Raw genomic sequence first — 144,179 nt, 5'->3', positions numbered from 1 at the left:
TTAATGGCTATGTTGTTTCCTTGTACAAAGATCAAATATTCTTGCAAGACCAATGCTATTTCTTTTTCAGCTTGCCTTCCTCGAACCGCAATCTTTTGGCATCCTCCATGACTTGCGAGCTCCTCATTAAAGCCTACCTACATGCAGATTTGTTTCATCAATGCACACTCCACCAACCTGTGCAATACCTCCACCTGGCATCCAACTATAATGCTTGTCGACATCCTCCTTTGATTGGATTCCTATGTCGGTTTGACATACTTTGTCGACCCAGGTTGACTACCGGTTTAGTCTATATTGCCGGTATGACCATTAAACATCCTTTTGTTCATCGGTTGTTGTGCCTTCATAACACACAGATAGCCTTGATCCCGGTTTATGCCTCACCTGTAAGCCTTATTTACCAGTAGATGACCCAAGTCATGTGTACTGGTAGCCTTCCTTCTATCTTCTCACTCTTATGTGTATTTGCATCATGTTTTTCACCCATTCTTACTTACCGGTGACCTTGCCAAACCAGTTGACATCAATGACAACTTAATGCCAAATTGCAAACAATCTCCCCCTTTGGTATTGATGTCAACTTATCACAATACATTTCATATCGGTACTTTTCTCCCCCTTTGACACAATGACAAAGGGTATGATACACTCCCCCTTTGATCCATACCGAGCTCCCTCTTTGACTACTATGAAGTTCCCCTGAACCACATAAATCCTTCCTAGGTAGATGACACAACTCCCAACTTGTGTCAGAGGTACTCAAAGGTGCTCACCGGTAATGGTTTGGTGAAAATGTCTATGACTTGTTTTCCGGTAGGGACATAATCCATCCTTACTTCATGCCCTTCAACCTTCTGTCTGAGAAAATGATACTTGATAGCAATGTGTTTTGTTGTGGAATGCATTACCAGATTCTTTGCTATGTTGATTGCACTCGAATTATCACACCGGATGAGAATAGGATCAGTGATGTCCACCTATATGTCTTTGAGGGTCTGATTCATCCAAAGCACCTGAGAGAAACATGTAGCAACAATAATGTATTCAACTTCAGCAGTGGATAGAGAGACCGAGTCTTGCTTCTTGCTATTCCATGAGACTAACCGGTCACCTAGAAATAATGCACCACCACTTGTGCTCTTCTGGTCATCAATGCAACATGCCCAATCAACATCAGTGTATGGTTCCAAGATAAAATTTCTTTGTTTAGGGTACCACAATCCATAACTGAGTGTCCCTTGTAGGTACCTAAAGATTCTGCTTACAACATTCAAATGTGACTGCTTAGGTGCAACTTGGAATCTTGTCACCATGCATATTGCCTGTACTATATCCGGTCTAGAAGCAGTTAGATACAATAGACTGCCTATCATGGATCTATACAAAGTCTGATCCACCACTAGTGATTCATCATTCTTGCTCAATTTACTTCCGATCACCATGGGGGTACTTACTAGTTTACAATCCTTCAATTGGAATTTCTTCAAAATTTTCTTTGCATACTTGATTTGTGAGATAAAGATTCCCTTATCTTGCCATAATATCTACAGACCAAGGAAGTATGTCAATTCACCAAGCATTGACATCTCAAATTCTAACTGCATCTGATCAGCAAATTCTTTGCAGAGGGTGTCCTTGTTGCCTCCAAAGATAATATCATCTACATACACAACCATAATGATCATGTGTTTCCCATCTTTCTTTATGTACAAATTACTATCAACACCCCCCTTTTTGAATCCCCGCTCCTTCAGGTACTGATCTAACCTTGAATACCATTCTCTAGGAGCTTGCTTTAGACCATAGAAGGCCTTCTTCAACCACCACACAAATGTTTCATCATCATGCAATAGAAACCCTTCCGGTTGCTCCATGTGCACTTCTTCTTCCAAATTTCCATTTAGGAAGGCAGATTTTACATCCATTTGATATACTTTATAACCCTTGTAGGCAGAGAAGACTAGAAACATTCTATTTGCTTCTAGTCTAGCTATCGGTGGAAATGTTTCTTCAAAGTCAATTCCTTCTACCTATGAGTATCCTTTGCACACTAGTCTAGCTTTATGCCTAACAATTTTACCTTCTTCATTCATCTTTTTTGGTAGACCCATTTAGTGCCAATGATGTTCTTGTGTTCCAGTCTAGGGACTAATTCCCAAGTCTTGTTCTTCTCAATCTATTGCAGTTCTTCTTCCACGACATCCATCCATTCTTATCTTTTGCTGGCCTCATTAAATGTTTTAGGTTCTACTTCAGTCATGAGGCAGATGTTGACTTGTTTATCACTCCGAGCAAGTCTTCTTCTAGTCTGCACACCATCACTCTTATTTCCTAGAATTTTCTCTTTTGGGTGATTCAACTACATATACCAGTTGGGAGCCTTCTTGGATGCTTCTTCTGGTTCATTGTTTGACTAAGCTTCATCACCTTCATCACTAGAATCATCATATTGGTTAATCTGTGGCTGACATCCTTTGTGCATATCCTCATTGACTTTTACATGCACACTCGCAATGACTCTCCTTAGTATTTTATTATAGCATTTGTAGGCCTTGCTTCTAGATGAGTAACCAAGGAAGATTCCTTCATCACTCCTAGAGTCAAAGCTTCCTAGACCATACATATCCTTTTTGATAAAGCACTTGCTTCCAAATACTTTGAATTATTTGACTGACGACTTTCAATCATACCACAACTCATAAGGTGTCATTCTGTTGTTTGTTCTTAATTGAACCCAGTTCAAAGTATATGCAACAACATGGACAACTTCCTTCCAATATGTGTCTAGCAGACTGGCCTCATTTAACATGGTTCTGGCCATCTTCTTAACTATCCCATTCTTTCTTTCTACCGCACCATTTTGCTGTGGTGTCCTAGGGGCTGAATATTGCCTTCTAATTCCATGGTTTTCACAATAATCTTTAAATTCATTTGATGTAAACTCTCCACCCCAGTCTGATCTTAGGCATTTTAATTTTCACCCACTTTCTTTCTCCACCATCTTCTTAAATATCTTGAATTTGTCAAATGCTTGTGACTAATCTTGTAGGAAGGTGAACCATGTCACTATTGAGTAGTCATCAATAAAGAGCATAACATATCTTTCACCGGCAAGAGCTCTTGTCCTAGTTGGACCACACAGATCTGTATGCACAATCTCAAGTGGTCTAGAGGTATTGTGCTCTTTTGTCTTGAAACTCACTTTAGTTTGTTTTCCTTTCACACATTCATCACAAAATGTGCTTACTTGTTTGATGATGGGTGGGATATTCCTAACACACCCCTTTTTGCTCACGGTAACTAAGTTATCAAAGTTTATGTGGCCTAATCTTCGGTGTGACAACCAACTTTCATCAACCTGTCCTATTATGCATTGGGACTCATAGCATTTCTTCAGATTATAAACATTTTCATCTGTTCTCTTTCCTTCTACCACAACCTGACCGGTACTGTCTTTCTTTATCTGGCAACTGGTTGAGTCAAAGGTGAATTTATAACCTTTGTCACACATCTAGCTCACACTCAACAGATTGTGCTTTAGGCCTTCCACATAGTATACATCATGTTCCTTTAATTTTCCATCGATACTTAGAGTACCTTTTCCCTTTATTTTGATGGATGAGTTGTCTCCAAATCTCACTGAACCACCATTCCAGTCATCAAGTTTGATAAATTTCTTTTTATCATCAGTCATGTGATTAGAACAACCACTATCTACAACCCATAGATTTTTCCTTTCAGCATGTAAGGCAATCTGCACTATCAGACTTGATTCTATCTTTTATTTTTCTTTCTCAACCCATACCGGTTTGGTATCCTTCTTCTTGTCAGCTGCTATATTATGTTTAGGTTCAGTTACCAGTTCTTGATCAAGATTTGTCTTCTTCTGCTTGATCTTCCCATTTTTACACAACCTTTCTATGTGTCCAAACTCTTGATGTTAAAACATTTCACATTTTTATTTAAAGATAAATGCTTAAAATTATTGTAGGGCACCGATTTATTCTTCCTACATTCAAAACTCTTATGACCATATCCATTGCACTGATAATAGACAACATTCATTTACTAGAGTGCGTTAAATGGATTGCTACTTTCATAACTCATAGGGGGCTTACTGATTAATCTACAGTCAGCTATTCTATGCCCAAATTTGTTACACTGGTAAAAGTAACCATGAAAGTTTGAAACATACCAATTAGGTTGCCTTGGTCCTACAAGGTACTACCTCATCGAGGGTCTTCTCTTCATGCGGTTGATACTAGTAAATCCGTCATGGTCAACTCTTACATTTCTCCTTGGATTTGTATGTTGGTACAAAGAGTGTGGCCTCTGACTCATTACTTGTGTATATCAGTTTGTGTGGCAATTTCCAACAACATCTGCATATGTCTTTTTATCGATATCCTTGCCTACAGTGAATGTTTTCTTTTCTTCACCTTCATTTGAAGAGGTGAATTTTATTTCTTTGCTAGATGTATTTTTGTTGGTTGAACTTTGACCTTCTTCAAAGCCTAAGCCATCAATGTCTTTGGATTGCTTTTATTTGCTCAACATCTTGTCTAAGGCTTTGGTGCTGCCTTCATATTTGCTCCTTACTTTAATTTCTTCCTTACTTTCTTCAAGCTCCTTTTTGAGCTTCACTATTTCAGCTTCCAAATCTTGATGCTCCTCTTCCTTCTTTGTTAGATCAGAGGATGTAACTTCACATATGCTCTTGGTTTCTTCCAGCTACAATTTCAAGTTAGATATAACTTGACTGGACTCATCCAGGGATTGGTTTAAGAGACCTTGTTCATCCTCTGTAGTAAGCTTGACCTTTTTGAGTTCTCTTCTTGTTTTACTCAATTCCTCAAGAGCACTGATAAGCTCACCTTCTAAATCCACTTCAGCCTCAATATCCTCCTCTTCCTCATCTTCATCAACTGGCTCATCAAGTGCCATAAAGAGATTGACTTTTCTTTCATTCTCATGGTAATCATCTTCTAATGCATTTTCTTCATCTGTTGTATCATCCTCAATAGTATAAAGGCTGTTTTGATTCTAGGAGCCTCTCCTTCCTTGCCAGGAGATATTTCTTTCTCTATCTTTTCCGGTAGATTTGCTGAACTCTCTTGACTCATCTCCACCAGTTTCTTTGTAGGGACATTTTGCAGCAAAGTGTTCAACCTTACTACAGTTGAAACATTTAAGTGGTAGCTTTCCTTTATACCGGCCAGATCCTCTTTTGAGCTTCCTGACAAAGTTTGCTACCTTTGCATTAGAGTCTTCATTGGATTCTTTACGAGTAGCTACTTCTTTGCCCTTTTTGGTGGTGTTGAACACTGCTTCTTTCCTTAAGGAAGCATCACCAGTTGTTCTCATTTCATAGGCTGTCAGTGAGCCAAATAGCTCATCCATTGTAAGTCTTTAGATTTGTGGCTTCTTCTATGACAAACACCTTAGTATCATACTTGGGTGTGAGAGATATAAGTATCTTCTTGACAAGAATCTCATCTGCAAATTCTTCTCCATTTCTTTTGATGGTGTTCATAGTTTCATCAAATCTGTAAAGGCAGTCTGGAATATTCTCATCATCTTTCATCTTGATGCCTTCAAGTTAGCCCCTTAGTGCTTGCAGCTTGGCTTCTTTGACTTTTGCATCTCCTTCAAATAACCTCTGCAATTTATCCCAAGTCTCCTTGGCTGATCCACAGTGCATGACTTTGACAAACTCATTATCAAACAACCCACTCAAGATAGCATGTTTGGCCTTTGCATTGTTCTCATACTCCTTTTTGGCATCCAGATCAGTGGGAGGAACACTAGGAACAACAAACCCATTCTTGACAAACATCCACACATCAAAACCAAGGGAGGAAATATAGGTCTCCATTCTTTTGCTCCAGAAGCCATAGTTTGTTGGCATTATGTGAACCAGCATGAGCCTTATGTGAATCGGCATGAAGACATAATGATATTGTATGTTGTCATTGATGTCAATATGGGACATAGTGTGAACTGGCACATGTGATAAGTGAAGAGAGAGGAACCGACATATGTGTGAACCAGTTTATATGCCAAAGTGAAGCAGCATATTTGTTCAAGGTGAACCGGCATGAAGTTATGGGAACCAACACATGGAAGCACTGCATGACTATTGGTTGGTAGGTAGCTTCCACTTCGGGGTTTCTGGTTGGAGTACCTCAAGTTTGTGTGACTCAATTGGTGATCTTTGTGTGATGAGTTAGCAGTATGATGAAGGACAAATCATCTTGCAACGTAAGCTTTGTGTGCGTGAAGGATCTTGCATGAAGATGACTATTCCTATCTACCTCAAGAATGTGCGAAGTCTGTCAAACAGTGATAATGCGTGATGGGTTATCAATTGCCATGAAAACGGTGGATAATGGATGATGGAGAATATCTTGAGATTGATTCAAGATTGTTGCATTTAATGCAGCATGATTCAACGGTCAGGATCGAACCGTTTTGAATTGCTTAACCTAATAGGTTTAGGGTTTAGGGTTTTTGCTACTGACCTATATGTCTCCTATAAGGTCAATGTTGGGTTTCTTTCTGAGGTTGTTGGCAAAAGTTGTGAGTGTGTATCCAAGGAAAGTGATACGTGATTCTTGCCAGACCAAAGGAGAGAAGAGATACCTGCAAAATGAATGTGCAAAAGGAAAAGAGGAGCCTAAAAGGATCTGCATTAGCATTAAGTGCTATTAATAGATCATTGTAAAACCTGTTGATCTCTAACCACTTCAACAATTATAAAATCCCCTAATAGGGTAGCCTTAACTGGCTTGATTCAAAATCCCTTAAATCGGGTGGTCTTAACCGACTTGTTTCAAATCCCTTAACCGGGTAACTTGAGGCTAATGAGTTCTGAGAAGCTAGAGAAGCTTAGGAGATCCTTTCAGCTATTGAGTTCTTGAAATTCTCGAACAAGGTGACCCTACCGGATTTAACCCTTAACCGGGTATCCCTTAACTGGGTGATCCTTAACAGGATCGGTTCTTACCAGAACCTATTGTAATGTCCTTAACCGGACAAGGCTCCTAATAGAGCGGACTTCTAAAGAGTTCAAAAATAGCTTGTGGGTATTCATCCCCACCGTGGTTTTTCCCAGTTGGGTTTCCACATGAAAATTATGTGTGTCATGTGAAATGCTTCTGTCTTGTGATGCTTTGTTTTATCTGTTAAGCACATGAAGGTTCTATGTTTTATGCCTGTCTATAAAACATATTGAACTCATTATTGTGAAGATCTGATGGTCAAGTTTACTGGTTTATGCATGAGAATATAATGATACTGTAGTATTGAGTTAAGAGGAAAGCTTATTGAGTGACCGGTTCATGACTGATTGAGCTATACTGGATGTTACCGGTTGCACTCTGTTTTACCGATATCCCTGTTTATCAGTCATTTGGGGTATTTGCTGTCAAACTAGTTTTTGACTATATTTGTGTTTGTACTGATTCACCCCCCCCATCTTAGTACCGGTTTGGTACTAGTGGTTCATCATTGAGTTATCAATTGGTATCAGAGCACTCCAGGTCCTTTATGTTGTAAGCTTAACCGCTTGAGGAAAATATCCTAGTCTAATGATGAAGAGGGAAGGTCCAAAGTTTAACATGGAAAATTTTGGTATATGGAAAGACAGGATGAAGATATTCATCAAAAGCATGGGTGTTCAACACTGGAGTTATGTTGAAAATGTATATGTTGTTCCTACTGGTACTCTCACCGATGACCAAAAGAGAGAGATACAAGAAAATGGGCAAGTCATGGAAGCCCTCATCAGTAGTCTATCTGACATTGAGTTTATTGATGTTCAGGACAAGGCAAATCCCAAAGAGGTATGGGATGCCTTGGAAAATATCTATGGTGGTGATGAGCATGTAAAATAGGCTAAGGAAGAGAGCTTGAGAGGAAAGTTTGAAGACATGCAGATGGTTGAAGGAGAGACCATTCAGCAGTATGGAATAAGAATCAAAACAGTTGTTGGAGAAATAAAGAGTGCAGGTGGCAAAATAGAAGATTCCACTGTGGTAAGTAAAGTCCCGAGATCCCTGTTGCCGGTCTATGCAATAAGGGTTGCTGCTATTCAGGAGCTGAGATCAATAGACAAGTCTAAGGCATCCTTGGACTCCATCATAGCCAAGTTGACAGCCTATGAGTTGAATAGTTTTGATGGTAGTGTTCAAAAGATAGAATCAACTTTTAAAGCTTCTGCTATACCATCTAGAAAAGGAAAAGAGGCTAGCACTAGTGGGGAACCTAATTAGAACAGAGAAATGAAGGATGAAGAGTTTTTGATGGAATTTGAAGCTCTTCTTGCCAGGAGATTTCCAAAAGGGACCGGTAAATACAAAGGTAAGCTTCCTTTGAAATGTTTCTCCTATAACTGGATAGGACATATTGCTATGAACTGTCCTAATAGTGACAAAAAGGATAAACGAGAAAGGTTCAAGAAATTGAAAGGAGGAAACAGGAGAAATTATTTTGTGGCAGTTGATGAAGGTGTCACAGATGAGGAATCAAAAGATGAAGAGAATGAAGACATTGTGTTTGTTGCTGTAAAGGAAGATGTGGTAGACAAGAAGGCTCTTGTCTCCCAGTATGATGATTCCAATGAGTGGATCATTGACAGTGGCTGTTCTCACCATATGACTTAAGTTTCTATCCTTAGAGGAGTATGATGGTGGTGTGGTTCGCTTTGGCAATGATGCACCATGCATGGTCAAAGGCAGAGGGTCCATCTCTTTGAATGGAAAGAGTAGTGCTGACAATGTGTACTGGGTTGATGGTCTCAGACACAACCTTCTAAGTGTTGCCCAGCTAAATGACAGTGGTCTCACTCTACAATTCAAGAATGGAGTTTGTAGAATCAAAGGTAAAGATGGTAAATTGCTAGCCATTGACATGCAGACTAAAGGTAACCTATTTCATCTGAATGCAAATATAAGTACGTGTCTTATGGCTAAGCTTGATGATAGCTGGATATGGCATAGGAGATTTTGCCCGGTGAACTTTGATAACATTGTTAAGGCTAGTAAGATCAAGGCAGTTAGAGGGTTGCCGGTGCTGAGCAAATCGAATAATACCTTGTGTAGAGAATGTCAATTGGGGAAAATGTCTTCCTCAACCTTTAAAGGTAAATCTTTCACCGTTGACAACTTGCTTGATCTTCTGCATACTGATTTATGTGGTCCTATGAAAACTAGAAGTGTGCAAGGTGATAGGTACTTCATGATTCTCACGGATGACTGCTCAAGAATGATGTGGGTCACATTCTTGAAAGAAAAGTCTGAAGCTTTTGGGAAATTCAAAGCTTTCAGAGCATTAGTGGAGAAGGCAAGCGATAAAAGGATCAAATGTCTCATAACTGATCAAGGAGGGGAATTCACTTCCAGTGAATTCAATAGGTATTATGAAGAATTTGGCATCAAGAGATAGCTATCTGCCCTCCCGGACTCCACAACAAAATGGCCTAGCAGAGAGGAATAACCGGACCATGGTTGATGTAGCTAGAACCATGTCGATCCAAGGAAAGGTTGCTCACACCTTTTGGAGAGAAGCGGTGAGCACTGCAGTCTACACTATGAACCGAGTACTCATAAAAAAGGGTAAGGATAAAACTCCTTATGAGTATTGGACCGGTAAGACACCTGTGGTTAACTACTTTAAGGTATTTGGTAGCAAATGTTACATCAAGAGGAGTGAACACCAAGGTAAATTTGAAGCTAAATGTGATGAGGGAATATTTCTAGGATATTCCACCAAGAGTAAAGCTTTCAAGTGCTACAACAATAGGACTCGGAGAATTATGGAAAGAATCAATGTAAGAGTTGATGAATCCTCTGAGAAGACTGAGGAAACCAGTAGTGAGCAAGCTGTAAATGAATCGGTTGCAACCTTCTGGGAACCGGTTGTCAGTCAACCGAGTACCAGTAACAGTGTTCCTGAATTGGTGAATGCTGATACTGATGAAGATGAGGATGAAGAAGAAAAGCAAGAAGAACCAGTTAGGACCATTCCTCGATATGCCAAGTTGAATCATTATCCCAAGTAGATCATAGGTGATAAGGATGCAGGAATCCTTACCAGAAGAAAGATCAGAGAAAACTCATGTATGATCTCTGAATTTGAGCCTAAGTCATTCAAAGAGGCTCATAAAGATGAAGACTGGATCAAGGCAATGGAAGAAGAACTTGACTAGATAGAGAAAAATGGTACATGGTCCTTGGTACCCAGACTAGAACATGAAAATGTCATTGGCACCAAATGGGTGCTTAGAAATAAGTTGAATGAGGATGGCACAATGATTAGGAATAAAGCCAGATTGGTATGCAAAGGATATGCTCAAGAAGAAGGTGAAGACTATGGGGAAACCTTTGCTCCTATAGCCAGATTGGAAGGAGTTCGTATGCTTCTTGCATATGTAGCTTTTAAGAGATTCAAGGTATATCAAATGGATGTAAAATCTACATTCCTAAATGGTGTACTTGAAGAGGAGGTGTATATTAAGCAACCAGATGGGTTTACCCTATCTGAAGACAGTGACATAGTATGTAGGCTACATTAAGCATTATATGGTCTAAAGCAAGAACCTAGGGCATGGTATGAGCGCCTACATTCCCATCTTGTGAAGATTAGATTTGAGAGAACAAGTGAAGATAGCAATATCTACTTGAAGTCTGAAGGAGATCATACTCTGATCTGTGAAGTTTATATTGATGACATCATCTTTGGTGGAGATGACAAGATGAGTCATGAGTTTGTTGATGAGATGAAGAAAGAGTTTGAGATGTAACTCATAGGGGAGATTAAGTTCTTCATTGGACTATAGATCCAATAGATGAAAGATGGAATCTTCATCACTCAGTCCAAATATGTCAAAGAGGTGTTGAAGACATTTGGCATGGAAGATAGCAAACCGGTTGGTACACCGATGGTGACCGGTTGCAAATTGACAAAGGAGGATGATTCCACACTCATTGATGAGAAGGAATACCGATCAATGATTGGTAAGTTGCATTATGTAGTACATAGCAGACCGGATATTGCACATGCAGTTGGCATCACTACAAGGTTCTAGAAGAGTCCAAGAGAATCTCACTTGAGTGCAATCAAGCAGATTCTTAGGTATTTGAAGGGAACAGTTGACTATGGATTGTGGTACCCATACAACAATAATTTCAATCTGAAAGTATTCACAGATGCTGATTGGGCTAGTAATGTGGATGATCGGAAGAGCATAACCGGTGGTGTATTCTTTCTTGGTGGTAGACTGGTCTCATGGATGAGTAAAAAGCAGAGTTGCATCTCTCAGTCTACAGCAGAAGCAGAGTATGTTGTAGCTTTCATGAACTGCACTCAGACAATCTGGATGAAGCATGTACTGGAAGGCTTTAAGATCCCTATGTCTGAACTGGTAAGTATATTATGTGATAACACAAGTGCTATCAATATATCAAAGAATCCGGTTTTACATTCTCGAACCAAGCATTTTGAGCTTAAGTATCATTTCTTGAGGGAAAAGGTTCAAAATAAAGAGATTGCACTGGAGCATGTGTCTAGTAAGGAGCAGTTAGCAGACATATTCACCAAGCCTCTCCCAAAGACAACATTTGTGCATTTGAGAGGTGAATTAGGGGTATTGCCCCTTCAGGAGGTGAGCTAAAAGTGATTGTTCCACATCAGTCAGGTACTGGAAAGATAAAGTTTTGTTTGATTGGTGTGTTGAAGGATGCTACTCCTCAGGGGGAGCAACATGATGAAATAGTGATGACTGTACCTCCACTTTGGCATTGTTGTCAAAGGGGGAGAAGGAGTGAAGCGAAAAGATATCTACAACAAATGGGGAGAAGATGTGAAGCGGAGAAGATATCTTTTGTATATTGCCATCAATGCCAAAGTGGGAGATTGTTGGCATTATGTGAACCGGCATGAGCCTTATGTGAATCGGCATGAAGACATAATGATATTGTATGTTGTCATTGATGTCAATATGGGACATAGTGTGAACCGACACACGTGATAAGTGAAGAGAGAGGAACCGGCATATGTGTGAACCAGTTTATATGCCAAAGTGAAGCGGCATATTTGTTCAAGGTGAACCGGCATGAAGTTATGGGAACCGACACATGGAAGCACTATATGACTACCGATTGGTAGGTAGCTTCCACTTTGGGGTTTCCGGTTAGAGTACCTCAAGTCTATGTGACTCAATCGATGATCTTTGTGTGATGAGTTAGCAGTATGATGAAGGAAAAATCGTGTTGCCACATAAGCTTTGTGTGCGTGAAGGATCTTGCATGAAGATGACTATTCATATCTACCTCGGGAATGTGCAAAGTCTGTCAGATGGTGATAACGCGTGATGGGTTGTCAGCCGCCATGAAAACGGTGGATAATGGATGATGGAGAATATCTTGAGATCGATTCAAGATTGTTGCATTTAATGCAACATGATTTAACGGTCAGGATCGAACCGTTTTGAATTGCTTAACCTAACAGGTTTAGGGTTTAGGGTTTTTGCTACCGACCTGTATGTCTCCTATAAGGTCGATGTTGGGTTTCTTTCTGAGGTTTTGGGCAAAAGTTGTGAGTGTGTATCCAAGGAAAGTGATACGTGATTCTTGCCAGACCAAAGGAGAGAAGAGATACCTGGAAAGTGAATGTGCAGAAGGAAAAGAGGAGCCTAAATGGATCTGCATTAGCATTAAGTGTTGTTAATAGATCATTGTGAAACCTATTGATCTCTAACCACTTCAATAGTTGTAAAATCCCCTAATAGGGTAGCCTTAACCGGCTTGATTCAAAATCCCTTAAATCGGGTGGTCTTAACCGACTTGTTTCAAATCCCTTAACCATTTAACTCGAGGCTAATGAGTTCTGAGAAGCTAGAGAAGCTTAGGAGATCCTTTCAGCTATTGAGTTCTTGAAATTCTCGAACAAGGTGACCCTACCGGGTTTAACCCTTAACCGGGTATCCCTTAACTGGGTGATCCTTAACAGGATCGGTTCTTACCAGAACCTATTGTAATGTCCTTAACCGGACAAGGCTCCTAATAGAGCGGACTTCTAAAGAGTTCAAAAACAGCTTGTGGGTATTCATCCCCACCGTGGTTTTTCCCAGTTGGGTTTCCATGTGAAAATTATGTGTCATGTGAAATGCTTCTGTCTTGTGATGCTTTGTTTTATCTGTTAAGCACATGAAGGTTCTATGTTTTATGCCTGTCTATAAAACATATTGAACTCATTATTGTGAAGATCTGATGGTCAAGTTTACTAGTTTATGCATTAAAATATAATGATACTGTAGTATTGAGTGACTGGTTCATGACTGATTGAGTTATACTGGATGTTACCGGTTGCACTCTGTTTTACCGGTATCCCTGTTTATCAGTCATTTGGGGTATTTGTTGTCAAACCAATTTTTGACTATATTTGTGTTTGTACTGATTCACCCCCCCCACCTCTCAATACCAGTTTGGTACTAGTGGTTCATCATTGAGTTATCATAGTTGGATCCATCAAACATGGGGATTTTGAGGAAGCAGACGCATTTCTTGCCATTGTGTTCTAAGTTCAGAATCTACCCAAGGTTTAAAAATAACTGGGAACCTATGCTCTGATACCAATTGTTGAACATAGAGTACCACTGAGAGGGGGGTGAATCAGTGGATCCTAAACCTTTTTAACTTTTTAAGCAACTTCAGAATAACAGTTATTATCTCAAGTACCAAACCAACAAACTGGTAAAGCAAAAAGGAAACTAAAGAGAACAATCACACAAATGCAACTCAAAACACTAGATATATGAGGAAAACCCAATATGAGAAAAAACCTTAGTGAGAAATGTTGTTGGAGACTACTGCTCCAATCCAGCCTCACAAGTAAAACACTGAATTATAAATATTTAGGGCACCAACCCCCCCTGATTTAGGGCATCAAACTAAGGAGCACCAACCCCTGTACCAAGCTCTAACTTGGTGATGTATATATATTGAAATACAGTTTAGATACAGTTAAGGTTTCTTGTTGCAAATGAATTCTGCAACTCTTGATCAAATATCTTACTATCTGTTGATAATCTTTTCTTCTCCATAGAATCTCATACTATCAGTTGTGAGATCACTCTCTCTGATTCTTGGCCTCTCTTATCTCTCTCTCTCTCTCTCACACACACACACACACAGTCTCACAACACACTATGTCACACTTGGATGCTATCTTTCTCTATTACACCTCACCAGTTTGCTTGACCGTTGGATGTGCTACAGTTATACCGACTCTCAATCAGTACTGGTTAAACCCTCTCACTGGTTTTCTTGCTCACTCACTCTGCAACTTTCTTCAAATACATTCTAAGGCAAAATGATCCTCCTCTGAAAGCATCAACCTTTTCTATTTTGAGCTTGTATATTTATAGTCATGGAAACCGCCAAGAATGCATTAGAACACTGTCGTGTTAGGTTTTTCTTTTCCAACTCAATCCAAATCCCCTTTTTAATCGATCCACTTTTCAGGGATATGATCTTTATGACAACGAGCAATCACCAGCCAAAATTCGCATTCCAATGTGCATTTTTAAATCTGGAGGTCTGCACCATGCTTTTCTACTTTTCTCTATCACTCGCCATTAATAGCTTTGTTATTACCTTGTACAAAGATCAAATCTTCTTGCAAGATTAGTGCGATTTCTTTTCTAGCTTGCCTTCCTTGAGCTTCAATCTTTTGGCATCCTCCGTGACTTGCAGGCTCCTCATTAAAGCCAACTTGCATGCAGATTTATTTTATTGATGCACACTCCACCGACCTGTGCAATACCTCCACCTAACATCCAACTGTCATGCTTGTCAACATACTCCTTTTATTGGATTCCTATATCGGTTTGACATACATTGTTGATCCAAGTTGACTACTGGTTTAGTCTATATTGTCGGTATGACCATTAAACATCCTTTTGTTCACTAGTTGTTGTACCTTCATAACACACAAATAGCCTTCATCCTAGTTTATGCCTTACCTGTAAGCCTTCTTTACTGCTAGATGACCCAAGTCATGTGTACCGGTAGACTTCCTTCTATCTGCTCACTCTTATGTGTATTTCCATCATATTGTTCACCCCTTCTTACTTACCAGTGACCTTGCCAAACCGGTTAACATCAATGACAACTTAATGTCAAATTGCCAATAGATTAATCATAGACTAAAAATTTATATGGTTCACCTCCACTAGAAGCATTAATAATCCATTTTACAACAAGGAAAAGCCCTTGAGTTTTGGGGTCTATGAGCCCAAGGCCACCTTTCACTTTTGGTTGAACACAATGAGACCAAGAAGATGAAATGAAACCAACATTACCATCCCACTTAGATAAAATAAATTTTTAAATTATTTTATTCAATTCTTCATATCTTTGCTTGGAAGGAATCTGACAAGATGAACAGTAAACATGAGTAGCAACAATATTTTTGCTAGAAACTTGAATATTACCATCTCAAGATAAAAATTGTTGTTACCCTGATTGAACAACTTAGTTTTTAATCTATTTAAAAACCATCCCCACATCTTAGAGTGAGAGACCCCTAAACCAAAAGGAATGCCTCAATACCTTGTTATCTCCTTGTGTTTAATGAGCCTCCACTCTTTGGGAATCCAATGAGGAATAGAACAATTCTAGGACATAAAAAAATTATTTTTGTTACAAGTTAGTTAGAAACCAGAAATACCACATAATAGATTTAGGATATCTGAGGTGTTGTTTAGTTCCCTTTCAGAATTTTGTATAAACAACATATTGTCATCAACAAAGTGTGAGTTGATAACCACCTTATTTTGAGGAATGGATATACCTTTAATAAGCTTCATTTAATTAGCCTTTTAAAGAAGGTATTCAAAAGCATCAATGATAAGAACATATAAGAAAGGAGATAATGAACATCCCTACCTTACAGAATGTTGTGGCTCAAACAAGGTTGATATAGTCTTATTAATAACAATGTGTGCAATTGTGTCTTTAAATAACATTTCATCATGACTTTGGATCTCAGGACACAAGTCCAACCATATGCAATATTTTAATAATGAAGCACTAAGAATTTTATCGTAATCTTAATCAAAATCTACCTTAAACACTAAAGAATTTTGTCATGATTGTTGGGTCCATTCCATAGTCTCCCAAGCCAACACAAGATTGTCAGGTATAGTTTTGCATTTTATAAATCATGTTTACTTGACTCTTACTATGCTTTTCATGAAATGTTTAATTCTAATAACTAAAGCATTTAAATTATATGAAGTTTATAGCAAAGTAATTGGTCGCCAACCAATAATAAAATCTTCACATTCCCTTTGGGAATAATTTGATTGGTTTTTTGGTACTTGGACCTAAGGAACCCTTTTGGAGGGCTTCCAAGTAAAGCATATAAAAATCATCTTTGTTATTATGCAATAGGATTTGATAAAATTTAGCTCGAAGAAAATCAAAACTAAGATGCTTATTAGTTTTCATTGAGAAAAAAACATGTTTGAGCTGTTCAATGGAGAGAATTCGATCTAAAATTTGAATTTAACCTAGATCAATAATAGGAATATAATTGTTGACCCTTTATTCCAAAGTCTGTTGAATATCCTACCAATTATTCTCTTCTTTAAATAAATTTTCACATTTTTTTGGAATAATTAAGAAATTTTAGCAAGATCAATATGTAATATACCTTTGTCCAGTATAGCTCCAATTTTCTCCTTCTTATGTTTATAATTGAGATATTTGAAGAAAAAAATGGATCTTTTATTCCCTTCCTCTATCCAATGAAGTCTAGCTCTGATTTTTGCACCCTACACCTTAGAATGGTCCAATTTATGCAACTATATTTTGGTACCAACAATTGAATTTTGAATCTTTTCATTACGAGGGTCAACATTTAATTGTTTCTCAGCATGTTCCAATTTCTTTTGAGGGTTTTTTTCTCTACATTTACATCTCCATGCCATTCTCTTACTAAAGGATCAAAGAAAATCAATGCATTATGTTAGATTATAACACCACCATTCAATCCATGACTCACCCTCTTGAGATTTCATAATAGAATTCCAAATTTCCAATAAGGTAGAATACATTCATTTTTTTTTAAAAGGGGAGGTATTTATCTTGTAGTGGATTTTAGCAGCAATGGTAGCTTATTTATTGAAATAGATATAGCAAATGATAGGAAAATGATCATATAATATAGTTGAATAATCTACTCAAACACATGAACCAAGAGAAAAAACCTCCATATTAAGGTTGTGGGATACATAATATCAATCTAATCTACTCAACTACTCCTAATCTACAATTGGACCATGTAAACTAATTTGTTGTGTGGTTGGTGAATTTATTATGAATGGGGTCAACCACTCCAAGAATATTCCAAGAATAAATCCATCTTTCAAATTAATCTTGGTTGAGTTTGAAATAAGTAACTAGCTACAATATTCATGATGCTCAACCATGTTAAAGCTTCCTCCCAACACCCAATCAACATTAGGAAGGATTTTAGACATTCAATCCCAAAGAATTTCATGATTGTTGGGAGAATATATGGAGTAGAAATTGTAGACACCTAAAATATCCTTAATTAAATAAATATTTATTTTTATTTAATTATTTTACCATTATTTCATTTGTTAATTAAATAAATATTTTTATTTAATTTATTTATTTATTGACCTTTTCTTTCCTATAAAATTAGTTAAATGTTATTATTTATTTAATTATTCTAATCCCATATTTTTCCTCTATTAATTAAATAATTCATTATCCTCTTTTTTTAATCATAGTCATCCAACTTGTTTGCATGGATCATAATATAAATTCATAGTCATGTGACAAGTGCCTTATTTCTCTTCATTTACTTTGACCTTTCTTCAATGTTCACATTAATTGAACAAAAAAGTCAACCCACCTCTTTATCTTAGCCCTTCATTTAAATTAACCTCTTAATCTAATTCTCTTCCACCTCTTAATTATCCCTCGATCTCATTTGCACCCCTTAATCCTATTGATTCTCCCTTAACTTGTTAATCACGACCATTCATCTTTTAACTACTTAATCTAAGCCCTTGATTCTCTTGGAGATTTATATAAAAGAGGCCTATTGCTTCCATTTTCCATTAGTGTCTTCATTCATCATGTTAAAATTTTCTTAGAGCTCTCATAATTTCTTTCATCATCATTATCATCTTGTTTGCATCATCAATCCATCACATGTTATTTCTTTATGTCATCTTATGCTAGTGCTTAATTTTGAGATCAAATACATCTTATTCACAAGATCTCGAAGGATAGGAGAACAATGGAGTCAAGCTTATCATGTATGTGAAGGTATAGATTTTTTATTTCACTTTGAATACTTTATTTAGAGCTCCATTGGTGTTGTTGAATGATTTTATAGATTCCAGGATAGTGCTGGGCTAATTTAGAATGTAATATGGGCAAATAGGGTTCACTAGCTTAATGCATACAAACTAGGAAACTAGGCCTATTTCCACTTTGATTACATTCTAAAGGAGAATATCCACTAGGCTCAAGATGACTCAAGCACAAAGTGGATGTAGTAGTCCTTCGCTATTGACCTAAAATATGAAATGTAATTGTAAGGAAGAATGAATGAATTAGGAGCATGTACAAGCTAAAATGATAATTTTTTGCATGAACAGGAAGACAACATACTCAAAACCCAATTCCAAAAAAGTACGCGAAAGTTTAAACTATAACTAACCTGGAGTCCAAATTTGAGGCAAAAGTGTAGGGACTCAATTGCCCAGCTCAACTCGCTCCTATCAATTTCAAATCCAATGAATTATAGACTGTAGATCTCTATCTAAAGATTTTCACCTCTTTCTATAGCTTCCTCACCTATTCCTGCACATAGAAAAGAGAGAAAAATTATTGGGGAGAGAGGGGTTTGCCTAAGTCAAACCCTAGTTCAAGAATTAACCTAATTGAAGTGAATTAGAATTGAAATTGAAAGCGTGTTGGTAGGTAGAAGAGGTTATAACTGAGATTAAAATGTTTATACCTTCATAGGTCTTCTTTGTGTTGAAATTCTCATGCAGATGCTTGAGGTTGACTTGTAATTGACTTAGAAAGAGAACATCATGGAAGTCATCACAAATGCATAGATCTACCACAACCTCCTAGTCTTTAATGCTTTGATGCTTGATCATTTTTTCTTAAAAAAATTGTATAGTATCAACATCCTTGCATTTGATAGATGATAGATCATAGATTCCAAAATGAGGGAGGATACCTTTCTTATATACCTCTCCCAAGCATTTCATGGTGCAAAACATAGAGCAGGCCGACACGAGAAAAGATTTCTCGCTAAATTTGTTGAACACCTAGCAGGACTGAGAGGGCGGTGAATCAGTCTGGAACTTCAAAAATAGTTATTAATAAACTTACTCAATATCAACACTTAAACCATAAACACATCCAATAGTAACACATGAACACATGAACACCAAATTTATGTGGAAAACCTAAAGAGGGAAAAACCATGGTGAAAATGTAACTCACAATATGAATACTAATGTTTACAACATTTTAGGCTTGCAACCAAGGAGCATCAATACTTGAAAGACTTGTAGAACCAAGGTGCACTACCTTAGATAAGATACAAAAGGACTTGTGTAGCTAAAGAACACTTCTTCGAGACAAGAAACAAATTGCCACCAAAGGACTCACTATCAATCAACAACAAATGAAATAGTTGAACTGAAATTGAGAAGGATTCTCCTGATCATGAAATTGTCCTTGAACAGTAATCAAGTGATTGATAACATGACAAACATCCCTGTCAATCTCCACTATCACAACACTCTATCTGGCATAATATATCAGCTTCAAAGCTCTTCCCAAATTAACTTTCGCAACAACACAAACTCAAATCTACTTGCATATTATTCACACTCACTTCTCACACAATTCACTTCTCATCCATACTCAATTCATCATCCTACACATCTTATATATGAGATACAAAATTGAAATCCTAAACGAAGGTCGATCAAGACAATATTACATAGAATAAGTCACCTGAACCAAAAATACTTAGATTGGTCCACTCTAGGAGAAAGAGGGAGGCAACAAATATCACAATACATCATACCATGAACACCCTAACAATCTGCACATGCTAGCACATATTCCAAAGGATGTTACAAAACATAACGTGTAGATATAATCAGTTAATCAACCAAATAAACTTTTCCAATGCAAAATACTTAATGTGGATCTCCTTAAACCAAAGTGAGACCGAAATAATCACCTTAACACATCTTCCAACACATATCCAGAATAAGAGAACATGATCCACTAAACCTCTATGCAATTTATGTCATATCTGGAGGGCACCAAAAACATTTCAGACCACCCTAAATACAAAATGACATAACCAACACCAAAAGAGTATCTAGACGAAACTCTATCCAGATAACCAATGTCTGACAAAGTATATTCAGACCAATATACATCCCGATAACCAAGTTTGACATTGATGACAAACATACAAGCTCATGCTTCTAACAATCTCCCCCTTTGTCATTGATAGCGACACTAATAAACTAACAATCATCAATACCAATGAAAAAATTAAAAATTGCACAACAACTCTCTCCCATAATCTCACAACAACTCTCTCCCCCTTTGACAATAATGACAAAGGGTGCATAAACAAAAGCATACTAACCACTCACACCACTGCTCCCCTCGAGAGTAGCAACACCATCAATCCAACAACAAAGATAAGCACCGAGTATCCTCCTAGAAAGATGGACCACCAAAACTGCATCTAGTTGGAAGAAGGAGAGGCAATTGGTAGGATTCCCAAAGATACTGAGAGGGGGGGGGGGTGAATCAGTATCTAACCAGTATATAAATTTACTTGAATTAAAACATGAAAAGCATATTAAAATTGTGTATCGGTAAACCGGAAATAATGCAGTAACTAAGAACAATAACAACAACATGAGAAGCACACCATAACACAGTATTTAATGAGGAAACCCGGTGTGGGAAAAACCTCGGTGGGATTTGTGACCCACAATATTCACTTACTGGACAATAAGGGAATATTACTCTTACAATAGGGGCCTGCACATGCAGGAAGGCCAAGTGCCTAGAGCTCACTGCTCAATTACAAAAGAAGTCACATTGACTTACAAAAATGGATTATACTAATCCAATGTCTTTTACTGCTTCAGATCAGCATCTGCTATGCCAGATTCAGTACTGGTTTAAGCTCTGCTACAACATAAACCCTTAACCAATATTTCGCAAATTAGGTCTGCTCATTTCGCATCCTATTTCACACATTTCCTATTACAAAATGATCTCATACATATATGAGTCATATTACAACTCGCCATGTCGGCTTACAATGATTTTACAATTAATTACAAAATATATTTTAAATAAAATTGAAGTCGACCAAGGTGTCGGTATCCTTCCTTTCACTGCTGGTGTTCTGTATGCCAGTGTAGAGTATGTCTGTGCCAGTGTTGGTATCTTTGTCTTGTCAGTGTCATATGATTGCAAGGTTGCCATCAATGACAAAACCTTCAATCACCTACAACTTCTCATTGGAGTGTGCATTTGCCAACAACAATAACCCCTAACTTCTGTTTGAGATACTCAAAATTATAATTCACCAAAGCCTTTGTGAAAATATCTCCTATCTACTCAGATGTAGAAATGTGTTCCAATTTGATTTTTTTTAATATGATTCGGGTTCAATAAGTGAAAGAAAATAGCAATTAATTTTCTCATTTACCTCATGTTAGAACTCCTTTATTCTTGTTTCTAATTGCCTAATCTTCTAAATGATTGTTCTAGACACACTTCAAGGTCTTAGTCATTTGTTCCACTTATTCTTTGTCTTCTTCTTTTGCTTCATTTAGTTTCTCGTCATTGCTTCCTTCTGGAGGTGTCTTTTCTTCTACAACAACAAGTGTGATCTCAAATTTAGCTTCCTGAATAGGTTTTGGGGCAATATGATCTCATGCTTTGTATACTTTCATATTTGTACTTTCCACTATCTTGTTCAATATTTTTTGTAACACTGGTAAGCCTTGTTGTTCATTGCATATCCCAAGAATATTGCTTTAATTCCTCTAGTGTCAAACTTTCCAAGATCATCCACATCTCTTTTGCTATAACTCATGCTTCCAAAGATTCTGAAGTATTTCACTATAGGTGGTCTTCCATACTAGAACTCATAAGGTGTCTTTGTATTATATATCCTTATTTGAACCTTATTAAGAATGTAAACAACACTATGCACAACTTCTTTCTAATAAACATTATCCTAGTTATCATTTTTCATCATAGTTCTAGCCATTTCAATAACTTTTATGTTCTTCCTTTCTACCACACCATTTTGTTGAGGGGTTCTTAGAGCAGAAAGATCTGCTAACACCATATTTCTCACAAAAATTGTCAAACTCATTTGAAGTAAATTATCCACCTTTGTCAGGTCTCAAACATTTTATTCTAGTATCAACATGAATCTTTACTATTGACTTGAAAAATTTAAATCTTTCAAAAGCTTCATATTTTTTCCTAAAAAATGTAACCCATGTCATTCTAGAGTAATCATAAATGAGTAACATAAAATAACTTTCATTGTTGAGTCTACACATCCTTGTAGGACCACATAAGTATGTTTGAATTATCTCTAATGGGTGTGACGTAGAATAATCCTCACTCTTGAAACTTCTCCTTATTTGCTTTCCTAACTGACATTCCTTGCACACAGTGTCAATAGTTTTGATAATCCTTGGTAAATCTCTCATTGCTTTATAGTTATTGATCTTTATCATGTTATGAAAGTTAACATGTCTGATCCTCTTATGCCATAACCAACATTCATTACTCTGACTCAGATAACATGTGTTCCCACTTCTATCATTTATATAGTAAACATTCCCACTTGTCCTGATTCCTTCTACTACCAGCTTTCTAGTTCTACATTTTCTAATCATACATCCAGTTTCTGTAAACACAATTTCATAACCTCTATTGCACATTCGACTAAAACTCAACTGACTATGCCTCAATGACTCTACAATTTTTATGCTTACCACCAATAGAGATGCTTCCTATTCCACAGATCGATGCAACTTCCTCTCTTGCAAATTTTACAAATCCAACATCATACTTTTTCATGGTAATAAACCTGTCTTTGTCTCTGATCATGTGATTTGAGCATCTAGAATCAATGATCCATGATCTAGGTTCAAATTTAGCATGTAGTATAGTCTTCTCTTGCGATCTTCTGATACATTCCTAATACTTATCTTCTATTGCCATAAATAAGGATTATTCATTAGAATCTTCAACATCTTCTTTAGATGAGTGAGCTTCCATAGAATACAAACTCCTTTTCCCTTTATCTCTATCATCCATTCTTCTCTTAAAATTATTTCTTTTATACCTACTTTTCTTTTCAGCATCCCCAGACTTTCTGTAATCTTCTTTATATGTACATTTTGAAGCATAATGACCTATTCTTCCACAATTAAAACATTTCAATTGTAACTTACCTTTGTACTTCCCAGTTCATCACTTCTATCTCTTACAAATTTTGCTTCAATCTCATCCACGTTCTCACTATTTTCTAGTTCATCTCCTAACATCCTTAAAACATTAAATGTAACTTCTCTTTGATAGGACTTTATATCTTCTATCTCACCAATCTCATAGACAAAAAATGTACTAGTATGCTGATCAATTGTGTAGTTGTTCAAATCATGGCATTCTTCAATTGCACAATTATTTTTTTTATAGGGTTTTGTCAATGTGAATAGGATCTTTCTGATAACATCACTCTCTTCAAGCATTCCACCAATAGCTCAGATAACCTTTGTTGTATCATTTACTCTATGTATGTAATTTTCAACACTTTCATCATTAGCTATTTTGAAACTTTCAAAATTTTGCTTTAGGTTCAAGAGTCTTGCTTGTTGCATCTTCGAATCACCTTAATATGCGTAACTCAACTTGTTCTAGATTTCCCTAGCTCCCTTCATTCCTTTGACTCTACCAAAAACTTCATCATTGAATTGATCTAGCCTTTGCATTTGTCTCCTAAGCCTTAATGTCATCCATAGTTGATGGTCCATTAGGAGGTCGTTGATAACCAATCTGGATATTCTCCTAGATTCCATTCTTTCCTTCCATTAATTGTAGTTTTCTCCATCAAACATCAAAGCTTTAACATAAAGGTCTAGCACTATTTTATATCTACCTCAAGTAGTTAAGATTTCTACAGAGGAACCTCTCTTTGATACCAATTGTTGATCACCTGGCAGGACTTAGAAAGGGACGGGGGTGAATTAGTCTAGAACTTCAAACATAGTTATTAATAAACTTACTCAATATCAACACTTAAACTATCAATACATCAAACAGTAACACATGAACACTAGATTTACGTGGAAAACCCAAACAAAATAAAACCACAATGAGAATCTAACTTGCAATATAAATAATAATGATTAAATTTTTTTAGGCTTGCAGCAAAGGACCATCAACACTTGAAAGACTTGCATACATAATGTGCACTACCTTAGGCAAGATACAAAAGGACTTGTGCAACTGAAGAACACTTCTTCTAGATAAGATACAAACTGCTATCGAAGGACTCATTGTCAATCAATAATGAATGAAAAATATGAATTGAAATTGAGAAGTATTCTCCTCCTAATGAAATTATCCTTGAACAGTAATCAAGTGACCAATAATATGGTAAACATCTTTGTCGATTTGCACTGTAACAACACTCTATCTAGCAGAATATATCATCTTCAAAGCTCTTCCCAAACTAACTTTCACATCACCAGAAACTCAAATCTACTTGAAAATGATTTGCACTCACTTCTCACACAATTCACTTCTCATCCATACTCAATTCATCATTCCACACATCTTATATATGAGATACAACATTGAAATCCTAAACAAAGGTTAGTCAAGACAATATTACATAAAATAAGCCACCTGGACCAAAAATACTTAGATTGGGCCACTCCAAGATAAAAAGGGAACCAAAAGAGATCATAATACATCATCCCATGAACACTTCGACAATCCGCACATGCTAGCACATATTCCAAAGGACGTTACAAAACATAACATGTAGATATAATTCATCAGTCAGCCAAATAATCACTTCTAATTCAAAATACTCTATGTGAATCTCCACAAATCAAAGTGAGACCCAAACAATCACCTTAACACATCTTATATCACATATCTGGATCAAGAGAACATGATCCACTACACTTCTATGCAATTTACGTCATATCCAGAGGGCACCAAAAACATTTCAGATCACCTTAAATATAAGATGACACAAACAACACCAAAAGAGTATCCAAACCAAACTCTATCTAGGAAACCAAGGTCTAACAAAGCATATCTAGACCAATGCCCACCCAAACAACCAGGTTTGACATAAATGACAACCATACAAGCTCACACTTCTAACAAAATTGAGCCGACCATTGAGAGATTTCAATTCGAGGCCAAGCTAAGGGGAGAAAAGCACCCTAGGAATCATGCTCCCTCCAAAGCAAGCCCAAATTGGGACCTAAGGTCCTAAATGGGGTAAGAAAGACAAAAACATATACTGAATTAAGCTAGGTCAAACATATCAAGCACTGAAGTTTGAGAATGCTAAAATGGATCCTAGATAAGCATGAATTTGCATAAGGGTGGAATTTTATGACACTACATTTAGCCCCCACTATAGTGGGAGTATGAATTTGCATTCATACTCAGTAAAGGAGATCAAGGCATAAGAAACTTCCATTATTGTCAAAGACACAAGGATCACCAAGCTCCCAATTGACTTAGGACCTTATCAATCTAAAACCAAGATAGAAGGAGCAAAATGTGGAGAGAGAGAGAGAGAGAGAGAGAGAGAGAGAGAGAGAGAGAGAGAGAGAGAGAGAGAGAGAGAGAGAGAGAGAGAGAGAATATGACCATGCTAGCCTAGTAAGGTTGAAACTTGTTGGCCTGTTTATGGCCGTTCTCGGGTTAATCCAGAGGCTGATCAAGAAAAGGTGGTGGAGTGGTCCAAATAGAGAGAAGGATGGTACAAAATAAACTTTGATGAGGCCTCAAAAGGCAACCCACATCCGTTGGGGGATGGATTTGTGGGGCAAAACTAGAAGGGTAACATTTTCGTCATTGGAGCTTTAAAGCTTGTGGAGTGAATGAGAAATGAAGCTAAGGCTTAGGTGGCTACTAAAGCATTGAAAATGGGAAAAAAATTAGGCCTCTTGAAAATTCACCTTGAAGAAGATTCATTGATAATTATAAACACATTAAAAAAAGGTGAAATAAATGCATGTAATTTGAATAAACATATATCTATTTCTAAGCATTTATTAGAAAGTTTTGAAGAATTTGAAATTAGGAATGTGAGGAGATCAAGGAACGATGTGGCGAACTGGCTATCCAAATCGGTAGTGCAACTTGATGATGGGTCATGTTGGTTCCCAAATCAATAGACCCTAAGCCCTAGAGGATTAGCCACTTACTCATCAACAAGTCTAAGATAAGACTTGGCCAACGAACAAGATTCAATCTTAGGATTGAAATCTTCTACACTTTTGGCTTTGCAGGACCAAGGCGGGTATACATCAATAATGCCTAAACAAACTATTTCATTAAACACATGGAGATTGCTGTTACAGTAGATTTCCCAACAAGAATGTACCAAGGAAAGCTTATAAACTATAGACTTTGGCTGCAATTCTATTTTTAAACCTTCACTTAGCTATTGGGACTGATTTTTACACTAATACTACTCTTACAAATAGAAGACAAATGATTCCTTAGATATTATGGTTCGGAAACTTATTGAGAACAATAGATTAGTGTCTATATAACACAAAAAAAAGTCCAAATACAAGTGAACAAGAAATACATATGAAACATTTTGTAGTGACTATTCCCATTCAACACTTAACGCCTTGCATATAGTGTTACATGAAACAAACCCAAGTCATTCTTAATATCACATTCAATATGCACATTGTAGTAACTGGAAACATAATTTAACCCTTTCATGAAAAGAGACACATATCACAAGTTACACATTCTTCATTGTTCAAGAAGATGAACAATTGTATCATTAACACAAAAATCTATACAATACACACACACAATGGAGACAAGTCAAAGATCATTTCATTTCATTGATTTATTTTAAAAAAAATCAGTACATTTCCTTGCATTTTCAAAGTGCACTTGTAAATTGAAAACTTATTTTTCTATTACCAATGCCTAATAAATTTTGTGTGAACAACTCAAAGCCCTTTCCTATTTGCCATGATTTCCCTTTTATAAGACAAGGGAACAAAACAAACTTTAGGCCGAAGAGGATACTTTTCATAAAATAATTGCTAATTACAATAGAATATCCAATAAGGCATTTTGTTACAAGTACAAGACAAAATTATTCTAGAAGCATGAGAGAAGGTGGCTAGAGTAACAAATTCTTGGGATTAGTGCAATAGGCTTGGAAGGAGTGGTGTTTATGTGTCTCGATTCTACATATCCTGTCATTATCAAAATTCAAAACTTTGGTGTTGAAGGCAATGTAGGACTAGAGATGGTATGTGCTGAATTTGTAACCAAAATGCACTTGCAAAAAGATGACCAGTAAAAAGAATGAGGCATACCAAAATGATGGAGACAGTTGCTAGTCTTCTTCTGGCTATTCTTCCTCTAATGAACAATATTTTTTGTGCCAGCTATCCATCTGCTCTACGATGGGCTAGGCAAAGGCTTTCAAATCCTGCAACTTATTCATGGCTTCCTTTGTCTTATTGGCGGGAACAGTTGTAACTTCTACAATGAATTTGTGGTAAAAAGAATCAATATCAAGAATTCTATAGATAATCAAATGATAGGTGTCATTTTGAGTGGGGTCCCCTCCCACCAATAAATTCAAGATTGTATTAATTGATTCCTTAAAATCAAGTTTCCACCTTTCCAAATCTTTGATTTGGTCATCCTTAGTCAAAATCTTAGGGATATCCCACTTTTGGAGACCCTTAAATGATGCCATTTTATCCCTCAATAATTTATCTTCATCTTCTATATGGGGGAGCTCCTTTATCATTGTATTATAATTCTTCCATGTTATCCCCACAACTTGGGGTGCAAAAGACACATTTTTAATTGTTAGGAGCACTTCTTTTAGTACAATGGCTTTAGGAAATCACGTGGCTCTTAATGGCTAGAATAATCAAAGAATGTCACCTAATTGGGTGCAAATTTGGAATACAGAAGAATATGAAGTGTGCACTTCATCCAACTTACTTAGCATTCTCTTAATGATATGCAAAATTGTAGCCTTTGAGATTTCTAGGCTTTTGTTTTTTGCATCCTCTTTCATCTTCTGTAGATCCTCTTTCATTTTCTGCAGATCCTCAAGATTTTGTTTCATCATAGGGGAAGAATCCCTCATTGCTAGCTCTTTCTTTAGGTTGATATTTTTAGTGTATAACTCATTATGACTGCCCTATAGAGCAACACATTTCCTCTTTAAAAGATCATGCCTCTTTTCCTCCTCTTCTGCAACAACTTTAGCCAAATATGAGGCATGGAATGCTAATGTGGTAGTCTCCAAAGTTGTACTATCTTCAAGGGCATTACCCACCTTTTTCTCTATTTCACACAACACAATTGGTTTTTCTATGTTGGGGGCCCTTGCCCATTATGCAAATGCTTTGATGCTTGGATTGAATCTAGAGCCATGGTTTCCAAACTCTTGGGCATATATAGGGTTTTCTTGCCTCATCACTTGGTTGTAAACAAAAAATTATTACAAATCCCACCTAGGGACTAAAGTCATGCCGCTAGCCTTGATCATTTCCCTTGCCTCCTATGGGGTGAAATCTACATTGTCCTTGTCAAAATTGGTCATATCTTCATCTGACATATTCTTCAATTTTTCCCTCAATCAAAAAGCCTTGAATTTTGGTGTCTTGATGAAATTATCATCAGACACAAATTGGGTTGCAACAATGATTCTTTCATACTTGGCCTCCTCAGGGATAAAGCTAGGGATGATTGCTCTATCCTCATCCATTGGCACATTAGCAACATCATCATCTTGGAAGATCTCTCGAGGCCTTTTCAACTTTTCTAATAATTTTAGGAGAAAGTTGGCTTTCTTGTGGAATTTGTTGAAAGGGGACAACTTTTGAAGACTCTCCTATCACAATTTCCTTCCCCTTTCTATCTTTCAGGGGCTCATAAGTAGGCCTTGTTGACCATTTTTGTGTAAAATTTAGCCATGCAGATAACTGATCTGAAAAAATCATTTACTGGCTAAAAAGCCCTGTTAAACCCCTAGGCCTAAATCCCTAAACCCTTAAGGCATTTTTTGCCTTAGTCATTTTTTTTAGCCTTGTTCTTTCTCGGCGTTGACTAGCTTAGGCAATCATTTTCACTAAAGGCTAATGGCTGGAGGGTCCCTTCTTCATGGTGGGACCGACCCCTTTCACCCTCTACCGGTTGGTGGGAGTTCCTTTTATTGCAGTGTCATGTTGGTTAGGAACTTCCACTTTAGTTCCTTGTTCTAATATTTGTCTTTCATGTGACATCGCAATGAGCGATATGGCCAAGAGGAAAATGAGTTGTTGGCGAGAGTTCTTTTTGTTGTGTCGCATAGTCGAGCCATTTCCATGTTTATTCCCTATTCCGATCTTCCTCTTTCTCGCAACTGCATGATAAGCAATGCTGCTGGGAGAAAAAGAAGTTGTTATCACTGCTTCTTATGAGATGGGAACAATGCTACATTCGACATATGTTCCACATTCGCGTGAATTGATGATGAGTGATGTGGCTAGTGATATGAAGGAAGAATGTTAATGTTATTTTGTAGCAATCAGGAACTGGGTCCCGTCCTTAGCTCCGATATGGCAATAGGTTGCTAGTAGTGGCAGAATATTTTGAGGTTTCACAGTGATTAGGATGTATGACTTTTCGTTGGTCTCAACACAATGATAAGACTTGTTTTTTGTTTGATTGGCCCAACCTTCATTATCTGATCTCAATCATCCATTAGCATGCGATAAAGAGGATCTAATGGCCTAATTTTAAACTGGAGGTGATCATTGAAATTCAAATATTTGTGTAGGGTGGTTGCCAACTTAATGTGTCGAAAATCAATTTCTGACCCCATCAACTAGCTGAATCAAATCTTATCCATCTCCAACCACTTTTCTAGGGATGATTGCCATTACATCACCATGACTCCATAGAGGATTTTCATACACTGATCTTGCCCATTTATTTCAGAATGAAGATTTTTGGGCCTGGTAGAGGACAATCTGATACCTTTCTTGTGGGGATTTTCTTAATTTTCAGGGATTGTTCTGGGAGATATTTTTAGACACACAACCATTAGATTAATCTGTCTGATTTGATCCTCTCTTTTTTGTAACCTAATCCTAGTTGGTTAGGGTTTTTGAACCAATGTTCTATTTGAGTTATGCCTGATCTATAAAGGCAAATTTTGTAGCTCTTTCTAAGGGTTCTTCTCCCTTTTCTCTTACAATTTTTTTGTGATTTCTGTGACTATAAATTGCCTTGCCTTTATATCAATAAAATTGTCTGTCTTGCCTCTTCTTAGTTCAGATAGTCTCTGTAATTTATTTTACCTCTTTATTTGAATGCATTATTTTCTGATTCTTAGTTTATGTGGTTGTGTTAACACTCGTGTAGACGTTGTCTATGAACTGATTTTAGTTCCTCTCTTCATCTTACAAGATTCTAACCTTTGCATGTTCTTAGGGAGCTGATTAGGATAGGATCTTATCCATATCTTTGGGTAGTTTTCATTGATGTCTTGTGTAGTTATAGGCAGGGAAGAAACATATTTCAGTCTAGGTGCATCACCTCTTTTCCCTTTCAACATTCCTTCTCCCCTTTTTTCCTACAAGCTGTTAGGATAGGTTTAGAATAGGTTTTATAAGTGTTGGGTTGGTTCAACGTTGCACCCTGATTAGAAAGGAAGTTGACCTTATCTGGAGATTAAACCTCACATGCGCAAGGTCCTACACTTGGAGATTGTTTCCATGTTTCACAAGGTTGTTAAGCATTAGTTTTAAAAAAGGGTACAAACTTTTGTGACAATAGTTTCTAGTATGCCCGGTGGGACTGATTGAACTATGTCTAGTTCAATCTATCTTATCTTATTGTTGTTAGTTGGTGTGTCTATTAGCAAGTTCTTCCTTTAGAGGCAACATTTTATATACCTGATGACTCTAAGAAGAAAGCTACTAGTTATGCAGTCCTAAGCCCAACCAACTAAAGATTCAATGTGTTCTTCAATTCATCAAGCCTTTTGGAGGCAACATTATTCAAGCACCCGACAACTCTACTATCAATTTCAACCTAATGGTATGTTCTTGTTAGGAAAATGGTGTCTCAACCTTGCATTTACATAAGGTCACTATTTATAGTAAGTTTTCATTTGGGCACGAAATGGTGCAAAATTCTCCTCGAAGCTTTTGGTTGGCTAGATAAGCATTCCGATAAAGTTACGTCACAAGATCACAACTATTTTTGAAGATATTAAATTTTCCATTTTGGAGGGGTCCAATGAAAGGTTTAAATTTGATTTTGAGGACTTTAGAGGCCCCAAAATGACCTAAAAAGTGGGCATAAATGGTGTGGCAATTTACGAGGAAATATAGCACTTCGTGAGCTTTCTGACGCTTCAAACGATTTGTCAATCGGACACACGGTTATCAAGATATGGCCTCTGAAAGTTTGTACTCCTGAAATAGGAAATATAAAATATATCGAACACATAAATGAGTTGTAAAAGGGAGGGACACATGTTGATGTGTGTTTGAATACGTCATAGGGTATCTAGAAGGGAGATAAGGTCGGCTACACCTTATTGGGTGGTTTTAGCCCATGGTTTTGTAATACCGTTTGATGGTTTCTTGTATTGTATCTCCTATATATGAGGTGCGTGAGATAGAGGTTGTGTGTAAGAGTGTTATGGAAATTGAGTTACTTCTGAATATCAGATTAGTGGTACTCTTGCAAAGAGATTGCTCTGCAAGTATATTGTAATATGTTTTTGATTGCTAAATAATATATTGGGCGGCTTTTGGAGTGTGGGGGTTTTCTCTCGAAAGGGTTTTCCCCATGTAAATCACTGTGTTATGGTTTGAATTTTATTATATATATTTATGTTTTCTATAATTATTGTGAGGATCTATAAAATTTTTTGCATTACCCTCCTCTCAAGGTTAGTGTAGGAAGTTGTTCCGCTACTTAAATTCCTTACAAGTGGTATTAGATCTTGGTCACCTTTGGTTTCAGTTGTGGGTGGTTGGATTTTTTGAACTAATCTAGATTTGAGTGGGAGCTTGTATAGAAGACACTTTTGATCTTGTAGGAATTTTTAGATGGCAATTTCATCAAGAAAAATAGAGGTGGAGAAATTTAATGGAACAAATTTTGAGATGTGGAAGCTGAAGATGAAAGATGTAATAAGAGATCAAGATCTATGGGATGTTATTGATGCGAATATCGAAAGACCCTCAGATCCTACTATGGCAGCTCAGTATGATGTTATGGACCAAAAAACCAAGAGGCTAATCAGACTATGCCTAGAAGACTCTGTTCTCATCAATGTCCACAAAGAAAACACTACAAAGAAGCTATAGACTAAGCTTGGTGAAATGTATCAAGCGAAATATTTATTAAATCAAATTTTCTTGAGGAAGAAATTGTATTCCTTGAAGATGGAAGAGCGTGGATGAATTTTAGACCACCTTGAAGCATTCAATATGTTGGTGGCTCAATTAGTATCTTTTTGTGTTAAGATGAATGAAGAGGAGAAATGCTAGATCTTACTTTGTTCTTTCCCCGATTCATGAGATTCTCTTGTTATGGTTATCGATAGTACTTCTGTTGTTTTCAAGTATGAAGATGTGGTGGGTGCCCTAGTTGGTGAAGAGATGTGGAGGAAGGTATCCCTCAGTTCAAAGGAAGCCCTAACTTTTCATGGAATACCTAAGGAGAAAGGGAAGAAGAATGAGAAGCGCGATAAGTCCAAATCGAGAGGGAGATCAAAATCACCTAGAAAGTCCAAAGTCATTTGCTAGAATTATGGTAATCTAGGTCACATCAGTAAGGGATTCAAAGAAGAAAAGAAGAAGATTGATTTTAATTCTGAGTCCGAGAAGAAAGATGGTATTGTATTTATTACAGCTTTGGCGACTCATGTAGGTAATGATGTCTGGTTAATTGACTCAGGTGCATCTTTTCATATGACTGCCAATAGAGATTGGTTTTCTAAATATGAAGAATTTAATGGAGGTAAGGTGTACTTGGGTGATGATTCACACTTAGACATTGTTGGTAGAGGTAAAATTAGAATCAGGTTTTCTGATGGTAGAATAAAAACGATTAATGGTGTGCTACATATCCTTGGATTAAAACAAAACTTGTTATCTGTGAGAAAACTGATAGATGTGGGTGTGCAGGTAGTCTTTTCTGAAGCAAGATGCAAGATGATTAAGGGTACTATTGTAATTTCTAGAGGTGTTAGGTTCGACACATTGTATAAGTTAGATGCATACACTATTGAGTGTAATAGCACTTCTGTAAAAAGTAAATTTGTAGAATATTTGAGGGTTTCACCTTCAATATATGGAAATGGATTTTGGGTACATAAGGGTGCTCTATCTTTTGAAGAAAAGTTACCTATAGAGAAGACTATGTTATGGCACCAAAGGCTTGGCCACATTGGAGAAAAGGGTCTAAGGACCTTGAAAAATAAAAACCTTATTGAAGGTTTGAATGATTGTAATCTTGACTTTGATTTCTGTGAGCATTGCATTTATGGAAAACAAAACAACATTAAGTTTTACTCGAGTTCTCATAAAATTTGTGGTGTTTTGGATCTTATTCATTCTGATGTGTTTGGTCATGTAGATGTTCCTTCAATTGGGAAATCAACATATTATGTTTTATTTATTGATGATTTTAGTAGAAGGACATGGGTATATTTTTTAAAGAATAAATCTAAAGTTTTAAGTTGATTTAAATATTTTAAAGCAATGGTTGAGTTGTAGATTGGAATGAAAATTAAATGTTTGAGGACTGATAATGGCGGTGAATTTTTCTCTAATGATTTTGATAGATTCTGTAAAGACTATGGCATTAATAGACATAAGATAACTCCACATTCTCCACAACAGAATGGAGTTACATAAAGAATGAATAGGACACTGATGGAGAAGGCTGGGAGTATGCTGAGTGGTGTTGGTCTAGAACAAATTTTTTTGGCTAAAGCTATTGCCACTACTTGCTACCTAATTAATAGGTCTCCTACATCAACCTTTGTTGATAAAATGCCTATGGAAGCATGGTCGGGTCACAAGCCTTCAATGAGACATCTTAGAGTTTTTGGTTGCGAGGCATATGCACATATGCTAAAGGAGAAGCAGATAAAGTTAGAGAACAAGGTTGTGAAATGTATCTTCATCAGGTACAGTTATGGTGTGAAAGGATACAAGATTTGGGACCCTGTTGCACAAAAGGTAATTCATAGTAGAAGTGTTATTTTTAGAGAAATTAAGTATCCTTTTGTTACATTGCAAACTGAACAGACTAAAAAGGAAGATGTGATTCAATTTCCTTCTACACCTAAAAGAGTTGAATCAAGACCCCTAGATAGGCAAGAAGTTGAGGAGAGCTCATCTAGCTCTGAATCTTTTGAAGAGGAGGAAGAACCTCTAACTCAGCTTGTTTGAAGGTCTACAAGACATAGACAACCACCTGAAAGGTAATCGCTTGATGATTGAAGATGTATTTTTGCTTTGAATACTAATGTGGATGAACCAAAATCTATAGAATAGACATTAGGTATGAATGATGCAGAATCCTGGAAGATTTTTATGGAAGAAGAAATGACAGCTTTGAAAAAGAATGATACATGGGATCTTGTACCATTGCCTGAAGGATGGAAGCCTATTGGTTGCAAATGGGTGTTCAAAAAAAGATTTGGTTGAGATGGAAGCATTGAGAAGTATAAAGCAAGGTTGGTTGCAAAAGGTTACTCTGAGGTTGAGGGTGTTGATTATGGTGAGATATTTTCTCTTGTTGCCAAAATGACATCCATTAGATTTTTGCTTTCTATTGATGCTGCTTATGATTTAGATGTTGAGCAAATGGATGTGAAAACTGCTTTCCTTCATGGTGATTTGAAGGAGGATATTTTTTTGACACAGTTAGAGCACTACGTGGTGAAAGGTAAAAGTAATTTGGTCTGTAAATTAAAGAAATATTTGTATGACCTCAAATAGAGTCCTAGGATGTGGTACCGAAAATTTGATACATATGTGTTGAGTTTGGGATTTAAGCGTTCTAAATCAGATCACTGTGTTTATTATAAATCTGATGGTGATCGTTTCCTGTACATTACATTGTATGATGATATGTTATTCATTGATAAAGGGAAATGTATGATTTTAGAGCTAAAGTCTTAGCTCACTGCTAAATTTGAAATGAAAGATCTTAGTGCAATGAAACACATTCTTGAGATGGAAATTAGAAGAGATAGAGTGAATAGAAAGCTAAGGCTAAGCTAGAGTAAGTATGTGAATTCAGTGTTACAAAGGTTCAACATGAAGGATTGTAGACCATTCTGTGTTCCTTTTACAGTTGGAACAAAACTATCAGTTGCAGATTGTCCTACATCCCCATTAGAGATGGAAGATATGAGTAGAGTGCCTTACCAAAGTGCAATTGGAAGTTTGATGAATGTTATGGTCTATACTAGACCAAACATTGGTCAAGTAGTGAGAGTTCTCTCCAGATACATATCTAATCCTGGTAGAGTTCATTGGGATGCAGTCAAAAGAGTCTTCAGATATTTGAAGGGTACCTCAGAGTATTCTTTGTGTTATCATGGTAATTCAGTTGGAGATGTGATTTCCCTTGATATTCATGGTTATGTGGATTCAGAATGGGCAGGTGATATTGATAGCATAAGATCCACCAATGCTTATGTGTTTACTTTATTTGGTGGTGAAATTAGTTCAATGAGTAAGCGACAGGCTGTGGTTGCTTTGTCCACTACTAAAGCAAAGTATATGGAAGCTACTCATGCTTGTAAAGAATTAATTTGTCTTAAGAGACTATGTTAAGACATTGCAATTAAACAAGGAGCTATGACAGTTTATTATGATAGTCAGAGTGTGATCTGCCTAGCTAAGAACCCGACATTTCATGCTCGGACAAAGCACATTGATGTTCAATATCATTTTGTCAAAGATATGGTCGAACATGATAGGGTGAAGCTGGTTAAGGTAGAAACTTTGATGAATGTTGCATATGATTTAATTAAGGCTATGAGAACATAGAAGTTCAGATGGTGTTCGGAGTCTATGGGCCTCATGGACCCTAGCAATTGATTTATTATGTTGATACTCCCTTTGTTCTTAGAAAGGTTTTCGACAAGTGGGAGATTTGATGAGAAAATGGTGTCTCAACCTTGCATTTATATAAGGCTACTATTTATAGTAAGTTTTCATTTGGGCACGAAATAGTGTGAAATTCTTCCTGAAGCTTCTGGTTGGCTAGATAAGCATTCTAATAAAGTTACATTGCAAGATCACAACTAGTTTTGAAGATATTGAATTTTCCATTTTGGAGGGTCCAATGAAAGGTTTAAATTTTATTTTGAGGAATTTAGAGGCCTCGAAATACCCTATAAAGTGTGCATAAATGATTTAGCAATTTTCAAGCCAATATAGCACTGCACGATATTTCTAGCACTTCAAACAGTTTGTCAATCGGACACACGGTTCTCAAGTTATGGCCTCCAAAAGTTTGTACTTTTGAAATAGGAAATATAAAATACATTGAAAACATAAATGAGCTGTAAAAGGGAGGGACACATATTGATGTGTGTTTTAACACATCATAGGGCATCTAGAAGGGAGACAAGGTCAGATACACCTTATTGGGTGGTTTTAGCCCATGGTTTTGTAATACCGTTTAACGGTTTCTTGTATTGTATCTCCTATATATGAGGTGCGTGAGATATAGGTTTTGTGTAAGGGTCTTATGACTATTAAGTTACCTTTGAATCTTTGATTAGTGGTACTCTTCTGAATAGATTGCTTTGCAAGTATATTGTAATCCATTTTTTATTTCTAAATAATAAATTGGATGACTTTTGGAGTGTGGGGTTTTTCTCTCGAAAGGGTTTTCTCCATGTAAATCATTGTTTTATGGTTTGAATGTTATTATATCTATTTCTATTTTGGGTAACTGTTGTGAGGAACTGTAAAAGTTTTTGCATTACCCTCCTCTCAAGGTTAGTGTAGGAAGTTGTTCTGCTACTTAACTTCCTTACAGTTCTCAACCCCTAGTGGTTGCAGACCTGTCTGACCTTCATGCATTATATTAATATCAATTCTGTCTACTTAGATGCTTCATCATGAGTTCATATCTTGGGTGTAATTTCTATTCACCCCCATTTTATGATAATGCAAGTTATCCCCCTCCTTACCAACCAGACCAAACAAGGACTACTCCTAGTTTCAACCCAAGTGGCTTCACTCCAATAGTAGGTGGGTATTTTCCTAATGCTTACCACCCACCCACCCCTGCTCAACCTTCTTGGTAGCTTAATAAACCTAAAGGAGATCAAGGAGGAGATGGCATATCAGGTTCAACTTCAACAACAAGAAGAGATTCATGAGCTCAAGTTTATAAGCTTTAGACAAGGTGGGTCTCCTAAACCTTCCACATTCAAGATTCCAAGTTTTAGGACCCCTCCTTCATTTGAGGAGAAGCTTGTTGAGGAGCCTATTTTGAAAGGCCCTAAATTTAATATCACAAGATTTAAAGGCAATTAGCCCACTGATCAAACCCCTCAGTTCCCTGAGTAAAATTCCCCACCTCCTAGGCCTTTTCCTGATGAGATCTTCCTTTTCAAGGGTGGACCTGTTTCATGGAGGGCGAATGGTCTGTTGGATATTAGAGTTTTTGGGATATGTTGTTGTTGTTGATGTTAACATATTCTTGTGTTGTAGAGAATTGGTGTATTGCAGAGTGTTGGTTTTGGTGATCTAGTGCAAATGTGCTAATGCGGTTTATTGGGTTTTGAGATGCTTATCTCTAGTTGATTCAATATGATTTTCATGATGCTATGTGGATAATTTGGTTGAGTTATGCAATCCGGCATGGTGACTGATTTTTCAATGTTTTGTGTTGCAGAATTATGGTATTTGATCCATATTGCTCCAGAATGATTATTGTAGACGCATAAAAATGACCATATTCCTAAATGAATATTTTATGTTCATTTCCCTATTTAATTAAATCCAATTTGATTAAATTATCCACATTCTTCTATTTAATTAAGTGAATCACTTGATTAAATTCACTATACCATTTAATGAATAAATCATTTTATTCAATTAAATCCCCCTAGCCACTTTTTAATTAAATTCAAATTTAATTAAATAGTTATCCTAAATTGAATAAATCAAATTTATTTAATTCCAACCAAATTGAATGAAAATCAAATAATTCAATTAAATCCTATTATCCTCCCCATCCACTTGCAAAATCCCAAACCCCTTCCTAATCCCTTCTAGAATCTTCTAACCAATTCTAATTAACCTAAACCCCCTCTAAACTTTGTCACATCCCTAAGCAAAGGGAGGTCACTTCTCAAATGGCCCAAAGTCTTGGATAACCATTGAAGGTTTTCAACCTTCAACCACCAAAAACCCCAAAGTCTTTGAAAACCATTGAAGGCTTCCAACCTTCAACCACTTAATCCCCAAAGTCTCCAATAACCATTAATGGTTATTTCAAACCCTCCCACATGGTTAAAACATTTGTTTTGACTCAACCTCTATCCAACCCAAGGGTCTCATCAGGTTATTAATGCTTTGACCATGATTATCTCTTAATCATTTGCACAAAGGTTTATCCTTGGATTAGATCCTAATTCAGTGGGTAAACCTAACTTAGACTTGACCCTTAGCCTTTAGATAACCATGGGGTCTCCTCAGGCCTTTAATGCCTCCAACCTCTTCTTTCAACCCAATCTGGTGTGGACATTTGTCACCATTTCATTGGTGTCAATTGTGCACATGGATCCCCAACTTTCAAACCTGGCCCTTGATTAAACCTTTCAATCCTAACCATCCATTACCCTGTTTGTGCTATAAATAGAGCTCTCATTCCTCCATTTTTAACAATCATCTTTCAAATTTGAAGCATCACACTTATGCTCAAATTCTTTCAAGCTTTCATATCATCTATATGCTCATCATTTAGCCTCTCTTAGATCATAAATTAGACTAATATGCATGTTTAGAATAAGTTCTTTACCATTTTAGCTCAATCATAGAGTAAATATAGTATGCTAGGATAATCTTCATACTAACCTCGTCATCTTATCATTTAGTTTGTTGCATTTCTAGCATCTCATCTAGCTTATAACACATCTCATACTAAGATCAGCTAAAATCTCTCTCGTTCTCATATTTGCCATCCCTAAACCATTTTGCTCAGTAATCTGAGAGCAAAACATTGATTTGAGGGACATTGTGAGATAGAGAACCATGGGACCCTCCTTGGGAAGCTGAGTAACGCATCGTTACTCCATAGCTTGCATCAAGAAGTCCTGTGTGTGTGTGTGGATTGATATTTATCGTAATTTTTCACATATTTAGTTTTATTAATCCATTTTTTTCACATACATTTCTGGCGCCCACCGTGGGGCACGCACCCCAATAACCTATCGTTTTTTGAATTTGAAGACTTTTGCAGGTACGCGGGAAACTAGAATTGGCGCGTCGAAAAGATATTTTAGCGCATCCGCCTAACAGTTTAGCGCTTCTAGCGTACTGTTTAGCGCGTGGGCTTTCTGTCTTAGCGCGTTAAAACTGTTCCTTAGCGCATGACACTATTTAACAAATTTTCCTGTAGGTATCGACGCGGGCAAAACACAGAGTAGCGCATCTACTTAACAGAGTAGCGCATCCGCCCAACAGTTTAGCGCTTCTAGCCTACTGTTTAGCGCGTGGGCTCTCTGTCTTAGCGCGTGGATACTTTTCCTTAGCGCGTGATTCTGTTTAAAATTTTTTCCTGTAGGTATTGACGCGGGTAAAACACTGTTTAGCGCATCCAATACACTGTTTAGCGCGTGCAGACCATCATCTAGCGCGTGCAGTTCAAACATTAGCGCGTGACATCCGTTAAGATTTTTTTGTAGGTATCAATGCGGGAGAAAAACAGAGTAGCGCATCTAATTAACAGTCTAGCGCATCCCGCTCACTGTTTAGCGCGTGGGAACTATACTCTAGCGCGTGGAGTCCTTTCTTTAGCGCGTGACTTTCACTAATATTTTTCTGTATGTCTCGACATGGAAGAAAAATAGAATAGCGCGTCCATAAAACAGCTTAGCGCATTGGGGGCACATAATAGCGCGTGGGTGCTTTTTCTTAGCGCGTCCATGCAATACTTTAGCGCATAGAGTTGACAGAGTAAAAAATTAGGCTTATGAGAGGCATAGTATATATGGAAATGGAATATAACATTTAAGTATAAGTTACATTTCCTCTTATCTTTTTCCTTTCTTATACTTTAAGTTATATTCCATATATACTTTCAGGATGTTTGAGAGGGGTTTCAGACCTCTAGGAGTTGTAATGCAAAATCTAGTTTTTGGAAGATCTTCCAAATTTCAGACTTAGACAAATTTCAGGGCATTTCAGGATCAGAATTATAAAATTTGTAACCAAGATCAGAATTTAGGCTTGTGTAAGCCCACACTAACGTTTGATCACTGATTGTGTGCAGGTTCTAATATTTTTTTATGCAGGGGAAGGAGTTAGTTTAGAGGGTTTAAGTCTCTTTTTTTACTTTCTTTCAACAAAAGTTGGTTAAAAAGAACTCACTCTCTTTTTTTTGCACAAATTAAAATAAACCTCATCATTTCATTTGGATGCATAAAATGAACTTCATGCCTTCCTTTTTGGTGTTTTAAAAGAAACTTCATCTTTTCTTTATTGCAAGGTAAAAAGAACAACAAAACAAACCTTTCATTCCTGCAAGTTAGGAAAAACACATCATTTTGGAAGCTCTAAAAAGAACAAGCAAATTTACTTTCTGCAAAGCTTAAAACGAACCTCACCATCCTTTGGTGTTTAAAAGGATTCACTTCATTTTGCAAAGTAAAAGAACATCATCTTCATTTTGTGCAAAGCAAAGAGGGAAAGTTTTCCCCTATCGACTTTAATTTTGTTGACCAAAAATCACGATTTACTTTTGTTGACCAGGCTTGTTTTATAAAAGTTTTGGAAATACACATTTTGCTATGAAAGGTTAAAAAGAACACCATGCTTGTTGGAGCAACATCTCCAAATAGAAGTTAGCAAATCATTGTCTTGAAGGCTAAAAAGAACAACTTGATTGCCTTGTCTCGAAAGTGGAAGGTATATGCTCTCCCCATAACTGGGTGACCAAAAAGCCCAACCACTCTTACGCTTTCAGTATTTCAAGCATTTAAATCCTTTAACAGGCCTGCCTTCCCGAGGGGTTGAAAAACTCTTAAAGCCATTCTTTGGCCGGTGTGAAGGGAACGACCTAAGTGGGGAACGACTTTGAAGCCAAGTGTTCCAACCCACTATAATCAAAAGTGGAGGGTGACGAAAGTCCCTTTCAACGGTTACGCGCAGTGATTAGCCTTCCCCCAGTATCCTTGAGATACGTAAAGCCTTTGTTCTAAAGGTTGGGAAGCCTCCTGAGGGAGTTTATCACTGACGGCCGAACGGGAAGCCTGATTAAGAACCTTAGAAATAGAAACCTTGAACCGAGTCAGTCGCCAAACATTGGCAATATCATAGTGCAAGGGTGGGGAAGAATCCGCCCCCAAGATTACTCACCATATATCTCCCAAGATAACTACTCAACTGTGAAGTAATTCACTTTGGGTTAATTTCTGGCAAAAGGCAAAAAAACGGGCGCCCTCTAGGGGGTGACAAGGCTGTTTGAGCTGACGGAGTATCGAGACTAGTGGGCTATGATATTGTCAATGACCTTTGAATAAAGAGTCTATCTGATGTGTCTTTTGTTGTAAATCAAACCAGTGATAACATCGAGGATTTGAACACATCCTCAAAAGAATATACACTCAATGTTTAGCATTAGGATGATCATTGTCTTCATGTGTGCTATGTATTCTTGTCACAAATGCTAAAATATCTTGCAAACTATCTAACAATCAAACTCAAAAGTCAATTCAAACAAGGAAGAATCATAAAGTGGAGAAGATTTCCATATCCAACAAAACATCTTTTGAGATGCTTATCAACATTTCAACTATCTTTAGGAAAGACTTTCATCCAACAAGATTCGAGAAAAGCACAAACTCAAATGATCCTACTCCAAGTCAAGATCAAGATCAAGGAATCTCTTCATCCTCCAAATCTATCTTAGGTCCTTTCATTCCACAATCGAATTCTCCATCCCTTTCTTCCATCTTGGGTCCTTACTTCCCTCCATCCACAAATCCATCACCTCAAATGATCCATAAGAAAGATCAATGAGGAGCACATCTTTGAAATTCTTTCAATCCTCTATCTAAACATCTTTCCAAAACTTCTTCTATCATTTCCTCTATCTATTTTGGGTCCTTCTGTCCCAAAATTCAATTTTCCTCCATCTCTTCATCACTTCTCGAGTACCAACACTCATCCGAAAAATATTTCTATCTATCCTTGCACAAATCTTCAAACATTCTATCTATTATCCAACACCTCTTTTCTATCCTTCCATCCCTATCATTCAATCCTTTGCATACATCCTTCATCTGTGAAATAGGCATTTGTGTCATTTTGTCACATACTTGCCCATGCTCGAATCTCATGTTCAGTCCTTTTCCTAGATATCTATTCATGAAATGCTTCAGAATCTGAGGTTGTTCCTCTTTAACATTTTCTTTTGGTTGGGATACACACTCAATCCAGAAAAGAACCACTTATCGTATCTTGGTACTGACATCTTTTGATTACTATATCTCATACACTTAATTGATTGCTCTAAAAATCATTGTGATCTCTTAAATTGAAGACATGGCTAGTGAAAAATCTAAAATCTTGCTTCAGCGCCACTGTAATTATCAGACCCATGTAAGTTTCATCACTTACAAGCCAATGCAAGAAAAATAAAGAGCAAAAAGAAATATCAAAAGCATGAGCAAGAAAATGAATATCAAGAAAAGCAAAATGCAATGAAATGCAATATCAAAATGATTGGCTATGGGAACATGCAAGTAACTCCATCGGGGCTATGGACGCCTGGTTGGCAATGGAGCAATATTTGTGAGATTACAGCGATAACCTCGTCGGGGCTATGGACGCTCGCTGGCAGCAAGGCTCTATCCAGGATGCTTTTGAAGTTAAGGTAACTCATGTAGCTAGCCATGTTGGATTCTGAAGATTACAATGATCATATGAGCCAGAATGAACCCACTTGCACACACATGGGTAATCAAAGAACTAAGTACCTTGATCTAGTTTGGGATTCTTATTCCCTTTTGAGTCTGCTTCCTAGTTGCTAGAAATGTTCAGTTGAATTTTCCAGAGGTTCTAAGTGTGGGTTGGGTCTCTATCTTTGAAAAGTTCGAGAACACTTATTCAGATGGTGCTAAATACTATGACAATCTTACATATCACCTTTTTGCAAATGGAAACCTCTATGCTTGGGGGCAAAGTTCATCCACTCTATTCTTCCTACCATATCTCCCAAATCCTCTAATCCATATCCCTTATCCTATCTATTCATATCTTCTATCATCCAATTCTTTCTACAATCTTGCTTCACTCTAATTCATATCTATCTATCCTATCTATTCATTGCTTCCATCATCCAGTGCTATCTATATCCTATCTCTATCCATATCCCCTTTTTCATCCTTGATCTTGATCAAAACTATGGACAACAAATCTATTTCCACCTCAATGGTTTAGTCATACATTCATCCATTCCTCGTCTTGATATACATTGGGGCAACCAAATACATCTTTCTTCTAATCCAAAAAATCAAAAAAATCAAAATATCCAAAAACTCAAAAAAATCAAATATCCAAAAACTCAAAAAAATCAAAATATCCAAAAAACTCAAAAAAAATCAAAATATCCAAAAAACTCAAAAAAAAATCAAAATATCCAAAAACCAAAAATCAAAACAAAAAAAAAAAAAAAAAAAAGCATGAACACATGGACCATCCATCAAATCAGATCAACAATAGGAAAACTCTCAAAGTCTGCAATCAAACTTATCACATGTCTTGTTAATCAATTCATTTCTTGAAATCAACATCAACATCAAACATGTCTTATACAGGGATAGGTACACTCGAAACCAGACAGATCGGTCTTATACGGGGTACTCACTCTTTGAATCTAGACATTCCTATCAATCATCAAGTCTTGATAATCAATCCATCCATCAACATCATTTTTCATCAAAGCAGAGTGACAAAAACAAGCCATAAAACTATTTCTTAAGCAAAATTTGTGTCAAACAAAGTTGTCCGAATCCTAAACGAATCGAGCAATAGAGGATGTCTCTCCTATCATAATCCAGAAAATTTTCATCATCAGTATCAATCAAATCCTTTACCATCTTACGGATTTTATCTCAAAAACACTTGTTTAGAATTTTCACATTGTCAAATCCAGTTTCCGGACCGGGAAACTTTATCCATATCATTTGACACGCTTTATCCTGAAGGGACAGCTAAACCTTCACTCTGATAAAGTAAGATTTGAAATTTCTCAAACAGGAATCAACTAAATCCAAACCAATCAAAGGAAACCATTGATCACTCATGCATGACTGATCCCCTTATTTTGAGAAGAAAGAACCTCTATCGTAACATCACGTTAAAGAAACAACAACCTAGTTTTTCCAAATTCATCAAGAGAAATAAGTTTTTATACATCAATCATCAACCAAATCATAACAATGACATCAATCAGTATGACTGCTGGATTTTATTATAGTTAGCCTTATCTTTATCAACTGATGGAAATACATGTTTCACAAATCATATTGTACATATCATATCCACCCATTTGAGACGTCACCAGAAATTCACAAATGCTTATCAATTTGGACATACTTAGTGTAGTCACTGTCCTTGGTTTATCTGAAACAATTATCCAAAATAATATCCCACCATGGCTAGGTGATTAGTGCACATATCCATATCAAAGTAGTATCAACAATAAGGGGCAAAATCCTGACCTCGTTGGGGGCATCTCGCCTTCAAGATTTTCAACATCAGACCAAAAACGTAGCAAGACAACAAGGATCAAAACAACCAACAAATGACAAATGACAATGCAAGAAGGCTAAACATCACGAACTTGAACTGATTTCAACTGAACAAAGATCTATTTTGCAAGATATTTTAATTGACAAGAATACATTTCCCATAGCATGCATGATTACTTATGGTTGTTAATTTTTGCTTATCATATCTCCTGAGCACCTCCAGGATGTCTTACGACTAGAGAAGCAAGGAAGGAATGTGATGTTTTATTTGTCTTCTATCTGTGAGTGAAGCCTTTTACCATGCAAATTTGTCCTATGAAGAAATCCGGTGGCATATTACTAAGGACATTTCGGATTTGTATGGGACAAAGGTTAACTCTTGTATGTTTACGCAATACGCACTCAGGTTGTCCTGGTTCAATTATACCTTGACGCTTGTGCTATCTTGCAAAATCAAATATCAGGTAAATTTTACTCAGGTCATTATGGTTCAATTATACCATTATGCTTGTATAAATTTTCAACATATCCTAAAAAAATCAATGCTCAGTGATGATATTTACAAAGAAAGCAAATTAATGGTTCTATCGGATGGCAAATACAGAACGAGAGATGCTCCAAAAACATAGCTGCATATCATTTTACAATTAGCTGCATATCACTTTACACATAGCTGCATATCATTTTACAATTAGTTGCATATCATTTTACAATTAGTTGCATCTCATTATTATCTCTTCTATCATTATTACATCATTACACATCATCTTACATAAAGCCGCATATTCATATCATACATCTCATTTTCAAAATATCATTCATCATTCATCATTGCATCCCTCGCATGCATATCTATCACATCATCATAGAATCTTTCTTCACTTTCATATCTTCTATCATTCTTCCAAACTATCTTCTATCAGCTCTTATATAGGCGGTATCATTCTTGCAACCAGACACTCAATCATCCATATCTTATACAGGTAGTATCATTCTTAAAACCAGACGCTCGATCATCCATGTCTTATACAGGAGGTGTCATACCTGAAACAAGACTTGCTCTCATTCCAATCAATCTAATCAATCTTATCAAACCCATGCATGCCATCACTATCTACTCTTCCATCTTTCAAACAACATTCTTCTTCTTTCGAGAGATCATTCATGCTTTGTGTGCACGAACGATCTCCCGAGGGGGCATTATCATATCAAATCTCAAAACAAATCCAATATCAGTTCCCACATCAACAAAGATATCGAAATCAAACTTACATCAACAACATGAAACAAATTTGCTCATCTACATCAAGTTCAAAATCCTATCATTTCATATCAACTTGTAACACAACTCAAGTTCTCAAAAACCATATCAAAACTTGTAAAACAACTCAAGTACCACAATCACATAAACTTGTAAAACAACTCAAGTTTCCCACCCATATCAACTTGTAAAACAACTCAAGTTTCCAACCCATATCGGCTTGTAAAACAACTCAGGCTTTCATACACATTGAACTTGAAATAGATAATGCAAATAATCATGTTCTGATCAAAACAACAGCTTGATAATCTATACATAACTTGAAATATCTCACATCAAAACAAGTAATACCGACACTCATATTGGACAACTACATAAAATCATGACAACACGACACAAATCTCGAATCTGGGGCATCACACATCAAATCAAATCTGGGGCATCACATCAAACATCGAATCTGGGGCATCACATCAAATCTGGGGCATGACTGACAAATCAAAAGAGCGACACAACAAAAATTGCATTTGATCATAAATCATCACAAAACACATCATTTTCTTTGAAATAACATGTGCACACACGTCACTTCAAAGAGGGGCAAAATGTAGACGCATAAAAATGACCATATTCCTAAATGAATATTTTATGTTCATTTCCCTATTTAATTAAATCCAATTTGATTAAATTATCCACATTCTTCTATTTAATTAAGTGAATCACTTGATTAAATTCACTATACCATTTAATGAATAAATCATTTTATTCAATTAAATCCCCCTAGCCACTTTTTAATTAAATTCAAATTTAATTAAATAGTTATCCTAAATTGAATAAATCAAATTTATTTAATTCCAACCAAATTGAATGAAAATCAAATAATTCAATTAAATCCTATTATCCTCCCCATCCACTTGCAAAATCCCAAACCCCTTCCTAATCCCTTCTAGAATCTTCTAACCAATTCTAATTAACCTAAACCCCCTCTAAACTTTGTCACATCCCTAAGCAAAGGGAGGTCACTTCTCAAATGGCCCAAAGTCTTGGATAACCATTGAAGGTTTTCAACCTTCAACCACCAAAAACCCCAAAGTCTTTGAAAACCATTGAAGGCTTCCAACCTTCAACCACTTAATCCCCAAAGTCTCCAATAACCATTAATGGTTATTTCAAACCCTCCCACATGGTTAAAACATTTGTTTTGACTCAACCTCTATCCAACCCAAGGGTCTCATCAGGTTATTAATGCTTTGACCATGATTATCTCTTAATCATTTGCACAAAGGTTTATCCTTGGATTAGATCCTAATTCAGTGGGTAAACCTAACTTAGACTTGACCCTTAGCCTTTAGATAACCATGGGGTCTCCTCAGGCCTTTAATGCCTCCAACCTCTTCTTTCAACCCAATCTGGTGTGGACATTTGTCACCATTTCATTGGTGTCAATTGTGCACATGGATCCCCAACTTTCAAACCTGGCCCTTGATTAAACCTTTCAATCCTGACCATCCATTACCCTGTTTGTGCTATAAATAGAGCTCTCATTCCTCCATTTTTAACAATCATCTTTCAAATTTGAAGCATCACACTTATGCTCAAATTCTTTCAAGCTTTCATATCATCTATATGCTCATCATTTAGCCTCTCTTAGATCATAAATTAGACTAATATGCATGTTTAGAATAAGTTCTTTACCATTTTAGCTCAATCATAGAGTAAATATAGTATGCTAGGATAATCTTCATACTAACCTCGTCATCTTATCATTTAGTTTGTTGCATTTCTAGCATCTCATCTAGCTTATAACACATCTCATACTAAGATCAGCTAAAATCTCTCTCGTTCTCATATTTGCCATCCCTAAACCATTTTGCTCAGTAATCTGAGAGCAAAACATTGATTTGAGGGACATTGTGAGATAGAGAACCATGGGACCCTCCTTGGGAAGCTGAGTAACGCATCGTTACTCCATAGCTTGCATCAAGAAGTCCTGTGTGTGTGTGTGGATTGATATTTATCGTAATTTATATTTAGTTTTATTAATCCATTTTTTTCACATACAATTCTATCTTAAGTTGCGGATTTTGGAGTGTTTGGGATGTTCATGTGTGTCCTCTGATCAGATGGTTCATGATTTGGAACTTTGCAAGCATATCTTACAGTTTGTTAGTTGGTGTTCTTTAGCTCTAGTGATGGTGATAATGATGATTATTGTTATCCAAGCTGTTATGGTGATTGTGGTGGAATTCACATTGCTTGTTGATGTTCTTTGATTGTGTCCTATGCATTTTGGTGGTCCACGTTGATTGTGGTGCGTGTTATTGAAGATCTTATTGGTCCAATGTTATTCTTTGTGTTATGTGATATATTCGGTGGTGTAGTGTGTTCCAGATGATCTTGGCAAATCATTTGATTGCGTTGCATGTTTGAGGATTTGATTTGGGTCCATGCTATGTCCTTGCTGACATTGTATTGGTCTGGTTATGGATTTATGTATTGTGTGATGCAATTTTGTAATTAGGTCTTATGTGTTGAGCCGACCTTAAGGTTAAGGTTGATGAATTATATAAATAGGTAATGTAATCATGTTAGTTATGTGTCTACGATTGTGTTCATGATTTGAGAGGTCATTGTATGTGCGAACAAGCGAATCTATCATTCGAAAGTGTATAAGAGAAAAGAAATGTTGTTCTGCAGCTAATGTGCTTAACTGGAACTTTAATCAGGCATTTGGAGATGCTATATATTCTTTTAGTTCATGTAATCCAGATTGTTGTCCGATCTTTGTAAGGTAGTGACACTTCCTCAGGGTTATAGCCCTTCTTGTTTTTGAGCAGTGATCTCTAGACAATGTGTTTGAATGCATGTGCATTCCTCATTGTAATATTTACACATACTACTGCAGAGTATCATCTTATTGTGGGTAGGTTTCCATTGTGTTTTTTCCCTTAAATGGGTTTTCCACGTAAAAAATCTATGTGTTATGTGTGTTGTTGATGTGGTGTTTATCATTGCTATTGTTTTTCATGATCTGATCTGTAATTAAGGTTAATTTGCTAGAGTTTGGTAAAAACTAATTCACCCCCCTCTCAGTTTTCCTGCATTGCTGTTGCCCTACTACCAACATGGTTGTCATCCCCATCTGGAGGGGAAGTTTCAATGTGACACGAATTAGTTCTCGTAGGCTCCAATGAAGGAATAATCGGTTATGCTGCAGGAAGATATTGAAAATGACTGATTGCAACAACAATCCATCAGACATGAGGAAATTAATAGTACATAAGAGGACTTGGTCCTCTCATTTGATCATCTTCCTTTCTTCATTAATCATGAAGAGGAAGACACTTCTACGCCCACATCAATGGTGGTTTTGGAGTAGCAGGTTGGTGTTAGTGATCACAAGGACCCTTTACATGAGCTCAAGATGGAAGTGGAAGAGGATCATGAAGACTATAGTGTTATGGAGGATCCCAAGTATGCTCATGTCTTAAATTTAAAAGATATTCAAGGGAGTTGTAGCAATGCCAAGATCAATTCCATTTTGCTGAAGAGTAAAGAGGAGCTGGAGGAGGACTCTTTTTGGGATGAATTTGAGGGCTTCTATTTAAATTTGGTTACTGAGTTGACTCCTTCCAAAGAGTTGACTCATGAGTGTTATTAAGAGGATATTTCATCTCTACGAGAGGCAATAAATCATAAGTAGAAAAGGCATATCTTAGAGGTGCCTATTTTGTTGCCATGTCAACATCAATGGGTGGACATTCCTAATCAACAAAACATTGAGGAAGTAGTCCATAAAAGGGAGGCTAACAATGATGGTCCAGATCTGATTCCTTCAAGGGGATGCTCTATCAGACATTTAGCTCAGACCTGCAATTCACCCCTAGTCATGCTTATATTTGAGCATGAAGCTGAGCATCAAGGAGGACAAGTTCTATTCACCCATCCACCTTAGGAGGACAACATTCAAACATGGGTGGATATCGTCATTCTCAAATGTAGGGAGGAATCCCAATAGTTTGCTGGATGCTTGTCATTTTTCTTTTCCTGGCTCATTAGCCTCAAGGATGAAGGGCGTCAAAATCTAGTTAGGAAAGGGAGTTATTTTGACAAGCTAGTCAATGGCTTTGTTTAACTCATTCATTGAGAAGCAATGCACATAGTTAGTTTAGGTTCTTTTGTTTTCTAAGAAGGGCACGAGAACAAGCCACTCTTCCCTAGAATGACAAAATTTTGATTTTTTGCAGGTTTGTTTGGTGAATATTTTATCACTAGTGTACCAATGACAAAATATATGATTCACTCACAACTATGTTGAGAAATTAATCTCTCCTCTCATCAAGGGGAGGTTCCCTTTGAAATTTATTCTTTAATTAATAAGAAATTAAAATCCGTGGGTTAGTTTCGGGCATATAACTCTCTTTTTTCAGAGTCTATGTATTCTCCCTCCACTTTGTTACAATTTCCCTATCACTTTTATATTTAAGGAAATGAACAAATTAATCCAACAAACTATACCAAAATTTTATAAGCAAGAAGCACAAAGTCTTTCTTGAGTATAACACTAACTTAAACTAATTATCACAATGGTAAGGAATTCAACTTGCAGCTCAAAGTCTTCAAGTATAATTCCTTAATCCTTAAAACTACAAGAAACAGTAGCAATACAAAGCCTACTACTAATCACTTAACAATAGAAAATTTCCCAAATATTCAAGGAGCACAAAGTCTACTTTCACAATTCAAGAGCTCTTTTACCCACTTAACAATATCTCTGATATCAAGAAATTAAAGAACATATATAAGTCATGAACATAAGAACATCCACTCATATAAACAATTTTTGACACAACACAAAGTTTGAGATCAAATAAAATTGCTTTCTTTATTTGCTTGATCAAATCTTCACAACAAAAGCTCAAAGTCTTAGTTGAGACAAAAATTCGGCAAAGTTTTGCTTAGCATAATTCAAGATAAAATATACAAATGAGGGTCCACCTTATATATGAAAAGTGTGGAGAAAAATGTGGGCACAATTGACTAATTCAACTGCATAGTCCCACTTGACTACAACTACAACATAAATAAATTATACAGCTACGAAAAAAATTGCAGCGTCTAACAATGCAACTACATGAAAAGAAAATGTCAAAAGGGGACACTTTATTCATCTTTCTCCTCCTTGTTTGATTTCTGGAATTTTTCGAACTTAGTCAGGATGGCCTCCATCTCTGCTTGGTCTAACATTGGGGTAGAATCCATGATCACACGAACATGGGAAATTGCCTCTTCAGCCTTCATATATTTCTTTTTTCCATCTTTCAGCATGGATGCAAGGACTTCAAAACTGACTTGGATCTCTAGTAACTTGTCGAATGCACTTAGTGAGAAATCCTGTCCCGTGTAGTGATCCATATAAGGAAAGAAAATCCTGTGTGATGGCATCACTGGTAACAAGATTCTGATTGTCATCATATAGATAACATGAAAGGTCAGCAATTATGGCAGAAATGAGATCAATCTCATCATCACCTTCCTTCCTTTCTCGATCCAGTTCCACAATCATCAATCTTATTGTCTCTTTCTTGTGAGACAATAGTGACAAGATTTGGATATATTTTTCTCTTGTGGGAATCACTTTATTTTCAACAAGGACGTCTATTCTGAAGTCCTCCATTTTCCTCCAAAGGGTTGTACTCTTCTCAATATTTTCAATTTCTTGAGACAATGAGGTCTTGATACTTTGGATGTGACTTTGGATTACTTCAAAATCAGCCAATAAGCCAATTGTTGAACTTAGAAGATGAGACCCTTCCAATTTCAACTGTGCAATCCATTCATCCACCACTCAACCCTTGGTTCCCACCTGTTCAACTTTCTTAAGAGCTTCAGTGTTCATTAAGGAACCTATGGGCTCAATCTCCTGGGAAGATTGTGTAACTTTAAGAAGAACATTGGTAAATTGCTCGCACTTTTGTTTTAATTCATTCTTCTCATCCTTCTCTTGATCAAACCTTTGTAACAAAGAGTTAAAAACCGTTTGAGAATCCATCTGAACACTCTCATGTGTCTCCACTCCTAGCTCTACACTTTGCATGGTATAGTCTTCAAGGTTGTATATTATCTTTACTCCTATCTGACGATGGTACCATGACCTCAACATATTTCCTTTTAGTAGCTGGATCCACTATCACCGGAGAGACAAACTTTGACTTCTTTGTTCATTTGGGCTTTGGAGGAACCAACTGCTTAAAATCAAACTCATCAGGTGAAATTACCTATTTCTTCCTCTTGGGTGCTACTACCTCCATCCAAGGTGGTAATTATGGATTGGTGGGTGGAGTAGTAGCTTCTTGCTGAACATCACTTGGTATTTCAGGAGCAAACTGACTTGAACTTGCAATAGTTGTAGATGTTGTTATCGGTATCAATCTTGAAGTATCTAGTGATATGCTTGCTGATGTAGTAACAGTTGCTGATGCTGACCCTTCTTTAGTTACAACCATAGAGGGGAGAGTGGAAGGTGCAGTGAAAATAATTTCAATACTAACCAGAGGTGGAATTTCTGTTATGATAGCCATAGTGGAAATAATTTTAGTGCTTACTAGAGGTGGAATTTCTATTATTACCGTCGTAGAAGATAAAGTCATAATCTACTATTCCGCAAATGCTTTCTCCATAGCTTCAGGAAAATCCAACATTGAAGATTCAATGGTGGTTGAAGGAATATCATCCAAACTGGAAAAATTGGATAATGTGAAAAATTGTTGAGCAACTTCTGACTATGACATGTCCAAATTTAACTCTTCATCATCAAATCCCTCATCTTCTTGATCCGAGTCAGTTTCAATAGAATGAATAATAACCTTTCAATCTGTAGGTGCTTGTGAGGTGGCAGGGACATTTATTTCACCATGTTGTGCTGGATCTTCATCCTGTGCTTCCTCTTGATGAGGGATTTCACCTTCTTCTGACTCATTTTCTTTCTCAGTCTCTATAGCAGGCTGCTGTTCTGATTCCTTTGTGACTGTTTTCGGTGCTACTGAAGACGATTCACCTTTCTTGGACCCTTTAATTGTAAACTTGATTTTGGGTCCTTTCCCCTTAGATTGCGTTACAGGGGCTGAGGATGGTACTTGTGGATCTACTCTACTCTTGGTTCTTGTTTCAACCATAGCTATCTTACTAATCGGGCCATCACTATTATCATCATCTCCAAAACTAGTAGGAAGTTTTTTCATTCTAATATTCTTTTTCAACAACCATGAATTGGTATTTGCCAAAATAGGGGAGATTCTTTAAGTGATAGACTTACTCTCCTTTTTCGACCATTGCACCTAACGAAGTGGAGAGTAAAAAATCTTCTTTTCATAATAGACTGGGTCTATTATGTCATTAGTGTCTTCCATGGTCATTGGGATTTTTTCCAAATCTAGATTTTCAATCTGCTCTATGGTAAGATGACTGAAATCCATTCTTCTTATGTCTTCATCATCTTGGCAATCTGCCCACACATCCTCGAACCTAAAAACATGGGTGTAGTTTCTTTTGAGCTTATTCTTCATGCCACAAAACTCAAAACTATTTCATGCCTTGAATCTTCTCATAGTATTCCATTGCATCTCTTCCTCCATATTCTTGGCTTTGGGGGTAGTTAAAACTGAGTACCAACCAATAGATTCTGGGAACTTCAATCCGGTCTTATGTGCTTGCGATTGCTTTTCGTGCACATAGATCAGTTGCTGACACAACTCCATGAAGATGATCTTGTTAGAAGGATAACTTGGTAAAATGAAAGGTTCACCTAAGAAACATCCTATTCGGATGTAAGTGAATGTTGGAAATTGAAGAAAAACGCATCCAAAATGAGACACCCTATTATATGCAGCCTCTAATAATATTTTCTTCTATAGGCTTTTATCAAACATGGACTTCCACACAACAAAGAAAGCATCATTGACTTTTCTAAAATGGCTACCTTGATTTTTGATTGTGAGCTAATCATAGTATTCCCAGACATGTACTAACCTCCTATCACCTTTGGTAGATAAACCTAGATATTGCTTCATAGAAGCAGTTGCATATACTAGGTAAGAAGTCATATAGAATTTCAATGTCACTTTGACCTCCTTCAACTGCACACAGAGCGCATCACTGATCTATTCTCCCCAGTCAATCCTAGTAGCCCCTTTCCTGATTATATTCATGTAATAGAACATCCAGTTCTGAAAGTAGTGAGAATCCTTTAAACCCTTTACCCGTGCCAACATGGTGACCATATCATTGTACTCCTCATTGAAGTCACTTTTGTAGAAATATTTAAGCCATCATGAGGTGGTATAATTTCTAGTAGTAGAGAGGTACACTGTATTAATTACTTTCTTGCATTTGACCTCATTTTTCTCATAGTACTCCTGAGCACTTTCTTGAGAAATATCGGCCACTTCCTCGACTGAAGAACCTTTGAAAACACTATTGAAGAAAACATTGTCCAAAGTCATGACCATATTTTGATCAACATCCTTAACCTGTCTTGTATTTGGATCGAAGTGATCCACCACTGCAAGTACAAAATCTGGATCATGAGCTACAACTGGGAAGGAAGCATATTTATGCAACTCAGATTTGATCAAGTTTGTTAGGCGGGAAGGAGCTTTCTCAACTTGATCAATAAAATCCTGCATACTAACATGACCAATTTCTGTATCTTTGATCTCCTTGATGTTTGAATCTACTAAGCTCTCTGAGTAGAAATTCAAGTATTTATCATACTTGTACTTCATCTTCTTTGCTGATGATTTACCCGGTGAAGATTCCAACTGACTCGAAGAAGGCTCTGATTTGTCATGAGGGGGTCTTGACATTTGCAAATTACTGCATTCAACACTGAGGATTAGTTTCTTTGATAGTTATCATCATCAATAAAACCAAATTTTATCAACTGAATCAAAAAATCGGACTCAGAATAGGCTTGGGAGTAAAACTATCAAAACTTGTAGGTCAGGGAAAAAGGTCCGACCTGCACCTTAGGAGTCAAAATTTTCACATCGGACTTTAAAGTCCAATGTGAAAGGATAAAACATCTTTACTTTCATATCAGACTTTAAAGTCTGATGTGCAAGTTGGGGGAAAGTCGTCAGCACATAGAACTTTAAAGTCTGACGTGCAAGTGAAAAATCATTCAAAAGATGAGCACATTGGACTTTAAAGTCCAATGTGCAAGGGAAGGGCAACCATTTGACATGTCGTGTTTTAAAACCCAACATGTCAATCGGACAAAATCTTCTCACATATCAGACTTTAAAGTCTGATATGTGAGGTTTAACCCTCCTGCATATCAGACTTTAAAGTCCAATATACAGAGAGTTATCTCCACTCATTAGCTTGCATGTCAGGTTTTAAAACATGACGTGCAGGCGAGGGAAGAGGAAAGAAAAACAAAAAGATCAAAGGGAAATTGGACAATAAAGTCCGATGTGCCCTTGACCTTGAGGGGAAGGTTTAGGAGCAATCGGATTTTAAAATTCAATTACCCTTTAAAAGAAAACTCCAAAAGAAATGGCAAAGAAGAAAAAAGGAAGGGCAGATCCAAAGGAAAAAAACTTGAAAACAATAAAACCCTACCTCAATCCACGTGGCCAAAGAAAATCAGATGACTGGTGAGGAATCAAGATCAAAATCATGAGGAGAGGAGTAGGAGGGCATGCACAGAGGAGAAATCACAAAACAAAATGAAGAAATAATCCCCAAAAAATTAATAAATAATCCTGAAATTAGCAATAAATGCCCTCATTAATTGTTAATTGCGGTCCGACATGTAGGACTGAACCTCTTACAAGTCAAACTTTAAAGTCCAACATGCAAGCCATTGCTAAATCAACTTGCACATCAGACTTTAAAGTCTGATGTGTAGATGCAAAGACCCTGCAGGTCGAACTTTAAATTCTGATTTGTAGGAGAAGGACTACCTGCAGGCCGGACTTTAAAGTCTGATCTGGAAGGGCAAAATTAAAATTTTGCAATCCCTTCAAAAAGTCCAACCTGCAGGTAAAACTGCAAATCTAAAAGAACATAAAAACAATAAAAAATGAAAAGCGAAAAGCTAAATGAGCTAACCGATGGAGTTGATCAAGCTCTCCCGAAGGCCGTGAGGTACGAAATGGACTAGTTTCATAGGGTTGCCTCACAATTTTGGCCGCGTTGAAATCAAGGACAACAAGGTTGCAGGGGCAAAGGTTTATTATTATTTTTAGTCTTGACTCTATACCCAATGGATCTCCCAGGCTACTGATCATTGTGCCAAGAAGGCTTTCCATCCCCTTTGATTTTCCAGAAATGTTAACCATTTTTGTGTCAACTTTAGCCAAGCAGATAACCGATCAGAGAAAATCATCTACTAGTTAAAAAACCTTGTTAAACCCCCAGACCTAAAGCCCTAAACCCTTAAGGCATTTTTTGCCTTAGTTTTTTTTAGCCTTGTTCTTTCTCGGTGTTGATTGTCTCAGGTGGTCATTTTAACTAAAGGCTACTGGCTGGAAGGTCCCTTCTTCATGGCGATACCGACCCCTTTCATCCTCTACCGGGTAGCGAGAGTTGCTTTTATCGGAGTGTTGCATTGGTCAAGAACTTCCACTTTTGATCTTTGTTTTGATCTTCCCCTTTCACATGAAATCACGATGAGTGATATGGCTAGGAGGAAAAGGAATTATTGGCAGAAGTTCTTTTTGTTGTGTTGTGCAGTTGAGATATTTCTAATTTTGTTCCCTATTCTGATCTTACTTTTTTCATGCGACTACATGATAATCGATGCTGCCAGGAGGAAAAGAAGTTGTTATCCCTTCTTCTCATGAGATGAGAAGAATGATACATTTGGTGACTACTCCACTTTCACATGATACGATGATGAGCGATGTGGCTAGCGATATGAAGGAAGAATGTTATCACTTTTTTGCAACAATCAGGAACTAGGTCATGTTGATGGGTGTTTTGACACACTCACCAACAATCAGGTAGTTAATGTGAACACTCACCACCTCTCCTAAAAAGCAGTAAGTTTTGGGAAACTAACTACTCCAAGGTCTCTATAGTCAGGTTTCGATGGTGAAGGACAACTCAGTGGCTAATTTGATTGTGCCTGTCGAGGGGCCTGTTGGTTGAAACAACTTTGAATTACCTATTACTTTTTTTTTGTATTTTCTGATTTAGATTCTCTCAAAATAAACAACAAAAGATAGATTAGGGGAACAAGGAAATAACAATCAAATTGATACAATAACATTTGAATGATCCACATGGTTAGAATTTCGTAATCCAAATATTATCAATATCACTAAATTAGCATTCAAATAACAAGCTCCAAAAAGTATATAAAGTTAGACAACTTCACTTACCAATGAAAATTAATATCACCCAACCAATAATCACCCTATTAATTCAATCCTCATATATAATTTACATGCGCAATATGATTCATAAAATAATAAAGCACCCAAAAGAACTAGTTGCTGATTCAAATGATAGAAGTTACCAGATCATGAAGAACACAACCATATAGAACACACAAGCGGATCAGGCAATCCACAAGCTTCTTTTTGTATTAAAATTCAAAGAGTATCACAAAATCTTCTAAACTTATAAAAATCTACATAAAATCTCTAATGGAATCTCTAAAGATGGACCTCAAATCATCAATTCGTGGACCCTTACAATGAGTCAAAATCTCTAATTTATAGAGTTTCATGTTCTAAATTCTAGGAATTAAAGCTATCTAAATTAAGTGCTACAAAAGCAAGGAGTCGCAATTAACGTACAAGTCTCTGCCTTAAAATCTAGTGAAAATTACTAATTAACTATCACTACGAAACATGCGTACCCAAAATTGGCCATTACAATCATGCAAAATTTGCCCAAAAACTGAAGTTGATGTTGCACAGTGGTTGAACTCTCAACTCTGGTGGTAACCAAAAATATATTTAAAAATCTCTCAAAATTGCATGTGTAGTAACTATGTGTTCATCATTTATTTCTTTTTATAGCTCTTGTAGTTAGTAATAAAACATACAACTGTATCTACAAGAGGATTAGCAACATATGAAACTGGGAACTCAGACTTATTTAAAATTTTCTTTGCCTGCTCCCATCTATTGACCAAGTTATCAATTACTCCTTCCACATGTATACATTGAGAAGTCAAAAATGAGTATCTATCCATTAACTCTGAATTTAACTCCACTATAGGTGCAAAATGATGAGCCACATACTGATCCCATTGATCCAATACTACACCTTCCTTGAGACGACCATCTTTCAAAATGTCGTGACCATATGCCCCTAATAGCTTCTTCACAAAATTCTCATATTTACCAAGGGATTTCAAAAGGGGAGCATTTGCCTCCAATATCTTTGATTTACACAGCTCAAGAACTTCTATCTTAAATTCTATTATAAAAATACAAGATTGTAAACTACCAAAATTGTCTCCGCTCAACAAATCTTCATTCATAATCACTTCTTCACCCAAGGCCAATATTTTATTCAAATTTCTACATTTCTTGGTGAAATCTTTGATCCTTACTTCCCAATTTTCTAAACAATCTCTTATTTCTTTCTTTGTTTTGAGGATCTTTTCATAAATACCTATTGTATGCTGTAGGAAAAGTCTTACCTTTGAAATATTCTCTTTCGCCCAAGACTTTGTAGTGATATTTACTTTCCTTATTTCAATCAAAGTTCTTAAATCACCCTCTGGCAACAATGATGTGGAAGGAAATGTGTCATATGTTCTTGAATCTAAAGGCTTTCCCATTTACACAAGCAATTGCTTATACTGATCTAACCGTGCCTTTACCTATAGTTGGGAATTATGCTCTTTCGCCATTCTACTCGTTACTGCGCTAGTAGAAAACTCTAAACTATCAAGCTCTCCCCACTTTGTTTGCTTTCCCAGCCTAACCTGTGATACTTGGTATTTCAAAGGGTCCTCTCCTTCTATCTCCATAGGAGCTACAATATCAACAATTACTTCATCGAAGCCAGTTCTAGACAAATGGTGAATTGTCTTAGCCTTCTTTGTTTTCTTTGGTTCCTTTGTAATGGCCTGCTACAATGTGAGTTTAGGTAACACTACTTTTTGTTTCTTATCAAAAGTGAAGGTTAGCCATTGTGGTGTTCCCTCAGCTGTGGTCCCTTCTTTGGTTGTTATTTATGCCATCACCTTTCTAGCTTCATGTAGCGACTCTTCCTCATTTTTTTCTTTTTCTTCAACTTGTGTATCTGAGGGAGCTTGGAATTCTTCCCGAGTGGGAAGAATTGGTATAGCAAGTTGTTGTTGTTGTTGAGGCACTTGTTGAGCTAAGTTTGCTTGTAGAGTGCCATCAGTATCAAGCTGTTGCTAATATTCTTCTAACTTCTCACTCACTTGCTCATTGATGTCCTTAGTTGGCTCTTGACTTTGTTGTTCCTTATCTCCACTTGCTATATCTTTCAACAAATTTTCTACATCTTGTGGAGTAAGAACCAACCTTTCATCATGCTCTCTGGCTTGTTTTTTCTCAATTTCCTCCTCTTCATCCCATTGCTGTCCCTCTAGGCCCTAATCATCTACATCCATAGGAGCTACCTATAAAAGTTTTGATACTTTTTGTATGACATGATCCTTTCATTTATCCGCACTAGAAGGAGTCATTCTCTTTCTCTTCTTTGGTTCTACCTTCTTTGGTGCTGGCTCAACCTCCTCTTAGTCTGAGTTGGACTCCACATTATGAATAGTTACTATTTCAGTTGCAGGAGTCATTGTAGGTGTAGACATTTGTGAAGCAACAAAAGATGGAGTAATAGTTTTTGTAGCCAATAGTGGAGGTGGTGTTGAAGTAGTTGCAGTAACAAACACGGTTGATGTGGTTGCTGGTGTTGTTGTGGTAGTAGTAGTAGTAGTAGTGGTAGTAGGAGTAGTAGTTGTTGTAGCAACAATGGAGGCAATAGAGGGTTGCGCCTCTTGAGAAGGTTGTTCTATTGTTGCTATAATACCCTCAATACTAGGCCTAAGAGGATGAATCTTTTCTTGTGGTTTGGCCCCTAGGCTTGCTGTAATCCCCAAACTTGCCTGTTTCACCAGATATTCTGCTTCTTTCATTTTCTTAGCTACTTTCTACTTCAATTCTTGTGTAGTCAAAGGAATTTCAGCTTCCTCATTAGGATGTGTAGAGGTATTCTTCCTTGACTCTAATCTAGTTCTTCTCATATACTCCTTATGTACCCTAGATTGAGTATTATCAGTAGGGATATTGTTTTGTTTACCTTTGGAAGTAACTAGTTTAATCCTCAAACTTAACCACTTTCTTGTTCTATCTATCATCCCTTGAGAAATTGTATCAATATATACTACCTCTTGTTGTGACCATCTAATTGGAGGGAGTAACCTCTTATCTATCCTTGTCTCTTTATACATCGAATCTAACAAAATACCATCATCATGCAATTGTTTGGGTAAATTAATTTCAATACCAAAATCTCTTATTTGTTGAACAATGAGGCGATGATAACATTTCTCCCTTGTCTCAAAGCTATCTTAAAGATTAGCCCAAAAATCCGCCAGGGCAGGTTGATGTCCTTCATATACTTTTGGCATTAGTCCTTTTAATTTATTATTTGGATCATAAAAATCTCTTGAATAATTAAAAGGCTTTAGCTGTAGATCTTGTAATTCTTGCTCAACAACCTTTGCCACATGAATTTTTTGACATGAAAAGAATGAGAAATTCAAGGGGAAGTCTTCACTTGTAACCCCTGTCTTATGTCTTGATGATAGTAAGTTTGGCAGGTGCACCATCTGTCTTGCATACTCCAACAAAATCACTCTATCTGTATAATATCTAGGCAAAAAAAATGGTTCTCTAGTGAACCCACTTACTCTCAAATAAGTGGATCGAGAGTTTTGGATAAACCAACACCCCCACTTCTTTACTAGCTCCATCGCCTCCTTGCGTAGCCTAAATCCGGTGTCACTTGTTAACTTATAGTAACAGGAAACAAGAATGTGTCATTGATTCTCTTGTAATACAACTTGGATTATTTCAATGGCAATTGTGTATAATACTCCCATACGACATTCTGTCCTTCTTCACCTAATCTGCCCTTGATCTACAACCCTAGAAATTGACCTAATCTAGCTACAACCCAAATAACATAAGATGTGAAGAATAATTTCTTCGTATTATGCACTTCTCTAAGCTGATCTCTGATGTTATCTGACAAAATTTAAGCCCAGTCATAATATTGTCATCCATCCAAAATTGTTAGCATGAATGAGAACATCCATGGCTAAAAGTGTCTACATGCAGGTTTTTCAAATACCTTGCTAAGCATTATGATTAAATCCCTTTGTGGTTCTTTGAAATCCCGCCTCAAAATTTCATTTGCTTTCAAGCCTGTCTTTCTCTCCTCCTCAAGCCATTCCTCATTCATTCTTTTCTTGCATTGCCTCAAATTCTGGTTCCGTTCTCTTTCACTATCTTGTTCCCCTTCAACCAATACTTCCCTCCTAGTGGGAATCTAAAATACCAAGGACAACATATTTGATAATAAATCAATCACCTGTCTCCCATCAGCATCTACACATTGCCTGGTATCGCGGTTATAAAATTGTGTAACTTTCATTATGAATTCTAGTGCCTGTATTGACTATGGGAAAACAATCGCCTCTACCAAACCGGATCTCTTGATCCTCCTATACTTTGCATCTAGTCCTAGTTTCTCCATTTGTCTTTCTATATCTTTGAGCTCTATATGCCTAATTTATGTGTTTGTGACCCATTGGATTGCATCCTCCAACTTGGAGGCATATGTTTGCCCCTGGTACTGATATTTTATCGTGATAGGTAACTTTTCAAGATCCTTAGTCTTTTGAGAAGATTCCATCAAACAAAGCTAACCTTGCAAAACAAACCAACCCAGCATCAAACACTACTCAAAGAAAATTCACTACAAAAAAAATAGCTCACCTCGGGACTTTAGGGTTCTGAGGTGAGCAAACACAAAAACCACGAAGAAAAATTAAGAGTCCAAAATTCCAGGGCCCCAAGATAAAACTAGAAATAGAACTAAGAAACTCAAAACGTCGGGGTTTCAGGATATCGAACTTGCCAAAAACACAAAAGAAGAGCACTTCGAGAACTCAGGAACTCGGGTTTCCAAAGTGGTGAGACCCCGACAATGAAAAAAGACTCGAGACTTCAGGGTCTCAGAGTTCCGGGGTGGGACTCTAAAATGCAATGTGGAACTTCGGAAAACCGAAGTCCCAGTAAACTACAAAGATGGAACAAAAAAAGGAGCTTGGGACCCCATGGTTTCAAGTTGAAAAGACATGCAAAAAGAAACTAACTCGAGAACTCGGGGACCTAGGTTTCCGAAGTAGTTAGACCTAAGACCTAAGACCTAAGACATAAGACCACCATTTTGGGAACTCAAGAACCTGATTTTACAAAGTCATGAAAAACAAATGACAAACCCTAAGACTGTCATTTCGAGAACTCAGGAACCCGGGTTTCTGAAATAACGCGAAAGCCAAAATCCCCTAACCCGGAACTTTGGGATCCCAAGGTTCTGCGGTTAGGCTACAAAAACTGAAAACTTAAAGTAAAACAAATAAAACAAGCAAAAATTAATAAATCAAAACTAAAAAAAGTGAAATATAACCTAAAAAACAAGCAAATCCGAACAAGGAGGGTGCTAAATCCACCTACCTGGCACAAAAAATGAAGGTGACTCTTGACTGGGAGCACGGGAGTGCGACGATGCATTGTTAGAGCTTTGGATTTGGATGATTGAGTGCACAAATAAGCTCAAAAATGACCTCCAACCATATTTATACCCCCAACCAAGCACCACATTAAATGTGACTCCGAAGTGCAACACATAAAAAAGGCTCGAAACCCCAAGGTTCCGGGCCACGAACAAGCAAAATAGACAACCAACTCGGGAGTTCGGGAACCCAAACCTCCAAGGTGATAAATCCAAAGACAAACAATCACTTCGGGAGTCTGAGAACCCTAGTTTCCAAAGTGATGTTTCAAAATAAAACAAAAATACAAACTCGGGAGTTTGGGAACCCTAACTTCCGAACAAGGCACTCAAAACAAACAAAAGGTCACCTCGGGATTTCAGGAACCCTAACTTCTGAACAAGGCACTCAAAATAAACAAAAGGTCACCTCGGGAGTTCAGGAACCCAAACTTCCGAAGTGGCTTAAGAAAAAACTTAAAAACAAAGGAAAAATAACAGGAAAAAGGACAAAACCAAAAAAAGGGGACCCGTATTTTTCACGTGAATGCAAAAACTTAAAAACAAAGGAAAAATAACAGGAAAAAGGACATAACCAAAAAAAGGGGACCCGTATTTTTCATGAGAATGAAAATAATGGGACTAGATATGCAAGGCATAATCCCACCCTTGGCTAAGATATGGTGATAGGTTGCTGGTAGTGGTAGAATGTTTCATGGTTTTGCAGCGGTTAGAATGTAAGGATTTTCCTTGGCCACAAAACAATGATAGGACTTGTTTTTTGTTTGATGGGCCCAACCTTCATGGCCTAATCTCAGTCGTCCATCAACACACAATAAAGAGGATCTAATGGCCTGATTTTAAACTAGAGATGACCATTGAAATTCAAACATTTGTGCAGGGTGTGTGCCAACTTAATGGGTTGAAAATTAGTTTTTGACCTTGTCAGCTAGCCGAATCAAATTTGGTCCATCTCTAACCACTTTTTGAGGGATGATTACCATTAATCCACCATGAATCTATAGAGGGTTTCCATATGTTGACCTTGCCTATTTATTGCAAAATGAAGACTTTTGGGCCTGGCAAAGGACAATCCGATGCCTTTCTTGCAGGGATTTTCTTGGTTTTTGGGGATTGTCGCTCTTTCCCAGTTTTGGGAGATATTTTCAGACAGACAAACATTAGATCAATTGGTTTGATCTAATCCTCTCTTTTTTTTAACCTAACCCTAGTTGGTTAGGGTTTCTGAACTAGTGTTCTATCTGAGTTATGCTTGATCTATAAAGACAAATTTTGTAGCTCTCTCTAAGGGTTCTTCTCCCTTTTCTCTTGTATAATTTCTATGATTTATGTGACTATAAATCGCCTTTCCTTAATATCAATAAAATTTTCTATCTCACCTCTTTTTAGTTTAGATAGTCTGTGTAATGCATTTTACCTCTTTATTTGAATGCATTCTTTTTCGATTCTTAGTTTATGTGATTGTGTAATTAACACCCCTTTAGATGTTGTCTATGAACTGATTTTAGTTCCTCTCTTCATCTTACAAGATTCTAACCTTTGCATGTTCTTAGGGAGTTGATTAGGATAGGAATTATGGATATCTCTGGGTAGTTTTCATTGATGTCTTGTGCAGTTATGGGTAGGGAAGAAACATATTTCAATCTAGGTGCATCAGCTATTTTCCCTTTCAACATTTCTTCTCCCCTTTTCTACTGTAAGTTGTTAGGATAGGTTTAGAATAGGTTTTATAAGTGTTGAGTTGGTTCAACACTACACCTTGATTGGAAAGGAAGCTGACCTTCTCTGAAGATTCAACCTCACATGTGCAAGGTCCCACACTTGGAGGTTGTTTTCATGTTTCACAAGGTTGTTGAGCACTAGTGTTTAGCAAGGGTGCAAAATCTTGTGACAACATGCCTCTCTTCTTTAGCTTCATCTGATAGCTGCTTTGCCTGTGCATTGCAATTTCCTCAAAACTTCTCATTTTGTACAACATCTTTGAAAAATCATTTTTAATGTTTGAACAAAAACCCTAGAAATTACGATCCCTCTCAGTTCTCTCTTATTCCATCCGCTTTAGAATATCCCATTTCTTCATTTTTTGGATGGCTTCACTAGGGAGGAAATTACTTATTAGATCTTCATATTCATCATATTAATGATAGACACCTTTTTAACTTTCATTTTTTGTGTTCTAAGCTAATTTAAGTATCACTTTGGGTCATACTCCCAAGTTTTACCAACCTTAAGGCGATATGTGTCTATCAAAAAGTCCTGCACCTTTTCTATAGTTTCACTTCCCATAGTAAAATCTTCATACACTATAAGCTGAGGGAGGAGTGTCCCCTATTTCTCTGTTTGAATCTATTTCTTCACCATCTAGAGTATTTGTCACATGAATTCAAGGAAAACTATCCTTGGGGAAACAACAAGTGGTAAAATATGAGGTGGTTGAAGGTAGTCATATACCCTAATAATAGTGTGGTTAGAGAACAAGAAAAAATATCCAAAATTACGGGGGAATGCACCCTCTCAGAATTGCACATTTTTGGGCTTGACATCCCTAACCCTTAACACCTTTAAAATGTCCATAGGGAGTCTTAACATCTGGTATCCACATTGCCCTAATACCTTCACCACAAATTTATCAAAGAATGTAGAATAATTGACCATCTAGATGCCTTGTCCCATACCTAGGTCCACCTTTTCACTAGCCACTTGCTGCCCAAATCAAGATCAAACATAGTTATCTTCCAAGCCACATCCCAATCAATCTTATTTTGGAAAATAATTAAGTGGTATAGTAGTGAATAATATTTAAAATCCAATGGGGATTTTTCATCTTTTGCATTTATCAGGCCTTCATGTAACTTATCTTGAATGCATGTTGCAAAACCATACAATTCATTGGACTAGGGATGATGAATCTTCATTGACATCATTATGAAATCTATGGGAATCATCAACCTCCCAGAGTTCGTCCCCAAAACCTAGTAGAGAGCATAATATGTCTTTACAAAGTAATTTTCAAATGTCACCAGGTTAAAGGGCTCTTTCTCAATGTTCAAAATATAATTCTTCCCCATTTGATACATCCTTTTTTTGTAGTGGGGGATCTCCTCTTTTCTAAAAAAATATTTCTTTGTGCCATATTTGGCTTCCAATCTCTTCAAATCAATTACCTTGAGGGCACTCCTATTTAGATCAAAACATCAAATGATGGCATCCTTGGCCACATCAACCAAAATGTGTCTGGTGGTTGTCATGATTATCATGCTCTCAGGGTGGCATTGCTTCCCCAATTGTCTGATCAACAATGGCTCTACAAAGACATTGGGGATAACAAGCTTGGCTAGGTCCAAGTTCCAACAATTAGACATAGGTGTGGGCTTATCCCTATTGCCCTAAAAATAGTAGAAGATATCCCACCCTCTCTTAGTGGTAATGACATCTCTACACTTTGAATATTTATCTGAAAAGACCCCCTTCACTATCTCCTCCATTGTTGCCCACTTAAATAGCCCTAGTAAATATTGAAGCAGAGCCCTTGCATCTTTCCTCTTCTGTTTCTCCATCTCTTCTAATTTCTTCTCAACTTTCTTGGCCAGTTCTTCAACACTTTTGGTCAGAAACTGATGGAATAAGGCCTTGTGAGGATTGATCTTGTTAAGTGGGTGAAGGGTTTTCTCCAACTGGAGTAGGGTTTTCTTTAGTAGGTGGAGCTTGTTCAGATGATGAGGTGGCAATTTTCTTGGTTGAGGCCCTCCTTTGTTTTGGATATGGGGCTTCAACTTGAGGAGAAGGGTTGGGCTCATCAACAAGTGGCTTCTATTCATAGGATGGGGTGCTGGCTTTCTTGGGCGCCATCTTCCTCTTTAGATTGGAGGATTTTTCTTGAGTAGACTGGTTTAATTCTATGCTTGGGGGGCTCAATAGATGGAGGGTTAGGCCTGATAACTGGTTCATTGGAGATTGTCAGGGATAGATGAATTACTACAAGGGGAGTGGTATCGGTGATTTTTTGGGTGGCATATTTGTTCTTCTCAGATTCTCAAGCCTCTCTCTTCTCAAGAGATTTTTAAAGGGTTGGGGAGGTGGTCTCTCTCCTTTCAGATGCTATTTATGTGCTCTAGGGCTACAAATTACACTTCTACTTCAAGCACAAACCCTACCTGACCTCCTAATTCTTTAACAAAAACATAGAGGTATAGGCTTTATAATCACTTACTTGGATTATGAAAGCTCTTGGGATGCAATTGAAGCTCTGAGAGTTTCTCTAGATTGCTTGGAATTTCTCTTCTATCACTGTTTAAATGCAGGGTGCACAATTAAACTGTGAAATTTAGTTTTATTGATCGTAGAATAGTTGCCATTAATTCCTTTGTGCAAGCTCCACGAGTTGGTGGATTTGAGGTTTAAACTCCACAGTTTATTTGGGAATAGACAGTTGTGATTACATCTTTTGACCACCTTGACCATTGATATGGCACCCTATAATTCTTCCTTCGATACCCTTTGATTTTATTTATTTTCCAAAATTATAATTTTTCACTACCTCTACATGTATTATTTTCCCCTGCGAGATAGCTGGGCTTCATCATTTTCATCATTTTTCTACCCCGTGAGGTTATTTTTCTTCAGTCCTCCTTACTGCAGGGTAGCGGGTCTACCTGTTCCTTGTTTATCTCGCCGACCCATAAGAAGATTATCTCCTTTGTATTTGGCTTGTGGTGTAGCGATAACTACTTCATCCTTTTTTGTTTCTCTTCATCTCTCTTTCTCATAGGATGGTCATGGTCTTCATATTTGGCTCATGGTGTGGCAGGGTAGTCATTTTACTCTTACATTGCAAGCTATCCTACCACCCACATCATGTTTATCGGGGTGATTTGACCCTTACAAGGTAAAATTATCTTTTCTCTTGAGTCTAATACCACTACCCTATGGGATGGTTTCCTCCTTACTTTTACCATTGTGGGGTCACAAGGCTACCCATCTCATGACACTATACAAGCATCTCGCTACCCTACGACATGTAATTGCTTGTAAAATAAGTCGTGCGGGGTAATAATTCCTTCTTGCTAATGCATATCTTGCTATCTTGCGATGCTTCTTCAAATTCCAAATGGCCCTTGTGGGGTGATGGGGAAAAGCATAAATCTTGAGCCCTCTGCCATCTGGCAGCATTGATAAGCTGCCAATCATGACCCTATGGGGTAAGTAAGAGGCACTCACTAAAGTGGCAAATTTAGCATGTGGTCAACATGTTGAGGGTAAATGGGGTCATGGGAATCAAATGCACTAGGATAATAAGGACTTAGGGACCTAGGTACAAATAATAACATTCAACCTCTGTGCTTTAAGGTAACTGACCTAAAAATAAAAGCCTAGCACACGGGGCCGATCACTAAATTATTAAAAACCCTTTTGATGACAACTTAAGAGATGGTAACCTACCACTTTTGGTCAATGATGAATTAGAAGGGGGATGGATTATTCCTTACTAAGGCAAATAAAAACTAAACCCTACCAAGATTATCAAAAATCCCTAACCCTAGAAAGGCTTAAAGGACAAACCGTGGAAGATTTTCATAATCTGGAGCTTGATCTTTGAGGTCGTGTGGTACGCCACCATTTAAGAAGCTATTAATGGAAAGGTTTGGTGACAAGATGATGTGACATGGATCACCAAGCTAATAAAACCAACAGAGAGTGCATTTGGAGCCCATAATTGAGGATGGGTGGTGACTGCACTTTAGTAAGGAGGACACCTTTTCCTTGATAATACCAAAACAACAATTAGCTTTTATGGGCAAAATCAGTGAGAAAAAGATTGAAAAACCTTTTCAAATTTGATGAAGACATTTTTATTCAAATTATGGAAGTAATTCTTGATGAATATTTTTCGGTGACTGAACATGAGTATAGGATGAACATTGATAATGTATCAATGGTGGAGGTGTGGCGGTGTGGGGGTTAGGGTTGGGTGGAAGGAAGATATTGAATGGGTGTTGAAGGGTTGTGTGGCAGAAGATTGGTTATATGGGCTACAGTCAGTGTTGGAAAGAACTATTGCAAGAGACGATTTCATGCTGACAAAGGAGACCAAGAGAATAGATGATACTACCCAATAATTGATGCCCTTCATTTGTTGGGTGAAGAGGAAAAACAAGAAAGAGAGAGTCAGAGGCAAGAGAAAGGTGGAGTAGAGGAAGAGGCAAAAGTGAGGTTTGTGCTACAAGACCACTTTTTCAATGGGCGGGGAAAGTAGTGAGGAAGAATTGAAAAAGACAATCACTATATTTTTTGGTTCAAAGCTTATGTTATCTCTTTATCGGATTTATGTTTAAAATAGTTATATTGTATTAATAGATGTATATGCAAATTTTTTGGTAGACGAGGGTAGGGTTTAGGTAGATGTTTTGCAAGAATGTGAATTTTTTTTTGAAGAGATTTACTGATACAATGTAGAAATGGGTGTAAAGGGTAGAAATTGGTAGGTGGGGGTAGGGTTTGGGTGATGTTCCACCTGATTTTGGATATCTTTTCTTGAGAAAATGTGGATTAGTTCTATGTAGGGTGGATAGAAGAAATTACAACTTATGTACTTTGCTTTGAATATCAATAAAAATATACTATTGCTGATCAAAAAAAAGGTTGAAACTTACTATGAGTCATGTAAGGAAAACATTGCAAATGAAAACTGAAATAGTCTAACAAGTTGTGTTATGCTAGTCAATTCACCCTAAGGACAACCAAGGAACACATTGTATCTAAGGAAATTCATTGAGAGAGAAGATTATAAAGAAAAAGGCATAGTTTGCTAAGTAACCTGACAAAAATGACTACAAAAATTGATTAGTGGTGTGTGCATAAAGTGTAACAAAGAGTGAAGTGTATGCCACCATATTAAAGAAATCACATAAACCTTACTTGGAGAAATTACTTTAAAGTAGCATACATGCATCCAAAAAGGCAAGCACATTTCCAATATGATATGCCCCCAAACAAAGACAAAATCAAGGTAAGTAAAGTACATGATAGAAAAAAGCACATAAGGGATCTACTAATTCAGGGGTCATTATGTGCATGTGATAATTAATGTATATCAAGTATAAATTTGCATTGAATTGACCTCATACCCAAAAGGTAGTAGAACTACAAGCACTATGGAAGAAGAGAACATAGGATGACAAAGAAATGTCTCTTTGGGTCAACATGGAGGAAATGAAAAGAGATCTCAATGCCTTGCATCATCCCCAACTAGACAACACAAGGAACAAAGAGAAAATGCACGATAAATAGAAGAATTGAGATATAAATAGAAGAATGTCACAATGGATTTGGTCTCTTTATTACCTTGCACCAACAGAGTAACAAGGCTCATTCAAAGGATAACAAAAAGACATATCAAGTAGCACATCACATGTGAAGCACATTATGAACAAGAAAACACATAAGAAGAGGATCCATCACACGAATGAAGCTAGTCAAGCAAATCATCTGCCTCCGAATCTTTCTTAGCATAATTTAGGGAAGGTGGAAAAGATGCAAGAGGAGCAATTTCAATCATGATAGATGCAACTATTTCTGATTCCAAACAAAAACCATGCTCAAATTGTGTGTCACTTTGTTTTTGTAGCATCATAAATTGTGTCAAGATATTAAAGAGGCAAGATACACCAAGCCCCCAATGGAATTTAGTATCTTAATACTTTAACATCAAGATGAAAGAGACATCATAAGAGAAAGAGAGAGAGAGAATCACGACTGCTAGCCTAGTAAGGTTTACTTACTATGAGTCATGAAAAAGAAAAATACTAAAATTACAAAGCAAAAGCTAAGTTTGAAAGTAACTTGAGTATCAAGATATGTGATAGTTTGTGCATAAAGTGAGACATTGAGAAAAGTGTATGCCCCACGTTAAAGCAACTGCATATGCCTCGATAATGTAGTGAACCAAATATAAAAGAGCATGACATTAGTGAATCTAATATTCCTATTCTTCAGGAGAGTTTCTAGGCGATCCATGAGAAGAAGAGTGAGGACATGGAGTGTGACATTAGTGACATTAAAGGATCCTATCATAGGTTCACCAAAATGTGATGGTGAAAATATTTGGGTTTCCACCATTAGATGTATGAAGACCACTAATATTTTGCTTAGGGACCACCACATTAAAGAGGGATAAACCCAATAGATCTAGCCTCAAATCAGAAAGAATAGGGTGGAGAATTCCTATTGGATTCATTGGATTAAGGATTGATACCCTCTTTTAAGTTGAATTGTGAAGATGTTGAAATTAGGGTAAATACACTAAAATTGAAGTAAGTATGCATAAATAGTGAGCTACAATCATTGGACAAAGCCACAAACCTAGATATAAGCAATATGTGAGTGTTCGAATCTACTCCCAAAAGGTCTGTTGGAATCCAAGAATATTGAGAGGGGGGTGGGGGGTGAATCAGTGTTCTACTAGAATGATCAATTTTAATGTTAATAAAGCATGCATACACCAACTGGTATACTGGTACATATAGAATTGAAAGAAGTAAAGAAACCAATAAGCCAATCACATAAATGAATACCATAACACATAGAGTTATACATGGAAAACCTCAAAGAGGAAAAACAATGGTGGGATTTGTGACCCACAATATCAATCCACTATCCATATGAAGAGATATTACAAAATATAGGGGTTTGCACTTGTAGGAAGGCTTACAACCTAGAGCACACTACTCAATCACAAAAGGAGCCTCACTGACTACATATAAATCTAGTCTCCAATCCAAAGAAATAAATGAACTGCTAATATAACATCTTTAATGCCTGAATACAGTTCCGGTTAAGCTCTGTCTGTTCCGGTCTGAAACCCTAAACCCTTTACTGGAATACCCCTTACATAGATATCCTCACATACATGATCTCTCTCATATATTTCGCATCTCCATCACTATTTCCTTCCTAATACACATCATATCAAAATGATCTAATCCAATTGACCTATATACCCTATACAATTTATCATGCCTTATGTCAGCTTACAAAGATAATTACAATGTCAATATACATGTCAGCTAGATAACACAAATACATGAATATAAAAAACAATTTCCGATGCCAGATCCAAAAGATGTTGACCTTCAATACCGATAACCCGATTCTAAACCATGTCGGCCTACATTTCTGGTAACCAAAGAAATCCTTCCATCCTGTCGGTGTCAGTGCCGGTGCTAGTGAAGTGTTTGTGAAGTGCCTGCTCGTACACAACTGAACCAAAACAAGATACCATGTTGCTATCAATGACAACATAGTGAAACCAACCAATTGAGTGTTAATTTCCAACAATCTCCCCCTTTGGCATTGATGGCAACACTCATGTGAAAAATGATCATGGTTTCATCATGAGCCTGCTCCCCTTGAGTTGAATATTCATCTATACCAAATAATCCATACTTCCATATTTCCATATCTCCCCCTAATGTATACAACTCCCTTTTCCTTTTTCACATCTATATCACTCCCCCTTTGACATCAATGCCATCAAAATTTCCAAAAAGAGTACCAAAAATCCAAAATTGGGATGAAGAATGAAAATGTTGTACAATGAATATCCCAGAAATACCTTACTGGAGCTTAATATATTTGAAAATATCTTGATATGCCTTCTCCAATAGCTCAAGATAAGTATCCCAAACAGATTTGAAAGTGTCGGAAATTGATACAAGTCCATTTAGCATATGGGCAAATGACTCTTTCTCATTTAACTCTGCCGGCATGGGATTACCAACCATATCTATACACTCCTTCTTATGTACGCTGAGTGAATCCAACCATGGAATCACCAAACCTCTAAGACTTCTATCTCTTCTTATGATTTTGTCTTTTTATTTCTCAAGAACAGAAATTTGGGCTTCCAAAACCAAAATCTGACCATCAATGGATGTAGTCAATGAAGTCAATCAATCAAAAGAATTGGCTATACTTGCAATTTTCTCCTGAGATTCCTTAATCTTCTTATCCAAATTAAATGTAAGAACATCTATGCTACAACATACTCTGTAAATATTTGTACACTTCTTTAAAGAATTGTCTATCAATTTCAACCTTTCATTAATCTTTTTCCTCTCATACTCAATCACTTGATCAAATGTAGCTCTCTTTGCCTGTGTGAACCTCTCCAATGCTTGCCAGTTTGATATCTGCTGTAAAGATTGAAAATCCTTTGAAATATGTTAAGTGATTATCTTAAGCTTGCTGTATGGGCTCGCTTCTCTGTCAAACATGCACTCTAGGACTAGTCTATGCAGAACCATGATAGACTAATAAATAATCCCTTTATCCATAGATCCCTCCATCATTTTCTGTGTAGCCATCATCATGAGTTCAGTAGAGCTCATCTCAGTAATGTTTTTCTTTTCAACGTGTGAGGTGTCAATTGACAACAATGATGGACTCACTATCGGTTCCCTGCCAGATTCTCCTTTCTTCTCCTCTGATGTTTTAACCTTTATAGCTTCCTCAATTGCACCGGTGGCTTCACCACTTGGTGTAGTCTCAGTAACTGCCAGTTCCTCTCTAGGAATTGTAACCTCAACTTGTACATCTGTATCCGGAGGACTGTTATCCTCAACATTAGTATCCTATACATTATCAATCTTTACACTCTCTATATTTGCCAGTATCTCAACATTTGCCTATACATTTGTATCTACTAGGGGCTTAATTTACACTATCTTAATGTTTTTCAAAATTGAGGGTGAAGTACCCATAATACCCTTTCCTTTTCCTTCAACCAAGATGTCTGTAGTATCTTTCTTAGATTCTGGTGAAGTATAAAAACCATGGTTCTCTTCAAAGAACTTAGCCCATGCCTTGTGGATCTCCTTGATTATCTCATTTACCCTTCCTAACATAAGACTAATTATTCTATGATTGCTGTTAAATATTTTCCTATTTGCCACCTCAAGTGTCCTATCCATTTCCTCTGGAGCAATAGAAACACAAACATATTAAAACTCTTGCATCTTTATATGCTTGTCCTCTTGCATTGCTGATAGTCTTCTAGCATCTAACATATCATACAACTCTACTAGTATTTTGTTTTCAATTTCTATCAAGGATTTCTTATAAATATCCAAATATAACAATTCTGCTTCCTCTACCTCTCTTTGTTCATCATCCTCTAAATATTCATAATAAAACTGTACATTCTTTAACACACCATCCTTAGTAATCTTATTAACTAACTTTGCACAAGTCTTTGGTGGAATGATAGTTACATTACCAGATTCAATTGCTAGATCAAAGTCATCCTTCTTCTTTCTCCTTCCAGTACCAAATGGGGCTGAAGGTGTTACTTTTGGTGCTTTCTTCTATGCCGGTAACTTGAATGTAACTTTCCTAACCAGTTGCTTTTTAGCCTCTACCTTGGTTTCTTCAATTTTCTTCCTTATAACCCTTTTGAAAGCCAGGGGTGTGTCATCCTCAGATGTAGACTCTACTACAATAGGCTCAATGAATACTTCTGGTTATTTTCTCTTCTTGCCTTTCTCTGAGACATCATCAATCAATTCTTTGATGTCCTGTGAAACCTTTTCTACAAACAACTTACTTGCCTTTCCTTCATGTCTCTCTCTCTTCTTCCTGGTTGAACTTAGTTTCAACCTCTTGTGACTTCTTCTTAGCAGTACCACATGATTTCTCAGCTTCATCAATATGTGCATCAATCAACAGCTTTTTATAAGCATTTAAAATCTATGTATCAACTTCATAGTCCATCTCCTCAATCCAAATCTTCCGGGGTTCGACCGCTTCCATGAGTGTTTCATCTTTCTTCACCATGAAGCATATGTTAGTTGAGTATATCTCAACAATGTGCTTAGGAATCCTTTCTCTAGATTTCATAGCCTTCTAGAATGCCTTGAAATAACACCATACTTTGTCATCTCTTTGACTACCCAATGTAGCAATTGACTGTTTCAATTTCCTCCCTACCGAGATATCAAATGCCCATTGTCTCTTCCCAAAACCAGGAGTCTCATTGATGAAAAATAACATTAAACAGACAATTAGTTTACCCTATCGGAAATTCCCTTTCTTTTCTGCTTTAATCTTTCCTAGGTTTATCAACAGTTCATCCAACATCTGACCACATAGATCCAATTTCTCATTTTCTCTCATCATCTTGTAAGCTGTGTAAATGCAGGAGCTAGAAACAAAATTTAGTCAGTTTGATTGAGTTACCTTGTAATTGATGATCATGCTATCGAATTTGATGTCTGTGTTAGTGATAGTAATAATTCTCATAGATCACCTGTCTGAAGTTGCGCCGGTAATCTTGTTGACATGATCATTAGAAACCTTCTTATCTGGACACTGCCCAACCTATGATAAATTGGTGATTGCCCTGATGGACTCCTTTGTAATCTTATATGGTCTATCTAACCAAATAAACTCTTCATGCACTCTACTCAAAGCATACCTAATGATTTCATCTTCAAATTCCAGAATGTCCTGAATGCCGATAAACCCTAAATCCTCAATGTGTTGGTATTCAGGTTTAATCTTTCTAGAATATCTCATTAGCTCATTCATGTACATGCTCATGATATTAGATGTTAGAAAATCCTTAATATGACAATGAATGTAGGCTCTTACATCTTCAACATACACAACTCCTTCCGGGACACAAGAAAAAGCTCCAACTGAATCGTCCAGGGTAGCCACATGCAGATATTGCTTGAAAATCTATCTGGGACAGTCCTTGACCTCAACTACAGTTGGATTTGCAACAAAGATAGGTACAGATGATGATCCCACTTCCATGATTGATGATAAATACTTGTGAATCGCTGTTGATGGAAAACCCTAAAGACCTCTTTCAATCATTGGTGAAATCGCTCAAGAAGATATCTAATCGCACTAAATCACCTTTAATCGCTCTGAATTTCTCTTAATCGCTCTGAATGCAAGGTGATTAGAAATTAAGTAGATTAAACCTTTTATCCTCCAAGAAAAACCCTAATCTTTCATTGATATTAATGACTTCTGGTGAAAGATACCGGATCTCGAACAAAACATATCTATGTCAGATAAGCATCTCCAATGTTTGGAAAATTTTCCAGAACCTCTTCCTGAGGTATTTGCAGCATCTTCATGAATTTTGCCTACCCCTAAGGCATATGCCTTAGTTACCGAATGAGCTTCCTACTGGTGCAGGAGCAACCTCCTTTGCCGAATAAGTAACCGATGCATTCCCATCTACAGATTGATCTTCTGATTTCCTGACCCATCTCTGGGTATGATATTGTTGGATTTCATTAACCTTCTCTTTCCCTTTCTCATTTGATCCTCCATTACCAACCAATGAATTTTTTCTTCTACAAAACTTAGCAATATGTCCAACCTCATTACATGCATAACATATAACATTGTTCTTTTGAATTGCTTTGCTAAAATCGATATAATTTCTTGACCTGCACTGATTAGCCATAAGTCAAAATTTTCCACATGCATAAAATTTTACATTCATTCCACAATCTTCTATTTTAGGACCTTTCTTATTTCATTTAGAATATTGACCAAGAGTAAAATTATTGATCTGATTTTCTCTATTTCTACATTGCCTAGCCATGTGACCAAATTTATTACAAACAAAACATCTACCATTGAATTTATAAGCATTAAACTTCTTTACTGGTGCCTTATGATTTTGATCTTCATTTGCACTATCGGAACTCTATCCTTGTTCAGATCCAAGTCCACTGGAATCTCCATTCTGCCTTTGTCCCTTCAATAAATCATTTAGCTGTGCTGAAATAATCTTGAATTTTTCTTTATACTCACTTGCAATAGTTAGATCATCTCTCAGAATTATCATTTGTCTCTCAAGATCTTGTTCATTACTCTAGGATTGTACTAAATCAGTTCTCAACATATCATTTTCATGAACCAACCTACCACACTCTTCAAATTTGTTCTTCATAGATACAACAATATTTTCTTCCAGTCTTCAATCTCCTTAGACATTCTCATAGTTATAGCTTGAATTTCATTTCTCATGAACATGTTCCCCTGCCTCAGCTATATTCCTTAAGTGCATCTTTCTCTTCATCATCCCAATTTTGTAAAAGTTCCTTCCTTCTAGCTTGAATAGATGGTAGCCTCTCCTATAGGACAAGAATGAATTCCTTAGTAGAATTCAATTCATCTTGTAGCTTTAGGTTCTTCATCCTTTTAGCATCATAATCTTCAAGTGCCATCTCAAGTTTCTTTTCCAAACCCATAACCATGGATTCTGGACTCAGGATCTCCCTCAAGCTGTTAAACTTCCTCTAAGGCACAAGGCTCTGATACCAATTGTTGGAATCCAAGAACACTAAGAGGTGGGGGGGGTGAATCAGTGTTCTACCAGAATGATCAATTTTAACCTTAATAAAGCAAGCATACACCAACTGGTATATCGATACATATAGAATTGAAAGAATTAAAGCAACCAATAAGCTAATCACATAAATGAATACCATAACACACAAAGTTATATGTGGAAAAACTCAAAGAGGAAAAACCACGATGGGATTTGTGACCCACAAATATCAATCCACTGGCCCTATGAATAGATACTACAAAATATAGGGGCCAACACTTGTAGGAAGGCTTACAACCTAGAGCATACTGCTCATTCACAAAAGGAGCCTCACTGACTACATATAAATCTAGACTACAATCTATAGAAATGAATGAACTACTAAGATAACATCGGTTAAGCTCTATCTATTCTAGTTTGAAACCCTAAACCCTTTACCAGAATACCCCTTACTTAGATATCCTCACATACATGATCTCTCTCATATGTTTCGTATCTCCTTCATTATTTCCTTCCTAATACACATCATATCAAAATGATCTAATCCAACTGACCTATATACCCTATATAATTTATCATGCCTTATGTCGGCTTACAAAGATAATTAAAATGTCAATATACATGTTGGCTAGATAACATAAATACATGAATATCAAAAACAATTGCCGATGCTAGATCCAAAAGATGTTGGCCTTCAATACCAATAACCTGATTCTAAACCATGTTGGCCTGCATATCCGGTAACCAAAGAAATCCTTCCATCCTATTGGTGCCAGTGCCGATGAAGTGTTTGTGAAGTGCCCGCTGGTACACAACTGAACCAAAACATGAAGCCGAAACAAGCATGTTGCCATCAATGACAACATAGTGAAACCAGCCAATTGAGTGTCAATTTTCAACAAGGTCATCCTGAAATGTCGAGACCAAAATGCCTTTCACTCTAGTCCTCCACACTTTTTGCTGTCCAAACGGGGATCTATTTGTCTTTATAAATAAAGCCGATCCTGAGAATTGCAACTCCGTACCTATTATTGTGCATAGTAGAGAAGGGAAAATGGTTGGGAATTGGGGTTTTCCTTAGGTTAAACCCCAGTTTCGGAATTAACCATGAAATAAAAATGAAATGTAATTGAATTGCAATAATGGAATGATTTCCTTTCGAGGGAAATGCTGAAAGTGTTTGAAACACTAATGATGTACCTTTTTATGGAGTTTTTTTTGTCTCCACATTAAGTCTTCATAAACATAGAACATGAATGTGACCTCCAATTCTTGAATCTTGACCTTACTTTTTCTCCAATGCTTGAAAGAAGATTGATTGTTTTCTCACTTGAATTTGAATGAATGCGTGATTGCTTGAACTTTTAAATTGATAGGTGATGTCAAAACGACAGGGGTAGACCTCCTTTTATACATGCTTATCAAAAAACAACTTAATTTTCCAACATGAGCCGACATGGGATCAAAATTCACACTTAAAATGAATGACCATTGTGAGGCCCCAAAATGGGAGGACCAAAGTGCTATTGCCCTAGTCCTGACTAATTAGGGACAAATGAAGTTGGGGAGAAAGGTGTGCATGACAAAGGTTTTGATTTTAGTTCATGGTGTGAGTAGAATTAGTGATTTCACTAGGCCTTGGGACATGAATACCAAGGTGAGGGCCCAAATGAGGAAAAAATTGTAAGGGAGTACAATTTAGGATGCTACATTTAGCCCCCACATTAGAGTGAGTATGAGACTAAGCATACTCTCAGTAAAGTACAAAGGTTTACATTGAAAAATTTCATCAAGACATGAAAGAGGAAAGACACATCAAGCCCCCAATGGAATTTAGTATCTTACTACTTTGACATCATAAGAGAAAGAGAGAGAGAAACATGAAAACTAGCTCAGTAAGGTTTGCTTACTATAATTCATGAAAAAGAAAAATACCAAAATTTCAAAGAAAAATATAAATTTGCAAAGTAACTTGAGTATCGATATATGTGATAGTGTGTGCATAAATTGAAACATTGAGCAGAGTTTATGCCCCCACATTAAAGCGATTGCATATGCCTCAATAATGTAGCAAACCAAATATAAAAGGGTGTGACATTTGTGAATATAATATTCCTACTCTCTGGGAAAGTTTCTAGGTGATCCAAGAGAAGAAGAGAGAGGACATGGATACACAAATCTAGAGAGAGAGGATATGAATACTACGATGCTAAAAATGTGGTATATAAGAAGGCATACACATATAATGAGACAATAAAACATAAATGAAAAGCTTAATTGAAAACTAGCTTAAAAATGCAAACCATAAGCCTTCCTTGAAATGTCCCATTTTCCTCTATTCTTGAGGACCTTGAAGGTGTTGAATTGATTGGCTCTTAGTGGAACAATGACCTCCAAAGTGGCAACTCAAGAGTTGAGTGGCTACTTGATCATGATTGATTATGCAAATGATATAAAATGCAATGCTATGATTAATCCAAAATGCTAATTACTAGATGATTGAAATGAAAATGCCTATAGTAGTGATGCTGAAAATATGAATGCAAGGGATCCTTATTGCTCCAAAATGAGGGGTATTTATAGGAATTCCAATGCCAAAGATGAGGTGGAAGGAATCGACGATCCATATCTAATTTGAAGATATCAAGGGCTAATATTGAGGAATTTGGAGAAGAGGTTGGATGAAGGGACACTTGTCATCTTTGTGGTGACAAGTGTCAAGGAGCCTTGCTCATGAGAGGGCAAGTGTCCAAGGGAGGGGACATGTGGCAAAAGTGCCATGTGTCTCAAGGGGAAAATATCCACACCATAGGAGGTTAGGATAAGGAGGTTAGAATGTGCAAGATAGGATAGGGTTAGTTAAACCTAGGGTTAGGTGGAACAGGTTAGGTTAGGGGATGGTTAGGTTAGGTGGTTAGAAGTTAGGAGGAATGTGCTCATTTGAATTTAGAAATTCAAATAATTGGAAAATGATAATTGATCTCAACAAACTTGAGTTTTTTAATCTTAATTAGGGATTAGAAGAATTGATTAATATGGGGGACATTAATTCATTTAGAATTAATTAATCAAAGGGGGATATGAAATGAACTATATAAATAAATCATGCAGATTTATTTACTAGTAGATGAATAGAGAAACTAATCAAATTGTTTGTGAATTCAATTAATTGGGAAGGGGAATTAATCAAATAATTGCGTATTTAATTAGCTATCTTCAGATCATTTTTTGTTGTATACAAATACACATTAAGACATTACTTATTGCAAGAAGTATCATATTTGAACAAAGGTTGACATACTAAGCATAATTGTAGAAAAGTACATTTTATCCCCCACTTAAGCGTGGATTTTCATCATATGATGCTACATTTAGTCCCTAATTTAGCAGTCATATGACACTACATGCCATTCAGACAGCTATGAGGAGAGAGCAGATACACTGCATAGGAAGACCTACATGTGAAGAGACGAAGGGTCATATTCTCATCTGATGGCTACTTCATTCATCTAGCACAATTCCATTAGTGAGGATACTTATGATTGCCACAGTGGCACTAGCCTTATGCCCCAATGAATACTAGTACATATGAAACTACATGTATGTGCAAGCTAAAGTACAACCTAATACCTTTACATTTAGCCCCCACTTTAGTAGTCATATGACACATTTAGTACACTTAAGTGTGGATTCTCATCATATGCCTTATTCTACATTTAGTACTTAGAATTTAGTAAAGTACACTTTATTCCCCACTTAAGCATGTATTCTCATCATATGACGCTACATTTTGCTCCCACTTTAGCGGTCATATGACACTACGTACCATTCATATAGCTATGAGGAGAGAGTAGATATATTGCATAGGAAGACCTGCATGTGGAAAGACAAAAGGTCGGATTCTTGTTTGATGGATACTTCATCCATTTGACACACTTCCATTTGTGAGGAGACTTATGATTGCAACAGTGATGTTGGCCTTATGCCCCAATGGGTGAGGTAGTCACATGAACTTCGATTTATGCACCATTGGTTGCATTGAAATCATATTTCGGTTCTCTTTCTTACCAAATGTTCCTCGACTTGTTTTCATCTTTATCAAGCTTTGTTGTAATCATTTGTCATCAATTACCTGCACAATTTGATGTAGCATCCTAAATTTTACAATCGTTGGACAGAGCCACAGACCTGGATCTGAGCAATATGTGAGTTTTTAGATCTATTCCCAAAAGGTTGTCTTGAATTGTTGGGACCAAAATGCCCATCGCTCTGGTCCGCCATAATTTTTGCCATCCAAAGGGGAATCTATTTATCTCTGTGAATAAAGATGATCCCGAGAATTTCAGCTCCACACCTATTCCTACGCATAATAAAGAAGGGAAAATGGTTGGGAATAGGGGTTTGCCTTCAGTCAAACCCTAGTTTTGGAATTAACCATGAAATATAATTGAAATTTAATTGAATTGTTGCAATGAAAATGATTTAATTTTGAGGGAAATGTTGAAAATGTCTAAAACACTAATGATATACCTTTTTATGGAGTTTTGTTTGTCTCCACAAGGAATTAAGGTTTCATGATGTCTTCATAAACATAGAACATGGATGTCAACTCCGATGCTTGAATCTTGACCTTACTTATGCTCCAATTCTTGAAAGAAGACTGATTTCTTTCTCACTTGAATTTGAATGAATGCTTGATTGCTTGAACTTTTCAATTTATAGGTGATGTCAAAATGAGAGGGGTATACCTCCTTTTATACATGCTTGTCGAAAAACAACTTAATTTTTTGACACGAATGGACATGGGATCAAAATCCCTGCTTAAATTGAATGACCATTTTGAGGCCCCAAAATGGGCCCTAATTGGGAGGACTAGAGTGCTAGTTCCTTGGTCTTGACTGATCAAGGACACAAGAAGTTGGGTAGAAAGGTGTGTGTGATGAAGGTTTTGAGTTTAGTGCATGGTGTGAGTAGATTCAGGGCTTCAATCAGGCTTCAGGACACAAACACCAAGGTTAGGGCCCAAATGAGGACAAAATTGTAAGGGAGTACAATTTAAGACACTACATTTAGCCCACACTTTAGCAAGAGTATGAGACTAAGAATAATCTTGATAAAGTACAAAGGTCTGGATTGAAAACATTCATCAAGACATTAAATAGGCAAGACACACCAAACCTCCAATGGACTTTAGTATCTTACTACTTCAACATCAAGATACAAGTGACATCATAAGAGAAAGAGAGAGAGAGAATCATGACTGCTAGCCTAGTAAGGTTTGCTTACTATGAGTCATGAAAAGAAAAATACCAAAATTAAAAAGAAAAATCCATGTTTGCAAAGTAACTTGAGTATCAAGATATGTCATAATGAAACATTGAGTAGAGTGTATGCCCCCACATTAAAGCAATTACATACACCTCATCGAGAGCAATTAGTTTAAAGTAGCACACATGCATCCAAAATAAAAGCACGTTACCACAATGATATGCCCCCAGAAAGGACAAATCAAAGGATAATGATCACAACATACAAAAAACATAAGGGTTCTACTTAACTATGGGGTCAATATGCTCTTATGATAAATAATGTATATCATGAAATATATTTGCATTGAATTGACCTCATCCCCCAAAGGAAGTAGAACCACAATGGAATAAAGGCACATGTGTCTTTTGAGTCAACACGGAAGAGACCAAAAAGAGATCTCAATTCTTTGGATCATCCTCAAGTAGATAACACTAGGGACAAAAAATATAATAATTGAGAAACAAATAGAGGAATGTCACAAATAAGCAAGAGAGGAAAGAGAGAGATTCTATTGAACGAATGAACCTAATCAAGCAAATCATTTGCCTCCCAATCTTGTTGAACATTGTTCTAGGAAGATGGACAATATGCGAGAGGAGCAACTTTGAGCATGGTAGATGAAGCTACTATTGGCAATATTGCATTATAACAAACAATGAAAGATTGTTGGCATTTCATAAGGATATTGAGAAGGTTGTTGATGATTATGGATATAACTGATTAAGGATGTTTACTGTCTTGATATTATTATTTTGTCATTGATGTCAAGAAATTGATTTTCTAATTTAGTATGATGTTGCCATATCTTGAGAAGAATGATTTAAAAGAGTATAAAGATGTTGGTAAAAGACACAAGAAAGAATATGATGAATAAGGGGATGAATTAAGGTATTCAATGGGCAACTATTACCGAGTCAGACAATGATGAGATCATTATGTTTAGATTGTTTTAACATCATACATATGTTGTAAATTGTAAAGGTTAATACTATACTATGTTACCAAGCAAAGAACCTAGTCGGTAAACCCTAAGGAGCCTAGTCGGTAAACCCTAAGGTTATCGCTATCGGTTAATGAAGGCAGTATGTCTACCAAGTGAAGTTTAGTATTCACCAAGTTGTAATCGAGCTATAATAGAATGCATTAAATGTTTGCATCCGTTATTTAATGAAGGAAGCTGATGAGCTGGAACTGATTAAATGATTGGTGAGCCGTGGATGAAGATTGTTAATGAATCTAAGGCAATGGAAAGTTGGCATGAAGATCTACAACGTAGATTGAACCGCAATACCCTGGTGTTATCACTGTTTAAAAAATGGGTTTTCTTTTCCCATAAACCAGATAGGTTCTGAAATTTTGAACTAGACGTGCTATCAATTGCTTCAGCGCTGTGTTAGGTCTTAAGGGTTTAGGGTTTTTTAGTTTTAAATCATTCAATGTTTTATCAAAAAAACCCTCTGGTTCTATTTCTTTGTTACTTTATCCACTTAAGTAATGGGTCCCAGGTTCGTAGGAAGTGTCCCCCCTTGTCATTTGCCTAGGCGGTCATTTGAATTAATCGTAAAATTTTACGCCTTATATATTTTCCTCCTAATGTTGTTAGGCCCAGTAAGTGGTGCACATCTCTCAGGAAGATCCATGGTTTTCACTATTTCGTTAGGTGAAATTGCACGTGGTTTAAGACCCATGAAATGGTGAAAAGGAAATGTGTTCTAAATGACGATTTTGGCCTGGTTTAAAGAGGTCTCATCTTGTCCAAGATCCAACTGCTGGTGTTATTTCGCAGCCTGAACTTGCAAGCGAAATACCTTTCACAAAATGGCGAAAGCGTTTGGTGGGACCCCGCATGTGAGGATTTTCTAAGTGACTAAAAGTTGATCAAGTCCCATTTGATCTGACAGTTCATGCTGTTTCGCAGGATGAAAATGCTCGATAGTTATCTTTCGCAAAGTGGTGAAATGACGTGGCACTCCAAGTAGATAGTCCAGTTGGTCTAGAGAGCAAACGAGATGGTTGCACGTGGCAGAGGCTACAATAGTCAGCAAGGTGGGTCCAAGGGTTAAAAGAAGGTGTGTCCTAGAAGTGAGTCATGCCGCGGGATAAGAGGTGACCTGGCAGATACAAGTGGCAAGGATGAGGTGGAACCTAGTGTTTTCTCTCAACAAATGAAAGACTGACATGTCAGCTTTGAAGGTGACTAGATGCTAGGTGTTTGAGGTTGAGTCAGAGGGCCCACGTTCGCCAGAGTTAGTTCAGATGGTTAAGCATCGAGCAAATAAAAAATAATCTAATAGCTCGTGTGAATTTGCAAGGGTAAGTTGCTCATGCTTTATGCCCTATGAAATGGTGAAAAGGTTTTTCGTCCCCAAAGGCAGATGAAACATGAGGATAAAAGAGGTTCAACTTCATTTTGATCCAATGGCTGGCGTTATTTCGTGGTTGCAAGCTGCTTGAAGGATATGCTTCGCGAAATAGCAAAGTAAAAGGGGTTCGTCTAAGTGTCAAGCTAGATGGTGACGTGTATGTGGACACGTGGTTTCAGAAGAAGTTGCGGGCCCGCCCAAGTGTAACCGACGATAAAAGGGAGAGACACATAGCTGACGTTGAACTAGGCTTGAACGGTTTTCTAAAACCAATGGTTGAGTGCCATGTGGTAATCAATAACCAATAAAAGGTGGCGTAAGCAAAGCAGGCATAAAGGGTTTCCCTTAAAGGATGGTCATCTCCAATCTGATCCAACGCCTCGTGTTGTTTCATGGCCCAAAGTTGAAAGATGTTTAAGCTTCGTGAAATAGCAAAAGATCGCTAGCAGTCAAGGTAAAGGCACGGTTAATAAAGATGTCGGTGGTCCTGGTGAGAGTTAAATACCAAGCAGTTAGAATTCCATCTAACGTCTGACGTGGTTTCACGAAGGAGAAGTGCTCAAAAGATAAAGTCTGCAAAATGGCGAAAAGGAGGTGGGGCCCAGTGCAAAGGCAAGACTGTTAAGTCAGTATAACGGCCGATCAAGTTTCTGTCGATCAGACGATTGGCCTGATTTCATTTAACAAAATTGCTTGAAGGTTATGCTTCGCGAAACAGTGAAAGAGTGAAAGGAAAGAATTGCAGGAATGTTGTGACCCGTTGGAGCGAAAATTCGAATTCTTTCAGGAATTCAATTCTGAAGGGACAACCGAAGTATGCAAAATCAATGTTGCAGTTAAGACCCTGGGTACCATATATGATCTCTTGTCGATTGAGTAAAGGTATCATTCAAAAGAATTGTTGCAGAAGAGGAAATACAGAGCTTTTGTCTTCAAATACAGAGCGAGTCAATTTAGTTGCAGAGAAGATTCCTTCGAGCTAAAATCAGGTTTTCTTGTATTCTTGTGTGGTAATTTCTTTGTGGTGTTTTAATTAAGGTCTTGATTTGTCACTGAACCATTTGGGGCTAGTATTTTGATTGTTTGCATTTTCAAAATGGCACCTAAGAGAGAGTTTTCTGGGAAGGTTAATTATCAGGAGAGTGCCATTTGTGATGATTTTCTTGAGTAGTTGACGTTGTCAACTAACCAAGCATCAAAAGTGAAAGAATTAGTACCTAGAGCTCCTCGTTTGAAGATAGGAGAAGGGCTATATGATAAAGGCAACTGGTTGAGAGATCCATAGGTCAGACTGTCTGGGTTGGGGTTATTCAAGGTTGGTTTTGGAATGAGAAATTCTCTGGCCCCACAAAATAGCATCTGGGAATTAGATGTAGGAAAGTTGGTAGTTCCAGGGGTATTCATGGACATGGATCTATTGACTCAAATTGCACATAATTATGATCCAGTCACAAGAAGCATTAGGGACACAAATGGGAAAGCCCTCATTGAAATCAATAATGAGGAATTTAGAAGTGCTTTTGGGCTAAATGAGTTTACCAATTTTCTGGAACCCATTAACTTCAAATTATTAGCTCAGGTATACAGTGCATAGAATTTTTTGTGAAGATAGGTGGGTTGACAGTTGTAGGACCCAACACAAAAGAGCCCTTCTCATTGAATCTGTTCACCCTCAGGGCTAAGGGAATGTATTGGTCACTCTGCCAGATTTTGGGAGAAGATGCTGAGGCAAATATGCCCAATCACTACTTGCTAATGATTGCTTAGATTTTGAATCCTTCCCTTGCAGTAACATTTGATTATGCTTCTTTCATCACTGATGCTATCCATGGAGGGCTAATAGGAATAAAAAATAGGAAGGTGGATAGGCCTTTCGGATGGTATTCACTCCTTATGCATTTATTTCTGTTCAAAGGTGGTGATTACTTTGCCAGTGGACTGGACCTCATAAAAGAGAAAGAGGGAGAAAAGATGCCAGTGCAACTATGGAGTACTGTGTTGTCATGGGACAGAGAGGATGCCGATTTCTTAAAATTTGATAAATATTTCGCATCCAAGATTAGGACTCTCCTCTGCTTAGAAAACCCAAGAATCCCCAAGGTTCTTTTGGAATTTATTAGACCAAAAGAATTTGCAAAGAGTATAAAGATTATTCATAATTGGGGTGACATTTATCTATACCCAGTCTCAATAGTTTTCAGAGTTTTTGGTTTTAAAGGCACTCCATTCTTGTTGCCCTATCAGGTCCCTCTCAAAGTGGGAATTGCAGAAGTCCTCAGACAGATTGGTAGTGTACAAGAGGCAGAGCTGATAGGCAGGGGTAAAGGGACTATTTTCCCTACAGTTACCATAGCCTATCAATTTATAATAACCAAGGGAGGTTGGAATTATTTTGAAGACTTTCTCAAACCTTATCATTTGTCAACTGCAGTATCCAAGTGTGTCGATCTAGAAGACTTCTTCAATGGCATGTTTAGAAAGAGAGCAGTGTGCAGAGGTAGACCCCATCAATTTCAGTTTCCTGAGGACCTCATTAGAAATGAGTTTAATTTGGATGAGCAGGAATTGAGGAAAGAAAAATGGGTGGCTTATAAGAAAGCCTTAGACTTTGTGCATCAATTTGATGTCAGCTATGACCCATTGTCTAGCTTTTTCCCTTTTGAGGAGAAAATAAAGTTTTTAATTATTTGCTTTGAGGATTTGATGCAAACCCTGAAGGAAAAAAGGGAAGCTGTGATTAAAAGCAACCCTGAAAAGGCAAGAATGATTCTAAGTAGGTTTGCCTCCACCAAAGCAATCCCTCTTGGTGACTACACACTGCATAAGAAATCTAGTTATAGTGTGCTGATGCCCACAACAAGGGAGTCCTCTACCTCCAAAGGAAAGAGGAAGATACAAGATGTTATTGACATCCAAGAGAGCCCTAAGAAGCAGAGAGTAGGAAAAGAAATATCATCTGATACACCTTTTTACTCTCCATCCCAATCCCCTATTCACATAGGAGATGAGCAATCAGCAGCTGAACCACTGATACAGTTAGGCAGTTTAGGGGAAATTGCCTACACTTATGATGAGGTAGAGGAAGGAATGCCAAAAGAACCCCTTGCTGCTAAAATGAACATTACTACCACTCAACTTAAAGGCCAGAAGTGGGATCCTGAGATAAAGCAGGCCAGTGATGACTTCTTGGCCGACAACAATTTTGTCACATCAGGAGCATTTATGTAGTTTGTATGGAAACAAAATGTATGCGGGAAAAGCGGGTCGATAGAACTCAATATGTGAAAATATGTTCCAAAATACTTGTCCACACACACACACAAGACTTCTTGGTGCAAGCTATGGAGTAATGAAGTGTTACTCAGCTTCCCAAGGTTGGTCCCATGGTTCTCTATCTTACAATGTCCCTCAAACCAATGTTTTTGCTCTCAGATCACTGAGCAAAATGGTTTAGGGATGACAAATGCAAGAACAAGGGATACTTTTTGTTGATTTAATATGAGATGCATCCTAAGCTATGCATGATGCTAGAAATGCAATAAACTAACTATAAGATGACAAGATTAGTATAAATACTATCCTAACATGATATATTAGTCTATGATTAAGCTAAAATGATAATAGAAAATATTCTAAACATGCATATTTAGACTAATTCCTGATTTCAAAGAGGCTAAAATGATGAGCATAAAAATGATATATAAAAGCTTGAATGTATTTGAGTATAAGTGTGATACTACAAATTTGGAGGATGATTCAAAATGGAGGAATGAGAGCTCTATTTATAGCAAAAATAGGGCAATGGATGGCCAGGATTGAAAGAGTTGATCAAGGGTTGAGTTTGAAAGTTGGGGATCTATGTTTGCAATTTGCACCAATAAAATGGTGACAAGTGTCAACATAGGGTTGGGTTGAGAGAAGGGGTTGGAGGCATTAAATGCCTGAGAAGACCTTATGGTTATCTAGAGGGTAAGGGTCAAGCCTAAGTTAAGATTACCCAATGGATTAAGAGTTAATCCAAGGATAAACTCTTGTGCAAATGATTAAGAGATAATCATGGTTAAAGCATTAAAGGCCTGATGAGACCCTTGGGTTGGATAAAGGTTGAGTTAAAAGAAATAATTTAACCATGTAAGAGGGTTTGAGTTAACCATTAATGGTTATGAAGACTTTGGGGAATTAAGTGGTTGAAGGCTTGAAGCCTTTAATGGTTATCAAAGACTTTGAGAAATTAAGTGGTTGAAGGCTTGAAGCCTTCAATGGTTATCAAAGACTTTTGAGGATTTGAGAAGTGACCTCCCCTTGCTTAGGGATGTGACAAATTTTAGAAGATGGGTTAGGCTAATTAGAAGCGATTAGAAGAGTCTAGAAGGGATTAGAAAGGGGTTTAGGAAGGCAAGTGGGAGATGTAGGATTTTGCAAGTGGATGGAGGGATAATAGGATTTAATTGAAATAAAGTTAATTTAATTCAATTTGGTTGCAGTTAAATAAATTAGATTTATTTAATTTAGGATAACTATTTAATTAAATTTGAATTTAATTAAAAGTGGATAGGGGGGATTTAATTGAATAAAATGATTTATTCATTAAATGGGTATAGTGAATTTAATTGAGTAATTTACTTAATTAAATAGAGGAATGTGGGTAATTTAATTAAATTGGATTTAATTAAATAGAGACATGAACATAAAATATTCATTTAGGAATATGGTCATTTTTATACGTCTACATTTTGCCCCTCTTTGAAGTGACGTGTGTGCACATGTTATTTCAAAGAAAATGATGCGTTATCATGATTTATGATCAAATGCAATTTTTTGTATCCCTCTTTTGATTTGTAAGTTGTGCCCCAGATTTGATTTGATGCGTGATGCCTCAGATTCGATATTTTGATGGTGATGCCCCCTCGGGAGATGAATCAATTTTTAAATTTTTTTGATTTGATTTGATGAGTTGCGTGTGATGTGTAGGATTTCGTCTATGTGAAAGGTGGGTAAATTGATTCATCTCCCGATAAGTTACAAATTATAGGGTATAAGGGAGACCGCGACCATATTATAGGTCCGTTTGGCTAACCCTAATTTCATTTTTCTCCTATAAAAGGGGAAAATAGCTTTGATTTGATTCATTTATGCTTTGTTGACTTTGGAGAAAGAGAATTTGGTCTAAAGAGAAAATGCCTATTCCGTATTCCAAACACCGTTTTGAGCGTGTTCGGAGGTACCAGAGACCTGCAGCGTATGGACCACTAGTAAGTCAACATTTTTGACCCTCTTTTGGTTTCGGATTTGATCATTTTTTGTTGTTTTTTGATTTTTAAAACTCGGGTTTAGTGTTTTAGCGCATCTAAAGCATAGATTAGCGCATACAAAGTTTTTAGTAGCGCATCAAGTTTATTTTAGGGGGTGCGTCCGGAATAAAATAAGGTAGTGCATAGGAAATAGAGGTTAGCGCATAGATGCAAAATAGCGCATGGCGATAGTCGGGTAGCGGGTCAGGTCAGCATGTTAGCGCATAGGGTAGACCTAGCGCATAGGTGTCATAGGGGTTCGCATGGGTAAGGGGGTTTAGCACGTAGGGCGAACCTAGCACATAGGGTGAAACGAGTAGCGCCTGGGAGGTATAGATTAGCGCGTAGAGTCAGTCTAGCGCGTAGAGTCAATCTAGCGCATAGGGTAGGTTAGGTGGTGCATGGGGGAAAGATTTAGCGTGTAGAGTCAGTCTAGCGCATAGGGTAAATAAATTAGCACGTAGGAAAAACAGCCTAGCGCATGGGGGAAGTTTAGCGCAGCGGGAGTCTATTTTAGTGCATCTAGAAAATTTTTGCGAGATGAGCCAATTTGTAAATTTGTTGTGCCTGTTTGTCATGATTTTAGGGATTTGTCCAATATGAGTGTCGGTATAACTTGTTTTGATTTGCGATTTTTCAAGTTATGTATAGATATCAATGTGGTGTTTTGATCAAAATATGATTTGTTTGCGTACCGTGTTTCAAGTTCAATGTGTGAAGCCTGATTTGTGTTACAAGTTGATATGGGTTGAAAACTTGAGTTGTGTTACAAGCTGATATGGGTGGGAAACTTGAGTTGTTTTACAAGTTTATGTGATTGTGGAGACTTGAGTTGTGTTACAAGTTTTGATATGGTTTTTGATAACTTGAGTTGTTTTACAAGTTGATATGAAATGATAGGATTTTGAACTTGATGTAGATGAACAAATTGTTTCATGTTGTTGATGTAAGTTTGATTTTGATAGCTTTGTTTTGATGTGGAAACTGATATTGGATTTGTTTTGCTTATTGACAGGAGCGATTAGGTGTGGTGCAGTCGCAAGAGAGATTTCCCAAACCATGGACATTGATACCGCAGTTGTCTCAGGCTGATCTAGACATTATTGAGAGATGTGGATTGACCTCTCTTTTGGATATGCCTCGGTTCACTGTGAACTGAGGGCTATTGACAGTATTGGTGGAGAGGTGGCACAGTGACACAAACACCTTCCATTTTGCTACTAGAGAGATGACAGTCACCCCAGAGGACTGTTACAGGATTCTGCAGATTCCTGTAGTAGGTGCACTACTACCATATGAGCAGTCAGAGGAGGGTGGGACAGAGGCACTGTGCCGTATCTTCCACGATGAGACAGTCTGTGGCTATGAGATCCCGTGGCAGGAGTTTTTGGACCTAGATTACGCACCACTACCATCTGTACTAGCAAGGTTCATTGGTGGATTCTTTTGTCCTGATCGTAGGTCAAAGGGATTCTCGGTGGTATGGGGGTTGGTATTGGAGGAGATGGTGACACAGGGCCGATGGTTTTCATGGGGATCAGCTATGCTGGCCCATCTATACAGGGGTCTACATGAGGTGGTATACCTTGGTTATGACAGTTTGTCAGTTGACGTGACACTGTTACAGGTATGGTGCTGTGAGCACATTCCAGCGGCGAGACCACTACCAGACAGGGACAGGCCCATGGGATGTGCATGCACGTATAGATACAGGGGTCTAGTTGTCCAGCGTAAGCTGGGCAAACTAGAGCATTAGAGGAGAGTGCTTGATGACCGTACATAGGATGCGAGGTGTGGGCAGAGGATGGACTGGAGATGCCCTTTGTTTTCATGACCAGATACCTGATCGGGAGGACCCCATTTGTGATTGAGAGGTTTGTGGTGACCCGAATTTTGAGGCAGTTTGGGCACCAGCAAGGTATTCCACAGGGAGCGTGCCTATATGCACGACGGTGACATGATGTAGTGGATTGGGGGGCGACCATTGATAGTGCAGTGGGGGTGGAGGAGTTTGTCGGGTTGGCCAGGCAGATATGGGATTATGCCCCTAAGATTCACGATGCGGGCATGACTGATGAGTTTGCTCGATTGTTTGCTGCGCGGGCGGTGGCCAGGATATCTGATCCTGATGAGATGAGGCCAGCTTTTGATTCAAATGAGGAGGAGGGAGAGGGAGATGATGATGATGATGGAGAGGATGGAGGAGATGGACAAGGGAGAGGAGCTAGAGGGAGGCGGGGAGGTAGAGTGAGGAGAGGAGATAGGGGTGTGGAGAGAGTGATGAGATAGGGGATGATAGATAGGGGGAGAGGTGGATTGGCTATTGGAGCCGGTGGAGAGGGGAGAGTGGGGGAGGTGCTAGCTGCGATGGGGGGTGATGATGAGGTGAGGCGACCAGCATAGAGGAGGAGGACGGACGTGCTCCCACCTCCAGCACCGAGGACAGGTAGGGTAGGAGGAGTTGCCCTTGCACAGGTACCGCTACGGGTTCAGATCCCTACACATGTTGAGGATGCACAGATCCGGACCCTACAGGTGACTGTACAGTAGCTGCAGGCACATATTTTGACCTATCAGCGGCAGATTTCTCAGTTGACCACTGAGCGGGACACTGAGATAGAGCGGAGGGGGCGAGCGGAGGAGGTGGTGTCTAGTATGCAGAGAGAAACAACAGGTGGTCCTATGAGAGACACCCTGAGAGAGCTAGCGTTGAGAGCTCAGGAGGCAGAGAATTATAGGCGGCCCTATGAGGCTGTGGTACCCAGGGACTGGCGAGTACAGAGCTTTGCATAGTCGAGATCTAGTCGATCTCGAGATACTGGGTCGCGGTCGGAGAGCCGAGGTGTGATAGGGCCACCAAGACAGGACCCTCCTGGGGATCCAGGGGCGGGTGCATCTGGAGCCAGACCATCTTCGTGAGGGGATAGTCATACTTGAGAGACGTGGTCTCTGTTGTATTTTTGATCATTGTTTATTCTATGTACTGGACACAGTTTTTGACATATTTTGTACATTTTGATCATTTTTGAGATATATATATATATATATATATATATATATACGACACCATTTTCTTTGATCATGTGGTGTGTTTATATGGATGCATGTGATGTGGGTTATTTCTTCATGATGATGCAATGCTTACATAGATGATATAATGTATGTTGCAGGATGTATGCTTTTATATGCTGTGAGATGTATCTTGAAAATGAGATGTATGATTTGATATGCAGTGTGATGTATCTTAAAAATGGCATGTATGATTTGATGTGCAACTAAATGTAAAATGATATGCAATGATGTTAAAATGATATGCAAACTAAGTGTAAAATGATATGCAAACTAATTGTAAAATGATATGCAAACATGTTAAATGATATGCAACTATTTTTTTTTGGTAGCATCCTCATTCTGTATTTGTCATCCGATATAGCCATTTGTTTGCTTTCTTTGTAGATATCATCATCGAGCATTGGTTTGTTTAGGATATATTGAAAATTTATACAAGCATAATGGTATAATTGAACCATAATGACCTGAGAAAAATGTACATGATATTTGATTTTGCAAGATAGCACAAGCATCAAGGTATAATTGAACCAGGATGACCTGAGTGCGTATTGCGTAAACAGACAAGATTAGATCATTTGTATGTGTGAAGTGGAATCAGGCCTTCAGTGATATTCGATGTATCACGTCTCGAGACAAGTATTCACATAGTACAAGTGATCGCCTCCCAGACAGAAGACTAAAAAAATATTGGAAGTTCCTCATGATCTCTAGCTGTGAAGCATTTAGTGAGACAAGGAAGAGAATCCAATAATTCAAAAAGTTCAAAATACAAAACTAGTCAAGATTTTATGCTATAGTGCAACATCCAGTACTTCAGAAAATCAGCCATCCTTGGTATTTTTGTGAATTGTTTTGTTTTGCGATGAAACGTCATTTTTGGTTTGTTGGATGTCAAGCTATTGAGTTTTGCAAATAGCCTTGATGTCTTGAATGTTTACCATGTTTAGACGATTGGAATGCCCCTAGCTGAGTATGTCTCTTGATGTGAATATGTACAGTGATTTCCAAGCCATGGTGGATTTGTGGTAAAAGGATATATATAGACAAACCAGGATAGTGACTACACTAAGTATGTCCTGAATGGATATGTGCTAAGTGTTGGGCAATGGCCAATAGTATTTGGACGGACAAATAGTAAGGAGATAGATAGAGGAGCCATTCTTTCACAAGAGTGCCTGTTTACCAGGTTTTCACCATTTGTTTTTATTGTACTTTATGTTTTTGCTTTTTTTTGATTTTTTGATTTTTTTGCTTATTTTTGGCTTTTGCCATGCACTAGGCTACTTAAGTGTAGTACCTCTTTAGATGGATGCTGTTAGTTGGTTCGACAAGGACATCTCCTTCTGAAGTCATTAGCTGATAGGCACCTGATCCATAGACTGATATGATAACATAGGGACCGAACCAGTTAGGTTCAAATTTCCCTTTCTTTTCTTGATCTTGCTGATTTCTTGGATTTTCTTTGAGGACTAGGTCACCAACTTTGAAATTACGGGGAATGACCTTGTGATTGTAGCTCCTGCACATGTGTTGTTGATATGCTTTGAGATGAGTATAAGCATGCTGACGTCTTTCATCTAATAGTTCAAGCTCTTGCAGTCAGTTAACTCGATACTCTTCATCTGGGATTAAACCTTTCAAAGAGACTCTGAGAGATGGGATTTCTACCTCCAGGGGCAAAATGGCTTCTAATCCATATACCAATGAGTATGGTGTTGCTCCTGTAGGTGTGCGGATGCTGGTTCTGTATGCCCAAAGTGCTGGATTGAGTTGTATGTGCCAATCTTTGCCTGCATCATTCACTATTTTCTTGAGGATTTTCAGTATTGTCTTGTTAGACGCTTCCGCTTGACCATTTCCCTGTGGGTAGTATGGTGTAGAGAATCTATGTTGGATTTTGAATTTTTCACATAGTTCTTGGACATCTTGATTTTTGAAAGGCCGTCTATTATCTGTGATGATTGAACTTGGAATACCATATCTGCAGATTAGATAATTGAGGATAAAAGAGGTAATTTGTTTCCCAGTCACTGTGGTCATGGGAACTGCTTCTATCCATTTGGTAAAGTATTCTGTTGCTGTTATAATGAACTTGTGTCCATTTGAAGATGAAGGATGAATTTTGCCTACTAAGTCCAGTCCCCATTGACAAAAGGGCCAGGATGTTGTAAATGGCTATAGTTCCTGTGCTGGTGCATGGATCAGATTACCATGGATCTGACATTTAGGACATTTCTTAGCGAAGTGATATGAGTCTTTCTCCATTGTAGGCTAGTAGTATCCCATCCTTAGAAGCTTTTTAGCAAGAGTAGTACCACTTGAATGTGTGCCACAAATACCTTCGTGAAGCTCATGTAAAGCAGAATCGGAATCATTACGATCAAGGCAATGAAGAAGAGTAACATCTAGACCTCGACGATATAAAGTATCAGCGGTGAGGGTGTAACAGGCAGCTTGTCAGATAAAGTTACATTTTTGGTTACGGGATTGGCCAATTGGTAAAATATTGTGCTTGAGGTAGTCATATATCGATCCATATAACGGAGAATCTGAACCAGTCAAGGCATAGATAACCTGGGATTTAGAGTGGTCATAGGCGGGGGAGAACAATTGCTCTACCAGGAATTCGTAATGACTCTGTTGCTCTGGAATTTGTAATAGTGAAATGATAGTAGCCATTGCATCGGCTGCTTTGTTGTTCAATCTTGGTATTTGCTCAAAGGTGATGTGCACAAAATACTATTTGAAGTCATCCACCATTCATTTGTAGGGTAGTAGCTTGTCATCCTTTGTCTGATAGTTGTTAATTTGATGGATGACCAGTTGCGAGTCCCCATAGACTTTTAACTCTGTGATTTTCCATTCTACGGCCATTTTGATGCCTATAACCAGTGCTTCATATTCAACCACATTATTTGTGCATGGAAACATAAGCCTATATGATCTTGGTATAGTGTGTCCTTCAGGAGTGATGAACAGAATGCCAGCACCGGAATCATGTTGTGTATAGGATCCGTCAAAGTATAGGGTCCATTGTTTAGTAGAAAGAGCAAGAATGTCCTTGTCTGGAAATTCAATCTCCATGGTGTGTTTGCTTGGTAGTGGTGCTTCAGCGAACTGATCTGCAATTGCTTTTCCTTTGATTGCTCATCTTTCTGTGTATTGGATGTCAAATTCACTGAGAATCATGACCCATTTAGCCAATCGGCATGTAAGAGCTGCCTTGCTGAGTAAATATTTGAGAGGATCAATTTTTGCGACCAGCTTAGTGGTGTGTGCTAGCATATAATGTCAAAACTTCTGAGATGCGAAGACCACTGTTAGGCAAGACTTTTCAATGAATGTATAGTTGAGTTCATAGCCATTCAATGTCCTACTGATGTAATATATGGCGCGTTCCTTCCCTTTTTGATCTTCTTGTGCCAATAGTGCCCCCAGCGATATATCTATTGTTGAGATATATAAGATAAGAGGCTTTCCTGCGACTGGTGGTACTAGAACTGGTGGATTCATCAGGTACTGTTTGATTTGGTAAGAAGATTCTGCACACTTGGCCTCCCATTTGAAGGGTACATTTTTGTGTAGTAAATGGTTAAATGGTAGACTTTTATCTGCTAGCTGAGCGATGAATCGCCTGATTGATTGAAGTTGTCCTTGTAGAGATTTGAGTTGACTGATATTCTTTGGTGGTGGCATGTCCATAATGGCTTGTACCTTTGCTGGATCTACTTCAATACCTTTAGCTGAGACAATGTAGCCTAGTAACTTACCTGATGTAACCTTGAAGACACACTTCTTAGGGTTGAGCCTGACTTGGAATTTCTCCAATCGATCAAAGATCTTTGTTAGGATGCTGAGATGTTATGCTCTGGTGAAGGATTTAGCGAGTAAATCATCCACATAGTCTTCCATAAATGTATGCATCATGTCATGGAATATTGTAGTCATTGCTCTTTGATAAGTGGCTCCTGCATTCTTTAAGCCAAAAGGCATAACATTCCAACAGTACGTTCCCCAAGGACAGGTGAATGCAGTTTTATCTTGATCTTCTGGGGCTATTTTGATTTGATTATAGCCTGAGAAATCATCCATTAGTGAGAGCATTGCATGGCCTGCTGTGAGATCGACAATTATGTTGATACTGGGCAAAGGAAAGTCATCCTTTGGACAAGCTTTGTTGACGTCTCTGAAGTCAGTGCAGATTCTGATACTACCATCTGGTTTTGATATTGGAACACTGTTGGAAATCCATTCTGCATAGTCAATGGGTCGGATGAATCCGACGTCTAATAATTTCTTTAGTTCAGTTTTGACCATGAGTGCCACCTGTGGATTCATCTTTCGTAGTTTTTGCTTGACTGGTTTAACTCTTGAAGAGATGGACAAGTGATGAATGATTAAGTGTGGATCCACTCCAGGTATATCAGCATATGACCAAGCAAAGTTAATTTTGTTTTCTTTAAAGAAAATGATGAATATTGATCTTTCTTCCTTTGTTAGAGATTCTGCAAGGTGTAGGTTTCTGACTGCTTCCGTGGTACCAATGTTGATTGATTGAGTGGGCTCAATCAATATGGGTGATCGCTCATGAAAGTGCTTAGGAAGAGTGTCAAGTCTCCCATCGTTAGGTTCCTTAAAAAGGTTTTCACCCTCAGATGCGTCCTTTATTTTTACTTTTTTGTGATCTAGAGCTACCATTGACTGGTTTTCAGCATCAGCCCCTTTATTTGGTTCATTTTTGCGACTGAGAGACTTGGCACTTCCTGGTTTATAGACATCGTTATTTTGTTCACTGGTAGAGCCTGTTTCCAGATTTACAGTACATAGGTAATGGATAATAGATTCATCATTTGGGAAAATTGGTATATCATGGATTTCAGGTTCATCCCAGTTGATGAGGTCAGGAAAGACAAGCGGTAAGGAATCATTAGGTGGATCAAGTTTGGCTACTGTGAGTGTTAGGATAGAGTTTTCATCGTGATTGTTCTTGTTTTTAAAGAAGGCCAAGATTCGTTGAGGTCTTCGATGGTATTATCTTCCACATAGACTTGTTCATAATGTTTCTGTTCGCTTTCCTTGGCGTCATAGATATTTTGTGGTCCAAATTCAAGAGGTCTATCTTCTACGTTATGTTCTTCTTGAGAAAGAAATATAGAATCAGTATCATTAGGGATATCTGTAGTAGCGTTGGAGCAGGTACCCCATTCATATTCATTGGAATCAGTCTCTAAGGCATCATCCCAGATTCTATTAGTGTTGTAAACTAGTATGTTGTATGGTGAAAACAAATATTTGACGATAGATACCATTTTGATAGTTTTTGTTGATTCTGTGTCAGAGCTGTCTTCTATTTTGTGTATTTGTTCATAGACTGTGCTTCTTCGGGGAGAAACAAAGGTATTGGGAGATAATTTTATTTGTTCTTGAGATATTGGTGTTTGAATATGAGCTACTACTGCAGATATGGCCCTTTTATGTTTTAGAAGCTTTTCCTGATGTAACTTCTGATCCTGACGTTCCTGTGCCTTGCGGATTGTTTTTGCTGATTCAAAGAGTGCTTCCTGCCAGGATTCTTCTTTGTACTTCGTCTTTACTTTCCATTGAGGTTTGGTAGTTAGGTGGGGTGGCCTTTTTAATAGGAAGGTGAGCTCACAACCCAATCCTGCTTTGTTTCTATTGGGTTGGGAAGGAAGATTTATAGGTTCAGTGACTCCTTCCTAGTGTTTCCCAATAGGTCCTTTATCGTCATATCCCATTTGCTGCATGATTAAGTATCCTTTTCCATATAGGTATGTAGGTAGAACAATATCCAAAGTGGCTGCTCTATTATCTTCTTTCTCATATTTGTATAACCAGCTAAGAATATCTTTGTCTTCTGATTCATGTGCCAGAGTGCCCAATTGGATGAAGGTACCATCAAATTTGGTGATGGACTGAGTGACCAGATGTGTTGATGTAGTAGGCAATCCATGAGATCTAGGTGATGTTGGCAATTTGGCCAAACATAAAGGCTCCAAAGAGTATTCTCCGATACCTTGGTCTTTGATTTGCATTTTCTATGTGAAGTCTCCCCATAAGGAGTTAGATTTTACTGTTTGTTGATCTAATGTTGAAGATCGCTGCTTTTCTCTATTATGAGGAACCAAACTGTCTTGGGCTGCCCCCATTGCATTGCAATGTTGAAATGGATTGTGATCAGTAGATATGGAGACTTCTTGTCTGTCATAAGGAAATTTTACACACTGGTGATATGTGGAAGGTACTGCTTGCATTTCATGTATCCAGGGTCACCCTAATAAAATATTGTAGGTAAGGTCTATGTCCAAGACCTGACATACAGTATCCTTTTGTATTGGTCCCACTTGAATAGGTAATATCACAGTTCCTTTAGAGGATCTTTCCTCATCATCATATGCCTTTATGGTAATCTTCTTGCAGGGATCAATAGATTCTTCTGAGAAGCCTAATGCACGGATAAGCTTTAAAGTACATATATTAAGTCCGGCTCCTCCATCTATTAGGACTCTTTTTACTCGATGTTTGCAAACAATGACTTCGATATGGAGAGGAGTATTATGCGGATGGATTAATGAAACATCATCATGTTCTGAGAAGGTAAGGTTATGAGGTCCAGTCATATGGGTGACCATGGCTTGAAATCTGTCCGTATCCAAATTTTGAGGTACATTGGTTTCCAATAGCGCTTGTTCTAATATGTCTTTGTGCTTTGGTGATAGTTTCAACAATTATAGTATAGATATCTATGCTGGAGTTTTACGTAGTTGGCTGACCAAGTCATATTGGATTTTTGGTGTGGTAGTTGTAGGTGCAGTATGTCCTTTCAAGACATATTTCTGAGTTTGGGTTGTTACATTGACAAATTCATGATCACGCTGATCTCTGATGGTGATGACAGTTACTTGATGATCTTTAGCTGATATGTGATTTATGGTGTTGTTGTAGATATGGTTGATACGAGCTCTGCGTGTATCATTCAAGGTTGAAGCTCCATCTTTGTAATTTGGAAGAGGATTTTTAAAGTCTCCATGATCACCATTTGTTTTGAGACCATCTATTGTTAGGTCACCTCGATCAATCATATCTTGCACCACGTGTTTTAACCTCATGCAATCATTCGTCTGATGACCCTTGTTACGATGATAATCACAATAGTGTAAATCATTCCACCAAGGTGGTTTGATTTGAGGTTCATAGTTGTTGATTGGAGGTAAGAAAAGAATCTTGATTGCCAAAAGTTCTCTGAATGCTGACTCTAGTGATTGCCACAGTGGTGTGAAGATATGCTTTTGAAAATTGTTTGTGTTGCGTGAATTGTTGCTAGGTCCTGGATTCATGTTTTTGTTTTGAGTATCATTGGTGTTGTTTGTGTTGAGTTGTCCTTGATCGGTGTTTTGCGTATATGTGTTAGAATTTTTAGGATTTTTTGTGTTTTGAGGATTTCCAGATAATGCAAGCACTGGTTGTTTAGATTTGGGATCATGTGTTTCATTGTTGCCTTCATTTTTGTTTCGAGTCCAAAATCGAGATTTGTCAACGTTGGTGTTGTTCTGGTTATTGTAGTTTGATGAGTTTGTTCCTTCCTTGTAAAATTTGAGTGTTCCCTTTTTGACATAGGCTTCCTCTACTTGAATGCCATTTTCAATCAATTTAGCAAAAGATGGTATGCATTGAAGTTTTAGCCTGTAACTCATTTCACTATTCAAGTTATCGATGAAGATTTCCATTTTCTCCTTTTTGGGAACATCTCGAGGATATCTGGAGACCATACGTCGCCAGCGTTGAAGGAATACCATGAATGTTTTGTTGTTCTTTTGTTTGGTGTTGCAAACATCTAGCATGGTTATGGCATGTTGGATGTTATAGGAATATTGGGTTATGAATTTGTTAACCAATTCATCAAATGAGCTAACAGGCGGCATAATTTTGGATAACCATTCCATGGTTTGCCCTCCCAAGCTTCTGGGGAATAACCTCATCAAATAGGTGTCATCATGAGCAAATTCAAGGCTCAGTGTGCAAAATTCTCGAACATGATCTCGGGGATCACTTTTCCCATCATATTTATCAAATTTGGGAACGTCTGAGTTTGGAGGAAAAGGCACCATGTTCAATCTTCTGTCAAACAGATGAGGACAGATTTCATTTAAAGAGTAACGCACTGTTGTCCCTTGTTGCATATCCTGTATTTGCCTTTGCAACATTTGCATTTGTTGAGTAAGGGCTGCCAAAGGTATATTGTCTTGTCGAGGGAAAAGTTCTTCCCTTGTATTTGTTCTCAGCTGAAAAGGTGTGGTAAATGGTATATTTTGCTCTGGTGTTTCTAGCTCAGGTATACGCATTTCTGGTATGCGTTGCTCTGGGATGTGTTGCTTAGGTATGTGTTGTTCAAAGTTATGGGTTTCTTCTTCTCTTTGTTGTTCTTGATATGCATATTGTTGAGATCCAGTTTTAAAGATGTTTGAATCTAAATATTCAGGAAGTTTAACGCCTTTACTTGTAAGCATGAGCAGATATTTTTCTTTGTCATTTTCCATGAGCTTTTCTACAAGCTTTTGGAATGAGGGGTTTTCCTAACATTCCCAAAGAAGTGCTTCAGTAATTTCAGGTTCTTCTAAGGGTGGAACTTCAAAAGGATTTGAAAATCTTCGATTCATACTAGACTCAGCGGGTGTCTCACTTTGTTTATTTCTTTGAGAGCAAGTAACAGACATTTTAGTAGAAACTCTCAGTGATGAAAGGGACAAAAGCCTCGTTGATATTTTGTTCGGGGGTGAGTGGTTCTAGTCGAGATGTGTTATAAGTGATACAGTCGTTGGGCAAGAATGCTGGATTGATTTTTCCGCCGCGGTTTATAGTTTGATTAAAAGCAGACTTTTGACAGTATGCTATTGTCTTCAAAGGTTCTTTGTCAAATTCACTGGATTTGTTTTGGATATAACGTTTGACGTGATGAAGGAATACCCGATGAGATTTGAATAGTTGACGATTGATGTATAAGAATTTTTTTTTCTTGATGAATTTGGAAAAACTAGGTTGTTGTTTCTTCAACGTGATGTTACGATAAAGGATCTTTCTTCTCAGAATATGAGGATTAGTCATGCATGAGTGATCAATGGTTTCCTTTGATTTATTTGGATTCAGTTGATCTTGTAAAAAAAATTTTCAAATCTTACTTTATTAGAGTGAAGGTTTAGATGCCCCTTCACGAAAAAGTGTGTTAAATGATATGGATAAAAGTTTCCCGATATGGAAACTTGATTTGACAATTTGAAAATTTTAAACAAGTGGTTTTTGTGAGATAAAATCCGTAAGATGGTAAAGGATTCTATTGATACTAATGATGAGGTTTCTAGATTATGATAAGATAGACATGTTTTATCGTGCGATTCGTTTAGGATTTTACAACGTTTGTTTTGACACAAATTAGCTTAAGAAACAATCTTAACGGTTTGTTGTCGCTACTCTCGTTTGATGAAAAATGATGTTTGATGGAGAAGGTTCCTAAAAATGTTTTTGAAAATTTTAAAACTTCTCATTGTTCTACCCTCTGTTTTTGTGTTTTGAATTACGCGCTAAAACAGAGGCTATATGCGCTACCAAATTTACCCCACGTGCTAAAATACGGATCACACGCGCTAGGCTGTCCCCAGACACGCGCTAAAGTTTTGAATGTCCAAATTTGTTTTCTATTTGTTTTGAAAAAGCTATGCGCTACCTTGGGCCTGCAACGCGCTAACCTGTGAACGTGATGCGCTACTTTTTAGCCTCTACGCGCTAAGCTGATGTTTCCACGCGCTAGACTATTTCTTTGATGTGCTAAAGGATTTTACACTGTTTTGCCTTGAGATGAAACGTTACTGTTTTGAACCGACACGCTAATTTGAGGTTTGGATGCACTAACAAAAAGCCTGCATGCGCTAAGAAGTTGCTCTTATGCGCTAAACTGCCTTGATTTTTCTTTTGGTTGATTTTTTCAAATTTTGAACTTTTGTTGTGAAATTTTCAAGTTTGGTGGATGATTTTCTGAAGTAGTAAATGCAAGCATGACACAAAAAGTACAACCATTTTGTCTAATCTAACAAAGAGTGTATGTTCTGCGAGGATGTGTTCAAATCCCCAATGTTTTAATAGGTTTTGATACGAATAAATACACTTCAGAAAGACTCTTTAGTCAAGAGTCATAAATAACATCATAGCCCACTAGTCTCAATACTCCGTCAGCTCAAACAGTCGTGTCACCCCCTAGAGGGCGCCTGTTTTTTTGCCTTTTGCCAGAAAGTAACCCAAAGTGAATCGCTTCATAGTTGAGTAGTTATCTTGGGAGATATATGGTGAGTAATCTTGGGGGCGGATTCTTCCCCACCCTTGCACTATGATGTTATAAATGTTTGGTTACTGACTCGGTTCAAAGCTTCTATTTCTATGGTTTGTAATCAGGCTTCCCATTCGACCGTTAGTCATAAATTTCCTTAGGAGGCTTTCCAACCTTTAGAACAAAGGCTTTACGTATCTCAAGGATACTGGGGGAAGGCTAATCGCTGCGCGCAACCGTTGAAAAGGACTTTCGTCACTTTTCACAATTGATTATAGTGGGTGGGAATTCTTGGTGTCAAAGTCGTTCCCCACTTAGGTCGTTTCCTTCACACCGGCCATAAATGACTTTAAGAGTTGATTACAACTCCTTAGGAAGGTAGGCCTGCTAAAGGATTTATACTTGAAATACAGAAAGCTTTTAAGAGTGGTTTGGATTTTTGATCACCCAGTTAAAGGGAGAGCATATTCCTTCCACTTTCGAAACAAGGCAAACAAGGTTCTTTTTATCTTTCAAGTCAATGATTTGCTATTTTCTATTTGGAGATGTAGCTCCAGCAAGCATGATGTTCTTTTTATCCTTTTAAGGCAATGATTTTTTGATCTATGAAAAATAATTGGTCAACAAAACAAAATTTTCGATCTTGGTGGTCAATAAAAGAAATCGATAAAAGAAAATTTCCCGCTCCATCTGCAAGAAAATTGTCAGTCCTACAAAATTTCAATTGAATAGTTAGAAAATCTAGATTTTGGTGGACTTCTACAAGTCTAGATTTTATTTCGGTTACAATTGTAATTTTTTTGCTCACTGTCTATGATGCGCTACAGAAAGGATTGTATGCGCTACCATAAAACCTAGATGCACTAAAATTATGTCGAAAGGCGCTAAACTGTTTACTGGATGCGCTATTCTATGTGTTGGAAGCGCTGCTCCATTTTTCTCCCGCGTTGAGTCCTACAGGAAAAGTACTGATTTGATGCGCTAAAAGATGAACTTTACACGCTGGATGATGGACTCAACACACTGGATAGTGAAGTTGATGCACTATTTAACAGACCTGAAGCACCAAACTATTTTCCAGATGCACTACTCTGTTTTTCTTCCGTGGTGAGACCTATAGGAAAATATGAGTGGGAGTCATGCGCTAACGAATAGACTTCACGCGCTAGAGTATAGACCCCACGTGCTAAACAGTAAGCGGGACGAGCTAGACTATTAGCTGGATGCGCTAGGGAATGTTTCCCACGCGCTGATTCCTGTTTCCCGCGGACCTGCAAAATGAGTTAATTTTAAAAACTGATTTGATATATGGGGTAGAGCCCCACGGTGGGTGCCAGAAATGTATGTGGGAAAAGCGGGTCGATAGAACTCAATATGTGAAAATATGTTCCAAAATACCTGTCCACACACACATAGGACTTCTTGGTGCAAGCTATGGAGTAATGAAGTGTTACTCAGCTTCCCAAGGTTGGTCCCATGGTTCTCTATCTTACAATATCCCTCAAACCAATGTTTTTGCTCTCAGATCACTGAGCAAAATGGTTTAGGGATGGCAAATGTAAGAACGAGGGATACTTTTTGTTGATTTAATATGAGATGCATCCTAAGCTATGCATGATGCTAGAAATGCAATAAATTAACTATAAGATGACAAGATTAGTATAAATACTATCCTAACATGATATATTAGTCTATGATTGAGCTAAAATGATAATAGAAAATATTCTAAACATGCATATTTAGACTAATTCCTGATTTTAAAGAGGCTAAAATGATGAGCATAAAAATGATATATAAAAGCTTGAATGTATTTGAGTATAAGTGTGATACTACAAATTTGGAGGATGATTCAAAATGGAGGAATGAGAGCTCTATTTATAGCAAAAATAGGGCAATGGATGGCCAGGATTGAAAGAGTTGATCAAGGGTTGAGTTTGAAAGTTGGGGATCCATGTTTGCAATTTGCACCAATAAAATGGTGACAAGTGTCAACATAGGGTTGGGTTGAGAGAAGGGGTTGGAGGCATTAAATGCCTGAGAAGACCTTATGGTTATCTAGAGGGTAAGGGTCAAGCTTAAGTTAAGATTACCCAATGGATTAAGAGTTAATCCAAGGATAAACTCTTGTGCAAATGATTAAGAGATAATCATGGTTAAAGCATTAAAGACCTGATGAGACCTTTGGGTTGGATAAAGGTTGAATTAAAAGAAATAATTTAACCATGTAAGAGGGTTTGAGTTAACCATTAATGGTTATGAAGACTTTGGGGAATTAAGTGGTTGAAGGCTTGAAGCCTTTAATGGTTATCAAAGACTTTGAGAAATTAAGTGGTTGAAGGCTTGAAGCCTTTAATGGTTATCACAGACTTTAAGGATTTGAGAAGTGACCTCCCCTTGCTTAGGGATGTGACAAATTTTAGAAGATGGGTTAGGCTAATTAGAAGCGATTAGAAGAGTCTAGAAGGGACTAGAAAGGGGTTTAGGAAGGCAAGTGGGAGATGTAGGATTTTGCAAGTGGATGGAGGGATAATAGGATTTAATTGAAATAAAGTTAATTTAATTCAATTTGGTTGCAATTAAATAAATTAGATAAATTAGATTTATTTAATTTAGGATAACTATTTAATTAAATTTGAATTTAATTAAAAGTGGATAGGGGGGATTTAATTGAATAAAATGATTTATTCATTAAATGGGTATAATGAATTTAATTGAGTAATTTACTTAATTAAATAGAGGAATGCGGGTAATTTAATTAAATTGGATTTAATTAAATAGAGAAATGAACATAAAATATTCATTTAGGAATATGGTCATTTTTATACGTCTACACAAAATATAGATAAATACAATGCAAGATGTGAGAAGAGAAAAGGTGAGCAGCCTAACAAAGATCCAACTCTGGTGGAGGAGGAAATACAACAAGAAATGATAGAAGAATTTAAGACCATCGCTCCTGAGCAAGGAAGAGATATTTTGGCACAAGCTGGGGTACTTATTCTCCTTGAGTGGGACATAGTAGATGCCCTGGTACTAGAGGCAGTGAGGAAAGAAACTAAGCCCATGGAGGGAATCACTTTTAGCAAGGATAATGTTGCACTCGTCATGTGGTCTCTCAAGAGAGATTAAAATAAGAGAAGCAAAGATACCCCAGGGTCAAGCTACCTTGGTGGGATGATAGTGAAGAGAGTACAGAACACAGGGGTGGTAGAAGCTGCTAGCACTGTGCTAGAGACTACAAAATTTAGTGTTACAGTAGCAGAAAAGGAAGCCAAGGAAAAAGCAGATCTCCAAGTCAAGTTGGAGACAATTTTGAAGGCTTATAACAATGTTAAGGAGAAGGTAAGAGGTAAGGATAGCATCATTGCTAAGTTGCAGAGCTAGTTGACAGGACAATATCATCAAGGCGAGTCTTCAACACTGATGATCTCCTCCTCTCCTGCAAGACCTCCACCTAGCAGCCCCATCATTGAGTTCCCACCATCTCCAGCACCCTCTAGCTCCCAGATGATTGAGATTACTCCTCAAGAGCTAGAGAATTTGAAATAGGCTCAGGCCTTGTACGCCAAGAAATATGAGGATAAAGTAAGGGCTACTGTTTCAAGTTTTGCAGATACAATGAATGCCTCACTACTATATAATAATATAAGTAAGGTTTTGGATATGTGGAATGAGCTCAATGGAGATAAGGCCATTTTGACACATATTTTTGACAAATGGAGGCCTAGAGAGTAGGACTTGGAGCTTATTTGTGCATCTTATGATGAAGCAGGGGCCAATCCTATCATCAAATCCACTTGTGACACCACCAAAGACCTAGTAAAATTAGCAGAAGGGGTGGATAATGCTGATAGAAAAATTAACTTGTACAAAAAGGAGTATGCTGATCAGGTTTTTGAGTTGCTCCCAGGAGTTTTCGCTAGCCCAGATCAACCGAAGGACAAACAAGTGTGGCTCAAGGAATTAGAGGCCAAACTGTCAGCTAGAATTAAATGAATTGTTGATCTAGATGATACTTCCTTCTTTGTTGTGACAATTTAGGAGATAGAGAAAATCAAATCTCATTATGGTTTTCTCAATTCAGAAGTCAACAAGATGAGAAATTCCTGGAAAAGGTTGACCAAGGCTAAGACAAAAGTGATTAATTTCTCATGGCCAACTGATGATGTGTACAATGAATGGACAACAAAATATGCCTTCTAGGATGTAGAGCAGTTAGAGGGCGCTCCTAAATAGTTAGAAGAGGTTGCAATCGGACAACAAGTTGAAGAAGCTATAGAGGTCGAAAAGGACTTGTAACTGTTTTTGTAAAAGGCTTTGTAACTTCTTTTGGAAGAGAAATGATTGTAACAAATTCTCCTAGGAAAGTCCGAAGCTATGTGCATCCATATTGTTATAAATGGATACTAGAACTAAGGGTAGGAGGATCACAAAGAATTGTAAGAAAACGCTGCAAAAATTTATATCTGAGCTTTTCTAAGTTTAATGGAGAAGATTCAAAAGTTTTTGTGATACTTTCTTGAATAATATATCAATATACAAACCATCGGTTTTGAGTAAAACTTTGTGTTGTCTTCAAATGTGCTTGCAATTTTTTACTGTTTCATTCTGAATAATCAAGGGTTATTTTGTTTGAATGGGGGTTGTAAGGCAATTTTCAGTAGATGTGTTCGCTAGCTAGGAGGGAAATTAAATATGCAGGGATCGCTTCTACCAGTAAATTCTTTGTAGGATATTTTGAATCTTGATGAGCATAGTTTGATTTGGTATGCATAAATTCTCATGTATGTCAGGCACATATAAGGATTAACAGAAGCCGAGCCAATGGGATGTGTAAAGATATTTTGTTTGGGGAGTATTGTTTGAGTTTAGATGACTCTGTGACCTTGGATAAGGCACTAGTATAGATCAAAGTTGTCTATTACATGTTTTGTAGGTCAAAATACTGAATATGAGTATAATTTTCATTCCTTTGTTTCAGTTAGTTTCAAGGTGATTAGATCCACTGGTTTTCTAGACTGGTTTGCTATGGATTTATCTTTTGAAAGTGTGAATTTAGTTCACAAAGGTATAACCGCCTAGACTCTGAGTAAGTCCAAAGTGTAGAAGGTTAAATCAAACCTTGTCATATGTTGTCCTAAGAGTTTCCTTCCCTTTGATATCTCTTCTGCATAGAGTTCAATCATTTTATTATAAGGATGTTAAAGTGAATCAGATTTTGAAGACAACACCTGGCACAAGTTCCAAGGCAGGGTAAAACATTTTCAGATCGAAAGATGCATTGAACCTAGACAATATTGAAGATCTGATGGCTATGACTGATCATGGGAAATGTGATCAAGGAGATTAAGTGGTTACCTAATTGTTTATAAATAGGAAACTGTTGATAAACAATGTATGCGGGCAAGTGTATGCACATGGATGCTACATAGTGATTACCGAGCATAGAAGCTTGAAGACCTGTTAGAACAACAGAGTATAGAAGCCCAACAGATAGACAAGATTAGTTCTATGTCTAGATTGAATTGAACAAATAGGAATCTGCTTTAGCATTTTAGATGTGAAGTTGCAGATAGATTTTTATTACTGTTATTTTGAGAAAGTGATTGAAAATCTCTTAACCGAGTGGACTTAACAATCTTATTTGTAAAACCCTCTAGCAAGGTGACATTCTGATTGAGTGTTTGAAATTCTTTAACAAGGTTACTTCTAACAAGGTGAAGATCCTAACAGATCTAAATCCCTTAACCGCGTCACATCTAGCAATGTGTTTGTAATCTTTAACATGATTTTCTTTTAACTGAGCATACTCTAGAAGAGTATATTTCTTAGTGGGTCTGAAATCCCACATTGGTTTTTCCCTATTTGAGTTTCCACGTTAAATCTGGTGTTATGAGGTTTATGATGTTTATATGTTTTTGAGTTTGCATGTTTGACAGTTTTGGTTATATTACTGATATATATGTTACCGAGGTTGAATTTGATGTTTTAATGGAAGATTAAGTTTGTATGATTCACCCCCCCCTTCTCATCTTGTTGGCTATTGGATCTGTACTTATATTAAGTATCAGAACTATCAATTGGTATCAGAGCTTTAGACTCCAGAAGAAAAGTTTAAAGGCACTTGAGTTAAAGATCCAAAGATGTATAAGAGGGATGCATCGAAGCTGAACAAGTCAAGTTTCTCTACATGGCAGAAAAGGATGAAGCTGCATCTATCAGGAGTTGGTGAATATGTTTTATACTATCTGGAGAATGATTTTGTTACACTGAGCACCTATCCATTGACTATGAAAGAGATAAAGGCAAAGCAAGAACATATTCAAGCAATGATTGAAATAACATCTGCATTGACTGACTCAGAGTTTAATGACCTAGAAGGATGCAATGATGCAAAGGCTATGTGGGATAAGCTCATATCAGTATATGGAGGAGATGAACATGTTCAAAGAGAAAAAGTAGATAGTCTAAGAGGACAACTTGAATCTATGAGGATGAATGAAGGTGAGAACATAACTCAGTACAGTACAAGACTAAAGGAGATTGTCAATCAAATCAAAGGAGTAGGTGGAACTATTGAAGAAAAGGATATAACAAGTAAGTTGTTGAGAACCCTTCTACCAGCTTATGCAATTCGAGTCTCTGCAATCAATGAATTGAGGTCTGTACCTAATATGCCAATTTCATTAGATGCTACTATTGGTAAGCTACATGCATTTGAGTTAAGTAATTTTGATAACAGTGGATCTTTGGTAAATAAAGTTGAATCTGCATTTAGTTCTTTTCATCTTGATGAATCTAATGATTACAATGAAAGAAAGTATAAGTACTCTGAAGGAGATCACAGTGGAGCAAGTGAAAGATTTCGTAAGAACATGGAAGAAGTACACAAACTGTATGAGGAAATAAAAAAGCAAGAAGAGTTTGAAGCACTACTAGCCAAAAGGTTACCGAGAGGGAAAGGTAAGTATAAAGGAAAACAACCTTTGAAATGTTTCAATTGTGATAAAATAGGACATATGGCTTCTAACTGTCCTGACAATGATTTTACTAAAAAGAGAGATTACTGAGATAATCATTACAAAGGACACTAAGACTTCAGAAGAAGAGATAGAAAGACATGCTTAATAGCTGATGAGGAATCCAATGATGATAAATCAGATGATACAGATACAGAGGAAGTAGTTTATGTGGCTATAAAAGATGGATCAGATGAAGAAAGGTATGAAGAAAAAGCCCTAATATCTCACATAAACACTAATGATTCTTGGATTATAGATAGTGGATGCTCACATCATATGACAGGAGATAAACACAAGTTTGTTATATTAGAAGATTATGATGGAGGATATGTTAGATTTGGTAATGATGCACCATGTCTGGTGAAGGGTAAAGGATCTATAACACTTCTTGATAATGCAAGATGCAATGATGTTTATTGGGTTGAAGGTTTGAAATACAATTTGTTGAGTGTAGCACAACTAAACAACACAGGTCACCGAATAGAATTTCAGAAAGGAAATTGTCAAAGTTCATGACAAGAATGGAAAGTTAGCTGCTACCATGACACAAACAAAAGCTAACACATTTCACCTTGACTCAACTCATAACAAGTGTTTGTATGCAAAGATAGATGATACCTGGTTATGGCATAAAAGGTTTTGTCATGTAAATTTTGATAATCTAATCAAAATAAGTAAGAAGCACCGAATAAGAGGTCTATCGAGTCTTGAAAAACCTGAGAATGCTATGTGCTGAGGATGCCAGATGGGTAAGATGACAAGATCAAGCTTTACAAGTAAGTCTTACACTTCTAAGGAAATTTTAGATCTAGTGCATACTGATCTTTGTGGTCCTATGAAAGTTCAAAATTATTATGGTGACAAATATTTCATATTATTTGTGGATGACTATTCAAGGATGATGTCAGTAATGTTTTTAAAAGAAAAATTAGAAGATTTTCAAATGTTTAAATGGTACAAGGCAAGAGTTGAAAATGAAACAGGAAGATAACTAAAATGTCTTAGATTAGATAGAGGAGGAGAGTTCACATCTGATGAGTTCAACTTATTCTGCAATGATCATGGTATTAAAAGACAAGTCTCTGCACCGAGAACTCCACAGCAAAATGGAATAGCTGAGAGAAGAAATAGATCTATTGTGGATTGTGCTAGAACATTGATGATTGAAAAGAAGGTGCCACAAACATTTTGGAGAGAAGCAATAAGCACAACAGTTTACACCTTGAACCGAGTTCAATTGAAGAAAGGTACTTTGAAGACACCATATGAAATCTGGTATGATAAGAAACCTAATGTAAGTTATTTTAAAATCTTTGGAAGTAGATGTTATGTTCACAAAGATGATAGAAATGGCAAGTTTGATCAGAAAAGTGAAGAAGGAACATTTCTAGGTTATTCTTCTAGAAGCAAAGCATTTAAATGTTTGATCAAATCATCTAAAAAAATAGTAGAAAGTGCAAATGTGAAAATTGATGAATTTGCAGAAAGAAATGATGAAGGAAATTCCAAGGAACCGGAAGACTATGATGAATTTGTCTATGTTCAACTAAGAAGACTGTTGAAGAAAATAAAGAGAATATCCAGTTACCAAGTGATGAAGAAGATCATATAGAGCCTATCGAGCCTATTTTAGCCAAGTATGTTAGAAGACATCATGCACCAAGTCAAATTACAGGAGATAAGGATGATCCAGTGATGACAAGGAACAAACTGAGACAAAACACATGTTTGATATCTGAATTTGAACCGAGAATAGTGAAAGAGGCATTTAACAGTGAAGATTGGATAAATGCTATGATAGAAGAGATTGATCAAATCAAGAAGAATGACACATGGACACTAATCCCAAGACCAAAGGACAAGAATGTAATCGGTACAAAGTGGATTTTCAGAAACAAGCTAAATGAAAAAGAGAGGTCATTTGAAACAAAGCAAGACTAATTTGCAAAGGTTATGCTCAAGAAGAAGGAATTGATTATGGTGAAACTTTTGCACTTGTTGCTAGACTTGAAGGAGTAAGAACTTTGTTGGCCTATGTTGCTTTCAAAAATTCCAAGGTATATCAAATGGATGTCAAATCTACATTTCTGAATGGAATATTATAAGAAGAGGTTTTTATTGAACAACTTGAAGGATTTGTTGAAGATAATAATAAAGATCAGGTATGTAGATTGAACAAAGCTTTATATGGTTTGAAACAAGCACCTAGAGCATGGTATGAAAGATTGCACTCTTATTTGATTAAGATTGGTTTTATAAGGACAAGTGAGAACAACAACATGTACATGAAGAATGATGAAAATGGAATACTAATCTCAGCCATATTTGTTGATGATATTATATTTTGTGGAAATGACTCTTTATGCAAGAACTTTGGAAATGAAATGGAAAAAGAATTTGAGATGTCATTAATCAGTGAGATAAAGTATTTTATAGGTTTATAGATACTGCAAATGAAAAATGAGATTTTCATTACTCAATCCAAGTACATAAAGGAAATCTTGAAGAAATTTGGAATGGAGGATTCAAAACTAGTAAGTACACCTATGTATACCAACTGTAAATTATCAAGGAATGATGAATCTACATCTGTTGATGAGACAATTTAATGATCCATGATTGGAAAGCTACAATATGTTGTTCACAATAGACCAGACATAGCACATGCAGTAGGTATAGTTGCAAGATTCTCTGCAGATCCTAAGGAAACATACATGACAACAATCAAAAGAATATTTAGATACTTGAAAGGCACTGAAGATTATGGCTTAGTATATCAGAAAGGAAATGATTTTGATTTAAAAATTTATACTGATGCTAATTGGGCAGGCAACATTGATGACAGAAAAATCACAAGTGGAGGAGCTTTCTTTTTAGGAGAAAGACTAGTGAGTTGGCTTAGCAAGAAACAAGGATGTGTTTCACAGTCAACAGCAGAAGCTGAATACGTTGCAACAACATTGAATTGTACCAACATTGCATGGATCAAACAACTGTTGGAAGGTATAAATGAGAAAGTTACTGAGCTAGTAACTATATTCTGTGCCAATACTAGTGCCATTAATATTTCAAAAAATCCTGTTATGCACTCTAATACAAAGCACATCTCTATCAAATATCATTATCTTAGAGAAGAAGCTTAAGAAAAGAAAGTGGTGTTGGAATATGTTAGCACAAAAGAACAAATAGCAGATATCTTCACCAAGCCACTACCAAGGGACACTTTTGAATATCTCAGAAGTAAGTTAGGGGTCCTACCCCTATCTTCTACTCACTGACCGAGTTCGGTGAAAGCATCAATCCAATGACTCTATTGAATATCTTTTAGGAGTTGATGCTCATTTACACACTTTAGGATGTTTTCTAAAGGTGTACAGGAATTATTATAGGACATTATATAGGGAATAGGAATTAAAGACAAAATGCTCTGACCGAGATGCAGTTGATACACAATAGCAGGAAATCACTTCATACAGAAAGAAATTATGTTTTAGTTCTTTACTTTTTGGCATTGTTGTCAAAGGGGGAGAAGACTAATATCAGAAGAGAAGAATATCAGGGGAGAAGACTAAGAGAAAACTGAGCAGACTACAGATTGGAAAGAAGACTGAAGAAAAGAGGAGAAGTCTAATGTATGGGGGAGAGCATTTCAGCATTTCAGAATCATAGCAATCCGAATCTTTTAAGGTCAAATCAATTGGTTTTGCCATCAATGCCAAAGGGGGAGATTGTTGGCAATATTGCATTATAACAGACAATGAAAGATTATTGGCATTTCATAAGGATATTGAGAAGGTTGTTGATGATTATGGATATAACTGATTAAGGATGTTTACTGTCTTGATATTATTATTTTATCATTGATGTCAAGAAATTGATTTTCTAATTTAGTATGATGTTGCCATATCTTAAGAATTATGATTTAAAAGAGTATAAAGATGTCGGTAAAAGACACAGGAAAGAATATGATGAATAAGGGGATGAATTAAGGTATTCAATGGGCAACTGTTACCAAGTCAGACAATGATGAGATCATGATGTTTAGATTGTTTTAACATCATACATATGTTGTAAATTGTAAAGGTTAATACTATACTATGTTACCAAGCAAAGAACCTAGTCGGTAAACCCTAAGGTTATCGCTATCGATTAATGAAGGTAGTATGTCTACCGAGTGAAGTTTAGTATTCACTGAGTTGTAACCGAGCTATAATAGAATGCATTAAATATTTGCATGTGTTATTTAATGAAGGAAGCCGATGAGCTGGAATTGATGAAATGATTGGTGAGCCGTGGATGAAGTTTGTTAATGAATCTAAGGCAATGGAAAGTCGGCATGAAGATCTACAACGCAGATTGAACCGCAATACCCTGGCACAAGTTCCAAGAAATGTATGCAAGTTCCAAGGTAGGGTAAAACATTTTCAGATCGAAAGATGCATTGAACCTGGACAAGATTGAAGATCTGATGGCTATGATTGATCATGGGAAATGTGATCAAGGAGATTAAGTGGTTACCTAATTGTTTATAAATAGGAAACTATTGATAAACAATATATGTGGGCAAGTGTATGCACAGGGATGCTACATAGTGATTACCGAGCACAAAAGCTTGAAGACCTATTAGAATAACAGAGTATAGAAGCCGAGTAGATAGACAAGACTAGTTCTATGTCTAGATTGTATTGAACAAATAGGAATTTGCTTTAGCATTTTAGATGTGAAGTTGCAAATAGATTTTTATTACTGTTATTTTGAGAAAGTGACAGAAAATCTCTTAACCGAGTGGACTTAACAGTCTTATTTGTAAAACCCTCTAGCAAAGTGACATTCTGATTGAGTGTTTGAAATCCTTTAACAAGGTTACTTCTAACAAGGTGAAGATCTTAACAGATTTGAAGGAAATCCCTTAACCAGGTCACATCTAGCAATGTGTTTGTAATCTTTAACAGGATTTGCTTTTAACTGAGCATACTCTAGAAGAGTATATTTCTTAGTGGGTCCGAAATCCCACAATGGTTTTTCCCTATTTGGGTTTCCACATTAAATCTGGTGTTATGAGGTTTATGATGTTTATATTCTTTTGAGTTTGCATGTTTGATAGTTTTGGTTATATTACTGATATATATGTTACCGAGCTTGAATCTGATGTTTTAATGGAAGATTAAGTTTGTATGATTCACCCCCCCCTCTCATCTTGTTGGCTATTGGATCTGTACTTATATTAAGTATCAAAACTATCAGCTACTACAAGTTCCAAATAAGGACTATGCTCTAATGATGAGTCAATTTTTCTATTACTAGGAGCTATGATTAATGCTTTTGAAAATTGTTTAGACAAATCATTGTCAACATCAACAAGGTCATATTCAATGTTAGAATCCAGAACATTATTTTCATCCATTTCCTCATCAATATTAATAAAAATAGGATCTGTAATATGAATATAACATGGACCATCATCTTTCTTAAGCATCTTTTGTTGGAATTTGGCATAACTGATACATATACAGGTGATGCAGTTGAAGTTGGATGACTGCATCGGTAAAGGAAAAAAGTCTATTTGTGATGAAGAGATTGGGATTGCATGATGGATGAATCTGATTAGTTATTTGTGTTGTCATTGATGACAACTAATGTTTATTCATGTCTATTGATGTTTACTTTTGTTTTATTATGTCATCTAAATCTTTTGGTCTATCGGAGAGAGCTAACTAGTAAAGAATCAAGAAACTAGGAATTAGGACATTAACCAGTAAACGAGGAAGATTTCTGATTATATATGGTGATTAGTGATGATTGAGGATTTGCGGTTTTGAATGTCAATTTTTATCATTGTAATATGTATTTGACTAGAACCGCATCATGTTGTGACAATTGGAAGTTATGTTTATAATTTCTGTTGAGTTTTTGCCAAGGTTTAAGAAGGGTTTAAGGACCGGTAGAGAGTTCTCTTGACCGGTAATGATTTTTGGTTTGGCGGTGATCTACATCAAGTTCACATGTTGATGATAATGAGGCACAAACTGCATGAAGTGTTTGAAAGATGTTTTGGTACGTTTGGAGAGTGGATTTCTTGGGAATGTACAAAGTGCTTAGCAGAATGAGCTAAGGGTTTGACTTTGTATCAGTTTGACTTGCTATAATGACTTATGATCATTCAACGGTTGATATTGATTTGTAACCAATTGTAATGATCCATTTGATGATCTATAATGAGTTGTAAAGATACATGATGATCTATGTTGTAAGTCTCAGGGTTTTGATGTTGACCTAGTTGTAAAAGTTATTTATGTCGGTATAGTTGATGTTTGTGGTGTCACTATTTTTGAGAAGTGTGTGAAGCCAAACCAGGGTATGAGAAGATCTGTCGGAGTGTTGCAGACTTAGAACTTAATTGGATCTGATCAAGCAAGAAATTGAGTGCTATACATAGATCATTCACTATTATTCACTAAAAAATATAACAACTAAAATCCATTAACCGGGTAGGTCCTAATAGGGCTCAACATTGTAAAATCCCCTAGCAGGGTGAATCAATAACCGAGTTCGAAATCCTCTTGAGAGGTTGATCCTAACAGATCAAATCTCCTAACAGGGCTGAGGTAAATCCTTTAATGAGGTGATTCCTAACAGGGTCTACTCCTAACAAGGCATCACTGTAAGCTTCTAATCGGGCTTGGCTCCTAACAGGGCGCATTCCGAAAGAGTGCAAAATATTTGTGGGTACCAATTCCCACTGTGGTTTTTCCCTATTTGGGTTTCCACATGAAAATCATGGTGTTCATATGGTAAATGTTTTTGATGTGATGATATGCTTTACTTTCACTTTATGCATGGTTAATGAACACTTAATGTGCAACATTGATATATTAGTTTAACAAATGTATACCAGCAGATACCGATACTGGTAAATGACTCTAATGTTGGTCTATGTTTGATTTAGTGAAAGTTTTATGAGTCTAAGTTTTTGATTTCAAATTATTGTTAGTATTGATTCACCCCCACTTTCAGTACTACCAGATCCTCTAAGATTAACAATCAGTATCAGAGCATTGGTCCTCTATGTGCTGAAAGCCTAACAACTTGAGGGAAAGATCTTGTGAAAGATGATGAAGAAGGAGGGTCCCAAGTTTACCAAGGATAACTATTAGGATTCCCACATATACTGAGAGGGGGGGGGTGAATTAGTATCTAACCAGTGAATTGAATTTCTTAACTTAAAACATGTAGAACATATTATAACAGTGTACTGGTATGCAAGAAATAATGCAATAAATAGAATTAAAAGCAACCACATGAAAAACACACCATAACACAATGATTTAACGAGGAAACCCAGTGTGGGAAAAAACTCAGTGGGATTTGTGACCCACAATATTCACTTACTAGCCAATAAGAGAATATTACTACTACAAGAGGGGCCTGCACATGCAGGAAGGCCAACTGCCTAGAGCTCATTGCTCAATGGGAAGTCTCACTAACTTACAATGATGGATTATATAAATCCAGTATCTTGTATTGCTTCATAATAGCATCTATAATGCTAGATCTAGTACTAGTTTCTGCTTTGCTTCTTACATAAACCCTTAACCTATAATTCACATAATAGGTCTGCCTTATTTCTTCTAAATATAATCTTCTTACTTACTTATGTTCTACAATGATCTCTCTTAAATAAGAGTCATTTTACAATGATGCCAAGTTGGCTTACAAAGATTTTATAATAATAAACAAAATATAATATAACAAAAATCGTATCGGCCTTTGTGCCGGTATGCTTCCTTTCTCTGCCGGTGCCGGTGGTCTGAGTGCCGATGTAGAGTTTGATCTTGCTAGTGCCATTGTAATGTCTTGCCGGTGCCATAGGATTGTAAGGTTGCCATCAATGACAAAACCTTCAGTCACCTACAATGTCTCATTGGAGTGTGCATATGCCAACAATAACTATTGGATAAGGAGTGATCAGATGAAGATCTACATTAAAGAAATGGGTTCACAGTATTGGAATCATGTTGTAACCAAGTATGTTGCTATGACTACTAGTCCCTTGACATCATATGAACTTAAAGAACAACAAGAAAACATTCGAGCTCTTGAAGAAATTGTAAGTATTTTATCTAACTTTGAGTATGGATTAGAGACTCCAAATGAGGTATGGGAGAAATTAAAATTAATTTATGGAGGAGATGAAGATGTACAAAGGGCAAAGGAAGAGAGTTTGAGAGGAAAATTTGATGATATGAAAATGGTTGACGGTGAGAACATAGCTCAATATGGTCAAAGGATTAAGGAAGTTGTAGGTGGTATAAAGAGTGCCAGAGGTAAGATTGAAGATGATACTATTGTTAGTAAAATGCTTAGAACTCTTTTACCATAATATTCTATCAGAGTTTCTTCTATTCAAGAACTTGGATCCATTTCTAAAGATAAAGTCACTGTTGATTCTCTAATTGGAAAGTTGACTGCATTTGAACTTAACAATTTTGATAATAGTGTTTCTAAGACTTCTAAATTTTCTTTTAAGGCTTTTGTAACTGGTACAACAACAAGGAAAGGAAAAGATATTTGTCATAATCATGACTACAGGTCTACTCATGGCGGTAACAAAGGTGATGGTGATGATGAAGATCATCTGATGGAACTTGAGGCATTACTGGCTAAAAGATTCCCTAGAGGAACAGGTAAATATAAAAGTAAATTACCCTTGAAGTGTTTCTCTTGTAGTAAGATTGGACACACAGCTGCTAACTACCCTAACACTGATGAGAAAGAGAAGTTTAAGAAATTCAAAGGAAAAAGCAATAAACATTGTTATGTTGCAGTGGATGATGGTGTGAACGATGATGAATCAAAAGAAGATGACAATGAGGAGATAGTATTTGTTGCTGTGAAGGAGGATCCGACTGATGATAAGGCATTGGTGTCTCACATGGATAATAATGATGAATGGATAATAGATAGTGGTTGCTCACACCACACGACCAGTGACAAAAGTAAGTTTTTATCCCTTGAAGAGTTTGATTTATGTGTTGTAAGGTTTGATAATAACTCTCCCTGCATGGTTAAAGGTAAAGGATCAATTTTATTAAATGAGAAGAGTAATGTAGATGATGTATTTTGGATTGATGGACTAAAACATAACCTCTTGAGTGTTGGACAATGTTGGTGTAAATAATTATTCATCATGGATATTATTACACTTTACTTAAGTTTACTTAGGTACATGCATTTCATAGTAGTTTGGGTATGAGACACTTGGGTGTTTGTGCCACATTGGGACAGTGTGTGTAGGAGAATTTCCACCTTTCATGGTGTTGATCTTGTTGTTACACTCCACATTCAGTGAGTGATCCACCTCATGTGGATTATTATATTATTTATCCTACCTACCCTTGTTTGTTATTGAGCCAAATGTCATGTTTGTGTGCTCACATATCCATATAGCCTTGCCTATATAAGGAGGCTCATATTCATTGTATGTAAAAAAAATGAATGCTTGATGATCCAGTTGATCAGTATTTTCATCTTGATAGAATACAGTTTATTTCTATCATCTATTATGTTCTCTCTTATTTGTGCTTTCCATTGCCTCTTGATCTTGGCAAAATCTCACATGGTATCAGAGCTGGTCCATGTCTCACATGGTATTAGAGCTTATCCATGTCTCACATGGTATCAGAACCATTAGAGTGCCATTGGTTTGTCAATTGAGAGAATTTTGGGGTTTGCATTTTGGAGCTTTCTATTGTAGGTTATTATTGGAGCTTGTTGGGTCAGATCTGAGGTCACCATTGGATTGAGGAGGTTCGAGAAAGTAAAAATCACCTTTTATTTCATCCAAATCCGACATCTGAGGCCAAATCTAGAGCCGTTTGAAGGTGGAGGGTGGTGACTTGTCCCGGCAGTGATCTGCAATTTTGGAGCATTTTTGGTCAAATCTGTCATCGCCATTGCGCTCAGAAGGCCCAAAAACCCCAAGATCGACTATCAATTCGTAAAAATCGGCCTCCGTAACTCCGAGTTGAAAAAATCTCCCCTCCCAGCCCGCCGTACGGACTTGCAGGTACAAGTCTGAAATATTTTTTATTTTTTCTGTTTTTTTAAATTTTCAGAAATTAAAAATAAAAATAAAATTAATTATTAGGGGGGAGGCATTTTTTTCTTTTGTTTTATTCTTTAAATCGCAAAAAAAAAAAAATTTCATGGGGGGTGGGGCGGTCCGTACGGGCCCGTAGGCCCCCTGCAACTCGCAGGTGTACCTGCAGGTACCGCAGGCCACCTGTGGCCCGCAGGTGTACCTGCGGTGATCGTAGGCCACCTGCATCCCGCAGGCTCTGCGGGTACCGCAGGGTACACCTGCGGCCACCCGTAGGCCCTGCTACGTAGGGTACTTGCGGGTGACGCAGGTTGCCCTGCAGGGGTACATTTTATTTTATTTTATTTTGTTGTTTTTTAATTAAACGTTTTTTTTAATAATTAAATTAAAAAAAAAACTTTTTTTCTTATTTTTTTTTAAATAAGTTTTTTCTAATAATAATTAAAAAATAAACTTTTTTTCAATAAACTTTTTTTTTCTTTAATAAATTTTTATTAAAGTTTTTTTTAATATCATTTTTTATCAAAAAAATGACTATCGCCTTTTTTTGCATTTTTTTTTTCTTTATTTTTTAATAAAGTTTTTTTGCATGGGCATAATAAGTTGTTTTTATTTAGATTTTTTAAAATCTTTTAAAAACACAAACATCATTTAATAAGTCAAATTGGGAACACTTTTTTTCTTGTCACTTCACACCTGTCTTGCAGTGCTTCCAACCGGCAGTCAAGGGGGGGTTGATTTGCTCCTTTATATCTCTTGGCCACATCCCAATCGGAGGCATCTTTTTTTGCAATATTCTACAGGGCTTCTTGGTGGCATCATCTTCATGTTTCCAGATTTGCACTATCATGTTGTATGCTCTTGCATGAGCAATGTTGTACTTGCTCTATCATAAAGTGCCACACCTCTTTGTATCTTGTCATTGTTGACATATTTGATGTAATCCTCTTGTATACATAGATTAGGAATATCTTGTGAGACTTGGTGCATGGCTCTAGTTGAGACTTAGATTGTACACATTTGTGCATGGCTCCCAAGAGACTTGGATTGTACCGGTATTTCTGTTATTTCTGAGTATCCAGATGATGCTCACAGCAGGTTGTCTCCACGCCTGATCTTCTTTTTGTTGCAGAGAGTGATTCATCGTCATCGACTTGGTACCTGGTTTTGTCACACTTTGACATTATTGGTGCAACATTGACTCTCTTTCTTCCTTATGGGGAGGTATTTTGGTCATCATCATTGGACCATCTTTGCAGGAGATTCGACATTGAGGGGGGGATTCATGGTCTTTCTTCTCTCTTATGGGGGGGCATATTTTTTTTTCTTCTCATTCATCATTGAGAGCATTATGTGCTTTCATCATCTCTCTTTTGGGGGAGGGTTTTTTCCCATTGGGTTTTTCTCTCTTTCCCCGCTTTATGGGAGATTGCATTTGCATTTGTACATAAGTACCTAACATGGCCTTGTAGTCGGGACCCATCTTGCATTGCTTAGTTGCATTGTAGACTTAAATGCATTCCCCTAAGTTGCACTTAAGGGGGGATGCTAGTGTAAATAATTATTTATCATGGATATTATTACACTTTACTTAAGTTTACTTAGGTACATGCATTTCATAGTAGTTTGGGTATGAGACACTCGGGTGTTTGTGCCACATTGGGATAGTGTGTGTAGGAGAATTTCCACTTTTCATGGTGTTGATCTTGTTGTTACACTCCACATTTAGTGAGTGATCCACCTCATGTGGACTATTATATTATTTCTCCTACCTACCCACACCTATTTCCTACCTACCCTTGTTTCTTATTGAGCCACATGTCATGTTTGTGTGCTCACATATCCATATAGCCTTGCCTATATAAGGAGGCTCATATTCATTGTATGTAAAAAAAACTAAATGCTTGATGATCCAGTTGATCGATATTTTCATCTTAATAGAATACAGTTTATTTCTATCATCTATTTTGTTCTCTCTTATTTGTGCTTTCCATTGCCTCTTGATCTTGGCAAAATCTCACATGGTATCAGAGCTAGTCCATGTCTCATAGACAACTTAATGATAAGGGATATCTACTTGAATTGAAAAGTGGAGTGTGCAGGATTCTTGGAAACAATGGCTAATTGATTGCTATTGGAAAGCAGACTAAAGGTAATCTATTTCATCTGAATACTAATGTAAATGATTGTTTGGTGGCGAAGATTGAAGACAACTGGTTGTGGCACAAGAGATTTTGTCATGTCAATTTTGATAATTTGATTAAAGTTAGTAAGGCAAGTATTGTGAGAGGTTTGCCCCAGCTTTTGAAACCAGACAATGTGTTATACAAGGACTGTTAGATGGGTAAGATGACCTATGTCTCTTTTAAGAGTAAGTATTTCTCTTCAAATAATATTCTTGATTTGTTTCATACTTATCTTTTGGTCCTATGAGGACTAAGAGCTATTTTGGTGATAAGTATTTTATGATCTTTGTTGATGATTTTTCCAAAATGATGTGGGTAACTTTTCTAAGATAAAAGTATGAGGCATTCAGTAAATTTAAAGCTTTTAAAGCTCTTGTTGAGAAAGATACCGGGAAGAATCTAAAATGTTTGAGATCTGACCAGGGAGGTGAATTTACTTCTGATGAGTTTGTGAAGTTCTGTGATGAACATGGAATTAAGAGGCAGATGTTAGCTCCTAGAACTCCACAACAGAATGGGATATCAGAGACAATGAATAGAACAGTTGTTGAAGTTGCTAGAACAATGATAATTCAAGGTGAAGTACCCAATATGTTTTGGAGAGAAGCAATTAGTACTGCTGTTTATACTTTGAACTGGGTACTTGTCAAGAAAGGTATTAACAAAACACCTTATGAACTATGGAATGGAAAGACTCCTAGTGTAAGATATTTCAAAAATTTTAGGAGTAAATGTTTTATTAAGAGAGATGATTACACTGAAAAGTTTGATGCTAAGTGTGATGAAGGTATTTTTCTTGGTTACTCTACAAAGAGTAAGGGATTTAAATGTTATAACAAGAGAACCAAGAAGATCATTGAGAGTGCTAATGTGAAGATAGATGAAATCTCTAAGAAACTTGATAAGACCAATAGATCTAATCTTGAGAAGAATGAAGAAAGACTTGTGTTTATAGAATCTAAAATGCAGAAGACTAATGAGCAAAATGTTGCAGAAATAGGTGCTCAACTAGTAAATGTAGAGAGGGATGAAGAAGATGAAGAACATGAAGTAGGAAGTACAACACTGGAACCGATAATACCAAGGTATGTCAGGCTAAATTACTCTAAAGAACAAATAATTGGAGATAAAAATGCTGGAGTGCAAATAAGGAGAAAAATCAGAGAAAATTCCTGTTTGATTTTTACTATTGAGCCAAAAATAGTAAGAGAGGCATTAAAGGATGATAACTGGATTGATGAAATGAATGAGGAGTTGGATCAGATAGAGAAGAACAAAACATGGACACTTGTTCCCAGACCGAACGACAAGAATGTGATCGACACTAAATGGGTCTTTAGAAACAAGTTAAATGAAGAAAGTAAGGTTGTGAGAAATAAAGCAAGACTGATTTGCAAAGGCTATGCACAAGAAGAAGGAGAAGATTATGATGAATCCTTTGCACCTGTGGTGAGATTGGAAGGAGTAAGAATGCTATTTTCTTATGCTACATTTAAAGGACTTAAATTCTATCAGATGGATGTTAAATCAAATTTTCTTAATGGCATCCTTGATGAAGAAGTGTACATAGAACAACCAGATGGATTTTCTTTGTTTGAAGACAAAGATATGGTTTGAAAACTACATAAGGCACTCTATGGATTGAAGCAGGCACCAAGAGCATGGTTTGAAAGGCTGCATGCACACGTGATCGAGGTAGGATTCCAATGTACCACTGAGGACAGTAACATATATTTTAAGACTGATGGAGACAAAGTATTAATAGCTGAAGTATTTGTGTATGACATAATTTTTGGTGGTAATGATGATGTATGCATGGATTTTGCTGAGGAGATGAAAAAGGAATTTGAGATGTCTCTTATTGGTGAAATTAAATTTTTCATTGGGTTGCAGGTCCAACAATTGGATGGTGAAACATTTATCTATCAGAGTAATTATGTTAAAGAGGTGTTGAAAACATTTGGCATGGAGGATTGTAAACTGGTTGGTACTCCGATGGTGATAGGCTGCAAGTTGTCTAAACAAGATGATTCACCATCTGTTGATAAGAAAGAATACAGGTCTATGATTGGTAAATTGCATTATGCTATTCATAACAGACCTGATAGTGTACATGCTGTTAGATTGGTTGCTAGATTTCAACACGATCCCAAGGAGACTCACTTGGTAGAAGTGAAAAGGATATTCCGATACCTGAAAGGCACAATAGATTATGATTTATGATAGCCTTATAAAAGAAATTTTTCTTTGAATGTGTTTACTGATGCTAATTGGGAAGGCAATGTTGATGAACATAAAAGAACTACTGGTGGAGCTTTTATTCTTGGAGGTAGATTGGTTGCTTGGACAAGTAAGAAGCAAACGTGTGTTTCTTAGTCAATGATAGAGGCAGAGTATGTTACAGTGTCAATGAATTACACACGCACTCTAGATGATACATGTGCTTGAAGGATTCAAATTTGATATGTCTAAACCGGTAACTATTTACTATGATAATACTAGTACAATTAATATTTCAAAAAATCCTATGTTACATGCAAGAACCAAGCATATAGAATTGAAATATCATTTTCTAAGGGAAAGAGTACAAGGGAGACAAGTTAGAATGGAGTATGTGACAATCAAAGAGAAGCTAGCAAACATTTTCACTAAACCATTGCCAAGACAACCTTTGAATATCTCAGAGGTAAATTAGGGGTCAGACCCCTACTAAAAAAGAACTAGGATACATGAGACACATCAATCCAGTAGGCTTAATGAGTATTTTTCACTTTGGATTGATGAGATGCAGGCTACTCCATAGGGGGAGCAACTTAGATGAGTTTGCAGACATGTTGAAGACTACAGTAACAGATTTGATGACCGACAATGCATTTACATCTTTGTAATTGTTGTCAAAGGGGGAGAAGAATAGAAATTAGATATGGTAGACATGTGAGAAGTTGAAGATCAGTTTGATTGAAGCATTGGTTAAGGGGGAGATGACAAAAGGAGGAGAACTGGTAGAGATGTGATACTGACAAGAATGTTGTTGATGATGATGTTACTCTGATTGTATATCTGATTGGTGTTGCCATGAATGCCAAAGGGGGAGGTTGTTGGCATTTGGCATAACTAATACAAATACAGGTGATGCAGTTGTGTTGCCCCCATATTTGTCCTACATAAAATTTAAACTTCAAATCGGTCTTAGTGTCGAGTAAAGATCCAATAGGTGTTTATGCTTAAGCAGTGAGCACGTGATCCAAGGTCATGGCCAGTCAAAATACGAAAATGGATGAATTTTGGAAATTACCAAGAATTGAGGGAAACCATTTGATAGGAATGTCATTAGCCAATTTTCGCCTGAACCCAGTTCATAATTTGTCATATTTCAAACTTTCAAATTTCGGTGTCCCTCGCCCAAAAATGATTAAAATGTCTTGTCCTAAGATTATTCATGAGGTGTAAATAATTGTGTGGACCCATTTTCCTACCATTGATGCATGTTTCAAATTTCAGGACCTAACTCCCTACCGTTTGAAAGTTATGTCATTTTTCTCAAGCATGAGCATTAAATTTCAAATATTTAAATTATTTTTCAAATAAATAATTTAATATTTTAGATTATTTTTATTTTGGTCATTTGAGGGAAAATTTGTCTAAAAATGTTAGTTGCATTCCTCCTTTATTCCCCTCCGTGATCAATGGTTTCCGAGGTCAAAATCATAGTCTTTGAAGAAGAAGGTTAGAAATGCTCAGTTTTTGAGCATTCTTAACCCATCTTTCTAACTTCTCACAAAAAAGGTTAGGAATGCTCCAAAACTGAGCATTTCTAACCTCATTTCCTAACCTTGTGGACCCACCTTGTCAAAAAGGTTAGGAATGCTCCAAAATGGAGCATCTCTAACATCATTTTCTAACCTTGTGGGCCCAGTTTGTCAAGAAGGTTAGAAATGCTCCGTTCTAGAGCATTCTTAACCTATTTTGTAAAAGTTTTAAAAATAAAAAAGAAGGCTTCAAACAACAGGTTATGAGCATTCATCAATGCATTGAAGAAGAGAGGGAGTTCACCAGATGTTGAAGTTGCAGCTACACTGGAAGACATAATTGCAGATTAAGGAAGTATTCACATGCCATGAAATGTAAATATGTATGCGAAATGTGGAAGGCATAGACAAGCTACAAACCATTTGACAAAGTGCCTCATAGAGATGCCATCTTATGGCTGTCAGAACTGTAGTTCATGCACACAATGAAGTCGTTGAAATTTTTTTCACAATTCCCAACAATATATTGATCTTCATGCAGGTAGAATATAATTGCATAGTCAATGCACGCGAACTGTTTGATATAATGCTCGCACGATAAATGTTCTACAAAATACCTCATAAATGTCATCTCATGTAATGCAATCAATAGGTGTAGGGCTGAATTCCACAACCTTTTAATTGGAGATATAAAGGATTGAGGAATTGTGTCAGATGTTGTAGCTGTAGCTACCTTGGAGACATACAACAAACCATGGAAATCAAGGAAGAATGTGGCAGCATGGACAATGCACTTTAACGTTGCGAATATGGAACATGGACAATGCAGGTGGACTATTTGATAGAATACCATATGAAACGCAATTGTGGAAAGATCAAACATGACATGTGAAGTGTTTGATAGAATGCTTTAAAGAAACGTGGTCTCGTTTAATGCAATGATCACAAGATATGCAGAAAACCAGTCATAGTATGCAACAAAGCGTAGATGATAGAGGAACTTTGTCAACCATAGTGTTGCAGCTGCTCTGGTAGACTTCTATGTAGAATGTGGAGCTCACACAAGGCACACTAATAGTCTGACAAAATGCTTCAAAGAAACGTCATCTCATGGCATGCTTTGATCGCAGAAATGTGGTGTCATGAAATGCGATGATTGCAGGATATCCACAAAATGGATTTGTCAAAAAAAAAGAAAAAAAAACTTTGAAATGGGGTATTGACACCCATCAAAGCATATGCACCACATGTCCACTATTCAACAAAATACCTCAAATGATGTCATGCATGAAATGCGATGATCTTAGGATATACACAGAATGGGTTTGCTAAAAAGGCCTTAGAGACGTTCAAGCAAATGCAATTACAGGTGTAAAACCATATTTCGTGATATTCACTAGCATCTTCCTTGCTCATGACGAAAATGGAAGAATTGAAACAATGCAAATCACATCAGCTATTTGGTAAATGCCTTCAAACAAATGTGGTCTGATGGATATCAAGTTTGCGACATGCAGGACACAGATAAGGCAAGTAAAATTGCTTGACAAAATGCCTTCAAGCAAATGTGGTTTTCCCATAAATGCAACATAATGAAAGCATTTACAGTATGACATAATGGCTCATAGAAGCATGATTTCAAAGAAGAAAATAAAACGTTGCAAAATGTGTACAAATGGTTTGCGTAAGGAAGCTCTCAAAATCTTTGATTTAATTAAACACTCTAGAACACATTCTAATATTGTAAGCCTTGTTCGCAATACAAGTCGTCCATTTCATTAAAATTTGCAGGTTGATTACTTTATTAAATTTTCTTGGAGATCCAGAAATCCATGATGGGAAGCATGCAACTCCATACAAATCTTTAGACAAGATGTTGATTCTTGGATCTCAATGAAGGGTGTTTATAGGATTTCAAATGAGATTTGCCAAAATACATTGGAAGCGGCAATATTAGATTTCAACATAATACAAGCTCAACATCAGATTGAGTTCAAAATTATATCCAAGTGGTGGACTGAAGCAAGTGAGATGCAGAAAATCAGATTGATTTGTGATAAGATGAGGATTGTGAAATGATTGCATAATGGAAACATGATGAATTTAGTGAGAAGTATTTAAAACCTTCAAGAACAGGATAATTCTTTAGCCAACTTGAATGCACTTGGTGCGGTTCTAGCAATGGTGACATCAAGAGTTCATAAACGTCATGCTGCAGTTGGAATTGATGCATTAAAAGAGTTATTCTTAATGAGTCTGCTACCAATTTTTGAAATATTTGGGATAGCAGCCACTACGTGCTCTTGTGAAGTCATGCAGGGGAAATTTATATTTCTCTTTGAGAATAGGAAGAATATAGAGGATAAAAGATTTGACTTGGTAGGATTTCTCAAAGTATTATCTAAAATCTGTTGACCACAAGTCAAAGAAGATCACTTTAATTTCAGAGGATATTCAGAGCAAAGGATTGATAGGTTGCTACATCACACATACAATGTGCATGTTTAAGTGTAATGAAGTAGTAGCATGTTGGTGAAAGGATAATTTATGTCAATGATGGACATAGCTCAGGTTATGGATATTTGCAACACATGATCCTTTTCCATCCTTATGAAGAGTCTCAAAGTTTTATTTTCTTTCCAAATGAATATTTATGTTTTGTATCCTTAAGTGACTAGATGACAGCGAATGAAGTAGATGAAGATGGAGAAGTGCCTCAACATAACTCATGACTTGGTTCTTCATCGATATTACAAGTTTAAACTTGTATTTTTGTAAAATGGACTTATGCTATTCATTGTAACTAAAGGTTAGAAAGTGGACCTTATTCACGCAAAAGTGAAGTAGTTTCTAGCTAAGATCTTTTTGCATAAAAGTGAGTTAGTTATTAACCTATCCAAAGTTAGTTACTAAATTGGTTATCCTACAAGCCTATAAATACAAGGCTTTTTGTTATTGTTAGGGGGAAATTTTTTTTACAGAGGGGAAAACTCTATTGGAATTCCAGGAGAAACTTGTAATGACATTTTGATTTGCACTATGTATAGAAAGGATTTTGGACTTGTATATTTTCAAAAGGATAATGAAGAATACATCTTAGTTCGTGTGTTATAAATGTATTCATGTGTTATCATTGCTGATTTCTCATATGCCAAATTGGTAGTCTTTTTATGCATAAGTGATTTGTACAATTGATGTGATGATGCACAAGCAACCTTTGGTATCTTAGTTGGAATGTGTTGAAGAATCTTATCTCTCTGTATGTTGAGATTTGTCATTATTCTTTATCATCATCTCGTGGCTAACCATATTACCTTATAATCTCCCCTTGTAATTTGTTTCTAATATTGAGAAATCTCAGTTGATGGTCGTATGTCTATTGTTGGGGTTTCTATCTTTATTTCTTTTTAGTTTTATGTTTTCTCCTTTATGTACTTTCAGGTTAAAAGTACACAAAAATCCTAAATACCCCTATCATACAAGGGAGCTGCCCCTCTCAAACGCAGAAAAAGATTGTGGTTTCACTTCAATCTCTCCAATTGTTGGAATGTTTATCACTGCTCATCGGGCAAACAGGGTCAGTTTCAGATAAACGACCGCAGTGACAAATCTATTTACCAACAAGTTGAAGTTGGATGACTATACTGGTAAAGGATAGAAGTCTATTTGTGATGAAGAGATTGAAATTGCATGATGGATGACTATGATAAGTTATTTGTGTTTTCATTGATGGAAACTAATGTTTATTCATGTTTGTTGATGTTTACTTATATTGTATTATGTCATCTAAATCTTTTGGTCTACTAGAGAGAGCTTAGTGGTAAAGAATCAAGAAACTGGGAATTAGGACCTTAATCGGTAAACGAGGAAGTATTCTGATCATATATGGCGATTGGTGATGATTGAGGCTTTGCAATTTTGAATGTCATTTTTTATCATTGTAATATGTATCTGATCAGAACTGCATCACGTTGTGACAACTGGAAGTTATATTTATAATTTCTGTTGAGTTTTTGCCAAGGTTTAAGAAGGGTTTAAGAACTGGTAGAGAATTCTCTTGACCGGTAATGATTTTTGGTTTGGCAGTGATCTACATCAAGTTCACGTGTTGATGGTAATGAGGCAAAAACCACATGAAGTGTTTGAAAGATGTTTTGGTGTGTTTGGAGAGCGAATTTCTTGGGAATGTGCAAAGTGCTTAGTGAAATGAGCTAAGGGTTTGACTTTGTATCAGATCGACTTGCTGTGATGACTTATGATCATTCAATGGTTGATATTGATTTGTAATTGATTGTAATGATCCATTTGATGATCTGTAATGAGTTTTAAAGATTTGTGATGATCTATATTGTAAGTCTTAAGGTTTTGATGTCGATCTAGTTGTATAGGTTATTTATGTTGCTGCAGTTGATGTTTGTGGTGTCGATGTTTTTAAGAAGTGTGTGAAGTCGAACTAGGGTGTGTGAAGATCTACCGAAGTGTTGCAGATTTAGAACTTAATTGGATCTGATCAAGTAAGCAATTGAGTGCTATACATAGATCATTCACTATTGTTCACTAATAATTACAACAACTAAAATCCCTTAACCGAGCAGGTCCTAACATGCCTCACATTGTAAAATCCCCTAGCATGGTGACTCAATGTCTGAGTTCTAAATCCTCTTGCGAGGTTGATCCTAACAAATAAAAGCTCCTAATAGGGCTGAGGTAAATCCCTTAACCGGGTGACTCCTAACAGGGTCTGCTCCTAACATGGCATCATTGTAAGCTTCTAACCAGGCTTGGCTCCTAATAGGGCGCATTCCAAAAGAGTGCAAAATTTTTGTGGGTACCAATTCCCATCGTGGTTTTTCCCTATTTGGGTTTCTACGTGAAAATCATGGTGTTCACATGGTAAATGTCTTTGATGTGATGGTATAATTTAATTTCAGTTTATGCATGGTTAATGAACACTTAATGTGCAACATTGATATATCAGTTTAGCAGATGTTTACCAACAGATAATGGTACTGGTAAATGACTCTAATGTTGGTCTATCTTTGATTTGGTGAAAGTTTTGAGTCTAAGTTTCTTATTTCAAATTACTGTTAGTACTGATTCACCCCCCCTCTCAGTACTACCGGATCCTCTAAGATTGACATCTTTAATCTTGGTGAGTTAGATTGAACTTCCTCCCTAGGATTAGGCGAAGGTTAGAAAAATAGGATCATGTCAACATTTGAGGTCTTTGAGGAGAAAATAGGTTGAGAAGCAAGTTCATGGGCCTTAGCACAATATCTCCATCGACGTTCGCTCACACAATAGTTTCTTTAAGTTTTACCCAAGGGTTGTGAAAGTTTAGGATCAATGGACATAGGCTTCTTCTCTTCCTTCAAAGGAGGAGGAATCAAAGAATGTTTACTAGGTTGAAAGATATAAGATGTCAAACACTTTCCTTTGTAAGATATAGGAGGCACAACTGCATCATATAAAGGACAAATGGAAGGTGTAGGGAGGAGGCCACACCCATCATGAGGAGGAGGAATTGGTCTAGGATCTTTAGGCTTACTCAAATATAAGATAATCTCATTCTTCCACCTTTGGTAAGGGAGAGTGATCATAACTTTGAGGTTTAAGATGCTCAAATTGTTTAGGCCAAAAGTAACCAAGATTGATGTCTCCACGTCTTACTATGAGTTGGTACATTCTATGATTAATTATTATGATTTTGTCATTATGAGGGAATTTTAAGTATTTATGAACAGTAGAAGGGATTACTTTCACGGAAGGGAGCCAAGGTTGTCCCAACTTCACATGAAATTGATCTGATGTAGGAATGATAACAAAAATGACATCTAAACACTTAGTACCAACCTCAATTGAAGATTAATAGAACCAATAGTAGGGCAATAGAAACCATCATACACCTTAACAACTAAATTAGATTTATCATATGTTACTTGATGCAATTGTAAAGTATAAAGATATTCTCCAATCATCACATTCACCATACATGCTGGATCAATGAGCACCCCTTGTGAGAGTTTGTCTTTGATTTTAACAGTGATACATATGTTGGGAATTTGAAGGAATTGATTATGTGTTGCATTGATGTTTGCCATTGATGTCAACACTAGCTTGTTTGTTTGTCTACCGGGTTCCAGTAGAGTGGTTGGTTTGTGATGTTGATCTGGAGACTATCTCTGGTATTCTCTAGTATGTTTAGATTGGTGGAATTGGTTTGGTTTGGTCATTCATGTGCGTGTCACATTCAGTTAGTTTGGGATTTGGTGATCCAAAAAATATCATATGTTCTAGTAAGCCTTTTTGTTACTAGTAAGGGTTCTACCAACAGAGCTTTGTTGAAAATATTTTGATGGATTCAATAAGTGGTGTTGGTGCGGCTTCTAGAAGGTTCTCGGGATGCTGATGGTTATCATGTTTGTGTTTCAGTTGATCGGTGGTGTTGCATTTAGCACCAGACCTATTCTATGCTATTCTGTTAGGTTATGGACCATTTTATGTAATGTGTTGGTGGATGCTTCCGATGAATTAGGACGACTTGTGTTATCATTAATAGATGTAATGACAATCTCAAAGATACTAAGAGGGGGGGGGGGTAAAATCAGTGTATAACTGGTGAGTGGAATATTTGAACTTATTTATAACTTTGCAACCCAAATCAATGTACCGGTAAGCAAGAAATAATGTAGTAAATAGAAATAATAGAGACAACATAAATGCACACCATAACACAAGATATTTTAACGAGGAAACCTGGTGTGGGAAAAACCTCATTGGGATTTGTGACCCACAATATTTACTCACTAACCAATATGAATAAATATTACTTATAATAGGGGCCTGCACATGTAGGAAGGGCGACAACCTAGAGCTCACTGCTCAATAGAAGAGTCACATTGACTACAACAAGGATAATTAAATCCAATACAATGTACTACTCAAAGTAGCATCTCTAATGCCTGGTTCAGTACTAGTTTAAGCTCAATCAGATACCTTAACTAAAAATCTTTCGCTGTCCAATAATAATAATCACATATCCTTCATCTTCTATAAAATGATCTATAAGATCTCATACATATATGAGTCTTTACAATATACCAAGTTAGCTTACAAAAGATAATTATATTTACAATACAATTCACATAAAATTTTTTTGTCTCATGTTGGCCTGAGTGCCGGTATACTTCTTTGCCGGTGTAATCTGGATGCTGGTGAATATGCATGCTGGTGTCGGTAGATGGTATCGGTGTTGACCCTATTGCTGATGTGCGTGTAGAGACCTAATACCGGTTGGTTGCCATCAATGACAACATCAACCATTCTCATATGAGTGTAGAATTCCAACAATCTCCCCCTTTGGAATTGATGGCAACACTCATGAGAAAAATCCAAAACTGTTATCCCAAAATTGAAATCCAAAAAGAAGTGTGCTCCCCCTGAGCAAGTGACCTGCTCTGTGCATATATTTTTCTCTTCACTACTCCCCCTTTGACATCAATGACAAAGGATGTCAAAAAGAATACCAAATTTCTACCTCAAAGTTTGTAACCGGTTGGTTACAATATGAAAGATTTCCACCAAAACTAAGTTCAAACTCTGCATAAACTTGTTATTGTTAGAAAGAATTTTCTTAGTCTGCTGGATCATACCGGTGAGATAGAGCATCTGCTGCTCCAGTGATCTTTCTCTAGGGATTGTTGCCTTAGTTAATTCAACTTTTTGAGTAATAAGACTATCCAATCTTGGACCAAGTTTTCTCTTCAGCTCCTGGGCCTTCAGCCTTATTCTTGCCTTTTCTTTCTCCAAGTTCTCCAATTTTTCTTCAAACACTACCATTTCCTATTCAAAAATTGATGTAAGTTCTGAAGAACCTATCATATTGTCTGCTATGTCAACAATCTCTTTTTGTGTCTTTTTAATATCCTCATCAATTTCCTCTATCAAATAGCGAGGCTTACAAGCTTCTCTATACAACTCCTTATACTCCAAAATTGTAGAATTGAGTACCGGTAATAGTGAATCTAAGTGCTCTGTACATTTTGTAATAGTGCTCTCAAATAATTCACCCTTCTCTTTATCAACTCCCTCCTCAACTATTCCTTCATTCACCTTCTCTAGAGAGAACATTTTCAGCAATTAATTTGGACAAGGTGTCTAATTTACCTAAAGAATTGTCAATGTGATCTATCTTACATGTTGGTGCAATCATCCTCAAGATAGGTAGTGTGTCATCAATAGCCTTAAATGCTAAGGAATCACAATCTGTTATCCTTTTGATAGAATCCAAAAAAACATCTATCACATTAGTAGGTCTAAATTCACCTGTAGATGTGCTCGGTTCAACAATAGCTTTCCTCTCAACAGATACTTCTCCAATAACATTAATTATTTCTTCCTTATTACCAACAATTGATTCCTCTTTATTCACATTCTCTGCCGATTTCTCTATCTCAACATGAACCTCTACCTCAAATTATTTCTCAGTATTAGTTCCTTTATCTTCTTCCGGTGTCTTAGTATTCTAAGAGTCAACAGTATTTGTCAATGTCTCAGAGATCTTGATATTCTCACCATCGGCTGCCTTAACTTCTACAATCTCCTTATCTACAACAATGTTAATATCATGTTTATCAACGTTCATAGAAAAAAGAATCTCAGAATCCGGGTTAGTATTATTAAGAGTAACATCTTCAGTTCCCATATCAAGTGGACTGACTGTATGTACTGGTGGGATATCCTGAGTTGGAGGTGGAAGATTATCTGTAATCTTTATTACAAGAATACCACCAAATTTTCCTTTACCGTTATCCTTATCCTTCTGATATACCTTAAAGGTTTTGTCCATTTTCGGTCTACTCCTTTCATCTTTCTTTTCCTTTTCAACAAAGAATATATCCCATTTGTCTGCAGTCTCATCAATAATCTCCTTGACTCTCCTAGCCATTAGGCTCACTTGCTAGTGTCCACTGACAAAAACTGACCAGTTTTCCTCAGAAATTAATTTATCAATTTCCTCTTTTGAATTCACAGGATGTATCGCCAATATTGCTTCAACTTTTAACTTCTTATCAAGTTCCATTACTGATAATCTTTTTTCTTCTATCTCATATACAGATCATTTGGAAAATCATCTATTACTTCAATCAAAACCTTCTTATAGATATCTAAATGCAAAATAATGCACTCTTCTATTGTTTCCCTGTCAGAATCCTTAAAAGAATGATACAATTTGTTTACATTAATCAGATTTCCTTCTTGTGTTATCTCATTCAATAGTTCTTCCAGAGTAGGGGTATCTGGTGTCTATTTCTTCTTTGGTGTAAGCTTCTTCTTAGGTTCCCTAACTGCCTACTGCTACTTCCTTAGTGTTCTGGTTCTCTTGGGAGAAGGAGAAGGTACCGGTGAGGGTTTTCTCTTCTTCCTCTCTACTCTCTTGAATTCAGATACCTTTCTACTGTCGATATCAGAAGAAGTGACAACCGGTGAAACATGTGCTTCTGGTTTCAGTCCTTCCAGTTCACTAGCAGATATACCACTTAAGTTCATTACATTTTCTTTAACTTCCTTAGCTGCCTTGGATGCATCTTTGATAAATTTCTCTCTTCTTTTTCTCTACTTCTGCATAGAAACAACACTCTCTATAGTTTCAACACTTCCAAAAATTTCTTGAGATGGTTCTCTAGGTGCATCAAGTAGTGTTTTTGCATATTTTTCAAGAATGGGTAAATCAACTTCATAACCCATTTTAGTAACCCAAATAGTTCTAGGGCTAACTGCTTCCATCCATGTCTCATCACGTTTAATAAAAAAGAAGATTTGTTTGTCATACTTGTCAACTATACTCTGTGGTAACCTCTCTCTTGCCTTCATTTTGGTTGAAAAAGTTTTGAAATAATCTGTGGTGATCTTGTCATAGTCAGTGCCCATACCGGTGAAAGCTTCCAGAATCTATTTTCCTACCGGGATGTCATATCCAAAATCCTTATGACCAATGCTGGGTATCTCTTTGGTGGAGTAAAGCATCAGACAGACAAGCAGGTTGCCAAAGTGAAAAGTTCCTTTCTTATCACCTTTAATCTTCTTCAAGTTATCAATCAATTCATCCTTAAGCCATTCACAAACACCAATTTTAGTGTTGTTCTTTACCATCTCATATTCACTATGAATACAAAGGGTAGAAATCGAATTCAATCTATTTGCATGTGTTACTCTATAGCCAAGTACCATACTCACATATCTCACATTTGCATCTCTAACATCATTGACTCTAAGGGATCTACTATCATATGTAGCTCCGGTTAAGCTCATCACACCCTTGTTAGGTATTTTCTTGGTTTTGTCAGGCCTACTACCGATTAAGGGTAAACCAGTAATTGTCTTAATTGATTCCTTGGTTATTTTTCAAACTAACACTAATCACATATATTCTCCATGGACTTTTCTCAACACAAGACGGACTACTTCCTTCAGAAATATAGTAATACTTAGAATTTCAACAAAACCTAAGTCTTCAACAATATTATGTTCAGGTTTAATCAAACCTTGCTCATCAGTAATAACATCATTAAACATTTTCTTCAAGTCCTCAGTCCCTAGGTCTTCTATGTTGCAGTGGATATAGATTCTTGGGTCTTCAGCAAAGCGACATCCTTTGGAATTTTTGAAAAAGCTCCGATAGAATCATCTTGTTTAGAAATTTCAAGGATAGCCTTGAATACAGGTCTAGGGTGCTTGAAGTTCTCTACCACAACATGATTTGCAATAAACTCAGGTGCAGAAGATGAAGATTCCATTTTAAAAGATAAATACCTCTTAACTTGAAATCCTCGAATGCCTGAAAATCACTTTGCTGCTTCGCCTTTAGATTGCCTTCTCTCTATTTCACACTCTTTGAATGTTTGAATGCTTGGTGAGTCGAAATGAGGGTTTTTTGGTGTTATATAGCCAAAATACTCTTCAACAATCACATTAAATGCTTGCCGGTTAAGTGAGAATTTAACATATCTGCCGATAAAGAAGAAATGTATCTTCTTACCATCAACTCAGGGTAGAATGAATGATTTTCAACTTGCAGCAATACCCCCTAAGGATTATTCCTTAGTCAGATGAAGAATCTCCTACCAGTGGAGGATTGGTCTATTCTACTGGTGAAGAGATAGTTTCATCAACTTTCTGATCTCCCTTCTTAATCCATTGTTTTGAAAATTCTTGCTTTATTTCGTTTAGCTTTTATTTTCCCTTCATACTAGATCCTTTATTGTTCACCGGTATAGTCTTGCTCCTACAAAATTTTGCAATATGTCTAATCTTGTTACATGCATAATAAGTTACATTATTCCTTTGAATAGCCTTTCCATATCCTTGCCCAGATTGTGTTCTGCATTGATTAGATAAGTGCCCAAATGTACCACAAACATAGCATTTCACATTCATTATGCAATTTTCTGAATTATGACCAACTTTGTTGCATTTGGAACATTGACCGGTGGGTAAGTTTGTATTCTAATTATTTGTAAATATGTATTGATTTTCTTTATGACCAAACTTGTTGCAATTAAAACATTTCCCATTAAATTTATAAGCATTAGGTTGTCTTACCGGTTTAATGTGATCTTGATTATTTGCAGCCCCGAAACTTTCTCCATGTTCAAATCCAAGTCCAATTGCATCTCCATCAGGTTTTTTTCTTTTCACCATGTCATCAAGTTTTTTCGAACTTTTCTTGAATTTGTCTTTGTGTTCATTTGTAGTGATCAACTCATTTTCCAGAATGCCAATTTGTCTTCTAAGCTCCTCTTTATCATGTTGCATGTGAATCAGATTTGTCTTTAGCATATCATTCTCATGACAGAGTCTCAAATTTTCATTTGCTCCATCATTAAGTCTCCTAGTCAAGTCTTATTTATTCTTATTTTTGTCTTCAAGATGCTTACATAGCCTCATGGTTAAATCTTGCATTTCATTCCTCATGTTAGTGTTCTCTTGCCTCAACTTTTCTACAATATCACCAAGAGTTTCTTTTTCATCATCATGTTTCTGCATTTGGTCATGAAGTTCCTTCCTCTTGTTTTGTGCTATAACCAGGCTCTCCTAAAGTCCTTTAATTAATTCCTTAGCAGTCCTCAGATCATCTTCAAGTTTGATATTTTTCAATTTTTCTGCATCAAAATCTTCAAGAGCTCCTTCCAACTGTTTTCTCAAACTCTCCATCTATACCCATTTCAGAATCTTCCTCAAGTTGTTAAGATTTTGCAAACACATGACTAGGCTCTGATACCAATTGTTAGATGTAATGATAGTCCTAAAGACATTGAGAGGGGGGGGGGGTGAATCAGTGTCTAACCGGTGAGTGGAATATTTGAACTTATTTATAAATTTGCAACCCAAATCAATGTACCGGTAAGCAAGAAATAATGCAGTAAACAGAAATAATAGAGACAACATAAATGCACACCATAACACAAGATATTTTAATGAGGAAACCTGGTGTCAGAAAAACCTCGATGGGATTTGTGACCCACAATATTTACTCAATATGAATAAATATTACTTACAATAGGTACTTGCACATGCAAGAAGGCCAACAACCTAGAGCTCACTGCTCAATAGAAGAGTCTCACTGACTACAATAAGGATAGTTAAATCCAATACAATGTACTACTCAAAATAGCATCTCTAATGCTTGGTTCAGTACCAATTTAAGCTCAGTTAGATGCCTTAACCAAAAACCTTTCACTGTCCAATAATAATAACCTATCCTTCATCTTTTATAAAATGATCTATAAGATCTCATACATATATGAGTCTTTACAATATACTAAGTCGACTTACAAAAGATAATTATATTTACAATACAATTCGCATAAATAAAATTTGTCTCATGTCGGCCTGAGTGCCGGTATACTTCTTTTCCGGTGTAATCTGGATGCCGGTGAATATGCTTGCCGGTGTCTGTAGATGGTATCGGCGTTGACCCTGTTGCCGGTGTGTGTGTAGAGACCTAATACCGGTTGGTTGCCATTAATGACAACATCAACCATTCTCATATGAGTCTAGAATTCCAACAATCATTGGTTTGCAGGTTTATGTAATGGATTTATTGTATTATCTTTTAGGTGGATGACCTAATTGTTTTGGTCTCGGGTTGTTATAAATATGATGTAAGATCTCTTTTGTAGATCATGGTTATGGATTGTGGGATTATCTATGTGCGAATAAAGTTGTAATCATATGCAGAGGTTTTGGTCAATCATAGGTTATCAAATTAGGTTTGTGTAAGAGGTTTAAGACTTCTGGCATTGAGCTTAACCAGAATTGTACTCAGGCATAGGAGATGCTATTCTTGCAGTTCATTCTTATTTCCAGATTGTAGTCCGAAGATCTTTTGTAGTTAGTGAGGCTCCTTTGTGATGAGAAGTGCACTCTAGAGTATTGGCCTTCCTACGTGTGTAGGCCCCTTATTGTAATTAAATACTTACTACAGAACTATCATTTGACTGTGGGTAGGCTTCCCACCATGGTTTTTCTCTTTACCGGGTTTTCCACGTACAAATCTTGGTGTTATGTGTTGTGAAAGCATGGTATTTTGTTTATGATTTATGTTTGTTCTTAATTGATATATCTACTATTCTGGTATTTGGTTTATGCATTCTGATAGAAGGTTTTGTGTGCTTAAAGTTTCATAATCTGTTAACAATTTATTCACCCCCCTCTCAGTTTTTCATTGGTTATCCTAACAATTGGTATCAGAGCATTGGTCCTCTCTGCAAAAGCTTAACCGCTTGAGGAAGATCCTATGGAAAGTAATCATTTAACTTCAATTTATTATTGAAAGGAAAACCATAGGCTTGAAGGAACAATTATAGAGTATGGAAGCTTCAGATGGAGACTCATCTGTGATGTCTTAGCAAGGAGATTTGGGAGATCACTGAGAAAGGCTATACTCCTAATGATATGGCATCTGAAAATCCTCCTCTAATAGATTTGGATAAGAACATTGAAAATAACTACAGAGCTGGATAAGCCCTTTTGAGTGCCCTTTCAGATCAACAAGTAATGGGATTAATGGACAAATCATATGCAAAAGCTATATGGGATAAGTTGGAGACTCTAAATGAAACTGACCCTACTATAAAAATTGCTAAACTTGATGGTTACCGGATAAGGTATGAGAACCTGAGAATGGAGGAAGATGAAATAATTACTGCTTTTATGGAAAGAGTCAATGAAATTGTCTTGGGAATTCAATGCTGTGGTGGATCTTTGAGCGAAGATGAGATTGTTTCTAAAGTATTGAGAGCTTTTCCATCAAATTACAAAATGAAGGCTATTGCAATTAATGAACTGAGAACACTGTCTAACACTTCTATCAATAGGGATACTTTGGTTGGAAAGTTATCTGCTTTTGAGCTTGAAGAATTTGGTCCTCAAGGAGCTGCAAAGATAGATTCTGCATTCAAGGCATCTACATCATCAACCAAAAAGAGTGATCAGAAAGCATTATATGTGAAGGAGCTGGAGGATATGAAGAAAGAAGATGAAGAGCTTGAGGAACTTGAAGCCCTATTTGCTAGAAGGGTACCTAAAGGTCCGACATGAAGTAAGTATGAAGGAAAATCACCTTTCAAATGTTTTGTATGTAATAATATAGGTCATTTTGCATCTAGTTATCCTAAGAGGAATTCAAGATTTGAAGAGAAAGCTAGAAGATCTTTTAAGCCTAACCATGAATATCAAAACAAGCATAAGTACAGGAGGAACAAAGACAAATCATGCTACTATGCTGATGAGGAAGGTGTAACTGATGATTCTTATGATGAACCGACAAAAGATTTAGCTAGTGGATGTGGTAATGGAAAGGAATGGGTATTGTTAGCTATCAAGGAAGATGCTCCAAAACTTGTCATTCAAAATGAAGAGAAGGCCCTTGCTTCTAAAGTTAAAGATGAGGATGAATGGGTGATAGATAGTGGATGTTCAAATCATATGACTGGAGGTAGAAGGAAGTTTTTATCTTTGCAAGATTTTGATGGTGGTCTGGTCAGATTTGGAGATGACAAAGCATGCATGATCAGAGGAAGAGGAACTATATCATTGGATAGTAAGTATAACACTAACAATGTTTATTATGTAGAAGGCTTAAGGCATAATATTTTGAGTGTAGGATGGTTGGTGGATAAGGGATTTCAATTATGGTTCAAGGATGGAAAATGCAAAATCATCAACAGATCTGGATTGGATATTGCAATTGATACTCAGACTAGAGGTAAAATCTTTCATTTGAACTATGGTGAGAAGACATGTTTGATTTCACATATTAATGAGAGTTGGCTATGGCATAAGAGGTTGTGTCATGTTAATTTTGATTGCATTCTATTGGGAATGACCTCGCATGGTAAATCCTTCAAGCCACTATAGAAATAAGGTGTGAGCGAAAGCTATAGCCTTGGGTATAGTTGTTCCTATAGTGTAACTTGTCGAAAGGACATATGGGCCCCACCACAAGTTACAAGGCTCTTAAGTGAGTCATTGCAGAATGAACTTATGTCCAAAAACATCAAACATTACTAGACACCTTTTTATATAGAAACCCACCTGTTCTATTGATTGAGGATATTTGTGATAAGTTCAGTACAAGAGCATAGATGGTTTTGCTCCCAAGATACTCACCATACATATTTCCTTGAGTAGAAACAGGGCTTTTTGAAAGGCTACTTGTATCTTGATAAAAGTAGTGACTCCCCCATCATAGGGATCATCTATCTATTATGTTTGTGCAAGACTTAGTATATCACATCCTTACCTACTACGGTGGGATTCATAAGGTATGTAGTACCAAAGTTGAAGAAATATCAAGATGTGGGCTGAAATTATTGCAATTGGCCATTTGACCTTAGGGATAAAGTGTGTTTGAAGTGTCTTCATTTTGTGTCAGACCAATGATAAATTGAGCCAACTTTAAGCTTTTGGAAAAATAGACAAAAACATTTGAAAAAGGGTAAAAAATTTCAAAGATTGGGTTGATTTAGACCCACACTTATTTGTGCCTTTTGAGGCAACATTATTGTGTTTGTGTGCTTGCTCTGTTTTCTTGTCAAAGAAAGTCAAAACCAGTTCAAAAACAAGTATTCATCCAACACAAAATTTCATCCAACATTTTCCCAACAAACATCAAACAAAGTGCAAACAAGATATCAAGTTATATGACCATCCTTGAAATCTTGAGAAAGAGGATTCTTCATCAACATGCCAATTTGAAGAGAAGACCATTAAGTTCAAAGGCTTTCATCAAAAGAAGGAATTTTTTCTATCTCACTAGACAAATTTTTGTGTCACACAGAGCCTTCTTGTAGCATATGGATCTATATCTTCAAGGAAAGTCCAACGAGTTTGATAAAGAGCCCTTGAACAACAGAGCTTTTACTCAATATAGAGTTTTGAGTTATCATAAAAATAAAGGAGGCAAAATCAACCCTGCTTTCTTTCCAAATATCTGCATTACATATAACATAGCTCAGGAAGAACCACCAACCCCCAAGAGAGAAGAGGAAGAATTTGTCCCATATGCAACACAAAGTTTTTATTGAAGTTCCCATCCACTCTCACATTCATACATCATCAACCCATTTCAACTCTCAAAACATAAAAAGGTCTTGTCCTAAGTTCTTTTTAGATATTGCTTGAATCAAAACAACACATCACTTTTTAGAGTGTCTCCACATCTAGGATAAACTCATCCTAAGAGGCATTTCTATGCAGGTTAAAACTAGTTTATGAGTTCATCCTCTCATTACTAGGTAGCTTGGTTTGTAACACATCTCAAACCTTGCTATACCTTATCATATCAACATTGTTGACAACACAAAAAGCAATTCATAAAAGGATTTTGGTAACATCAAACCTTTAGTGTTAGAGATCCATATGCTAAACACT

This window comes from Cryptomeria japonica, chromosome 6 (genome assembly GCF_030272615.1).
Source record: "Cryptomeria japonica chromosome 6, Sugi_1.0, whole genome shotgun sequence".
NCBI classification, from domain to species: Eukaryota; Viridiplantae; Streptophyta; class Pinopsida; order Cupressales; family Cupressaceae; genus Cryptomeria; species Cryptomeria japonica.
This window is presented reverse-complemented; position numbering follows the sequence as displayed.